This window comes from Ictalurus punctatus, chromosome 7, assembly GCF_001660625.3.
Source record: "Ictalurus punctatus breed USDA103 chromosome 7, Coco_2.0, whole genome shotgun sequence".
NCBI lineage: Eukaryota > Metazoa > Chordata > Actinopteri > Siluriformes > Ictaluridae > Ictalurus > Ictalurus punctatus.
The window spans coordinates 4,488,173-4,632,351 of record NC_030422.2 but is presented as its reverse complement, the minus strand read 5'-3'; the positions used below and the strand labels follow the sequence as shown (position 1 = coordinate 4,632,351).

Below are 144,179 nucleotides of genomic sequence, written 5' to 3'. Positions count from 1 at the left end.
CACGATCACCCCATCTGATAGCACGTTCGGAGAGATGAGGGGTGCGCGCGCATGCATGAGCTACGTGCACGAGTGCTCAGCGAGCACATGCTCTTTGGATTTTGACAACTGTGACATTGTTTACTGTGGACACGTGCACAGCGGCCTACAAACATGGCCGCCATGGACTACACTTCCCAAACATACATGTTCACCATCTTCGGAATACTAATCACACACACCTGTTTCCAATCTCACGCATACTCACACCACAGTATATAAGAGACTGCTCAAACACTATGACTTTGTGTAGTATTGAGTTTAACTCATTCATCAAGCGGTTGTCCTTTGTTCTTGTTTTTGTTTCATGATCTCTGACCTTGTTTATAGTTTCTCGATTCTGATTATTGCTTCGCCCTATTTAGGCCTGTTTGCCGATCGCTTGACCTTTTGCATGTTTTTGGATTACGATTTGGATTTGTCTGCCTTTGTCTTTTTTAATAAATACGTCTTTTCCTGCACCTGCTTCCGTACTCAACTCCCTTATGTCTCGGGATGTGACACTCTGTTATTCCTCTAGCATGAAAAAACAGCTTTAGGCCATAAATTATGACAAAATGTGCTAATCTATAACTCTTCTTTAGCAAACCAAAAATGTGAAGCTGTGGCCCTGTGTCTCTCCAACAAATTTAGGGCTTTCACAGCAACGGGAATGAACACTTGTGAAATTACAACTGTAATGTTTTTGTTGTTGTTGATGTTATATAAATAATTTTAACGAAATGTTTTTATTGTATTACGTATTATTTTAGTGTGTACTGATCCCCCACTTTAATATAAAAGTCAGTTCCAGGTTCCAGATTGTAACACTACAATATGGTAAACCCTTAATCTGGAAAATTTTGATTGAATTGCAGTCTGTTTGTCTTTTGATGTTTATGCATGTAGGCTCATCACTCAGGTGTGATTATATCAACCTATGACAAAACAATGCTGTGCTGTACTTTTAACTTTTCAGTGGATATTACAGAAATTCCCGAGTTCATAACAGACTGTCATGATTGATTGAGAAATCTAAAATGTATATCCATCCATTTTCTATACCGCTTGTGGTTCAGCACAAGCGCTTCAGAGCGCTCTCATTATTCTATCCTGCTTTATTCTATCCTGTATTAACCATCTTTCTGTAATAAACCTTTTTACCTTCAGAGGACTTCAGAGGTCTGCGAGTGTTGTCTAATTTCTACGACAATTTGGCGGCTCCTGGCTGGGCTGCGTGAGTCTTTCAGCTTTTCTGGACAACTGTGGCCTTACCACTGACTGGTAGGAATCATCAAGAATTTAGAATTTAGAATTAGAATTTTATGAAGTCATAGTGTATTGCTGTCTGTGTGGAAGGGGGTCAATGAGGTTATATGATTAATTGAATGTCTAGAGATTTGGCACACACTAGAACATTTTCTGTCTGTGTACGAGAACGCATATTCACTTGATTTTCATAGCAGGTTAAATTGATTAAAAGTTTGAAATTTACAGAAGCTGTAAAGAAAAAAAATATGGGGAAAACATGTAGCAAAGCACATCCTGTGACACATACTATGGTATGTACATGGTGTTCATATGTTGGTCCTAATATCACATTTATGTGAGTGAACTACGGAGAAGGCTGTCTGAACCACACTGTAAAACCCAGATAAGTTGATTGTACTTAAAAATTTGAGGAAAGTGGTTGCCTTAAAAAAATTAAGTAATGTTTACCCGATAACTTAAGTGAACTTAAACATTCCAGCCCTTCCAACAATTATTTTTAAGTTCAATGCACTAAATTCCAAGTTGATTTAACTCAAAATCATTTGTAATATCAATTGCTCTGTTCAATTACTCAACTTAGTTTCTTCAGTTAAATTAAGTAAACTTTAAATTCATTAAATTATATATTAAAAAGCAAGCAAATACCAAAAGTTTTTAAAAAATGTTTTATTTCAACTGCAATATTTTCATTTGAAAATACAATACACACAGTCAATGTCACAATCTCCCCTGCAGATGGCGCTGTGGTTGCGACGTGCAAGGGGAGCCGGAGGACGTGCACGTGCACGAGATTACGTAAAGAGGACTGTTTCCTATGGCCTGTGTCTTGGTTTTTTTTCTCCTCCTGTTCAGGTATTGGTGATGTGTGAGGGTGTGACTTTATTGTTTCCAGCTGTCTGAGTTTAAGTTTGATTACGTGAGTTATTTAAACCCCTCGTGTGGCTGCGCACTTCGCATATTATTGTATATGGATAACTAGCTAATGGAGTCCAAGTATATGTATGCGTTAGCTACCTTGATGCTAAGCGGTCTGGAATAAAGTTGGTGTGACGTTGGATGTTCGATATTCTCGTATATGCGGAAATTAAGGGAAAGTCTCTAAAGTTACATACAACATTGTTAAACACGATTCTAACTTCAATGGCATTTGAAGGGAATGACTTACTGTCATATAACCAACTGTAGAGTGTTCATCTAGGTGTCAGCTATGATGCACACCTCTTAGATTTCTGATATTTAATAAAATAAACTATTAAATCACATAAATATTGCCGTGTATTTTATTATTGCATGGGCCCATACACAAAATACACCATAATTTAAAGCTCAATGGCATTTGAAGGGAATGATGTACAGTCACACAACCATACAGTGTTCATTTAGGTGTCAAGTATGATGCACACCTTTTAGATTGGCAAATGTTATATATGATTTAATAGTTTATTTTATTAAACATCAGAAATCTAAAAGGTGAGCATCATACCTGACATGTAGATGAACACTTTCCAGTTGGCTGTGTGTCATATCTCAGCCCAGCCACGACTCGGTTTCCCGCAAAACATCGGCTACTTCAAACATGGCCACTGAGGACTACACTTCCCACATACGCATACACTCACCTTCCCCGGAGTTCTAATCATACACACCTGCAGTCAATCACTATCACGCTCTCATCACAGCATATAAGAGACTTTGGATGCATACTGACTTGTTCTCTGCCGTTATCCAAGCCTTATCTCTCGTGTTTGACAAAGTGACTGACCATCGTTTACGTTCCCAACCTTGATTTCTGCCTTGCCCTGTTTTGTTTTGTTTTGTTTTGTTTTGTTTTGTTTTGTTTTGTTTTGATCTGCTTGTTGAATCACTACCAACCTGTTTTCTTTAAGCCAGAGGTTTCCTGTGGCGAATTCAGCATCATATGATGGAAATGTTTTGATTTCCTGATGGTCACCTCTCTCCCGGCGAGCTTGGCCTTGTTGAGAGGCGTGAGTCGCTTTAGTTTGACTAGAAGCTCAGGCTTATCCCGTTTGAAGAACGGGTTGTGAAAGTGGTGCAGCTGGGCCTTAATGGATGAGATGTCGGGTTGCTTGTCTGAGACGTCACGGTCTATGCGTTCTTTTCTGAAGCCGTAGGGGTTCAGCTGGCGAATGAAACTGACAAAGTCCGTTGTTCTGAAGTACTCAGACAAATGCCTGGGTTGGGACAATAGCACTTCAGCTTCGAAGGGTTGCTGATGGATAAGTATTCCTTCCCCACTGGCGTCCCACCAGATTGAGCGAATCTGTGGATCGTTCACCAAATGCCACAACTTGGCAGGGAACTGGTTGGGGTTGATGAAGGTGACAAAAGTTGCTTCAACGATTTCCATGCCAGCTAAAAAGATTTGTAGCTAGCTGGGTGAAGGAAAAGGAGACTGAATGTAACAATTACTCTCTAGCACTAACTAGATAGTAGGTGGCTAGCTAACACATAACACATTCATCTTCAGTAACAGCTGAAAATCACTAACAATAACAAGCTATAGCATTAATGTAATCAAAATTGACCATTAGAGTTGTCAAGCAACCTGGCCATAGCCTAAATATTCAAATAAAAACAGACCCAAAGTAATTTCTAAGAGCTACATGATCACGTGTGAAATATTTCTTATATATGAGCACATACACCTGCTATGTGGTTCCTTTCGGGAGTTCTCTGATCCCTAAAGTCCTGGTGCGTATTACAGTGAATCAGAAAATAGTGACGACACTATTCGGCATGTTTTGTAGGAGAAACGGTGAACGTTTAGGTCAGTAGTGGCAAACATACCGCCCGTAAGGTCTCTGTGCCACGATCACCCCATCTGATAGCGCGTTCGGAGAGATGAGGGGTGCGCGCGCATGCATGAGCTACGTGCACGAGTGCTCAGCGAGCACATGCTCTTTGGATTTTGACAACTGTGACATTGTTTACTGTGAACACGTGCACAGCGGCCTACAAACATGGCCGCCATGGACTACACTTCCCACACATACATGTTCACCTTCTTTGGAATACTAATCACACACACCTGTTTCCAATCTCACACATACTCACAACACAGTATATAAGAGACTGCTCAAACACTATGACTTTGCATAGTATTGAGTTTAACTCACTTACCAAGTGGTTGTCCTTTGTTCTCGTTTTTGTTTCATGATCTCTGACCTCGTTTATAGTTTCTCGACTCTGATTATTGCTTTGCCCTTTTTATGCCTGTTTGCCGATCGCCTGACCTGTTGCATATTTTTGGACTACGTTTTTGGATTACGATTTGGATTTGTCTGCCTTTGTGTCTTTTAATAAATACGTCTTTTCCTGCATCTGCTTCCGTACTCAACTCCCTTATGTCTCGGGACGTGACAGAATACTACACCTAAACATGGAAGTAGCAGGAGAACGAGGAGAGCATCATGGCAGTAAATATACGGATTAATGGCCACGATACAAATCAGTCCAGTTTCCCCAGAGGACTGCCGCTGAACTCCCGATAGAGACTTATGGGTTGGAGAGCCACCTGTTGTTGTTCCTTGTTCACAGCCAGGTGTACTTTGCTAGCCTGGCACATCCCAAGCCTGTCAAGAAACGGTGGCTGGGGTTCTTAGTGTCCCGGTTTTATGGCCCGGCCTGTGACTGTGCGGAACAACTGATCCGTACAGGGTCCAGTGCTCTCAATAACGTCACTCAGTTTGCTGAACTTTTTCTGCAAGAGTTCGTGCAGGAGGTCTCAACACCTGAGCTCCAGCCAGAGGTCAACATGGTGACCTCAGAGCTACAGCTTGAGACCCACGAGGAGGTCTCAGTACCTGAGCTCCTGCTAGAGGTCAAGGTGGCGACCTCAGAGCTCCAGCTTGAGACCCACGAGGAGGTCTCAGCACCTGAGCTCCAGCCAGAGGTCAACATGGTGACCTCAGAGCTACAGCTTGAGACCCACGAGGAGGTGTCACCTGCTGAGTTTAAGCCAGAGGTCAACATGGTGACCTCAGCCACAGAGTTTTAGCCTGATACCCATGAGGGGGTCTCAGCTCCTGAGTTCCAATATAATGCCACGTTCATGTCCCAGGTCAAGGAGACGGCCAACTCAAGCTGTGCTCTCACCAAACTCCTGACCCAGGTCGAAGAGAGGGCCAACTCAAGCTCTGCTCACGCCAAGTTCCTGTCCTAGGACGAAGAGACGACCAACCCAAGCTCTGCTCATGCCATGTTCCTGTCCCAGGTTGAAGAGACAGCTGACCTTTTGCATGTTTTTGGATTACGATTTGGATTTGTCTGCCTTTGTCTTTTTTAATAAATACATCTTTTCCTGTACCTGCTTCCGTACTCAACTCCCTTACGTCTTGGGATGTGACACTCTGTTATTACTCTAGCATGAAAAAAAGCTTTAGGCCATAAATTATGTCAAAATGTGCTAATATATAACTCTTCATTAGCGAACCAAAAATGTGAAGCTGTGGCCCTGTGTCTCTCCAACAAATTTAGGGCTTTCACAGCAACGGAGATGAACACTTGTGAAATAACAACTGTAATGTTTTGTTGTTGTTGATGTTTTATAAGTAATTTTCACAAATTGTGTTTTTATTGTATTACGTATTATTTTAGTGTGTATTGATCCCCCACTTTAATATAAAAGTCAGTTCCAGGTTCCAGGTTGGAACACTACAATATGGTAAACCTGTAATCTGGAAAATTTTGATTGAATTGCAGTCTGTTTGTCTTTTGATGTTTATGTGTGTAGGCTCATCACTCAGGTATGATTATATCAACCTATGACAAAACAATGCTGTGCCGTACACTTTAAAATTTTCAGTGGATATTACAGAAATTCTCGAGTTCATAACAGACTGTCATGATTGATTGAGAAATCTAAAATGTATATCCATCCATTTTCTATACCACTTGTGGTTCAGCACAAGCGCTTCAGAGCGCTCTCATTATTTTATCCTGCTTTATGCTATCCTGTATTAACCATCTTTCTGTAATAAACCTTTTTACCTTCAGAGGACTTCAGAGGTCTGCGAGTGTTGTCTAATTTCTACGACAATTTGGCGGCTCCTGGCTGGGCTGCGTGAGTCTTTCAGCTTTTCTGGACAACTGTGGCCTTACCACTGACTGGTAGGAATAATCAAGAATTTAGAATTTAGAATTAGAATTTTATGAAGTCATAGTGTATTGCTGTCTGTGTGGAAGGGGGTCAATGAGGTTATATGATTAATTGAATGTCTAGAGATTTGCTGGGACTTCCCTGGTATCCCCATGGATGCAGGTTACGGTGATGGTCCCACTCCGGCCGAGCTCTCTTGGCAGGATCGTCGGCCAGGTGAGGGTCACGGTACTCCCAGAGTCCAGCAGGGCGGTGACCAGGCTCCCCTCGACCCACACCGTCGAGGGTGTGTTGGTGGCTCCGCCCCACCGCCACATGCTTTCTGGCCGTCAAAATTCTTGAAGCTGGACTGTCTCTGCAGTGCCAGAGTCGAGGAAGGAGCGATTTTAGTTCCTTGTGCGCCGGCTGTCGGTCTATCGCAACTATATATATATATATATATATATATATATATATATATATATATATATATATATATATATATATATATATATATATATATATATACAGTATCTCACAAAAGTGAGTACACCTGTCACATTTTTGTAAATATTTGATTATATCTTTTAATGTGACAACACTGAAGAAATGACACTTTGCTACAATGTAAAGTAGTGAGTGTACAGCTTGTATAACAGTGTAAATTTGCCGTCCCCTCAAAATAACTCAACACACAGCCATTAATGTCTAAAACGCTGACAACAAAAGTGAGTACACCCCTATGTGAAAATGTCCAAATTGGGCCCAATTAGCCATTTTCCCTCTTCGGTGTCATGTGACTTGTTAGTGTTACAAGGTCTCAGGTGTAAATGGGGAGCAGGTGTGTTAAATTTGGTGTCATCGCTCTCACACTCCCTCATACTGGTCACTGGAAGTTCAATATGGCACCTCATGGCAAAGAAATCTCTGAGGATCTGCTCAAATAATTAGAGAGAAAAAACTAGCACCCTGGTATAACGATCAAACGCATACCTTAAAACAGACCAATCGACAATTAGAACGTAAATGGCGTCAAACCAAATTGGTAATATTTCAAACAGCATGGAAGGAGAGCCTCCTGAACTATAGAAAATCTCTTAGCGATGCTAGAAAAGTCTATCTCTCCACCTTAATAGGAGATAACAAAAACAATTCTAGATTTCTATTCAACACAGTAGCAAAATTAACTAGGAATAAAACCACTACAGAAAGAAGTACTCAATCATTACATAGCAGTGAAGATTTCATGAAATTTTTCATTGGTAAGATTGAAAATATTAGATGTGAAATTCAGGCTATTAAATTAAAACCAGACAGTATTGTAACTAACCCTGTAGACGATAATATAGCAATATCAGATCAAAGTTTAGAGTGTTTTGCTCCTCTTAGAGAGACCGAACTAGCTTCGTTAATCTCTTCAGCAAATTCATCAACTTGCATACTAGACCCTTTACCTACATGTTTCTTTAAACAGATTTGTCCTGGAGTAATTGAACCACTTTTAAATATAATCAGTTCTTCCCTTGGGACTGGCTATGTACCTAAATCATTTAAATTAGCAGTTTTTAAACCCCTGATTAAAAAACCTGGCCTTGACCCCTCTCAACTGTCCAGCTATAGACCGATATCAAATCTCCCCTTCATCTCTAAGATCTTAGAAAAGGTTGTAGCACAGCAGCTATGCTCATACCTACACAGGAATAACATTCATGAAATGTATGAATCAGGATTTAGACCTCATCTTAGCACAGAGACAGTGCTAGTTAAAGTAGTAAATGACCTACTACTGGCCTCTGATCAGGGTTGTGTCTCGCTGCTTGTGTTACTTGACCTTAGTGCAGCTTTTGATACTATAGATCATACTATTCTCCTTGATAGATTCGAAAATGTTGTTGGCATCAAGGGAACAGTCCTCTCCTGGCTCAGGTCTTATCTGACCGATCGTTATCAGTGTTGTCACATGAAAAGATATAATCAAATATATACAAAAACATGAGGGGTGTACTCACTTTTGTGATATACTGTGTGTGTGTGTGTGTGTGTGTGTGTGTATATATATATATATATATATATATATATATATATATATATATATATATATAATTACATTAATAGGAAATCTACTTTTTTAAGAAAACCATTCAATCCAGTACGGGTCATTTTGACCCCCTTTATGCATTCGTGAAGGTTTTTTTGGTTCGTGCATTGTATTGTTAAATATCAAAAATCTACAAGGTGTGCGTCATACCTGACACCTAGATAAACACTTTACAGTTGGTTGTGTGACTTTACATCATTCCCTTCAAATGCTATTGAGCTTTAAATAATGGTATATTTTGTGTATGGGCCCATTCTGTAGTGAAATTCATATCTAATTTATATATGATTTAATAGTATATTTTAATAAATAACAAAAATCAAAAAAGGTGTGCATTATACCTGACACCTAGATGAACACTTTACAGTTGGTTATTTGACTGTAAGTCATTCCCTTCAAATGCTATTGAAGATAGAAATGTGTTTAACAATGTCGTATGTAACTTTTAGAGATGGTCCCTTTTTTTTCCGCAAATCCGCGAATATCGACTGCCCAACGTCACACCAACTTTATTCCAGTGCTAAGCGGTCGTGTTCTCTTGTCTTGATTTTGTTTCATGCCGCAAATCTAACTTCAAGTTTAGACCGCGTTTCATGTTTATCGACTTTGTGTTTGTAAATAAAGACTTTAATCTGCACTTGCAGCTGAAAAAATGATATATAACACATAATATAATACACACACATAGTGAGGGAAATAAGTATTGGACACATCAACATTTGTTTCAGTAAATATATTTCCAATGAGGCTATTCACATGAAATGTTCACTGGACATCAGTATTGTACCACTGTGTGTGTAGTGTGTGTGTGTATATATATATATATATATATATATATATATATATATATATATATATATATATATATATATATATATATATATATATATATATATATATATATATATATATATATATATATATATATATATATATATAAAATAAATTTAATTTTCTATAAAATAGGAACATTGCAAAAAAGAATTGAATCAAACCACAAAATCAGTGCCAATATCATAAAATATGCACTTCAACATTACAAATGAACCACTTGCTAGTGGAACAGTAGTAGAACAATCCGGAGGCCCGTTTTACCGTTAGCTGATTTTTCAAAGATTACATTTTGGGAGCAGCTTACATCTCAGGTTGAGCATTACCTGCTGAATAAAGTGGAAACTGTTTTTCATACACTTATGATAGTTCAAGTACAGGGCATAAATCAGTCCGAAAAGAACACAGAAGGCCTGAGGCAGGTCGGCCAGTTCATCCATCACCAAACTCCCTTCAAGACGATGCTCACTTTGAATGGGTTTAGCTGAGGACTTTCTGATTCGAAGCAGAGGATCCCCACTGGAGTTTGACTGTACGAGTCCTTGTCAGTTACATCCCAACAGAGAAAGAAACAGATTGACGAAAAAATGTCCACTGAACTCGCCGGGTAGGGGTTCAAGCGGGAGAAAACATCCAAAATTGTTTAAAACAATGTTTTTCATTGTTTCACTCTTTTTCACTGAAAAAATGTTGGTGAGTTCAAGTGGGATCGTGTCCACCGTGCGCGAGTGAAAAACTAGCAAGTTAAAAGCTGAACACAAGGGTGGTTTTTACTACTCACAAACAGCACCTCGATTGGGGGGGGACAATGAAAATTAACAGAGAAAAATATGTCCACTGAACTCACCTGGCAGGGTTTCATGTGGGAGAAAACATCCAAAATGGTTTCAAACAATATTTTTCACAGTTAAAATGAACAGATGAAAAAATGTTCCCTGAACTCGCCTGGTTCAAGTTGAAGCCGGAGAAAACGTCCAAAATTGTTTCAAACTATTTTTTATTACTCACAAACAGCCTCTCAGTGGAAAATAGAAACAATAAAAACTGGCTAAACATACTTTCTAACCACTCATCAACAGCTCCTCGAATTCATTTGCACCCATGAGAAAAAATGGCTTCCCTTGCTTCTGCAACATCTAACCAGTGGGGAGGTGTAGACAGGACAAAAACGTAATAATTTGAATCCGTTACACTTAAAATTATTCATACATTGAAATATGTCTGCAAATTAGTAGAATCTACTTAAATATTTTAGTAATGCACTCAAACGTAAATAATATAAGTATGTTGTAATTAAATTGTTAAGTAGATATGAAATCTGGGCGAACAGTGCAAGGTGGGTTTGGTGGCTATGGACTTCAGGATCAGACACTGCCTTGAAGGCACTGTAATACAACCGCAGTGAACTGGTATCAACTGGAAAATCAATTTGGGGTAAGAATTTTCCAGAACATGTTTGACAGGTAGCTTATTAGCAAACTAGCATGTATGATAATTCACTATTGTAGTGAATGTTATCGAAAAGTTCATCCTTTAAACTATATTTGAACAAATAAATGTATTGGAACGCACATAAAATGGCATTAGGGCTTTCACTAAGGGGATTCTCTAAAACGAAACAGTATGGGGAATGAAATATGTTTATAAATAACTTTACAGTTAAACACGTTTAGCAATTGGCTTTACAATTGAAGCATGAATCAACCGAGGTGTGAGGTATGTAAAGGCGGGAAGCTTTCCTCATACACTCTTCCGTCATCTAGTGGTTATAAGGAGATATGAACTCAATAGAGCGTATTACTAGATATTCGAATTATATATACCCTGTCCAGGGTGTACCCCGCCTTGTGCCCGATGCTCCCTGGGATAGACTCCAGGTTTCCCCGTGACCCTGAAAAGGATAAGCGGTATAGAAGATGGATGAATTATATATTTTTATTCTTATGCAACATTTATTATAAATACCATGCATGTTTTGCCAATCCAAATTATAAATGATAAACATTATAAACATAATAATTTTTATTATATATACATATAATTTTATATTATATATACACAATACCTTACAGTTACAGTCCATGTTCTGTGTATTTATTGTTTTGCACTCATCTCACACTGTTGTGCAACAATTATTGGCACCCTTTTAGTTAATACTTTGTGCTACCTTGCTTTGCCAAGATAACAGCTCTGAGTCTTCTATAATGCCTGATGAGGTTGGAGAATACATGGCAAGGGATCTGAGAACATTCCTCCATACAGAATCTCTCCAAATTAGAGATCGACCAATAACCGATATGCAGAACCAATATTTATTTATTGTTTTACTTTTGTATTTGACACAATGATAACAACACCACTGAACTGAACAAACCATTTTATTTATAACATTTTTGTCTATTTCACTTCCTCCTTGCATTCAAAAAAACCTCTTATTTATACAACAATAAATAGAGGGGTCTGAAAGAGTGCAAAAAACAAAATAATAAAAGCTTTGATGAGGTAAACTGAGGTAAATGAGGTAAATTGATATGGGCACAGATGTGGACATCCCGTATTATCAAGGCACGTGAACGCGGCCAAGCTGCTAATAATAGGTCCTTCTTTACCTCCAGAGAGCTCCAAGAGCTGGCATCAAGATAAATTACTGGAATGCTTTGAAATAAATGTAACCTTTGCATCTTACTTCAGTAAACAAAAACACCGGGGGGTTGGAGAAAAAAAATATTAAAAATCCCCAAAGACACTCAAATACAGTAGGAGAAATATGGAATGTTAAACATCCTCATGCCTCACATAGTTTTAAGATACTCTTATAAACACTAGATTTATACATCCTCTCATTCAGAACCAAAACACAGCGGAAGCGTGTCCTGGTGCCAATGCAAGAATGCACGATATTCCAAAGGATCCAGAATTGTTCGGACTATAGGATTTACAATAGATCTGGCTTAAATGTGTCTCCGTAACCACGGAATAATAAACGCCTCAGACAGCCATACTACACACAAATTTCAAACATGTCATACTTTTTTGTGTATGTGTTGTACAGAACAGCAAATCACAGCAAGCTACACCGCTCTAGAGAAGTTCAAAACGTTCATCAAAAATACCTCGTAATCTTTCAGGGAGTTTAGACCTCTGAAATTTACTGATCATTAAGGATCATTTGCTACCTATTTTCTGTTATATCGTATCAAAGGAATATACCTGGAAAGTGATAATAATCAACTCATGTTGCTGTCATGTGAATCATTGTCAGGAAAAGGATTAAAGGCAACATTTCCAGTCATTACACTCGAAATAAAATGTGCTCCCTAGTCAAGCTGTCTTATCAGGTAACTGGTCCCTGCGGCAACTTCAACTTCAGCCTGAATAAATAAAATATATAGAAAAGACCAACATTAATACATACAGTAGGGTGCGTCTCAATCAGCTCCCTAGATCCCTAGGTGGTGAATCAGTATATGGTGTACATGAGCTCGGGTACTGGTAAAGACCCTGACTCACTACACATTAGGACACTGATGACTCAACTTCCGGTAACATGATTATGTACTTGCGTTGTAAAACATCACCACTGGCACTTATATGGCATATTAATTTGTCTGTCATGGTACTTCAAGTAGGATCGTAGACTAGTTAGTAGATTTTTAAAAAATCATTAAAGACGTTAGACTCAAATAAACAATATATAGAACATCAAATAAAGTTAAAAATCGCTAATGTAAGTAATCATTTGAGATCTACAACAAGTGTTCGTCCGCCACATTGTTCGATCTGAGAGGCTTCTGAAAACATGACGTCATTTTCAGTATGGGAAAATAGTGAACATCTATGCTCCTTGGTTTTCGTGGTGCATTGTGGGATTTTTAGGGAGTGAACGTCCCAGTGCACACTGGTAGGATTTCTCAATTGAGACAGCCCTTCAAATGGTCCAATCCCTGATCAGTGTCCTGTCTACTGAACTATGGAGCTGATTGAGATGCACCCATAAACTCAAATCCATTACCTCACAAACAAGTCTATAAACTTCTGATTGCAAATTCATGACAAAAAAAAAAGTTTTGTTCAGTCATGTGCTGATTATTTTAAAACAGGCGCAAGAACAGAAATAAGGAATGAATATAATGAATAATATGGATTAACAATGGTGGCTACACACTGATTTACAGCGCAAACATTTTATGGTTACGCTATGGTGACAGAGTTTTTCCGTACCGAATTCAGTTTTCCTGAAAGTCTATTCAAAATTGCATAAAATATGCAAATAAACAGTTTTTTGTTGTTGTTGTTGTTTTTTGTTTGTTTTTTTGCATTTTGGTGCATCACGACAGTTGAGTATTAAAAAACAACAGGACTTAACAGTGTGTGGTAGAAATGCTAAATGTTATGTTATGATTGTTATGATTTCTGATGAGTTTGATATGAGAACGTGAGATTTAAACCACATACAGTGCCCTCCATTAATATTGGCACCCTTGGTAAATATGAGCAAAGAAGGCTGAACAAAAGATCAAAAGTTTAAACAATAAAGACAATTTTTCACACATTTTCACAGCCTTCTTTGCTCATATTTACCAAGGGTGCCATTATTATTGGAGGGCACTGTATGTTCTTGAACCGTGTAAACAGTTTTTGGTCCTGGATTCAGACTATTGGACCTTATGGTACTACGGCAGCACTGACTACACTGTAAGCACAGATACACACTCGGGGCTGTTCTTGATGGGAAATCGTCTAATCTGACCTGTATTTCATCCGCCAGTTTGAATATAGTGTCCAGGTCCACTTTCTCTTTGTCTTTCATGTCACTCGTCCTGGACTCTGGAACATCACCTGCTTTCCAGTATGGATCCTGATCAATCGGATGAGCGTATCTCACTGAGTGGTCCTGAGGAATGAGTGGAAACATTCATATTAATATTATTTACACATCTAGGTTCTACTTTTAACTGTTTGACCTCCCAGCATTCCCTTCATACTGCAACATGTACCATCAAACCTTAACATGCCTACACTGGCTAAAATAACGACACTAGCCATTTTTAGTGATCAGAACAGTACATGAACTTAAAAAGGTTTCTCAGTTCTCACAGGGTAATAGCCACAAGGAGAGTAGGAAGCAGCTGGTTGTTGAAAGCATGGCACTTTTGAATCCAAGACGTCTGGGCTACAGCGCTGATACACTGGGGGTGGGAAACATTGAAGGTTAATAAACGAAGATTAATAAACGCCAACACTGAAATTGTGAAACAATGGATTGGGCTTCATCCTAAATTGCATACAATTAAACTACACGTCAGAATAATGCTCTATACTACAGTATTTACTAAAGTAGCGTGCAAATCGAATGCTTATACTAATTAAGGCTGAGCTATTATAACTATTATAAAGAGGACAAAATGTATTAAATCATCATCACCTGGTGTGTGAAACCCGTGCTGTGAGTGATGAGGTTTGACGCCCTGCTGCATGTGCATGACGCTGGAGGGATGTGCACTCGACGAGTCCACTGGGAAGTGGTGAGACACAGGGACAGGCACAGCGTCGTTAGTGTTTAATGTAACTGGAGAAGGATCACCATGGCCCACTACAAATGCTTGGGAGGATTTGGACGTTCTGTCGCAGTCCTTCTCCTGCTGAGGGCCATTACAGGGAAGGTGGTAAGGGGTTCCCTGATGTCCAAGCAAGACTGAACCTGAACAGATAGACAAGTCAAGTATTAATAAACTAAAACTACAGATGATGACCGAGGCCACAAAGTTATCCAGCTGGCACTGTACTAGCAAAATGACGTACGCTTTCTCTTTATATTTGTCTATTTTCTCTTTTTTCTACACATTCCTATATAAAGTTAGATAAAGTTGTTACTGAAATGAATGAATGAATGAATATATTCTGTCTATTCGTTTGATCTGCTTGTTGAAACACTACCAACCTGTTTTCATTAAGCCAGAGGTTTCCTGTGGCGAATTCAGCATCATATGATGGAAATGTTTTGATTTCCTGCTGGTCACCTCTCTCCCGGTGAGCTTGGCCTTGTTGAGAGGCGTGAGTCGCTTTAGTTTGACTAGAAGCTCAGGCTTATCCCGTTTGAAGAACGGGTTGTGAAAGTGGTGCAGCTGGGCCTTAATGGATGAGATGTCGGGTTGCTTGTCTGAGACGTCACGGTCTATCCGTTCTTTTCTGAAACCGTAGAGGTTCAGCTGGCGAATGAAACTGACGAAATCTGTCGTTCTGAAGTACTCAGACAAATGCCTGGGTTGGGACAATAGCACTTCAGCTTCGAAGGCTTGCTGATGGACAAGTATTCCTTCCCCACTGGCGTCCCACCAGATTGAGCGAATCTGTGGATCGTTCACCAAACGCCACAACTTGGCAGGGAACTGGTTGGGGTTGATCAAGGTGACAAAAGTTGCTTCATCGATTTCCATGCCAGCTAAAAAGATTTGTAGCTAGCTGGGTGAAGGAAAAGGAGACTGAATGTAACAATTACTCTCTAGCACTAACTAGACAGTAGGTGGCTAGCTAACACATAACACATTCATCTTCAGTAACAGCTGAAAATCACTAACAATAACAAGCTATAGCATTAATGTTATCAAAATTTACCATTAGAGTTGTCAAGCAACCTGACCATAGCCTAAATATTCAAACAAAAACAGACCCAAAATAATTTCTAAGTGCTACATGATCACGTGTGAAATATTTCTTATATATCGAGCGTTTAAATTCAGGAGACTGGGCAGGTGGAGGAGCCGGAGAAATTCATGAATATCCAATGAGCTCGCATGGATTTATCCAATCAGAGTAACCCGTGCCTGTGACGTCGTCCGATCCCAAACTAAAGTCCTGGTGCGTATTAACGTGTATCAGAAAATAGTGATGACGCCATTCGGCATATTTTGTAGGAGAAACGGTGAACGTTTAGGTCAGTAGTGGCAAACATACCGCCTGCGGGGTCTCTGTTATTCCTCTAGCAGGAAAAAAATGCTTTAGGCCATAAATTATGACAAAATGTGCTAATGTATAACTCTTCTTTAGCAAACCAAAAATGTGAAGCTGTGGCCCTGTGTCTCTCCAGCAAATTTAGAGCTTTCACAGCAATGGGGTGAACACGTGTTAAATAACAACTGTAATGTTGTTGTTGATGTTTTATAAATAATTTTAACGAAATGTGTTTTTATTGTATTACGTATTATTTTAGTGTGTATTGATCCCCCACTTTAATATAAAAGTCAGTTCCAGGTTCCAGGTTGGAACAATATGGTAAACCCAAACATTTTAATTGAATTGCAGTCTGTTTTTCTTTTGATGTTTATGTGTGTAGGCTCATCACTCAGGTATGATTATATCAACCTATGACAAAACAATGCTGTGCTGTACTTTTAACTTTTCAGTGGATATTACAGAAATTCCCGAGTTCATAACAGACTGTCATGATTGATTGAGAAATCTAAAATGTATATCCATCCATTTTCTATACCGCTTGTGGTTCAGCACAAGCGCTTCAGAGCGCTCTCATTATTCTATCCTGCTTTATTCTATCCTGTATTAACCATCTTTCTGTAATAAACCTTTTTACCTTCAGAGGACTTCAGAGGTCTGCGAGTGTTGTCTAATTTCTACGACAATCTGGCGGCTCCTGGCTGGGCTGCGTGAGTCTTTCAGCTTTTCTGGACAACTGTGGCCTTACCACTGAGTGGTAGGAATCATCAAGAATTTAGAATTTAGAATTTAGAATTAGAATTTTATGAAGTTATTGTGTATTGCTGTCATAGTGTATTACTGTGATTGTGTATTGCTGTCATAGTGTATTACTGTCTGTGTGGAAGGGAGTCAATGATATAAGACATGTGCGCATTACATTGAGAGAGAAGTATTACATGGAGCGATTTCTTATAAGAAGTTCCAGGAACTTTACTTCTGCGACAGCAGAAATATTGGTGTTTCTTAGATCCCAGCTTCAAAACTAAGATATATACCGACAGGTATATATATATATATATATATATATATATATATATATATATATATATATATATATATATATATATATATATATATATATATATATAGCGAGAGAGAGAGAGAGAGAGAGAGAGAGATAATAAGGGTGAAATTATTTGCTAATGGAAAGAGTCCAGTTCGAGCATTAAATATGTAAAGAGAGTACTTTTGAAGAGGTGCATTATTTTTGCGGTGGGTTATCATCAAGTGGCATGCCCCATTGACTTATTCCACCATATCAGCGGTACATAATACATTTGGCAAATTTAACACACAAGTACATTTTACTGAGATAAAAATATATTATAATAATAATAAAAATAAATTATTTTTTAAAAAAAGAAGGGAAGAGAAAACTGTAAGTCCTAAAGAAAAAAAATATGGGTAAAACATGTAGCAAAGCACATCCTGTGACACATACTATGGTATGTACATGGTGTTCATATGTTGGTCCTAATATCACATTTATGTGAGTGAACTACGGAGAAGGCTGTCTGAACCACACTGTAAACTTGGATAAGTTGAATGTACTTAAAAATTTGAGGAAAGTGGTTGCCTTAAAAAAAATTAAGTAATGTTTACTCGATAACTTAAGTGAACTTAACTTAAACATTCCAGCCCTTCCAACAATTATAAATAAAATAAAAAATAAATAAATATCAAAAATGTAAAAGGTGTGCTTCATGCCTGACACCTAGATGAACACTTTACAGTCTTCTTTATGACTGTACATCATTCCCTTCAAATGCTATTGAGTACGTGATTTGGGACACAAGTCTAGTATTTACTCTCTGAAGCGTTTTCTGAACAGAAGTAACGTAATGAGTAAACATGTGCCGTGCGCAGACCGACTAATCGATACTGAAATTCGTTGACAACGATTTTCATAATCGATCATTATCGATTTTATCGATTAGTTGTTGATTAGTTGCTCTACTTGAAACCCTTCCAAACAGCTTGTGGTGATGTAGGTGACTTTGGATTGTAGTTTTGGAGACTTTCTGACCCCAAGACACAACTAACTTCTGCAGTTCTCCAGCTGTGATCCTTGGAGATATTTTATCCACTCAAACCGTCCTTTTCACAGTGTGTTGAGACGATATAGACACGCGTCCTCTTCCAGGTCGACTCATAACATTTTCAGTTGACTGGAATTTCTTAATTATTGCCCTGATGGTGGAAATGGGTATTTTCAATGCTTGTGCCATTTTCTTATAGCCACTTCCCATTTTGTGAAGATCAACAACTTTTTGCTGCACATCACAGCTATATTCCTTGGTCTCACCCAGTTATGAATGACTAAGAGAATTTGGCCTGTGTTACACCTCATATTTATACCCCTGTGAAACAGGAAGTCATGGATGAACAATTTCCTGTTCATAGTCACCCAGGTGTACTAAAAAATTTAAAATGTCAATGGGAATACCAAGGATATCAATATTAGTGGAGGACATTGTATTTTTGAAGTTTGTTATCTTACTTGTTATCATTACTATAGGCTACTATCTAGTGATTTTTTAAAGTAACCTCATAGTAGGAAGCTGAGAGCCAACAATTCATCCAGCATGCAGTCTAGCAGCTTGTTTTGAGCAGTTTCAGACAGCACCAAGGTGCACACACCATCGACTCCATAATCCCACTTTCCCTCTCCCATTCTTTGCAATACATCTTAAAAAAAAAAGAGAAGTTGTTCTGTACATGCTACACAAACTGCACTTTTATTTACTATAAAACAAGACCATGAGGCCACATCAACCGTCCTCTCGATCACGTGGCAGCGTGATTCCTGCCCCAGCGGTCTTGTGTCCGTTATATTCTCCAGACCATCCTTAAAGAGAAAGTGACATAACACTGAAGGATACACAGAAATAAAGGTGTCTACATTTAGTGCCTGTTAACCTGTTAACAGAGACACTGACACAGGAACAAACGTTGGACATCAGGACAGGATGTATTTGATGTATTTATTTGTTCGAGGAAGTCAACAGCATCCACTTTTTTTTTTTTTTACATTTCAAAAACAGTGAAGAAAAAAAAAAAAAAAAAATCACCACAGGAACATACACACAAAATCACTGGATGCCTGGTCAAAGAGAGAATCAAGAATTACAAGTGGACATTTGGGCACAGATGTGGACATCCCGTATTAGCAAGGCACGTGAACGCGGCCAAGCTGCTAATAATAGGTCCTTCTTTACCTCCAGAGAGCTCCAAGAGCTGGCATCAAGATAAATTACTGGAATGCTTTGAAATAAATGTGTATGTTTTTTTTTTTGTAAAAGATTGTGGCTTCCGGTGTGATTGGAAAAAATCTCTACAGGATCACACGTATTAAAGCTGATCATTAACTGGCAAGATGTACGAGATGTCTCGGAGCATTGAACGTATTAAAATGCGCTGGAAGTTGGGGTTTAGGTCATCCGTTAGAAGCTAGAATTCACCCAAGTGCTTTGTATTGCATGTACAGGACTACACGGATACATTGTCATCATTATTATTACAGAAAGAAACAATGAAAAACCACAAAACGTACAATCAAGAGCTGTAACTCTCTAAAGAAAGAGCCGTAACTGCATGCAACGTTTTTCACCAAAGGTCTATTAAAGCTATCTGACTTGCAGTGACAACCATCACGGCAAGCTTATCTCTTTAGTGGAGTACCTACATAGCAAAGAGTTACAGGGGATGAACATGGAACTCTAAATATAGTTACCTTTGCATCTTACTTCAGTAAACAAAAACACCGGGGGGTTGGAGAAAAAAAATATTAAAAATCCCCAAAGACGCTGAAATACAGTAGGAGAAATATGGAATGTTAAACATCCTCATGCCTCACATAGTTTTAAGATACTCTTATAAACACTAGATTTATACATCCTCTCATTCAGAACCAAAACACAGCGGAAGCGTGTCCTGGTGCCAATGCACATACAAAAACACTGGGCATTAATATCAAATTAACAGATTGGGAGTAATGGCGGATTAGCCGTGTCCTCGTCTATCGATGGCTTCACAGATGAATGAACACACACACACACACACACACACACACTAGAATGAACAATATTCAAAAGGATCCAGAGTTGTTCGGACTATAGGATTTACAATAGATCTGACTTAAACGTGTCTCCATAACCACGGAATAATGAACACCTCGGACAACCATACTACATACAAATTTCAAACATTTCATTGTTTGTTTTTACTTTTTTGTGTGTGTTGTACAGAACAGCAAATCACAGCAAGCTACACCGCTCAAGAGAAGTTCAAAACGTTCACCAAAATTACCGAGTAACCTTTCAGGGAGTTTAGACGTCTGAAGAGGTGACTGGGGTCCAGTCTTCGCAATGTTAGGATTCTACTCTACAGAATCTTATATATATATATATATATATATATATATATATATATTTATATATATATATTTATATATATATATATATATATATATATATATATATATATATATATATATATATATATATATATATATATATATATATATATATATATATATATATATATATATATATATATATATATATATATATATATTTACACATGTATTCATACAGTTGAAATAAAATAGCCTCCAGGAATCAATACAACTGTTATACATCTTCAAGATGATCTAGGGCCAACATCACACCTGTTGAAGAGATCTCTTCTTCTGAGGTTCATGTATCTGTAACGTGTCTTAAAAGATCTGTGTTTGACTAAAACATGCATTCCTTTAAGACAAAGCGGTGCGAATGTTTCACTCTTCGGTAAACGACGGTTAAAAACAGACACAGGGGGAAAAACAAAACAAAACAAAAGAGAGCAAGAAAACACATTTAAATAATTTACTATGTATTTACATAGTCAGGCTGTGTATCCAACACAGCATCGTTCTTCTTTGTTGTTCGTCTTGAAGACTGCGTCTAATCTCCCATTTTTACTTTCGATGTCTGGGGGGGGGGGGACAAAAAAACAAAAAAAAATCATGTCAGACAATATTAATATTGAAGAAAACAACTGGTGGGAGGATTCAATTCATCAGCTGCACTTGAGGAGTAAGCAGACGGAACGTCATGTAGTCCGTCTCCATTTGTTTCATTTGCAGTAGCGTTACAACTACACACATCAGATCAGGCTCCAGGGTCGGACTAATAAATTCTCATCATGCCACATGTCAAATTTTTTAGTGTGGCCAAATGGAGAACTAATATGGAGCTTGTTGTTGCACACGTTTTCATTATATTAGTTTTAACTTACTGTATATGGAAGTATAGGATACGTCATGTCTTTTTTTTATCCCTTCATATAAAAAAAGAAAACACATTTTTGCATACATTTAACTCATTTCCATTTCCTGATCATGCAAAAAAGTTGGCGGGTATGATTTTGTGGATTACCTAGAGGCGAACATGAACGTGCATCAAGTAATAAAACAGAAAAAACCCTCAAAGCACGACAAAAGTCTACTGTGGATGATAATTAGCAGCGCCTCATATTTTTGTGAGACATTCCTAGCATGATAATGTCACATACCAAACTCAATTACAATAAATAGGAAACCCCTCAGAATTTTGCAACAAAGGGGGAAGAGGAAGAAAAAAAAAAGGAACATGTTGGTTTCAGGAAGACAGTCATAACGCATTTCCTCTTCCTGTATGCAGGAAAGGTGTTTAGGGGCGTTTTCTGACCTAGAGATCTGGGTTTTGTTCCGAAACGGGGACGTAAATTATTACAATGTTGCTTTTTCTCCTTGTCTTGGTTCGTTTTCACAAAGCAACATTCCAAAGAGGATCAAAATGTGTCCTGCAAGTCACATGTGAGTAAACGGTCCTCTCAGTCGTTAGACCCCAGGGATCGTCCATCAAGATGGAGAGACAGCAGCTCTGCAAGCTTATTGTGATTATTTTTTAGCTGTAGTTATTATTATTATTATTATTATTATTATTATTATTGTTAAGCTAATTTAGTTATGTAAAAAAAAAAATGTACACCCCAATGGAAATTGTTATTTTTGGACATATCTGGACAATCGAACATTTGATCCTCTTTGAAATAGTGAATATTAATAAAGGTGATACACTATCAAATGACATAAAATTTACATTTTAAATTTAAAAAAAAAATGGATCAATCACATGGGAAAAGTAAGTACACCCCTACATTTTACACACATTTAAATCCATAAAATTGGAATGAGCTGTTGAAGATTGGGTTCCAGTGATTAGAACCTGCTTATGGAGTGCAGGTGGAATCGGTCTTATTTATACCCCTCTCATATCTAGTGTCTGGTGTTCCCTTTGTTATTGAGGTGTGTGGTGTCATCATACCAAGAGCTAAAGAGTTCTGTAAGGCCTTCAGAAAAAAGGTTGTGTCTGAGTCTGGCAAGGGATTTAAAAAGATCAGAGACAGCTTTTCAGGAGAAGCACCGCATACCAACTGTGAAGCATGGTGGTGGAAATGTTATGGTTTGGGGTTGCGTCACTGTCTCAGGGACTGGACAGCTTGCATTCCTTGATTCAACTCTGAATTCTGCATCATAAAGAGAGCTTGAAGATCGTGTGAGGCCATCTGTCTGAAAGTTGAACCGAAAGTGGACCTTTCAACAGGATAATGATCCTCTGCACACTAGCAATTCCTCCAAGGAATGTCTCAAAAAGAAGAAATGGAGGGTTATGGAATGGCCTAGTCAAAGCCCGGATTTGAAATGTTGTGGGGGGGTGTAGTTGAAACAGGCAGTACATGCAAGAAAACCCTCAAACATCTTACAACTGAAAGAATATTGCATGGAAGAGTGGAAGCCTGGTGGACAATTATGCAAAACGCCTATAAGAAGTTATTTCTGCTAAAGGGGACAATACAAGCTTCTGAGGCTAAGCGTGTACTTACTTTTCCCACACAAGATCACCACATCTATTGATATTTTTGTTGAATAAATGATTGGAAAAGCTCATTTTCCTTGTGGTTTTGTTCAAGTACATCAACTTTATTAACAAGCGCTGTTTCAAAGAGGATCAAATGTTCGCTTGTCCAAGAACAATTTCCATGGGGTGTACATTTTTTAATAATTTTTTTTTTTTACACGAGTGTATATGTTCCACTGAGCTATTAAAGCCCATCTGCTTGAGATGCTCACTGAACACCTGGTAAAACTATTTTTAAGCGTTTTTGAAAGTCGTTACAAATACATTTTTAACGTAATGCACTTCCCATCATGCACTGCTATACAGATCGGTCCTTTGTGTCGTATTGCTTTAACAGCACAAGCAAACTTCTCCAGAGTTCGTTTGCAATTGTTTTGGTGCAGATCCAAGTGCAAATGCCATGTTCGTATACGTCTAAACGAACCGAACCTAGTGAGAAAACGCACCATGGTTCCGAAACAAACGCTTCAAACAAGGCAGGTGTGAAAATGCCCTTAGTGTCATTATCATTATGCAATATAATACTCTCTCATGACGATACATAAAGTGGGAAGAATTACACACCTGCAAAATGGCTACAATGACTCCAAACAGCCCGATGGCACTGCCAAAGATTTCCACAATGAGAATCTTAACAAAGAGGCTGGCGTTCTGGGCATCAGCCAAAGCCGCCCCACTGCCCACGATGCCAACGCAGATGCCACAGAAGAGATTGGAAAAGCCAACAGTGAGACCCGCCCCGAACATGGAGTAGCCTGGAAATACGACATCATAAAATGCTTTAACCAACTTAATGAACAGAACCAATTTTCCAAATTTCAGAAATGAAGTTTAAATCAAATCTAAATCTCCTTTTCATTTGGGCCTTTTTATACCTGCTTGGTAGTTCCTGGCTCCAATTGTCTCTGGAGTTGTGCCACTGAAAGTCTAGGGCACAGAAGGAAGTTTAGAAGAACCAATTATTAAAATACTTACAAAAACAGAAATAAACCAGTCAACTTTTAAAAGCTCACCTCCGCCATGTTACTTATGACAATTGCCATGATGATCCCATAAATGGCAACAGCTTCACAAAAGATTATACTGCAGCGCAAAGGTCATAACACAATGTCAGCAATATTCACATCAAATGAATGAACCAAAAATAAATAAAAAAAATTTAAAAAGACAGAATGCAGATAGAACAAACCTGACGAGGTTTTTGGTCTTAATTCTCGGGGCCTTGACTCCTCCTCCAATGATGCTGGAGCCAGTTATATAAATTCCCCTGCAGAGATGAGAACATACAACAGGCTTAATACTAATAACTATATACTAATAGAAACCAACCAGGACAGCCAGGAACCTTGGGGTGACATTTGAGGACCACTTGACCTTCACAGACCACATTTCAACAAATGCACCGTCCTGTAGGTTCATTCTGTACCACAACATTAAGAAAATCCGACCCTCTCTCACTGATCATGCCATACAGCTAATAGTCCATGTTTACATCACTTTCAGGAATGTCCGATGATCTCTCCTCCACTTAGTAGTTCTCCATTTATACTACTAAAGAAAGCAAAACGGGACCTTCACAAACGTGAAAATGAGCAAACATGCTAAACTTTATCATAGCAACTGTATAAGAAACCGGGTTATAATGCCAGATTCCCTGGCATAACCTCCTTTTTGGTGAGTAATGTAGCAGACCTTTGGCACGTGTACACTTTTATGAAAAGGCATTCAGAAGTTAAGGCAAATACGGGCATTTCAGCTTTTTCCACATCGTAAAATCCCCCCCCTGACCTCAGTGTGAGCCGTTCTCTTGTGAAAGAAGGAGAAAAGAGGAAACAGCATAAGCTCTTACCAAGCCGCTCCAACAACAGACAGCGAGATGGCCAGGCCGATTCCAAGGTTGGCCCACATATACGGGGACGTCTCCGTTAAAAACCTGCCAAAAGAGACGCAAAGATTTTAAAGCGCAGAGAGATTACGCAAGATCCCAAATTATACCGATTCTTGTATTCTTGATCAGACTGACCTCATAAGGGATATACATATGAATAAAGGTCAACTTTGAGAGACTAGAGAAAGGAAACGTATTCTCTTGGAAAATACCAACGATTTAAATATTCACACTCGGCACTCACCATGCCACGTCGAACCGGAACCCAAGGTCAAAGATGGTATAACAGATTCCTGAAGAGAAACGTGAAAAATAGATTCGATTAGGCACAACAGAATCTGAAGGAAGCACACACATTCAGACCAGATCATAAAATAATTAAGGCGGGACGGTTCAAGACGAACGCAATCTAACCAATATGTCTTTCTGCATTAAGAAGCAGAAACAACGTTAAAGAAATTGAACGTCTTCCACAAGTAAAAAGAGGCCCGTGACAGTGTGTGCTCCGTTGAGGATGTGTGTGATAACTCACGCTCATGTGAGAATGGTTCGTTCCTCATTTAGCCCAGGTTACAAAGACTAGAAAGACTTCAAATGCTTAACAGCTATGAATGACTAATAAATTAAAATACTCTAATTTAACCGAGCAGACAATTTGTATTTCTCTCTTTTGAACTATTTTTTTTAATGATTGGAATTTTTTAAATCAGTTTTTCCTTTTTCCATGAAACACTGATATTTTGCAAAAGGTGAATAAAGACACATGGTCGCGGGTTTGACCCTGAACTCAGGTTACATCCTGTGTGACGTTTCTTTGTGGGTTTCCTCTGGATTCTCCTCCTTTCTCTGGATTTTCTGGACTCCCCTTAACATGTGGTTCTGTATTGTGCCCGAATAAATGTGTCATTTAATACATACTTTGCGTACGGTAATATTCTATTAATTGAAAATGATGCATCGTTTGTCTCGTTAAAATTACAACAAAGGTTTCTGTCTTGGATTCTTACATCTCGCTTGTTACAGGCGTTTATCGAAGTCTCTCCTGTCACGCCTGAATCTGACTTCATCATAATCGAGCACTATGTAGTGGCTAGAGTGGCGATATTTTACATTCTTAAATAGGGTCAGTGAACAGGAAAGGCGTTTGGATTACGGCCTGACCGTGTATTTGTACAGGGCTTCGATAATATGACGTTAGTCCTGTGTGAAGGCGAGTAGAAGACGGCACCCGTGTCGAGGCGGCAGAGGAAAAGCAAGCTCAGGAAAGTAAAGTGAGCCGAATTGTAGCGTCCAGTGGAAAAGTGGCTTAAATTCCCCCTAGGTGTGAACGAGCGTGTATATAGCATCCCATCCATTCCTGCCTCACACCCACAATTCTTAGGCTAGACCCCAGATCCACCGTGACCCTGACCAGAAAGATGAATGAACGAATAAAAGTCTCACTGTATTAATTTCAGTATACGCTCCACTCTTTTATTAGCAAAACTCATACTGTAATTCATATTGTGCATCATTCCTCAGTGGAACGGCAGAATGAATAAACTGATAAACTGACGAAAGAATGAGTACCGTGATGTTTTGGACATATTGAGCAGGAATATGAATAGTTATGTTATACTAAAGTAGGAAAAAGGGGAAGGTGCAGACTACTGGTGCGCTAATATTTACTGGAAAAAAAACAGTAGGAAATGAACAGTTGGAAAATTCGTGAGTCTCAGTGTCATGATTAAAACCTGTCCAACAAAAACAAGAAGTCACTGCCCTTTATGATACATACATACATACATACATACATATACACATACATAACATTTATTCATTTAGCAGATGCTTTCATCCAAAGCGACTTACAAATGAGGAAATACAAGCAAAGTGAAGAAAGTACAAGTAGTGCTACCATGCAAGATTTATAATTGTTGAGATATATAGATAGGTGTGTGTGTGTGTGTGTGTGTGTGTATATATGTGTATGTAGATACATGTATGTATAGATAACACACACACATTATAGTTATATAGATATCTCACGGAAATAGTGAGAATTCGCAAATTAAAAAAAATAAAACTTAGCATTAATCCGATGTAAACATTGCCGTTAAGGCCGATACTCTCTATAACAGCGCCACCGCTAACTAGCCGTTAGGTTAGCAGCTACTTAGCACTGTATGTAGTAAGTGGTGAGTTAGAGCTCCCTAAAGTACAAATTACAATCCTCAGCCATCTTTAACAGCATTTACTCAGCAGTATCTCCATTTTTATGTCGATGAAGTCTACCTGCGCTGCGTGACACACGCCATTAACCTGACCAGCTGCTCCGCTCGCTAGCTATTACATTAGCAATGCTAACCGTGGACAGACACATCTACCTTATCAGGAAACCCACGAATCTTATGAACAAACGTTTTCACGCCATTCATCAAGAATTGATGGAAGATGGCGGGAATTATAATAAATAAATAAAGATATCAGTGCACGAGAACATACCGACGATGAGGATGGTGCTCCAGAAGGCCAGAGTGACCCCGGTGTAGAGAATTGCGTGGCCGTTCATCATCCACTCGACTAAAAGCGCCAGTTTTGCTACCTAAACGCGCGCCCACGGATTAATCTACAGCCCGATGTGGCTCGAAAGGATTTCGGATTAAAGTTTAAACGAACGAAGCGGCTCGTTTGCTAGCGCTGAACCGGAGGAGCCTGAAAATCCTGCAGCCATCCAGAGAGAGGAAGCGGAGATCAGCTGATCATGTGACGAGCACCACTTTAGCACGTGACTCATCTTCACACGGAAGGCGCGCGCCGCGTTCACCAAGCTGTGTGTTAGTCAGTGCAGTGGTTTTCAAAGTGGGGGCCGCCAGGGGGCGCCCGGGGGGCCTCAACAATTTGGGGTGAAAAATAAATAAATACATGATTCTCACTCTCAGACAACCAACCACACACACACACTCACACACTCACACAATCAATTAGCAATGTAATGTAATGTAAAGATATAAGATGTAATTATTAATAAAAAGGGGGATATATTCAGAACTCTGTATTTTTAATGTGTTTTAAAGACATCTTGCAAAAGGGGGGCCTCGGTCAAATGTTAATGCCATTTGGGGGGCCTTGCCCTGGAAAAGTTTGGGAACCCCTGAGTCAGTGTACTGCTGTGTTCTCCTTTGCATCGTCTCTTTATTTTAGCATGCTGGAACATACAGCTGTTTTTAAAATGACTTCTGCCAACAGGCCCGTCGTGCAAATCGGCCAGGCCCCGGACAACCCATTCAAAATAGTCCCACAAAGAAAAATACACAACCCATCATATGTAAACTGCTGTAATGCATAAGAGAAATAGAAGTCATTTTAATTCAGTTTTCAGCATTGCTTCAAGAACTTTGCTGTACACTACCTTAAGTTAACCAGTCTTTCGCGCTTTCTTTTTTTTTGGTTTTAGATGCAAGAATGAAAGCGACTAATGGAAGATAATCTAATAAGAGAATCTTAACATCCACTATATGGCCAAAAGTATTTGGATACCTGATCATACTGTAATACCCATAAGTTCTTGCTGAACATCCCATTCCAATGTTCAGTTCTTCAACACCAAACTTGGCAGAACATATCTTTGTAGACCTTGCTTTGTGCACACGTGTATTGTCACATGGTGGGCGGCTGTGGATCAGGTGGTAGAGCGGGGTGTCTACTAATCATAGTGTTGGCGGTTTGATTCCCGGCCCACATACTGAAGTGTCCTTGGGCAAGACACTGAACCCCAAGTTGCTCGCGATGGAAAGTTAGCATCTTGCATGGCAGCTCTGCTACCACTGGTATGTGAGTGTGTGTGTGTGCGTGAATGGTTGAATGAGACACAGTGTAAAGCGTTATATAAGTGGAGACCATTCACCATTGTCTAGAGCACTTTACTTTCAGTGAAGGGAAATCTGTAAGCTATGGCATACGAAGACATTCTAGACCAGTGGTTCTCAAACTGGAGGGTTTACAGAAAATAATGATAAGTTCATAAAGCTTAAACACATGTTCACTAACACAATCAGAAATATACCTCAGTGACCTCTATTAGTGAGAAGTAAAACATTTAGTTTCAGTTTTAGATCTGGAAAAAATTTAAACAGAATAACCATATAAATTCTAATGTCGAGTGTTTTCTAGAACATTGTTGAACATGATAGGGATGTAATTGTCACAAAAGCCCAATACCAATCCGGAGGACAGAATGGTCTTCACCCATGCAGTCCAGGTAGGACACCCACAATGTAGTAGTAAAGGAATGTAAAAAAAACAAAAAAACAATGGAGAACTTAAAATTCTTGAGTCTGACTCAAATCACAGCAAGGCCTATCAGATTAGGGGATACATGATACATGACAGCATTTCATACACAAGACAATAAATGCATTATAATGTGTAAAGTTGTACATTCCACTCCTGAACACAATTAAACAGAAACATTACAGTACTGTAATATCAATAATGTTTATATGATTATAGAGTCAGGGTCTTACTCTGTAGCCACAACTTAGGTTTTGACTCCAGGGAAGGTCAAAGTCCTCCATGATCCATGATGATAACTATCTGCCTGATTCACAGAATGTACCGTTTCCTGGCATTCTTATGAGGTTAGACACACCAAAGCTAAATATTAATTATGCCAGCTATTTAAACAGTAATATTTTGAAATTTCGTCAAGTGGTTGGATAATCCATATAAGCAAGTAGTTCCAACGTCTGCTGCAGTACTAAGATGCAGAAGATTCATTTTATCTGATAAATATCAATCTTTGGCAGTGCCATCGGGCTGTTTGGAGTCATTGTAGCCATTTTGCAGGTGGGTAATTCTTCCCACTTAATGTATCGTCATGAGAGAGTATTATATCGCATAATGATAATGACACTAAGAGCGTTTTCACACCTGCCTTGTTTGGAGCGTTTGTTTCGGAACCATGATGCGTTTTCTCACTAGGTTGGGTTCGAAATTCGAAATTTCTATTCAACACAGTATCAAAATTAACTAGGAATAAAACCATTACAGAAAGAAGCACTCAATCATTACATAGCAGCGAAGATTTCATGGAATTTTTCATTGGTAAGATTGAAAATATTAGATGTGAAATTCAGGCTATTAAATTAACACCAGACAGTATTATAACTAACCCTATAGACGATAATATAGCAATATCAGATCAATGTTTAGAATGTTTTACTCCCCTTAGAGAGACCGAACTAGCTTCATTAATCTCTTCAGCAAATTCATCAAATTGCATACTCAATCCTGTACCTACATGTTTCTTTAAACAGATTTGTCCGTTTTTAAATATAATCAATTCTTCCCTTGGCACTGGCTATGTACTTAAATCACTTAAATTAGCAGATATTAAACCCCTGATTAAAAAACCTGATCTTGACACTCTCAACTGTCCAGCCATAGACCAATATCAAATCTCCCCTTCATCTCCAAGATCTTAGAAAAGGTTGTAGCACAGCCGTTATGCTCGTACTTGCATAGGAACAACATTCATGAAATGTATCAGTCAGGATTTAGACCTCATCATAGCACAGACACAGCGTTAGTTAAAGTAGTAAACAGCCTACAACTGGCCTGTGATCAGGGTTGTGTCTCGCTGCCCGTGTTACTCAACCTTAGTGAAGCTTTTGATACTATAGATCAGGGGTGTACAAACTTTTTGCAAAGAAGGCCAAAATTGGTGAGGTGAAAATGTATGGGGGCTGACCATTCAGCCTGACATTCTTTGAACCATTAACATTAAATGCAAATGAACTATTTCATGAATTTTTTTTTATTGCAAATGGCATGCTTTTCATTTCTTCACACAGAACACAAATAAATCTAAACAAGTTTTTACCAAAATCAAAATATTTGAAGACCACATAAAATGAAGAAAATGTCTGTCAGGAAAAAAAACTTTTGGGAAGATTAAACATATTTATATTCATTTGAAACATTACATATTATTCACTATTAAATGCTCACTGAAAACTTCTAAATTCAAAACATGTGAACAGGAAAATAACACCAACAGTAATCTTATTCAGAAGTAAGAAACATTGAGGGCTATATGAATCCTTGTATCACTCGTTTTTTTCCGTTATTTAATTGACCATCAAAAATCAAAAATATGCTATTTGATTTAGAATCGGATATCAAAAACGAAAAAGGTTGTGTTTTTCATTATTTCAATTTTAGACTCGGATCAAAAATACAAAATGGAAAAGCGGGCTGCCGGACCGAATTTGATTTTAATATTTAATTTGTCGGGTTTACGAGACCCAGTTTGATTGTCAATTCAAAAACAAAAGAACAAATGATACACAGATTAAAAAAACTCAGCACATATTCAAAACTGTGGTTTTGATCGTCACAAATAACTTTCCTGCACTAATATGTGAAGGGTGATACTGAGATCTGGACTGCAGTAAATAGGCCAGGTCTGGCTAAAAAACTGTGGTTTTGATGCGCAAGATGTCACGCAGGTGAGAGTCACTTAGTCTCGTCCTCACGCGGTTCTTGTTAATGTTCATAACCGAGAATGTCTTCTCGCACAAGTATGTTGAGCCAAACAAGCTCAGCATTTTCTTGGCAAATGTTCGAATCTCTTGGAACCTGCCTTGATCCAGCTGGCGGTAAAAGTTGACCAGAGGGAGCTGTTGGTACCAACTGTGACACTCGGCGTCACACTGCAGCTCAATGAGCTCCAGCTGCAGGTGGTCAGGAGTGTCATCAGGGTCCACGGAGAAAGGAAAGGAAAAAAGCGCAAGGTCACACAAGGGTCACGCAGCGAGAGTGCAGCCAAAGGGCTACCGCCATGTTCTGGTGAAATATAAAATAGCTTTTTTGTACACGTGTATTTTATACTGTGGTCAACAGTGCCGGCGGGCCGCAAATTATTGATTTTATGACAGAGGCAGCGGGCGGCGGAAATTTGAACACGGGCCGCATTTGGCCCCCGGCCGGACTTTGGACATGCCTGCTATAGATCATACTATTCACCTTGATAGATTAGAAAATGTTGTTGGCATTAAGGGAACAGTCCTCTCCTGGCTCAGGTCTTATTAGACCGATCGTTATCAGTTCTTAGATGTAAATGGAGACTTCTCCACGCATACCAAGGTTAAATTTGGTGTTCCACAAGGTTCTGTTTTAGGCCCACTGCTTTTTACTTTATATATGCTACCTCAAGGTCAAATTATTCGTAAACATGGAATTAGCTTCCACTGTTATGCTGATGATACACAGTTGTATGTTTCAGCGAAGCCAGAGGACAGACAGCAGCTTAGTAAAGTTGAGGATTGTGTAAAGGACATTAGATGTTGGATGCTAACTAACTTCCTTTTACTTAATTCTGATAAGACAGAAATACTTGTATTAGGAGCACGTGCAGCTAGAAGTAATCTTTCTGATCTCATGGTTACTCTGGATGGACTTTCTGTTTCATCATGTACAGGAGTAAAAGACCTTGGTGTGATTATTGACTCCAGTCTATCATTTGTTGCTCATGTAGATAATATTACCAGGATAGCCTTCTTTCATCTCAGAAATATTTTGAAGATGAGAAATATATTGTCACTACATGATGCAGAAATATTAGTTCATGGTTTCGTCACCTCTAGACTAGATTATTGTAATGCCTTACTGTCTGGACGTTCCAGTAGGAGCATAAACAAACTCCAGTTAGTCCAGAATGCAGCTGCTAGAGTCCTAACTAGAACCAGAAGACACGACCACATCACCCCGGTCTTATACACATTGCATTGGCTCCCAGTGAAATCTTACTTCATTCTTAAATCTTAATCATTAATTATAAAATACTATTATTAACCTATAAAGCACTCTTATAGAGCCCCACAGTTATGGAACAGTCTTTCTATTAGTGTTCGGGAGTCAGACACAGTCTCAGTGTTTAAGAATAGGCTTAAAACATATTTGTTTACTCAAGCCTACCCTGAATAGACTTTCTGTTACGCTAAGCACAGTCCTAATAATCTTTTCTCTCCCTCTCTCCTTCTGTCGAGCCACACACAATTTTATGGAGATACTAGAGATCCTGATCCTCTCTGCTCTCCGGACCTGCCCGATCCGTTTCGCATGTCCTACCTCTGGATGGAGCTCTCATCTACTCCAATTCCAGATTGTTGGGACTACGGCTGCTTCTAAGGCCAAACAGACTTCATATAAAACCATAATTAACTTTTTCACACTATCCGTTGTTACCCAGATGAGGACGGGTTCCCTTCTGAGTCTGGTTCCTCTCAAGGTTTCTTCCTCTTAACATCTTAGGTAGTTTTTCCTTGCCACCGTCACCACCAGCTCAATAGGGATAAATTCACACTTTTAGTATCTGTATACCGTGTTTATATTTCTATAAAGCTGCTTTGAGACAATGTCTATTGTAAAAACGCTATACAAATAAAATAAAATTGAATTGAATTTCTAATGCATTGATGTAACTGAAATTGCTAGTAAATACTCAGAGAATTTACTCAGAGAGTAGCCTATACTTTGTTTACGTTCACCATGTTAGTAGAAAGTAGTAGAGAGCTTTGTCATACTATACAAATAAAATCCACATACAGTACAAGGCCACATTCTCCAGGGCCTTGTTGCAATAAATTAAAGTAAAGTAACAATATTATGGCACAAGGTGAGATATGAGTGCCTACCAGTGCTCTTAAGGTGACCAAAATCAACGTGTTTTATTGTAATTATAAAATCAGGATTACAAATTCAACAACTCAATTTGTGTGTTTAACATATTTACAATATATTTACATGAAACTCTTCCCACACTTGGAGCACAAAAACGACTTCTCTCATGTGCGAACACGCTGGTGTCGTTTCAGACTACTCCCTTCACGAAAACTCTTCTCACACTGGGAGCAGTGATACGGCTTCTCTCCTGTGTGAATGTGCTGGTGTGTTTGCAGACTGTCTTGTTGAGCAAAACCACTCCCACATAGTGAACACTGATATGGTTTCTCTCCTGTGCGAGTGCTCTGGTGTCGCTTGAGAACGTTTTTCCTGAGAAACACTCTTTCCACGCTGAGCTGTAGTGATTTTTATCCTTTCGCTTCTCTTTGTGAGTACATTTCTCAGGGTTCTTAGCGCAGGAGTACGAGGTGACATTCTTTTCTGGAAGAGAGAAAAAAAAGAATAACTTAAATTGGATATTTAAAATAAATTTCCTGTTTCATTATATTTCATTAGAAATTAATACTTTTTTCATATTTGGGAAAGAATTGGGAAAACCAATGCAATGAAAATAATATAGAAATAAAAAGCAGCAGCAGGAATCGGGACACTTGAAACATGAGTTACAAAATAATGTGTTGGTTTCCCCATTTTCCCAATTTAGATCATTGACTGTCTCCCTCATTTTTTGCCCTTTGAACATCATATTATTATCGCCCAAGTAAAGAGTAGTCTGTGTTTAAGTACATGCATCTCTGCTACATAGCTGCTACCACATGCTATAGTGCTCATGAATGTAATCCAGACACAAAAACCAACACAGAACCATAACTAAAAACACCATACCACAGTTAATAAAGCTACCAAAACTGAATGAGGCAGTAGCTTGCATTTAAATTAAAAAAACAAAACAAAACAAACAAAAAAAACACTTTTCCTAGTTAGTCAGTTTTCTATGCTTATGTGTTACACAAGGTTATAATCCATAGTAAGAACATTAGCATGGTCCTTGGCAAACGCACACCATCAGTTCCACCATTCCCACCTGGCTCTCAATTCTGCCTCCCGCTTCCTCTCACCTAGTCACCTGTTCTATTTATTGCTTCCGAAGACCACACCCTTCTCTTCATCTCTCTTTTTTTTCTTCCGTTAATTAAAACACCACGGAATGGAACGGACTCCGCCTCTGCGTCACTGTGCAGCTATCCGTTACACTCACTCTCCCCCTTGGGAAGTCAACCCTTGGTTGACATCCCCTTGGTAGCCTAGGAAATCATCGTCATCTGAGGAGTCTATAAAGATTACCAGAATTTTTTGCTTTTCTTTCCTGTCCATTTCTTCCGCTGTAGGGTAGCAAGGTTTTAAATTGCACACATGAACATTCCGAACATCTTCTCCAGTTCTTCAAATGTGTCAGCAGAAGGGCGTTGTCGTATTTAATCTCACCTCTTCTCGTGAGATTTCGTGTGCGATTTGCAAAATGCTGCCTGATGACCCAGCAAACACAAACGCGCTTTCGACAAAGTCAAGCAAATCCCCACCATTTAAATGAAAGCTACAGTTAGTCGAAAAGAGGCTTGATCATGACGAAAAAAAATCATTGACGTCGAATATACGTAGAAAAGAAGCTTGAACAATGTTAACATTCTTGAAATGCTATATTACTTTAAAATTATGCGAAAAAAACCCAACTGATTAATGAAGTTACTGCTGTGTAATTTCAAAGAAACACATCTAGATGCGATTGTTCACTAAGATTTATTTTTATTAGATTTTTTTACGGGAAAACAAAATCTCTTGCATACGAAACTGCACATACGAAACCAAAACATACAAAGCTAAGCACGCGCAGATATTGTCCCTAAACCACGTTGGATTTCACTGTATAGGCTACATCTTGAACTGGAATGTTTGTGTTATATATGAATGGATTGTTAAATAGATTATACTCTAGGCATTTCCATGACGTGTAAAAATGTTGTTTATATTATATATCCTGAATAAAAAAAGTCCCAATCCCTTCATTGCTAATATGTGGTTGAAATCACGTTTAATAAAACGTGTAGTGAGGAGCTGAGAGAGAGTTGCCCCTCCCCCACAGGGAAAACTACATCTTTCCCCCTGGAGTTCATTCTCTCACAGCCTCATCTGAGTGGAGCAGCAGAGCTGGGCACTAACTCAATAAGTAATGAGTAATAAAGTAATGAGTAATAAAAAAGTAATGTTTTTTCTCCTTATCTTTACACATAGTTATAAATCTGTTATGTAGTTTAATTAAATTAAATCATTAAACAGCGCTTCAGCTATACAGTTTAAAGAGAAGACAGTTAACTAGCGGTAAACCCTAAGATTAAATCTACTGAAAATGATGATAAAAGAGGCGTTTGGTCTGGAGAAGGAGCCGGTTTTGGACCGGTCCCACCGGACCCTTCAGCTGAAGCCCAAGCCTGGTGAACGACCACGAGCTATTGTGTGCAGATTCCACTATCACAGTGACTGTGTTGACATTTTACGCCGTGCGAGAGAGATCCAGCGGATTAAAGCGTGGGATTTGACCATCTCCGTTTTCCCTGACTACACAGCCAAGACAGCCCGGGCCCGGGCCGCGTTTAATGAGGTTCAGCATCAACTCCGTGGTATTGAGAGCGCTTGCTATGGAATACTTCACCCGGCTCGGCTTCGCATTACATACAACGGTGTTCAGAAGGACTTTATTTCAGCGGAGGAAGCAGGAGACTACGTTAGACTTCTTTTATTTTTATTTTTTGCACTCGGCCTTCCAGCGCTACAGAATTCTGATTCTTATTGAAGATACTGTCGTTGCATTACTCCACCTAGATTTTGTGGACTTACACCTCTTAAAATGTACTTCTGTATTAATGTGCTTCTCTGTTTCGGTGCTCTGACCGGTTAGAGTTTCTGTTTATTTAATTTTATTAGCGTTATCTCCTCGGCTTTCCGTGCTACACTGTTATATTATGTGTTACAAGTCTTTAAAAGGTAAGGACATTATATTTATTATTGTGTGCAGACTGTTTATCAGTCTTGGTAATTTTGTTGGTTAGTTCAGCTGTACTCTCCGAGTTGTTTTCACATTGTGGACAACGTTCGGTTTCTGTAGGATACACTGCTGTCTCATTTGTTTATGGAGACTTTGGGTGTGTGGGTGTTTGGAGGATTGTGAGAGTAAGCAGAACATGCCAATGCTTTGAAGGATGTAATGTTATTTAATTGTGAATCTGTTTTTAGAGAATTTAAACCTAACATGGTGAACAAATTATATTATAGAATTCAGGCAGTTTTACTGGGTTTATCTCATACAGTGTAGCAAGTAATAATCTGGAAAGACCTTTGTAATATCACAGTCTAAAACTGGATTTAAAGAGAAGCAAATTAGTAAATGAATCACATGTAAATGAATCATACGTAAATGAATCACATGAAAATGTGTCTCATGAATATGAATCTCATGAAAATGAATCTCATGAAAATGAATCATGCATAAATGAATAAATAAATTAAAGACAAAAAAAAGAAAATAATTTAAACTGTGATGTAGAGAGTAGATACTTCTTTTGAGTAAAATCTAACATGTTAAAGTTCAAGGCTCAAGGTTTACTTCTTCCTGTGGACCTTTTCGTTTTTGTTTTTATTTTTACACCCATTTCCACCACAAAAATGTTAGCTTTCTAGCTAACATGCTACTGCACAGATTAGTTTAGCACATCATGAATTTTAGCTAACATGAGCTTAAAATGGACGTTCGTCTTTAAATCACAGCATTATGTCTGAAGTTGTAAATAGCTGATTTTTTAAAAATGCTTTTTGTATGCTTATGTTAATAAGTTCTCAGTGTATATATTACCACTAGCTTGCTGCTAGCTGAAGTTCAGTCGGTTAGTTAGACACGATGGCGGATAGTTACATAAGATGGCTATGTCTGTCTTACATCAAGGGCTATCTTATTGCAAAATTAAACTTAGCAAAGACTTAACTTACCTTCTTTTACGAGCTGGTGTTTCATTTGTTTATGGAGACTTTGGGTGTCCTCAGAAGTCCTCCGTTCCTTCTGGCCGCTTTCACGCTCCCTGTATTCCTCGTCCGTTAATCAGCCCACCTTTTAAATTAACCAATCATAATGCAGCATGTGTAATGGACAGCGCTCTTGTCCAATGAAATGTCCTAATGCTGAGTCACCGTTCACAGTTCTTTTTGCAGCAATTTGTACAACTTTTAGTGGATTACTTTTACCAAAGAGTTAATAATTCATTAAAAGTAATCAAATGTAGTTATGCTGTTTGTACTCAGAAGTAGGAAAAATCTATTATTGTGAAGTTTGAATGAGTGAAAATATGATATATGAATCAGCTATATACCCCAATAAAACTGTTATTAAAATAAAAGGTTAATATAGTTAACCAATAATGGCGTTTTTGTTCTATACTCTTTATATTAGGTTTATCAAAATTGTTTATTCACACTGTCAGAGGTGTTCAGCCAGGAACAAATACATGAAGAACATGTATTTGAGTTTCTTTATGATTTTTTTTTTTTTAAGAAACCATTAAGTTTGTATGAGAAAGTGTTGGAGATCTTTATTTGTGCTGTCTGAGCTCACCATGAGATGCACGAATTAGACTGGGATGAGAATATATTGAGATTATAGAGAGAGCTCTCTGGTTTCTCTGCCTGAGATCAAAAAGACGCACCAAACTTGAGACAATCTGAGAATTATTTGAGAGCTTGATGAGATCTATTTTGAAACTTAAAAGGAGGCTACTTTGAGATTTTGTGATGCTTTTTCCCCACGAGAAAAAACTGAGAAACAGGAGAAATAAGCCATAATCTCATTTTGGTTTCACACAGATCTCATTGTTGTCTAGGAGAACACATGAGATGTTTTTGACAGCTCTTTTCTAATTTTCTTTTCCTCTGGGGGCCTGAGTCCAGTTCAGATTCAATTTTGGAATTTCATTCCTCTCCCTCGCTTGACAGACTCCAAACTACTCTAATGATCTTGTATATACTGAGAATTCCATTGGGTTTGATGTCTGATTAATAGTTTTCTTTGATTAGCAATACATGGGTACATCTGGCTGTTATAGTATTGAATGTCATTTTCAGCTTCACTTTGTCTGCATTTACTATAATTCATGCATGTTTATTAAAAATATTCACGGAGTTTGTTAAACTATATCACTGTTGTCTCTCAAAAGTACTTGTGTACTTCAAGAAATTATAGGTACAAAAAGGATTACACACATCTGATTAGAAAAAATAGTATTGTAATGTGTGTAACTTTGTGTATAAATATTTGTGTAGTGTATTTACACCACATTATGAGGTATATACAGCCAATTACAAAATACTATATGCATGTGTATCATTGAGCATATATTTGTATATGAATGATTACAAAATCTGATTAATATCTTGCAATGCTGGAATCAAAAACTGGAACTTCATGTATATGTTGCGGTTCTCCTCATGTAGTGTTTGTCCCCCTGCAACATCATTGTCGACTGTCTAATTTTTCTTCTTCCATATTTTAACTACAATTTTTGCAAATTTTAATTCATTCTTAGCCACTTAGAGCCATTACATTTAGAGGCTTCGTTCCGCTGTATAATATCCGCTTGGTTTCGACGTTTAATATCTGCTTAGTGACGTTACATTTAGAGGCTTGGTTTCGACGTATAATATCCGCTTAGTGACGTTACATATAGAGGCTTGGTTTCGCCGTATAATGCCTGCTTAGAGCCGTGACATTTAGAGGCTTGGTTTCGACGATAAAATGCGTATCAAAGTGTCCCTGTTTTACGGCTTTAAATCGGCTTGATTATATGTCATATCAACGCTAATCTTTGCGACTTTTCGCCGACTATTCTACGTCGAATTGTTTGCTGGGCCAATACTCACCAGTAGGCAGTACCCACACTTCCACATTTGACTTTTTAGCGTACCGGCTCTTCTTACCAGCTGCCAGTACTCTTTCCCTTTCTCTCCATTTCAGGTTCTGGCTGATTCATAATTGCCCTGCATAAATTACATTACCCAGGGGGCACTATGTGACGCTGACCTGTTCAGGTTCTCTCAACAAGTCTCAAGATAAATAAGGTTAACGCTAGTCTAACCTTATGTAATGTAACATTAATGCTAAGAAACGTTTATGCAGATAATGTCGGACTTTATGCTCCAAAACGGCACAAAGAGAACACATGAGTCAGAAAATGTCTAGCTAATGTTAGTGCCACTCCTAGCAGCAAGGAGCCTGTTGATGTCACATCAGCCAAAACACCTGTAGCTACCACTACCACAGCCAAGTATAGCATTAACAATAATGTCAGAAAAGATGAATGGCCCGACTGTTGGTCAAAGGATGAAATGATGTATTTATGCTCCCAGAACTGTCTCATTGTCAGCTTGGGTGCAAAATATATAGCAATGTGCTGCTCAGAGCAGGGGCCGAGGCCTGCAACTGAGTGGAGTGTGTTTCATTTCTGCCTTTTGAAATCAAGTTCAAGTTCTTCATTGTATGTGCGGTCACTACACAATGAAATTCTTCAAATTGTATTAGTCATACACACCAATTTACTGAAACAACACTGTCTATGAACAATGAGCTATGGACTGAATTTAAATGAATGAATTTATGGACGCAGACTTTAAAAATGCTAGAATGTCACTTGAGAAGAGAAATATTTCAGTTCATTTCACCAGATGATGTCACAGCTCACAGCTTAGTTTGCTGCGTTACCAAGCCTATCTAGTTCGTTGTTTCTTATAATCCTCGACCCTCGCTTCCTGTCTCGACTACGCTTTCTGGATATCCCCATTTGTATTGTTCGCCCGATCGCTTGACCCTTGCTGACTCTACGACTATGCTTCCGGAGCTTCCCGATCCTACTCTGTTCACCCGCCTCCCGCTCCTGCTTCCGTACCGTCTCAAGGTTGGTGACAGGTGAAATGGTTTGACCAGGCAACAAAACAAATATAGACTGAGATAATGAAATGATTAAGTACAGAATCAAGTACAACACACTCCTCTTAAATGTGCTTTATTTATTAATGTGTGTAATCACGGTTTCATAAAATAAATCTTTGTCCATCACTACATTTCCTTTTATAACAGTGAAGACCTGAACCCAAATTCTCTATTTAATCAGATCACTTTTCACTTCTAATTCAACAAAATGTGGTTATTTTAAAAAAATCATAATTATTTGCTACTATATTAACTATTTCAGTGCCCAGATTAAAAATGGTTAGATTTTTTAAATATCCTTTATCCCTTTAATTTGTGCTGTTGTGATTTGTGCAGCTTCACACACATCTGAGACATCAACTCTGCTTCTTATTATCCTTAGACAACAATTTCACCGACAAAATGTCTGATCCTCCAGTGAAATGATCAATACATTTGCCTCGAATTTTAGTGTTCTTTTTCTGAAAAAGAAGCAATTACTTTTTTTTAATTGAGTTTGTAATATAATCTCCAACACCACGTACAGAAGATGTTTTTAGTTTCCCTGTGGTGTGTATTACTATATTTGCTGCAGTATACTTACATTACTGACATCAATCTTCTTGGCACAGTCAACCAGTTCATTACCATCATTCGTCTTACACACAAGACAGTCAATCACGGGCTGTGTAAAATAAAAACGTTATGGCCTTTCGTTTAGGAAAGCTTTTATCGATGCTATAAAATATCCACGATTAGTGTTTCTATGGTTAAGACGTATGTTCGTATGAAACAGAATTTGTTTGTCGATGTCAAAAGGTTAACGACGTTAAACCGAAAGGTTATAGACCTTCTTGGCTTTATAAGATCAAGAATAAGGCCAATAAAGATATCATACACACCGTTTTTTCTTTTTGTTCATTACATTCATCTCGGTGATCATATGCATCATTTGAAGCCTTCTTGCATGTTGTGACTTTCAGAAGGACATTTACGTTCAGGATGCTCTCTCTAGTCTGTGAAAAATGGTATTGCGTAGCCACGTTAGCAAACACATATCTTTAAAATAATGATTTGAAGGCATGGTGGTAAACAGGAAATGGCCAATTATGTGTTGTAAACATTATTTATGACGTTATATTTATTTGAACAGATCTTACTGACAGTTATTTGTGATTGTCGCCAAACATTTGCATTTTAACTGCTGATAGCATACATATTGAGCTTGAAAAAAGAGGCTGGTGAGCAATCACCTGTTTAGAGCTGCTACAATGTAAGTCCTAACAGGAAATAACTTGTCTTGTAGGGGTTCCATAACATTACATAACTATAAACAGTCACAAAAAGTGCCATCTGTTGTTCTGTAATGAATTCAAATTTGTAATCATTAGCAAATCACTGCAGTTTAAACAGAACGACACACTTTGTTCAGTACTGCTATACACAAATAATACACTTCAGGGTGGTAATCGCCATCTGCACTGCGTCAGCATGGTCTGTCATGTTATTCCTTTCTTATCCGACATTATGGCAGTAGCTACCTCATAACCAAAGTCTAAACCAGTAAATACAAGCCAAATATGTCTGCCCCTGCGGCAGGTGTATAAGTAATTGTTTATACGGTATTTGAAATGTTATGTGCATAAGTAAAGCAACTCCTCAAAATAGTGACAGAACTTACCACTGGAGTTGTGATGAGTGAATGAAAAGCAATATGATAACCCGCTCCAAAGTCTTGGTTTGCCTTTTTCAGCGCTTTGTCAACGTGTTTTCTCACTAAACCATTCAAGCTTCTGTAGTTATCAGATGTCTGGGCAGAAACCAGAAGAATCAGGGCTGCCAGCAGCAAAGCCTTTAGGGCACCGTCCATGTTGTGCAGGAAGACTGAGCTGTGTGTGTGTCGCAGATCGTGTCTAACTTTGTAACTGCCCTGCTGCACTGTAACACACACACACACACACACACACACACACACACACACACACACACACACACGTACCCACCCCCACCCACCTTCAGCCGTACCTCATTACCTTTGCTAGCCTTATTATCTATTACTTACGATATTGTTAACTACGTTCACCTGTTCTACTCTTCACTCAGAAATTTGAAACACTTTTTCTCTTTAATTCATCCTCGACATAAGTACTATCTATATACCTTTATAATGGAATGCTCCTCACCCTAGTGTTCTGAGGTGGTACACATATGAGATCAAATACTGTCTGAACTAGGAGCTAGTATATGAGGCCGATTGAGAACGGTGTGTCAGATACCCTTCGTCTCTTATAGGTGTTAAACACGACTGGGAGCACCATTTAAAACAATACCTAAAACACAACTTAACACTTAACAACACAGTGCTCGGATAACATTTAAAACTAGTTTTAAATTTTAATTAATTTTAAGGAGGGTCACAGAATTGATCTGCCCCCAAAGTGGGGGCCTCCCCACCCTCACAGACCACACTAAACTACTGCAGAAACATCGCTTTAACAGGTGTTCTGCTTACCTTTTCCTATGGTTGGCTGGTCTGGATGGCGGAGCTGTGTCCCCTCAATCGGGGTCAGGGGTACCTGTTGAACCCTCCAGGCTGGCTTGCCAAAACAGTTTTGGATAATTTGCTTCTCCAAAATACATTGGCCCTGCTAGCTCACAAATTCAAACTATAAAATTGATTAAAATCTATCTATCTATCTATCTATCTATCTATCTATCTATCTATCTATCCATATATATTATATTATGTATATATATATATATATATATATATATATATATATATAGATAGATAGATAGATAGATAGATAGATAGATAGATAGATAGATATGCCAAAGTAGACAAGGTACAGTGCTTATGTGGACACTCATTTCTTAGTGATGAAGAATAATAAACAAATGTGAACACGTGTCTGCTATATTTTACAGAAAATGCACATGAATACTGGGCATGTAGAAAAAGCTTACAGCATTTTAAAAGCTTGAAAATAACATATTTGATATTTTAAAAAAGGTTCATTCCACGTTATGGCATTAAATGCTGTGAACACATGAGCACATGAGCACATGAACACATGAACACATGAGCACAGAACACATGGGAAATCTTTTGGACTTTGGTTTGAGTAAACAAAAAACATGTTTGTGTTTCTGCCTGCTTCACTTTAAAAAACATACTCTGTCAAGATCTTGGCTCTTAATCAAGGTCAAAAAATAAAATCAATGGTATAAAATAATTTGATCTCTGTCCTAGATAATGATGCATTCTTTCACAGCACACGCTTCTTTTCCTCAATCTTCTTTTCCTAGAACAAGATCATCCTTCATCTATAACCGTTTCTAAACAGAGATATCTGTATAGAAATCACAAAATTTAATAAAGGTACACATTCACAATAAAACAAATGATAAAGGGGTTCGTGTTAAACCTCTGTTTTCATTCAGTACTACATAATGAATCGTGATATATCTGTGTAACCTATGATATAAGATGTAGGACCAGCTTCTGTAATTAAAGTGTTCAAAGTATAATAATAGCTCCAAGGCTTTAATCGACAACCTGGCTGTAAAAAAAACTTCTTGTATAGTTGTGATATTCCTACTCTAGTTTAGAAAGATCGTGACTTCCTCAACGCTGAACTTTCAGTCTCAGAAATACAAGATACAATTGGCTCTGATGAGTACCCTAGTGAATTTTACAAAGAATTCAGTGATCTATTCTCACCTTATTTATTTAAAATGTATACTCATTCAAATACTGCTGGCATATTGCATCATACCTTAAATGAGGCTACTTTTGAAGTACAGTATCACTTAAAAGGGTGAAGATCAGGAAGTAAGTAAGTAGATATAGGCCAATTTCACCTCTGACAAAATCATTTTGGCTAAAGTTTTCCCCATCAGGCTTAGATCTGTAACTGATAAACTTACTCACCCTGATCAGACGGGATTTATACAAATAGGCACTCCGTTCCAAATCTTAGACGGGCTGAAACCAAATTTTTGTAAAACTGTAAATAAATAATCCCGGTCCACCCGATCAAAAGCCTTCTGTCTAGTGAGAGAACCATTTCTGGCATTGGAGAGCTAGATGGAGTGAAGATCATATTTAAAAGTCTGCGTATATTGGATGACAACTGATGACCCAGTGTAAAGCCAGTTCGATCATCTGATATAAGGGCTGAAAGACGAACCTCTAAGCGTTTAGCCAATACTTTAGCTAATAATTTGACATGGTTATTAATTAGGTCTGTACCTGCCACAAAATTTAGGGTCCTTGTCTTTCTTTAATGTTAAGGAGTTAAAGACATTAATTAGTTCTTGGTTTAAGGATGCTGGTAAGAAGCCCTGTTCTAAGGAATGATTGTATAGTTCTAATAATAAGCGGGATAGATGAGTGGAGAACGTTTTAAATTCTATAGGGAAGACATCCGGATCAGGAGTTTTATTATTATTCATGGTTGAGATACAATATGCTAATCTCCTCCAAGCTGAGAGGCTGATCTAGGCTACTGGCTAATGTCTGAGTTTATCTTTGGGTATATCTAGCTGAGAGAGGAAGGACTGAATGGCAGTGGGGTCTGAGTGAGTTTCTGATTTGTAAAGATTGCAGTAAAAAGAGGAGAACTCTGAGTTTATTTTAACTGGATCTGTTATGAGGTTATTTGGGGAGTCACACACCTGTGAGGTTAATTGAGAAGCCAAGTGGTGCCTGAGCTGAGATGCTAAAAAAAATGGCTGGCTCTATCACCGTGCTCATAATGGGTTGCTTTTGTACGTTGTAGTAGGAACTCAGCCTTGTTGGTGGTCAATGAGTCACATTCAGTTCAGTTTTAACCATGTTTGCAGCTGGCCCCTGTGTATTTGCTTCAGGACTAGTCATTTATGTTGTTGTAGAAATAGAAAAATAGAAGAAGGGAAAAAAAAGTGTATACTGTGTGCACCACAAAAACACAACTGTCGGAGACTTATGAATTGAGGGGATGTAGAGGACGGAGCGGAGAGGACAGAGTGTGGATTATTGGCTTTAAATAATCCCTTATTTTATTCGACAGTACTTTTAAGCAACATTTTGAAATCGATACCCAGAGTTCAAGAGCGCTTTTTGTCAGCTCAGCTATCACGTACTTGGAGGACAGCAGTTGCACTTTAACTTTTTGAGTGCAGCTAGCTGCCTTTTCCTAAAAGTTGGTTTGTGTCACGGTTTCCCCTTTAAGCGGCACGCTGGGAGAGCATGTGAGCGCGCATGGACAAGCAAGGTGCGCGAGCACCTGCTTTTCCCTGGTTGACAATCGTGACATTTCGACACATGCATTTGTTATGTCTCCTCCCTGTTCTGTCATTGGCTATTGTTTCACGTGGGTCTGAATTACCATCAGTCGTCAGCCATTAGGACGCTGATTATGTTTGTGTATATATACCGCGCACCTCCCAGCACATGGCTCGGAATATTAGATAAGATATATTAGAGTAGATTAGTTTAGAGTCCTTTCCATAGTTAGTCATAGTCATAGCCCATGTCATGTTTCATGTTTATATTCATGTGTTTAGTTCACGCTGGTTTCTCCGCTCCCAGTTCATAGTCATAGCTTATGTTTCATGTTTTGTATCTCGACCCTGTTTTCCGTGACCACGACATAGTTTCCTGCCTTGCCCCGTTTATGCCTGTTTGCCGATTGCTCGACCTCTTGCATGTTTGTGGATTACGTTTTGGATCACGTTTTGGATTTACCTGCCTGTGTCTCTCAATAAAACTGTTAACCTGTGATTGCATCCGTCCTTATCTCCGTTGCGTCACGAAACATAACAGTTTGAGGGCAAATTACCTCTTGACAAGAGCAAAAAACAAAACTTGACGTAAAAGATATGTAAGGCCTTAACCTTGGGTTAAATAAACAGACTGATTTGGCAGTTGTTAACTTTCTCATAGTGCTATTACTTTGTCATGTTTGAATCGAACATTTAGAACTGATTTTTCATATTTAAAATGTTCAGAAATAAAACAAAAAAATAAATAAAAGGACTCCTTTGAGAGTAATTTTAAAGGGAAGCTGAGTTGTAGAAACTTGTATAGTATAGAACATACAAGATGTGTATAGTGTGTACAAATACAATACGTTTCTAATGAAATATGACCTTGCTGGTATTTTTTATGCTTTTCCCTGCTGTCTGCAAGTTGGATACATGGAGTGGATTTCCAAAATGAATTATTTTATTATCTACGCTTGCTATTAGGTCTGATGACATTTGACAAATATCACGTTGGGTAAGGGTCCAGTTTTGTGGTGGAAATATGGGTCTATTATGCCTAAATGTGTCTAAAACCTTGCTAGATAAGTGTGAATGTCACGCTTTGATCACGTGCCATAGCAAAACAGACCGAAGCCTAATCAGTTTAGTCAGAAAGCCTGGAAATGTGACAGAAAAAACACTCATTTTTAATGAGCTTTATTTACTAATCTGTTTAATTATGGTAAAGCACTGTTTCAGAAAGTTGTACTTTTTTTGCATTAACTTTAGGAAGTACACATCTGCAAAGGATTTGTAACCAAGTATTAAAGTGCACCTATTATGGTTTTGATAATAATGTGACTAATTTTGTTTTAAAGATCTCATAGAATAGATTTACACGCATCCGAGATCAAAAACACTTTAACGTGCTCATAATTTAAACTGCAGCATTAGCTTTTTCCCCAGTGTCACAAACGACTCGTTCAATGATCCGTTCTAAATTATTCATTCTAAACTCCTCCTTTCAGAGAACATACTCAGCTCTGATTGGTCAGACGTCCCAGTCTGTTGTGATTGGTCTACCGCTGTCAGCGAGCAGCCGATGAAAACCAGAGGCGGGGCTTTTTGTTTCAAACCTACATAGGTTAGTACAGGAAGTAAAGTCTGGAATTATTAATGACTCATTTCACCTGTTCAGAATCGATTCCTTCTTTCGGGAGTCGATAACTCCGTTTGTCGTGCGCTTTGATTTTTAAAATTTTTTTAATTTGAGTTTTTACATTCACAAACAGCTTTATAACACATTACATGAACGGTAATATCTGAACAAGCATAATAGGTGCACTTTAAAAATGTGTTAGCAATCAAATTTATGATTGATATTTTGTCCAATTAATTTTGGTCCCTTGAAATCAGTCGCCTGATGTGGATGTTCAATACTCTCAAATTAAAGCATAAAGTCTGCACTTTGAGCACGCATTCACTGCATTTCTCACCTCATAAGGTGCGATTCTCCATGACGATTTTTCATTACATTTTTGATAGTTCTGTGAATAAGGGTATTGTGTAGCCACATTAGTACACACATCTTTAAAATAATGCATTGAAAGCATAGTGTTAAATATGAAATGACAAATGATGAGTTCACTGGTTTTAATATCATTTAAGATTATTTACTACATTATATTGCACCACAGTTTTGGACTTACCTTCTGTCCTAGCTCTTTCCTTTCAGGATCCACCATCTCATAAGAACAAAATGGTGGCACTATATAAAGGTCAGTGTTAGTTTGGTGGTTAAGACATTGCACCATTGAACAGCCTCGTCTTTCTATGCGGGAGGCACATAAAAACTCCCCTTTAGTCACAGCTGTAACTCTCACTCTGTGCTCTAATACCCTTAAAGTGAACAGAGAACAGTGTGGGCAGCACTCGGGATTAGCGAGCGTAGCTTGTGTGTCTAACTCCCAGACACGTGATTCACAGGGGTAGAGAGTCGTTGGAAGAAATCATAGACCCACACACACGCATGGGCGAGAGGGATCTTTTCCCTTTGCTGCGCTACTGAAAGGGCTTGTAGTTGCTATGACAGAGATGCGAACACCAGGAAATTAAAAAGGAGCTGTGACCACCTCTAACTGTCCCAGAGAGCATAGGTTACCAGGATGTCCGATGAGTTTTCACCTCTGTCTGCTCGCACGAACCTCATAGAACACACACTGAGACTCCTCCATACCGGTTGCCTGAACACAAAAAAAGTGGCTCAGGATTAACTCAAGGTTATGCGAGATATGGGAATAATTGAAGAGTCCCACAGTGACTGGAACAGCCTGGTGGGTTTGGTGCCCAAGACTGATGGGTCAGTCTGTTTTTGTGTGGATTTTAGAAAAATCAACGCAGTGTCTAAATTTGATGCGTATCCGATGCCCATCGGTTAGGTGTGGCTCGGTTTTGACACTGGATTTAACCAAGGGAGGGGTATTGGCAGCTTCCCTTGACTCCAATATCTTGTGAAAAAAGTCACTTTTCCACTCCAGTTGGGTTGCACCAGTTACCACCGGTGGGGCGGGGGCAGGGGGCGTGGTCGTTAGCGTAAGGCCAGACAGCTCCCCGGCCTGAGTTGGGTGGTGGGGTATGTGGTGGCAGGGCCATGGTCAAGTGTCAGCTGTGGATGGAGAGGACGTGGGTCAAACCAGCAGGTGATGATTCTCACCTGTGTCTTATACGGTAGACATTAGGTGAGGCAATTTTTTCTCCCAGTACAAATATGTTTGAGTACACTGCATAAGTCTCTATCTGTTTTTAGAACTGAGCAACCTTCTTAACAAAGACAGGAACTTTAGACTGTTTATTGTCTAACCTCCCTCAGTGGAAGTGGACACTCATTTCTTAGTGATGAAGAATAATAAACAAATGTGAACACGTGTCTGCTATATTTTACAGAAACTGCACATGAATGGGCATGTAGAAAAAGCTTACAGCCTTTTAAAATGCTGCAAATAACATATTTGATTTTTTTTTTTTTTTCATTTAAAGGTTAATTCCAAGTTATGGCATTAAATGCTGTCCAGCACCGAACACATGGGAAATCTTTTGGACTTTGGTTTGAGTAAACAGAAAACATGTTTGTGTTTCTGACTGCTTTACTTAAAAAAACATACTCTGTCAAGATCTTGGCTCTTAATCAAGGTTAAGATTCTGTCTTAGATAATGATGCATTCTTTACTATGCAGAGCAGCAGCTGTACATCAACACTGTCCAGAAGCGCCGCCCACTTCTCTGGGCTCGGTCTCATCTGAGATAGAAAGTAACACAGTGAAATCGTGTTTTGTGGTCCAACGAGTCGACATTTCAAATCGTTTTTGGACAAAATAGCCGTCGTGTTCTCCGGGCCGTCTAAGCTGTTATCAGCATCAGGTCCAAAAGCCAGTGTCTGTCATGGTATGTGGGAGTCATAAAGTGATCATTTTCTGAAAATGAAATACACTTGGAGCTGAGTGATATTAATGATAGACTCTAACTGATTATCATCCTCGTTAGTAATAAGCTGTTTCCCCAATGTCTATGTCCTATTTAATAATATTGTTAGATTATTGATGTTGAAATATCCAGTGAAAAATATTGTTGTATTTGCTTTTGTCTAGATTATGTAAACCCAATTTTCACCATGTAAATATCAAAACATATTTAAAATGTATTGGAAGTTTGTTTTTGTCATGGACAAGCATATAAAATCCATTACAATGAGGAACATGTATTTGAGTTTCTTTATGATTTTTTTTTTTAAAGAAACCATTAAGTTTGTATGAGAAAGTGTTGGAGATCTTTATTTGTGCTGTCTGAGCTCACCATGAGATGCACGAATTAGACTGGGATGAGAATATATTGAGATTATAGAGAGAGCTCTCTGGTTTCTCTGCCTGAGATCAAAAAGACGCACCAAACTTGAGACAATCTGAGAATTATTTGAGAGCTTGATGAGATCTATTTTGAAACTTAAAAGGAGGCTACTTTGAGATTTTGTGATGCTTTTTCCCCACGAGAAAAAACTGAGAAACAGGAGAAATAAGCCATAATCTCATTTTGGTTTCACACAGATCTCATTGTTGTCTAGGAGAACACATGAGATGTTTTTGACAGCTCTTTTCTAATTTTCTTTTCCTCTGGGGGCCTGAGTCCAGTTCAGATTCAATTTTGGAATTTCATTCCTCTCCCTCGCTTGACAGACTCCAAACTACTCTAATGATCTTGTATATACTGAGAATTCCATTGGGTTTGATGTCTGATTAATAGTTTTCTTTGATTAGCAATACATGGGTACATCTGGCTGTTACAGTATTGAATGTCATTTTCAGCTTCACTTTGTCTGCATTTACTATAATTCATGCATGTTTATTAAAAATATTCACGGAGTTTGTTAAACTATATCACTGTTGTCTCTCAAAAGTACTTGTGTACTTCAAGAAATTATAGGTACAAAAAGGATTACACACATCTGATTAGAAAAAATAGTATTGTAATGTGTGTAACTTTGTGTATAAATATTTGTGTAGTGTATTTACACCACATTATGAGGTATATACAGCCAATTACAAAATACTATATGCATGTGTATCATTGAGCATATATTTGTATATGAATGATTACAAAATCTGATTAATATCTTGCAATGCTGGAATCAAAAACTGGAACTTCATGTATATGTTGCGGTTCTCCTCATGTAGTGTTTGTCCCCCTGCAACATCATTGTCGACTGTCTAATTTTTCTTCTTCCATATTTTAACTACAATTTTTGCAAATTTTAATTCATTCTTAGCCACTTAGAGCCATTACATTTAGAGGCTTCGTTCCGCTGTATAATATCCGCTTGGTTTCGACGTTTAATATCTGCTTAGTGACGTTACATTTAGAGGCTTGGTTTCGACGTATAATATCCGCTTAGTGACGTTACATATAGAGGCTTGGTTTCGCCGTATAATGCCTGCTTAGAGCCGTGACATTTAGAGGCTTGGTTTCGACGATAAAATGCGTATCAAAGTGTCCCTGTTTTACGGCTTTAAATCGGCTTGATTATATGTCATATCAACGCTAATCTTTGCGACTTTTCGCCGACTATTCTACGTCGAATTGTTTGCTGGGCCAATACTCACCAGTAGGCAGTACCCACACTTCCACATTTGACTTTTTAGCGTACCGGCTCTTCTTACCAGCTGCCAGTACTCTTTCCCTTTCTCTCCATTTCAGGTTCTGGCTGATTCATAATTGCCCTGCATAAATTACATTACCCAGGGGGCACTATGTGACGCTGACCTGTTCAGGTTCTCTCAACAAGTCTCAAGATAAATAAGGTTAACGCTAGTCTAACCTTATGTAATGTAACATTAATGCTAAGAAACGTTTATGCAGATAATGTCGGACTTTATGCTCCAAAACGGCACAAAGAGAACACATGAGTCAGAAAATGTCTAGCTAATGTTAGTGCCACTCCTAGCAGCAAGGAGCCTGTTGATGTCACATCAGCCAAAACACCTGTAGCTACCACTACCACAGCCAAGTATAGCATTAACAATAATGTCAGAAAAGATGAATGGCCCGACTGTTGGTCAAAGGATGAAATGATGTATTTATGCTCCCAGAACTGTCTCATTGTCAGCTTGGGTGCAAAATATATAGCAATGTGCTGCTCAGAGCAGGGGCCGAGGCCTGCAACTGAGTGGAGTGTGTTTCATTTCTGCCTTTTGAAATCAAGTTCAAGTTCTTCATTGTATGTGCGGTCACTACACAATGAAATTCTTCAAATTGTATTAGTCATACACACCAATTTACTGAAACAACACTGTCTATGAACAATGAGCTATGGACTGAATTTAAATGAATGAATTTATGGACGCAGACTTTAAAAATGCTAGAATGTCACTTGAGAAGAGAAATATTTCAGTTCATTTCACCAGATGATGTCACAGCTCACAGCTTAGTTTGCTGCGTTACCAAGCCTATCTAGTTCGTTGTTTCTTATAATCCTCGACCCTCGCTTCCTGTCTCGACTACGCTTTCTGGATATCCCCATTTGTATTGTTCGCCCGATCGCTTGACCCTTGCTGACTCTACGACTACGCTTCCGGAGCTTCCCGATCCTACTCTGTTCACCCGCCTCCCGCTCCTGCTTCCGTACCGTCTCAAGGTTGGTGACAGGTGAAATGGTTTGACCAGGCAACAAAACAAATATAGACTGAGATAATGAAATGATTAAGTACAGAATCAAGTACAACACACTCCTCTTAAATGTGCTTTATTTATTAATGTGTGTAATCACGGTTTCATAAAGTAAATCTTTGCCCATCACTACATTTCCTTTTATAACAGTGAAGACCTGAACCCAAATTCTCTATTTAATCAGATCACTTTTCACTTCTAATTCAACAAAATGTGGTTATTTAAAAAAATTAATAATTATTTGCTACTATATTAACTATTTCAGTGCCCAGATTAAAAATGGTTAGATTTTTTAAATATCCTTTATCCCTTTAATTTGTGCTGTTGTGATTTGTGCAGCTTCACACACATCTGAGACATCAACTCTGCTCATCATCCTCAGACAATTTCGACGTCAAAATGTCTGATCCTCCAGTGAAATGATCAATACATTTGCCTCGAATTTTAGTGTTCTTTTTCTGAAAAAGAAGCAATTACTTTTTTTTAATTGAGTTTGTAATATAATCTCCAACACCACGTACAGAAGATGTTTTTAGTTTCCCTGTGGTGTGTATTACTATATTTGCTGCAGTATACTTACATTAATGACATCAATCTTCTTGGCACAGTCAACCAGTTCATTACCATCATTCGCCTTACACACAAGACAGTCAATCACGGGCTGTGTAAAATAAAAACGTTATGGCCTTTCGTTTAGGAAAGCTTTTATCGATGCTATAAAATATCCACGATTAGTGTTTCTATGGTTAAGACGTATGTTCGTATGAAACAGAATTTGTTTGTCGATGTCAAAAGGTTAACGACGTTAAACCGAAAGGTTATAGACCTTCTTGGCTTTATAAGATCAAGAATAAGGCCAATAAAGATATCATACACACCGTTTTTTCTTTTTGTTCATTACATTCATCTCGGTGCTCATATGCATCATTTGAAGTCTTCTTGCATGTTGTGACTTTCAGAAGGACATTTACGTTCAGGATGCTCTCTCTAGTCTGTGAAAAATGGTATTGCGTAGCCACGTTAGCAAACACATATCTTTAAAATAATGATTTGAAGGCATGGTGGTAAACAGGAAATGGCCAATTATGTGTTGTAAACATTATTTATGACATTATATTTATTTGAACAGATCTTACTGACAGTTATTTGTGATTGTCGCCAAACATTTGCATTTTAACTGCTGATAGCATACATATTGAGCTTGAAAAAAGAGGCTGGTGAGCAATCACCTGTTTAGAGCTGCTACAATGTAAGTCCTAACAGGAAATAACTTGTCTTGTAGGGGTTCCATAACATTACATAACTATAAACAGTCACAAAAAGTGCCATCTGTTGTTCTGTAATGAATTCAAATTTGTAATCATTAGCAAATCACTGCAGTTTAAACAGAACGACACACTTTGTTCAGTACTGCTATACACAAATAATACACTTCAGGGTGGTAATCGCCATCTGCACTGCGTCAGCATGGTCTGTCATGTTATTCCTTTCTTATCCGACATTATGGCAGTAGCTACCTCATAACCAAAGTCTAAACCAGTAAATACAAGCCAAATATGTCTGCCCCTGCGGCAGGTGTATAAGTAATTTTTTATATGGTATTTGAAATGTTATGTGCATAAGTAAAGCAACTAATCAAAATAGTGACAGAACTTACCATTGGAGTTGTGATGAGTGAATGAAAAGCAATATGATAACCCGCTCCAAAGTCTTGGTTTGCCTTTTTCAGCGCTTTGTCAACGTGTTTTCTCACTAAACCATTCAAGTTTCTGTAGTTATCAGATGTCTGGGCAGAAACCAGAAGAATCAGGGCTGCCAGCAGCAAAGCCTTTAGGGCACCGTCCATGTTGTGCAGGAAGACTGAGCTGTGTGTGTGTCGCAGATCGTGTCTAACTTTGTAACTGCCCTGCTGCACTGTAACACACACACACACACACACACACACACACACACACACACACACACACACACACACACACACACGTACCCACCCCCACCCACCTTCAGCCGTACCTCATTACCTTTGCTAGCCTTATTATCTATTACTTACGATATTGTTAACTACGTTCACCTGTTCTACTCTTCACTCAGAAATTTGAAACACCTTTTCTCTTTAATTCATCCTCGACATAAGTACTATCTATATACCTTTATAATAGAATGCTCCTCACCCTAGTGTTCTGAGGTGGTACACATATGAGATCAAATACTGTCTGAACTAGGAGCTAGTATATGAGGCCGATTGAGAACGGTGTGTCAGATACCCTTCGTCTCTTATAGGTGTTAAACACGACTGGGAGCACCATTTAAAACAATACCTAAAACACAACTTAACACTTAACAACACAGTGCTCGGATAACATTTAAAACTAGTTTTAAATTTTAATTAATTTTAAGGAGGGTCACAGAATTGATCTGCCCCCAAAGTGGGGGCCTCCCCACCCTCACAGACCACACTAAACTACTGCAGAAACATTGCTTTAACAGGTGTTCTGCTTACCTTTTCCTATGGTTGGCTGGTCTGGATGGCGGAGCTGTGTCCCGTCAATCGGGGTCAGGGGTACCTGTTGAACCCTCCAGGCTGGCTTGCCAAAACAGTTTTGGATAATTTGCTTCTCCAAAATACATTGGCCCTGCTAGCTCACAAATTCAAACTATAAAATTGATTAAAATCTATCTATCTATCTATCTATCCATATATATTATATATATATATATATATATATATATATATATATATATATATATATATATATATAGATAGATAGATAGATAGATAGATAGATAGATAAATAGATAGATATGCCAAAGTAGACAAGGTACAGTGCTTATGTGGACACTCATTTCTTAGTGATGAAGAATAATAAACAAATGTGAACACGTGTCTGCTATATTTTACAGAAAATGCACATGAATACTGGGCATGTAGAAAAAGCTTACAGCATTTTAAAAGCTTGAAAATAACATATTTGATATTTAAAAAAAAGGTTCATTCCACGTTATGGCATTAAATGCTGTGAACACATGAACACATGAGCACATGAGCACATGAACACATGAACACATGAGCACAGAACACATGGGAAATCTTTTGGACTTTGGTTTGAGTAAACAAAAAACATGTTTGTGTTTCTGCCTGCTTCACTTTAAAAAACATACTCTATCAAGATCTTGGCTCTTAATCAAGGTCAAAAAATAAAATCAATGGTATAAAATAATTTGATCTCTGTCTTAGATAATGATGCATTCTTTCACAGCACACGCTTCTTTTCCTCAATCTTCTTTTCCTAGAACAAGATCATCCTTCATCTATAACCGTTTCTAAACAGAGATATCTGTATAGAAATCACAAAATTTAATAAAGGTACACATTCACAATCAAACAAATGATAAAGGGGTTCATGTTAAACCTCTGTTTTCATTCAGTACTACATAATGAATCGTGATATATCTGTGTAACCTATGATATAAGATGTAGGACCAGCTTCTGTAATTAAAGTGTTCAAAGTATAATAATAGCTCCAAGGCCTTAATCGACGACCTGGCTGCAAAAAAACTTCTTGTATAGTTGTGATATTCCTACTCTAGTTTAGAAAGATCGTGACTTCCTCAACGCTGAACTTTCAGTCTCAGAAATACAAGATACAATTGGCTCTGATGAGTACCCTAGTGAATTTTACAAAGAATTCAGTGATCTATTCTCACCTTATTTATTTAAAATGTATACTCATTCAAATACTGCTGGCATATTGCATCATACCTTAAATGAGGCTACTTTTGAAGTACAGTATCACTTAAAAGGGTGAAGATCAGGAAGTAAGTAAGTAGATATAGGCCAATTTCACCTCTGACAAAATCATTTTGGCTAAAGTTTTCCCCATCAGGCTTAGATCTGTAACTGATAAACTTACTCACCCTGATCAGACGGGATTTATACAAATAGGCACTCCTTTCCAAATCTTAGACGTCTTTTTAAAATAATCTACTCCCACACTACAGATGATTTGGTTATTGTTTCTCTTGATGCAGAGAAGGTTTTTGACCCATTAGAGTGGCCTTATTTGTACGCAGGTTTGAGAAAATGTGATATTGGTGATAGTTTTGAAAAGTGACAAAAATTCTTTACCGTAAGCCCTGTGTGAGAATTCTTACGAATAAGACGCTCTCTTCACCGTTTCACCTATATCGAGGTACCAGACAGGGTTGTGCTTTATCTCCCTTACTCTTTGCTTTGTACCACTTGAAGTACCATGGAAATGGTTTTGGACCTCATTTCCACATGGACGTTCTCGCTGTGGTTGCTGGGACTACGGTTGCAGCGATGGCCTTGAGACTGCAATTACCACATGCAGTTTTACACTCAGGTCTCCTTTAGTGAACAGTGGACTAGTTCAACAAACAGACTTCATATAAAAAACATACATATTGCTAAATGGCTTGACTGGTGTCTGTGGTGTCGACCCGGTGTTCCCTTCCGATGCTATGAATACCTGAACATACTGAAGTCGATTTCAAGGCTATTGCTTTGGGTATAGCCAAAGCAAAGAGAAGGGGTGAGAGTGGGCAGCCCTGACTGGTGAAACGAGACAAGAGAAATGGGGAGATGGTTCCGAATTTGTTTTCAAGCTGAGGAGGAATTATAGTAGACGTATCCGTGAAATTCGTTTGGGGCTGAAACCAAATTTTTGTAAAACTGTAAATAAATAATCCCGTTCCACCCGATCAAAAGCCTTCTGTCTAGTAAGAGAACCATTTCTGGCATTGGAGAGCTAGATGGAGTGAAGATCATATTTAAAAGTCTGCGTATATTGGATGACAACTGATGACCCAGTGTAAAGCCAGTTCGATCATCTGATATAAGGGCTGAAAGACGAACCTCTAAGCGTTTAGCCAATACTTTAGCTAATAATTTGACATGGTTATTAATTAGGTCTGTACCTGCCACAAAATTTAGGGTCCTTGTCTTTCTTTAATGTTAAGGAGTTAAAGACATTAATTAGTTCTTGGTTTAAGGATGCTGGTAAGAAGCCCTGTTCTAAGGAATGATTGTATAGTTCTAATAATAAGCGGGATAGATGAGTGGAGAACGTTTTAAATTCTATAGGGAAGACATCCGGATCAGGAGTTTTATTATTATTCATGGTTAAGATACAATATGCTAATCTCCTCCAAGCTGAGAGGCTGATCTAGGCTACTGGCTAATGTCTGAGTTTATCTTTGGGTATATCTAGCTGAGAGAGGAAGGACTGAATGGCAGTGGGGTCTGAGTGAGTTTCTGATTTGTAAAGATTGCAGTAAAAAGAGGAGAACTCCGAGTTAACTGTTAACCTGCGATTGCATCCGTCCTTATCTCCGTTGCGTCACGAAACATAACAGTTTGAGGGCAAATTACCTCTTGACAAGAGCAAAAAACAAAACTTGACGTAAAAGATATGTAAGGCCTTAACCTTGGGTTAAATAAACAGACTGATTTGGCAGTTGTTAACTTTCTCATAGTGCTATTACTTTGTCATGTTTGAATCGAACATTTAGAACAGATTTTTCATATTTAAAATGTTCAGAAATAAAACAAAAAAATAAATAAAAGGACTCCTTTGAGAGTAATTTTAAAGGGAAGCTGAGTTGTAGAAACTTGTATAGTATAGAACATACAAGATGTGTATAGTGTGTACGAATACAATACGTTTCTAATGAAATATGACCTTGCTGGTATTTTTTATGCTTTTCCCTGCTGTCTGCAAGTTGGATACATGGAGTGGATTTCCAAAATGAATTATTTTATTATCTACGCTTGCTATTAGGTCTGATGACATTTGACAAATATCACGTTGGGTAAGGGTCCAGTTTTGTGGTGGAAATATGGGTCTATTATGCCTAAATGTGTCTAAAACCTTGCTAGATAAGTGTGAATGTCACGCTTTGATCACGTGCCATAGCAAAACAGACCGAAGCCTAATCAGTTTAGTCAGAAAGCCTGGAAATGTGACAGAAAAAACACTCATTTTTAATGAGCTTTATTTACTAATCTGTTTAATTATGGTAAAGCACTGTTTCAGAAAGTTGTACTTTTTTTGCATTAACTTTAGGAAGTACACATCTGCAAAGGATTTGTAACCAAGTATTAAAGTGCACCTATTATGGTTTTGATAATAATGTGACTAATTTTGTTTTAAAGATCTCATAGAATAGATTTACACGCATCCGAGATCAAAAACACTTTAACGTGCTCATAATTTAAACTGCAGCATTAGCTTTTTCCCCAGTGTCACAAACGACTCGTTCAATGATCCGTTCTAAATGATTCATTCTAAACTCCTCCTTTCAGAGAACATACTCAGCTCTGATTGGTCAGACGTCCCAGTCTGTTGTGATTGGTCTACCACTGTCAGCGAGCAGCCGATGAAAACCAGAGGCGGGGCTTTTTGTTTCAAACCTACATAGGTTAGTACAGGAAGTAAAGTCTGGAATTATTAATGACTCATTTCACCTGTTCAGAATCGATTCCTTCTTTCGGGAGTCGATAACTCCGTTTGTCGTGCGCTTTGATTTTTAAAATTTTTTTAATTTGAGTTTTTACATTCACAAACAGCTTTATAACACATTACATGAACGGTAATATCTGAACAAGCATAATAGGTGCACTTTAAAAATGTGTTAGCAATCAAATTTATGATTGATATTTTGTCCAATTAATTTTGGTCCCTTGAAATCAGTCACCTGATTTGGATGTCCAGTACTCTCAAATTAAAGCATAAAGTCTGCACTTTGAGCACGCATTCACTGCATTTCTCACCTCATAAGGTGCGATTCTCCATGACGATTTTTCATTACATTTTTGATAGTTCTGTGAATAAGGGTATTGTGTAGCCACATTAGTACACACATCTTTAAAATAATGTATTGAAAGCATAGTGTTAAATATGAAATGACAAATGATGAGTTCACTGGTTTTAATATCATTTAAGATTATTTACTACATTATATTGCACCACAGTTTTGGACTTACCTTCTGTCCTAGCTCTTTCCTTTTAGGATCCACCATCTCATAAGAACAAAATGGTGGCACTATATAAAGGTCAGTGTTAGTTTGGTGGTTAAGACATTGCACCATTGAACAGCCTCGTCTTTCTATGCGGGAGGCACATAAAAACTCCCCTTTAGTCACAGCTGTAACTCTCACTCTGTGCTCTAATACCCTTAAAGTGAACAGAGAACAGTGTGGGCAGCACTCGGGATTAGCGAGCGTAGCTTGTGTGTCTAACTCCCAGACACGTGATTCACAGGGGTAGAGAGTCGTTGGAAGAAATCATAGACCCACACACACGCATAGGCGAGAGGGATCTTTTCCCTTTGCTGCGCTACTGAAAGGGCTTGTAGTTGCTATGACAGAGATGCGAACACCAGGAAATAAAAAGGAGCTGTGACCACCTCTAACTGTCCCAGAGAGCATAGGTTACCAGGATGTCCGATGAGTTTTCACCTCTGTCTGCTCGCACGAACCTCATAGAACACACACTGAGACTCCTCCATACCGGTTGCCTGAACACAAAAAAAAGTGGCTCAGGATTAACTCAAGGTTATGCGAGATATGGGAATAATTGAAGAGTCCCACAGTGACTGGAACAGCCTGGTGGGTTTGGTGCCCAAGACTGATGGGTCAGTCTGTTTTTGTGTGGATTTTAGAAAAATCAACGCAGTGTCTAAATTTGATGCGTATCCGATGCCCATCGGTTAAGTGTGGCTCGGTTTTGACACTGGATTTAACCAAGGGAGGGGTATTGGCAGCTTCCCTTGACTCCAATATCTTGTGAAAAAAGTCACTTTTCCACTCCAGTTGGGTTGCACCAGTTACCACCAGGTGGGGCGGGGGCATGGGGGCGTGGTCGTTAGCGTAAGGCCAGACAGCTCCCCGGCCTGAGTTGGGTGGTGGGGTATGTGGTGGCAGGGCCATGGTCAAGTGTCAGCTGTGGATGGAGAGGACGTGGGTCGCACCAGCAGGAGATGATTCTCACCTGTATCTTATACGGTAGACATTAGGTGAGGCAATTTTTTCTCCCAGTACAAATATGTTTGAGTACACTGCATAAGTCTCTATCTGTTTTTAGAACTGAGCAACCTTCTTAACAAAGACAGGAACTTTAGACTGTTTATTGTCTAACCTCCCTCAGTGGAAGTGGACACTCATTTCTTAGTGATGAAGAATAATAAACAAATGTGAACACGTGTCTGGTATATTTTACAGAAACTGCACATGAATACTGGGCATGTAGAAAAAGCTTACAGCCTTTTAAAATGCTGCAAATAACATATTTGATTTTTTTTTTTTTTTTTTTCATTTAAAGGTTAATTCCAAGTTATGGCATTAAATGCTGTCCAGCACCGAACACATGGGAAATCTTTTGGACTTTGGTTTGAGTAAACAGAAAACATGTTTGTGTTTCTGACTGCTTTACTTAAAAAAACATACTCTGTCAAGATCTTGGCTCTTAATCAAGGTTAAGATTCTGTCTTAGATAATGATGCATTCTTTACTATGCAGAGCAGCAGCTGTACATCAACACTGTCCAGAAGCGCCGCCCACTTCTCTGGGCTCGGTCTCATCTGAGATGGAGAGTAACACAGTGAAATCGTGTTTTGTGGTCCAACGAGTCGACATTTCAAATCGTTTTTGGACAAAATAGCCGTCATGTTCTCCGGGCCGTCTAAGCTGTTATCAGCATCAGGTCCAAAAGCCAGTCCAAGTCATGGTATGTGGGAGTCAGTGCCCATGGCATGGGTAACCTGCACATCTGTGAGGGTAGCATTAATGCAGAAATATATGTACACATTTTGGAGAAACATATGCTGCCATCCAAATGTTGTCTTTTCCAGGGATGTCCCTGCATTTTCCAGCAGGACAACGCCAAACCACATTCTGCCCGGATTACAAGTGCATGGTTGTGAAAACAGAGAGTGCGGGTGCTAACATGGTCTAAAATAAGACAACGAAGGTCCTGTACAGTTGTGCAGCTGAAGAAATGTATAATGGATGAATGATGGAAAATTTCCGCTTGCTAAACTTAACCAACTGGTGTCTTCACTCAACGCTTATAAGTGTTATTAAAAGGAAAGGTGATGTTACACAACGTAAACAATCGACTGTCCCAATTTAACCTTCCCTAAACCAGAAGGTCCATTCAAACACCTAATGATTTCATTGAACTGACAGATCTCAAATTAGTTGCCTAATGCCTTCGGCTCTCCTGTATTTAGCACGGTCCTTCAATCTCTCAGCTTCAGCTCTCATTTGATTCAAAACACCTAATATGCTATCACATTCTTTCTCTAAACGTCCATGTTTTGATATCTGCTTTTCAGTTCTCGTCACATCCAGCGTGTCAAGTTGTAAATCTCGCAGGTCTTGCTGGAGGAGCAGAACATCAAGAACTGCTTTCTTAGCGGCCCCCGAATCAGAAGGTTTTCCAGTCCGTACCTGGGGAACAGCTTGAGCCCTTTCTTTTTCTTGGCCCTCTTTTTCTTCTGACACGGTTGTGTTTCCCCGGGCTGTCAAGGTTGAGGTTCTTTACATAGTTTAATCATAACAGTTTAATCATAATCCCATAACATAATACATCAGCTTGTATTTTACAACTAAGCAAGAAATAACGGTAGGGCTGAGGCTACATAATCCTGAGATCTACATCTCCTACAACAGTGGATATTTCTCTGTACCATCACACAGACATTAGGGGTGTCACGATCCGACGAACCGATGTATCGATGCCATGCGCAAACATCGATGCACGTATCATTTTTAAGATGGACCATAGCCGGAGTGGCTAACTGGGATTACTGACTTACTGAAATACTTCATATTTGCTTGAATGAAAACCAACTTTTTTTAAAAAAAAAAAATCAGTGCCAGGCCCCTGAATCGATCGACTGAATCGAAAACGCGCAAATATCGAATCACTGGCGAAAAGAATCGATATATTAGATTGTATCATCATGAAACGTGCAATTTACCCCCTAATAAACATATGGGCACAACCATCAACTTGAGTAAGAAAATCGCAAGCCATCAATAAGGTAAGCCTCAACTAAAAATAAATGAATATAAACTTTTTTTTTGTTAGGGAGTAATTCTTGTAGATGTCAACAACAGGCGACGTAATGACGTAACGTAATATAAATATTGTGATTATTCACGTCGTGATCCTGTGGATATCGTTATTAAAGTACTGTTATGAAACTGACTGAATGCACTGGGACTTGCTGTACCGAGTAGCTGACTGGACAGTGAAGTGCACCTATTATGCTTTTTTCAGATATTACCTTTCATGTAGTGTGTATATAGAGCTGTTTGTGAATGTAAAAATAAAAAAAATCAAAGTGCACGACAAACAGAGTTATCGACTCCCAAAAGACGGAACCGATTCTGAACAGCTGAAACGAGTTATTAGTGATTCCAGACTTAATTCCTGTACTAACATACGTAGATTTTTAACAAAAAGCCCCGCCTCTGGTCTTCATTGGCTGCTCGCCGACAGCGGTAGACCAATCACGACAGACTGGGACGTCTGACCAATCAGAGCAGAGTATGCTCTCTGAAAGTAGGAGTTTAGAATGAATCCTTGAACGAGTCATTTGTGACACTGGGGGAAAAAGAGTAACGCTACAGTTTAAATTATGAGCACATTAAAGTGTTTTTGATCTCGGATGCGTGTAAATCTATTATACGAGACGTTTAAAACAAAATTATGCACATTATTATCAAAACCATAATAGGTGCACTTTAAAATCCTCCTCCATGTGAAATAAATGAAACACCTCACCAAAGCATAATTACTATGGCATCACCATACAGTCTATCGCGTTGTATACAAACCCTTAAGACGGACAGCTGGACAGTCAGTGCGTTCTTTACACTTTAGTGTGAAAGAAATTGTCATGCACGCCTCCACGGTCTCCGCCATCTTCCCGGAAGTCAACACTGGCAAACAGGAAACATGTCAGAGTCAAGGGAGCTGAAATTTCGCACCAAAGTGTGGGCTGTAGACGTTACTGCAGGGTTGATGCATACAGTATCACTCCTACCATCCATCCATCCATCCATCCATTATCTATACCGATTATCCTATAGGGTCGCGGGGAACCTGGAGCCTATCCCAGGGATCATGGGGCAGAAGGCGGGGTACACCTGGGTGCTAATACATCTCGTCAAGCGTGAACTCCTTTAATACTGTTTAAAAAGCATCTCAGGGAAATTCCTCAAGAAATCGGATGAGAAAACACCAAGAATACATTTCTGGAAATTCTAGGCAAAAAAAAAATCTACTTTGAAGATGCTAATCTTATCTTTAAGAAAAGCTCAAGTAAAAAAAAGAATGATTTGGCAATGAGGGCTTAACAGATGTTAGCTTGAAGGCTGCTTAATATGTAATAATAAAACCTCAAATCTTTCAAGAAATTTCAGTAAAAAAAATGTCTTACACCATTCAGACCAACATTTTGCTGAGTTCACTTTGGTGTATAATCTTTGCTTAACTACTATCATGTATTAACTGCATGTAGCTACACAAACATAGTGTAAATTAAGTACACACCATATAAAACTGCTGTTATCTTTGCCTAATCTTTCATCACAAATTATGATACCATTATGCTAAAATTTTTTGTAAGTACCATATTATACTAAAATAGTCCACAATACTTACAGTTATGTCCACTATGATTTTCAAATTTTCATAAAGCTTTTGTATGAAGAATACTAATTATACACCAATTATGCCAGAATTGTATCAATTGTAATAATCCAGACCGCTATTTATATATGTATTATCATTTAAACACAAGTTCTGTTGCAATAAAGGAGCTAATAAACTATCTATCTGGAACTCAGTACAATGTTAGACTTTAAGCACCCATTCAGCTGAAAGGTGTTACGAGGTTTTTACGAGGAGATTAAAAAATAAGGGAATAAATGTCTGTGAAAGAGAGTTCATTTGTTTTTGCTGAGAGTGCGTTGTTTCTCAGCGTGTTCGCATGACGCTGTCGATGGCAGAGAGCTTACGGTTGGTAAGATCGACAAGGCAAGCCACCTCTGGCTACAGAAACCAATGAGAGTCTTCCCCCATTTACATCTTAGGGGAATCCAGCTGAGAGGTGGAGTTCTGTCCACGAAGGCACAAGGGTCTCGCGGTAGACCCAACCAGGCAGATGATATCACATGCCGGGGGGCCTGTGCTATGCGGGAGACATTAAATCATGTTCTCCAAGTATGTGAGGTCACGCACCAGGCCCGCTGTGCCCGCCATAACAGAGTGATGCGGTTGGCGGAGAAAATGCTTAGGAAGGTCAAGCGGAGTATATGGACAGAGCCTGTGATTGCAACTGCGCACTCGTACATCAAGCCTGACCTGGTGATGGAGGAACTGCTAAAGTTGACGGTATTGGATGTTTCGGTGGTGGCTGGATGCTGTATGACGGAGACATGGAACCTTAAGGTTGAGAAATATGGGTCTTTAAGTAACATCGAGGCCATAAAAAGATGGAGAGAGACGGAGAAGGAGATAATACAACTCCCGTTGATCTTTTCAAACAGAGGCCTTTTGTATGAGCCCTCAGGGGCCTTACCTTTGCCTGTCAGTAATAAATGGGTCAATCCGTTGCTACAATCGTTACACGAGATGAGTATTATGAATAAAAAATTTTTTTTTAAAAAGAGGCATTATCCGAGTCTGTCACAGAGAAGGATCTATCGCCTTTATGATCCTTTATGATCCTGATGTTTGCATAGCCATTAGCGCCCGGATGGGTGCCTCAGGAAGAGAATATCAACCTGATAACATGTGTTAAAATATTTCATTATTCTGATTTATTTTGGATTTTTTTTATCACAACATAATTCCCATAGTTCCATTTGTGTTACTCCAGAGTTTTGATGACTTTGTTATAATCCTCCGGTTAGAATGAGTGTGTCTAAACTTTTGAGCAGTAGTGTCGGTCAATGTTCTATCGATTTGCTTGCTTTTCTAGATGTTGCGCAATCATGGGGCAGCACACTAACTGTCCCACTTAACCCCATAAAGTTCTGATTGCTCACAGCGGTCAAAAATGGGAACTGCAATACGCACTAATTCAGGACCACTGGGGTGTGAATCACTCTGCCCTATGCTCGCTGTAGTCACATTTTCAGTGGAGGAGGAGAAGAAACAGAATATTAATGACAGGTTTGCTGGAGTGGGCTTGTTTAAAAATACTTTGTGGCCACCAAGAACTTGTTTTCGAAGTGGGCCAATACTCACCAGTAGGCAGTACCGACACTTCCACATTTGACTTTTTAGCGTACCGGCACTTCTTACCAGCTGCCAGTACTCTTTCCCTTTCTCTCCATTTCAGGTTCTGGCTGATTCATAATTGCCCTACATAAATTACATTACCCAGGGGGCGCTATGTGACGCTGACCTGTTCAGGTTCTCTCAACAAGTCTCAAGATAAATAATGTTAATGCTAGTCTAACGTTATGTAATGTAACATTAATGCTAAGAAACGTTTATGCAGATAATGTTGGACTTTGTGCTCCAAGAGGGCACAAAGAGAACACGAGTCAGACAATGTCACCACAGAGCTTCAAACAGAAGCATTAACATCATTAAATGCAGGCCAGGAGCAGCTAGCTAATGTTAGCGCCACACCTAGCAGCAAGGAGCCTGTTGATGTCGCATCAGCCAAAACACCTGTAACTACCGCTACAGCTAATAGCAAAGGCTACAGCAGGGGGAAGAGCTTTCTCTTACAAAGCCCCACAGTTATGGAACAGCCTTCCAATTAGTGTTCGGGACTCAGATACAGTCTGTGTTTAAGTCTAGGCTTAAAACGTATTTGTTTACTCAAGCCTACCCTGAATAGACTTTCTGTTACGCTAAGCACAGTCCTAATAATCTTTTCTCTCCCTCTCTCCTTCTGTCGAGCCACACACGATTTTATGGAGATACTAGAGATCCTGATCCTCTCTGCTCTCCGGACTCACCTGATCCGTTTCGGATGTCCTACCTCTGGATGGAGCTCTCATCTACTCCAATTCCAGATTGCTGGGACCACGGCTGCTTCTAAGGCCAAACAGACTTCATATAAAACCATAATTAACTTTTTCACACTATCCGTTGTTACCCAGATGAGGACGGGTTCCCTTCTGAGTCTGGTTCCTCTCAAGGTTTCTTCCTCTTAAAACATCTTAGGTAGTTTTTCCTTGCCACCGTCAACACCGGCTCACTCAATAGGGATAAATTTGCACTTTTAGTATCTGTATACCGTGTTTATATTTCTATAAAGCTGCTTTGAGACAATGTCTATTGTAAAAACGCTATACAAATAAAATAAAATTGAATTGAATTTCTAATGCATTGATGTAACTGAAATTGCTAGTAAATACTCAGAGAATTTACTCAGAGAGTAGCCTATACTTTGTTTACGTTCACCATGTTAGTAGAAAGTAGTAGAGAGCTTTGTCATACTATACAAATAAAATCCACATACAGTACAACAAGGCCACATTCTCCAGGGCCGTGTTGCAATAAATTAAAGTAAAGTAACAATATTATGGTACAAGGTGAGATATGAGTGCCTACCAGTGCTCTTAAGGTGACAAAAATCAACGTGTTTTATTGTAGTTATAAAATCAGGATTACAAATTCAACAACTCAATTTGTGTGTTTAACATATTTACAATATATTTACATGAAACTCTTCCCACACTTGGAGCACAAAAACGACTTTCATGTGTAAACATGCTGGTGTTGTTTAAGATTACTCCTGTCACTAAAACTCTTCTCACACTGGGAGCAGTGATATGGCTTCTCTCCTGTGTGAATGCACTGCTGCGTTTGCAGACTGCTTTGTTGAGCAAAACCCTTCTCACAGTGTGAGCACGGATATGGCTTTCTAGGGTTAAATATCAAAAATCTAAAAGGTGTTTCTCATAGCTGACACCTAGATGAACACTCTACAGTTGGTTATATGACAGTAAGTCATTCCCTTCAAATGCTATTGAAGTTAGAAACGTGTTTAACAATGTTGTATGTAACTTTAGAGACGGTCCCTTAATTTCCTCATATCCGCGAATATCGAGCATCCAACGTCACATCAACTTTATTCCAGTCAGCCACGCGAGGGGATTAAATAACTGTAATCAAGCTTAAACTCAGACAGCTGGAAACAATAAAGTCACACCCTCACACATCACCAATACTTGAACAGGTGGAGAACAAAAACCAAAACACAGGCATGTGTCCATAGGAAACAGTCCTCATTACGTAATCTCGTGCCCTCCGGCTCTCCGTGCACATCGCAACCACAACGCCATCTGCAGGGGAGATTGTGACATGGACTTTATTGTGACATGTATTGTATTTTCAAATGAAAATATTTCAGTTGAAATAAAACATTTTTCTTTTACTTTTGGCATTTGCTTGAATTTATATATATATATATATATATATATATATATATATATATATATATATATATATATATATATATATATATATATAATTTAATGAATTTAAAGTTTACTTAATTTAACTGAAGAAACTAAGTTGAGTAATTGAACAGAGCAATTGATATTACAAATGATTTTGAGTTAAATCAACTTGGAATTTAGTGCATTGAACTTATTAATAATTGTTGGAAGGGCGGGAATGTTTAAGTTAAGTTCACTTAAGTTATCGAGTAAACATTACTTAATTTTTTTAAGGCAACCGCTTTCCTCAAATTTTTAAGTACAATCAACTTATCCGGGTTTTGCAGTGTGGTTCAGACAGCCTTCTCCGTAGTTCACTCACATAAATGTGATATTAGGACCAATATATGAACACCATGTACATACCATAGTATGTGTCACAGGATGTGCTTTGCTACATGTTTTCCGCATATTTTTTTCTTTAGGACTTACAGTTTTCTCTTCCCTTCTTTTTTAAAAAAATATTTATTTATTTATTTGTTTGTTTGTTTATTTATTTATTTATTTATTTATTTATTATATATTTTTGTCTCAGTAAAATGTACTTGTGTGTTAAATTTGCCAAATGTATCATGTACCGCTGATATGGTGGAATAAGTCAATGGGGCATGCCACTTGATGATAACCCACCGCAAAATATATATATACACCTGTCAGTATATATCTTAGTTTTGAAGCTGGGATCTAAGAAACACCAATATCTCTGCCGTCGCAGAGGTAAAGTTCCTGGAACTTCTTATAAGAAATCGCTCCATGTAATACTTCTCTCTCAATGTAATGCGCACATGTCTTATATCATTGACTCCCTTCCACACAGACAGCAATACACTATGACAGCAATACACAATCACAGTAATACACTATGACAGCAATACACAATCACAGTAATACACTATGACAGCAATACACAATAACTTCATAAAATTCTAATTCTAAATTCTAAATTCTAAATTCTTGATGATTCCTACCACTCAGTGGTAAGGCCACAGTTGTCCAGAAAAGCTGAAAGACTCACGCAGCCCAGCCAGGAGCCGCCAAATTGTCGTAGAAATTAGACAACACTCGCAGACCTCTGAAGTCCTCTGAAGGTAAAAAGGTTTATTACAGAAAGATGGTTAATACAGGATAGAATAAAGCAGGATAGAATAATGAGAGCGCTCTGAAGCGCTTGTGCTGAACCACAAGCGGTATAGAAAATGGATGGATATACATTTTAGATTTCTCAATCAATCATGATTGACTGTTATGAACTCGGGAATTTCTGTAATATCCACTGAAAAGTTAAAAGTGTACAGCACAGCATTGTTTTGTCATAGGTTGATATAATCATACCTGAGTGATGAGCCTACACACATAAACATCAAAAGACAAACAGACTGCAATTCAATTAAAATGTTTGGGTTTACCATATTGTAGAGTTCCAACCTGGAACCTTGAACTGACTTTTATATTAAAGTGGGGGATCAATACACACTAAAATAATACGTAATACAATAAAAACACATTTCGTTAAAATTATTTATAAAACATCAACAACAACAAAAACATTACAGTTGTTATTTAACACGTGTTCACCCCGTTGCTGTGAAAGCCCTAAATTCGTTGGAGAGACACAGGGCCACAGCTTCACATTTTTGGTTTGCTAATGAAGAGTTATACATTAGCACATTTTGTCATAATTTATGGCCTAAAGCTTTTTTTCCTGCTAGAGGAATAACAGAGACCCCGCAGGCAGTATGTTTGCCACTGCTGACCTAAACGTTCAGCGTTTCTCCTACAAAACATGCCGAGTAGCATCGTCACTATTTTCCGATACATGTTAATACGCACCAGGACTTTACTTTGGGATCGGACAACGTCACAGGCACGGGTTACTCTGATTGGATAAATACACGCAAGCTCATTGAATATTCATGAATTTGTCCAGCGCCTCCACCTGCCCAGTCTCCTGAATTTAAACGCTCGAGGCTGGTGCATGCGCATAACGGTTCCTGACCAGTTTTAACAGCTCTGAGAAGCGATAAGGGATCAGAGAACTCCCAAAAGGAACCACATAGCAGGTGTATGATCTCATATACAGGAAATATTTCACACGTGATCATGTAGCTCTTAGAAATTATTTTGGGTCTGTTTTTGTTTGAATATTTAGGCTATGGTCAGGTTGCTTGACAACTCTAATGGTCAATTTTGATTACATTAATGCTATAGCTTGTTATTGTTAGTGATGTTCAGCTGTTACTGAAGATGAATGTGTTATGTGTTAGCTAGCCACCTACTATCTAGTTAGTGCTAGAGAGTAATTGTTACATTCAGTCTCCTTTTTTTCACCCAGCTAGCTACAAATCTTTTTAGCTGGCATGGAAATCGATGAAGCAACTTTTGTCACCTTGATCAACCCCAACCAGTTCCCTGCCAAGTTGTGGCGTTTGGTGAACGATCCTCAGATTCACTCAATCTGGTGGGACGCCAGCGGGGAAGGAATACTTGTCCATCAGCAAGCCTTCGAAGCTGAAGTGCTATTGTCCCAACCCAGGCATTTGTCTGAGTACTTCAGAACGACAGATTTCGTCAGTTTCATTCGCCAGCTGAACCTGTACGGTTTCAGAAAAGAACGCATAGACCGTGACGTCTCAGACAAGCATCCCAACGTCTCATCCATTAAGGCCCAGCTGCACCACTTTCACAACCCGTTCTTCAAACGGGATAAGCCTGAGCTTCTAGTCAAACTAAAGCGACTCACGCCTCTCAACAAGGCCAAGCTCGCCGGGAGAGAGGTGACCAGCAGGAAATCAAAACATTTCCATCATATGATGCTGAATTCGCCACAGGAAACCTCTGGCTTAATGAAAACAGGTTGGTAGTGTTTCAACAAGCAGATCAAAGGAATAGACAGAATATATTCATTCATTCATTCATTTCAGTAACAACTTTATCTAACTTTATATAGGAATGTGTAGAAAAAAGAGAAAATAGACAAATATAAAGAGAAAGCGTACGTCATTTTGCTAGTACAGTGCCAGCTGGATAACTTTGTGGCCTCGATCATCATCTGTAGTTTTAGTTTATTAATACTTGACTTGTCTATCTGTTCAGGTTCAGTCTTGCTTGGACATCAGGGAACCCCTTACCACCTTCCCTGTAATGGCCCTCAGCAGGAGAAGGACTGCGACAGAACGTCCAAATCCTCCCAAGCATTTGTAGTGGGCCATGGTGATCCTTCTCCAGTTACATTAAACACTAACGACGCTGTGCCTGTCCCTGTGTCTCACCACTTCCCAGTGGACTCGTCGAGTGCACATCCCTCCAGCGTCATGCACATGCAGCAGGGCGTCAAACCTCATCACTCACAGCACGGGTTTCACACACCAGGTGATGATGATTTAATACATTTTGTCGCCTTTATAATAGTTGTGAACTCAGCCTTAATTAGTTTAAGCATTCGATTTGCACGCTACTTTAGTAAATACTGTAGTATAGAGCATTATTCTGACGTGTAGTTTAATTTCAGTTCAATGTTTCCCACCCCCAGTGTATCAGCGCTGTAGCCCAGACGTCTTGGATTCAAAAGTGCCATGCTTTCAACAACCAGCTGCTTCCTACTCTCCTTGTGGCTATTACCCTGTGAGAACTGAGAAACCTTTTTAAGTTCATGTACTGTTCTGATCACTAAAAATGGCTAGTGTCGTTATTTTAGCCAGTGTAGGCATGTTAAGGTTTGATGGTACATGTTGCAGTATGAAGGGAATGCTGGGAGGTCAAACAGTTAAAAGTAGAACCTTGATGTGTAAATAATATTAATATGAATGTTTCCACTCATTCCTCAGGGCCACTCAGTCAGATACGCTCATCCGATTGATCAGGATCCATACTGGAAAGCAGGTGATGTTCCAGAGTCCAGGACGAGTGACATGAAAGACAAAGAGAAAGTGGACCTGGACACTATATTCAAACTGGCGGATGAAATACAGGTCAGATTAGACGATTTCCCATCAAAAACAGACCCGAGTGTGTATCTGTGCTTACAGTGTAGTCAGTGCTGCCGTAGTACCATAAGGTCCAATAGTCTGAATCCAGGACCAAAAACTGTTTACACGGTTCAAGAACATACAGTGCCCTCCAATAATAATGGCACCCTTGGTAAATATGAGCAAAGAAGGCTGTGAAAATTTGTCTTTATTGTTTAAACTTTTGATCTTTTGTTCAGCCTTCTTTGCTCATATTTACCAAGGGTGCCAATATTAATGGAGGGCACTGTATGTGGTTTAAATCTCACGTTCTCATATCAATCTCATCAGAAATCATAATCATAACATAACATTTAGCATTTCTACCACACACTGTTAAGTCCTGTTGTTTTTTAATGTAGTGATGCACCAAAATGCAAAAAACAAACAAACAAAAAAAACTGTTTATTTGCATCATTTATGCAATTTTGAATAGACTTTCAGGAAAACTGAATTCGGGTACGGAAAAACTCTGTCACCATAGCGTAACCATAAAATGTTTGCGGTGTAAATCAGTGTGTAGCCACCATTGTTAATCCATATTATTCATTATATTCATTCCATATTTCTGTTCTTGCGCCTGTTTTAAAATAATCAGCACATGACTGAACAAAACTTTTTTTTTGTCATGAATTTGCAGTCAGAAGTTTATAGACTTGTTTGTGAGGTAATGGATTTGAGTTTATGGGTGCGTCTCAATCAGCTCCATAGTTCAGTAGTCAGGACACTGATCAGGGAGTGGACCATTTGAAGGGCTGTCTCAATTGAGAAATCCTACCAGTGTGCACTGGAACGTTCGCTCCCTAAAAATCCCACAATGCACCACGAAAACCAAGGAGCACAGACGTTCACTATTTTCCCATACTGAAAATGACGCCATGTTTTCAGAAGCCTTTCTGATCGAAAAATATGGCGGACGAATGCTGTTGTTGTAGATCTCAAATGATTACTTACATTAGCGATTTTTAACTTTATTTGATGATGATTTATTTGTGATGTTTTACAACATTTTTTTAAATGATTTTAAAAAAAATCTACTAACTAGTCTACGATCCTACTTGAAGTACCATGACAGACAAATGAATATGACATAATGTTAGAAAGATGTCCATCCTGCATGTTGTGGTTAAGTACCAGTGGTGATGTTTTACAACGCGAGTACGTAATCATGTTACCGGAAACTGAGTCATTAGTGTCCTAATGTGTAGTGAGTCAGGGTCTTTACCAGGGCCCGAGCTCATGTACACCATATACTGATTCACCACCTAGGGATCTAGGGAGCTGATTGACACGCACCCTACTGTATGTTTTGTGTAATGTGAAACATTAATGTTGGTCTTTTCTATATATTTTATTTATTCAGGTTGAAGCTGCCGCAGGGACCAGTTACCTGATAAGACAGCTTGACTAGGGAGCACATTTTATTTAGAGTGTAGTGTTAATTCTTTGCTCTCTTATAATGCACGATATCTTTTTACAGCTACAGTTTTGTGTGTTCTTTTATTTGCTCATGTCTAAAGCACTTTGTTTATTAAACAGTGTTTGACATGTAATTATAAATGATTAAAACACAGCTTTTAAAATAATTTCCTTTAAAAAGCATTTGTGCCTGTCTTTTATTTAAGATAACTTAAACAAAATGCTTGATGTAATTATTATACTTATTAGATTTAAATATTATTTTTAGCTGTAGTTTGATTCAATAACAGTAATATTTTTATGGCATCTTAAATATTTTAAAAAATAGTCATATTTTAAAGCTGGTATGTAATGGAGAGACGTGAGCACACTGAAGCACTTGATTTATTAAAACTGATTTATTCAATGAAACCATTTCTCGCTTTCTATTTCTATTCACTCATGTGATGAGCTGCTGGAAATAAGCTATGAGCTATGCTGATACCGCTGTCTAAGAATAAATTTAAGAGACATAAACACAGTACATGATTTGATTATGCACAGGCATGCATCAGTTCTTTGTGGTGTGATGGTGGCGTAGAGCATCTATAAAAGTTAATTCAGTGCCACAGAGGTTTAAAGAACAGAGACTGATCAGACTTTACAAAGAACTAACAAGTTGATGATTTTAAGTTGATCACTATATACTTACAATACATGTATCAACAAAACAGTTGCAGGTTGGTAAGAAATTAAACACAGAATTACATTATAGTCGTTCCCTCAGTAACCTCACGTTTTTCCTCTTTCTTTAAGTTAACAAAACAAAACAAATAAACGCACATTGTCATACTAGTGAGAAACCAGAAAACTAAGAAAACCAGAAAAGTCCTCTGTCCTGGAGACTTTCCTAAAGTGGAAATCTTACTGACACTTACAAAGCGCTGACGCTGTTACAGAAAATTAATCAACACCTTCTGACCAATCAGATTCAAGAACTGAACAGTGCTATGGTATAATAAGTGATCATACTAAATAATATATATAGTACTTAGTAATAATATTGACTATATACAACTTAATAATAATAATTATATATATATATATATATATATATATATATATATATATATATATATATATATATATATATATATATATATATATATATAAACATGCACACACAGGAACACCGGAGACCAGAAACAAACAAAAGAGAAACTAGGATAGCATATAAAAAGAATAGTGCAGGAGAGCCATTAATGAGACACCATTAGTGAGACTTCCTTTGACAACATTTTCATGTTATTTTTCTCCTAAGAAGAGCAGTGGTGTAGATTCACATTTATTTACTTGGCAGCAGTTTTGTACAATTTATTTAAACAGTAATGTTTTGAAATGTCGTTAAGTGGTTGGATAATCCATATAACCAAGCTGTTCCAACATCTGTTGCAGTACTAAGATGCAGAAGATTCATTTTATCTGGTGCAAATCTTAGGACCAAGAACCTGACCAAGAGGAAGCCTATTTCTTCAGGCAGATTATAGAATTGCAGAACACTGCAAGCGAAATAGAGTGAGTGTGCAAATCGAAATAGGCAAAGAAATTTAATGTTCTTAAATGACTTCAACCCAATTAAGCATTCTTTTCACTTACTGAAGGCAAAATTGAAGGCAGAAAGACCCACAAACAAGCAGCAACTGAAGGAGGCTGCAGTAAAGGCCTGGTAAATCGTCTCAAGGGAAGAAACTAAGCATTTGATGATGTCAGTAGGTCATTGACTGCAAAAGATTTGTATTCAAGTATTAATAATAATAATAATAATAATAATAATAATAATAATAATAATATTTATAAGTGTATTCGTTTGTTCAATTACTCAGTTCACTGTGAAAATGGAGGGACTCTGTAAAAGTCTCTGTAATATCTCTGTAATTCCTAAACAGTTAATGCAATATTTTTGTTAAACCTCTTGAATTAAAGCTGAAAATCTACACTTCAATCACTGCTTCATTTCAAATCACAAAAACTGTGGTGGTGTACAGAGGCAGAATAATGAAACTCGTGTCACTGTCCAAATACTTATAGACCTAACTATATCTATTAAGGGTTCAACATAATGACATTATCTGTATCTATAATTGTTTAGTGTATCTGCATCTGTATGCAGATTTAACACCCCACCCCACCCCAAATAATAGTGCATCTCCTATTTGTGATTGTATTTGTGTCTGTTCAGAACATTTTATTTGTTCATTGCAAATAATGTATTCATATTCAGTTACTGTAATAACTAAAGTAGAGGTGTTAATTCTTTTACCGGAAGTAATGATGGCTGCTCACGACACTCCTCTTCAGGAGTAAAGCTATCAGGAACAAGGCAACAAAATTTAGTATACTCCACATCTGTATCAGCATCTGCCTGTATATGATTGTGTGTGTATAAATAAGTGATAAGCCTCACTGTAGTAGTATTTTTCTGGAATATACTGGTTGTAACCATATCATGATTCGTCATTCATGTTTCGTCTTCAAATCAGCATCCTGCAGAGGACTTATAGTGGCACAACTACAGTATAGAAGCCATGCATAGAACAAAAGTATTACAAAATCATTACGAAATTAAAAATCTCAAAATCGAAATTAGTTTATCTCTCAAAGTTAGCATAGCAACTGTACGATTACAAATGGACTGCAAGAAACTTTCAGGTCATTTTAAATACTTGGTTATGCCTGATGGGCTTGTAAATGCTCCTTCTGTCTTTCAGAGAATTTCTGAATCGATGTCATACACTGATGATGTCCTGATCTAGTCCAAGACCAAGCATGAATATGTACAACAAGTACATGCAGTCCTACAAAAACACGTAGAAATCAACCTGTTCCACTAGAGAACTGGTAACATCCAGCTTGGTCAATCCTCTACCAGACCACCAGAGGGCGCCCGTCCAATGAGTTTTGAAAGAATTATTTGTTATTTATTGTCATTTCCTGTTTGTTCCTTATATAAAGCATATGGACTTCAGCTTTGTTATAAAGCTTTATATTTTGTCCCCTCACTTGTGTAAGTTCTGATTTTGTCTTGATAGTCTAAAGTCTGTGTAAAACTCTGCCTTGCCTTGCCTCGCCTCATTTCTGCCTTTTGCTGCCCTTCTGATTTGTGACTTATTGACCATGTCTGCCTTCCTAACCATATTATTAGAATGTGATTTAAAGTTTGTATTCTCAGAGAGTTACTGGTAGTTGACCTGGAATGTTCTGACCCTGCCTTTTGTCTTAATAAAAGACAAAAAAATAAAAACTCTGTTCCAAGAGTACTCATATAGACAGGGGCAGACTTAGGGTGGTGGGCTTGAACCATTGTTGGGGCCCTATACATACACCAGGACATAAATTTATAACTGGTCCAGCCAGAAAATGTAAGGATGCTATAACACAAAACAGCAGCTACTATAATAGCATGATGGCATGGCATTAGCAAACATTTTATTATATACATCCCCAATCAAGAAAAAGTTGGGACAGTATGGAAAATGCTAATAAAAACAAAGAGGAGTGATTTATAAATGTAATTTGACTTGTGTTTAAACAAAAAACATATAAAGACAGGGTATTTGATGTTTTACCTAATCAACTGCATAGTTTTTTGAAGGTAAACGTTTATTTTGAAACTGATGCACGCAACATGTTCCGAAAAAGTTGGGACAGGGGCAATTTAGGACTAATAGCAATGTGACGAGTTGAAGTGAGAAGGTGATGTGAAACAGTTGAGGCAATCATCTAATCATAGTATATAAGGAGCCTCCAAAAAAGGCCTAGTCCTTAAAGAGCAAGGATGGGTCGAGGCTCAACTATCTGCCAAAAGAGGCGTCAGTGAACACTTTGAGATAAACATTCCCCAAAGATAAATCGGTAGGAATTTGGGCATGTCACCTTCTACACTGCACAATATAATTAAAAGATACCCGGAATCTGTCAAATCTCTGTGAGTAAAGGGTGAGGCCGAAAACCACTTCTGAATGTGCGTGATCTCCGATCTCTCAGACATCACTGTCTTAAAAACCGTCATGAGTCTGTAATGGAGATCCTGACATGGGCTCAGGAATACTTTGGTAAACCTTTGTCAGGCAACACCATTCGCCGCTGCATCCACAGATGAAAGTTAAGGCTTTACTATGCAAAGCAGAAGCCGTACATCAACACTGTCCGGAAGCGCCACCCACTTCTCTGGGCTCGGTCTCCTCTGAGATGGACAGTAGCACAGTGAAATCGTGTTTCAAATAATTCAATTCAATTCAATTCAATTCAATTTTATTTGTATAGCGCTTTTTACAATAGACATTGTCTCAAAGCAGCTTTACAGAAATATCAACATGGTATACAGATATTAAAGGTTCGAATTTATCCCAACTGAGCAAGCCACTGAGTGGTGACGGTGGCAAGGAAAAACTCCCTAAGATGTTTTAAGAGGAAGAAACCTTGAGAGGAACCCGACTCAGAAGGGAACCCATCCTCATCTGGGTAACAACAGATAGTGTGAAAAAGTTCATTATGGATTTATATGAAGTCTGTATGGCGTTAAGAGCAGCCGTAGTCCCAGCAGTCTGGAATTAAAGAAGATTTGAGCTCCATCCAGAGGCAGAGAGGATCTGGATCTCTAGTATCTCCATAAATTCGTGTGGGGCTCGGCGAAAGGAGAGAGGGAGAAAAAAGATAATTTTTTAATAATAATTTTTGGAAATTTTCAAAACAGCTCTCATGTTCTCTGGGCCAAAGAGGAAAAGGACCATCCAAGCTGTTATCAGTGTCAGGTCCAAAAGCCAGTGTCTATGATGGTATGTGGGTGTGTCAGTGTCCATGGCATGGGTAACGACATTCTGTCCAGATTACAAGCACATGGTTGCATAAGCAGAGAGTTCGGGTGCTAGCATGGCCTGCCTGAAGTCCTGACCTGTCTCTTATTGAGAATGTGTGGCGCATTTTGAAGTGCAAAATAAGGCAATGACGGCCCTGTACAGTTGTGCAGCTGAATAAATGCATAATGGACAAATGGGGGAAAATTCCACTTGCTAAACTTAACCAACTTGTGTCTTCACTCAGCATCATGGGTATTGCTTTCTTTTACTTTTTAATTACTTCTTTCCTTTTTTCATTCTACCATGCTCAGAGACAAGATGACATAACAAGGGCAAGATGACAAGATTACAGTATAATAGCTGTTGACAGTGCATGTCTCAATCTTTACTGGCTACTGCAAGAGAGTACACTACAAGAGAGTGTGATGCGCTTTCATTCTTATTTCAATCTAATCTAACGATATTATTGTCTGTTTAAGAGCCTTGGGGGTCTGTCTATGCAGACATCATAAGGATGATGGGAAACAGGTAAATGGCCTCTGGAGCCATATTCCCCACCCCCATAAACAAACAGCAGGTATACAGTGGCAGCTAATGTGCATTAAAGATGGGTAATTTCTACTGAAACAATGGAATTTATTTGTATGTGTCTGTGCTCATTCCCATTCCAAAATCTCCAACATCTCAGCTCAAACATGTCCACACACACACACACACACACACACACACACACACACACACACACACACACACACACACACACACACATATATATATATATACGTGTATAGACGAGGACGCGGGCAGCCTTCCGGACAGTTCCCTCAAGTTCCCTGCCTCCCCAGGGGAACAACGTGTTCCCAACCCTTCGCCCAAACCCCTCTACTGGACAGAAAAAAGACCCTATCCCTATCAAGGACTGAGGGGAGTGCGAACAGGACAGGTCCGACTCAGGAAGGGGAATCCGTGTCGCTCTTTGACAGCCTGACAGGCTCAACAAAGGCTCAATTCCACCGGGAGATACGAGCAAAAAAACCCATGGTATGCAAACACAACAGGACCCGAAAAATATACCCACCAGGTCTAAGGTTTCCTCTGACACGGACAGGAAATATTCCTGTGGTAAAGCATTCCAGGATTTTTTTTCTTACTGTCAGGGTTACAGAGGAGTTCGAATATACTGTAATACATACTAGGCTTACAGCAAGACCTATGTGACTACTGAGAAAAATGTAACAGTTCTTTAGGAGAGAAATATAAAAAGACAGGTGTATGACTTTCATTGACTTCGCTTAAGACTCACCTCACAAGTATAGTTGGTTTCTATGTGGAGATTGAGCAAACTGTATGTATGATAAGTGCTGTTTACACTGAAGTCCTAAGAGGTGAACCACAACAAAATCCATTACTCTGCATTAAAGCAGAACAACTGGATGCAGTGTTGTATATATTTATTTGCAGTTAGAATAATGAAAATATTTTTTGATAATAGTTCCAGATATTTTAAGAGCCTACTGACAGTAGGTTCATATAAATGTATTTTTATTGCATTACCTTTTTGCATTTAATTACAAAATAAATAAGATTATTTTGTGTTGTAAACAAATGTGTTTAAATTTTTCCAATGTGTTCATCAAGAATGAATGATATGGCATTAAAATAATTACTGGGTGAATAATTTCAAAGCTGAATGTAATTCTTTTTTCTTCTTATTAAAAGTATTATTGGATTTGGATGTGTTTGTACCTGGTTAAATAAATGATTAGACTTGGTTAAATTCTGACTTATTCTGAAATTATTGTCTCTAGTAGATTACGTTAAATCCTTGTTACCGCAAATCTGCGACCAGGTTAGTACAGGCTAAAATCCAGGTTTAGGTGGAGCATTGGGGCACGCCAACTGAGATTTTAGAGTCCAGGCTAACAACTTGGCGTTAAGTGTACTTAGTGTGTACAGGCTCAATAGGAAATTTCCGTTTAGGACAACAAAGTTGATCGACCAAGTCTAAATAGGATCAAGTCTGAACCTCTGATTATTGTAATATTTTTTCTAGTTAAGTGTACATAGGAATCTGTGGCATGATTATATTAAGCTAATTTTAACTCAGATATTATTGGTCTATCTCTGTAAATTTAGTGGTCATGACCTCTGACTAGAAATAACGTTACTATAATTTAGTGTTCCTATCTAAGGGGACTAAGCAAGGAATTTTTTAGAAAAGGGCAAGTATGGGCGGCCATCTAAATAGTATTACTCAATTACCTCTGGCTAATGACCAGGACTGGTGAGTTTGTGACCGTGAGATCCGCGTACACGACCGGTACGAGACTCTGAGCGACATGGAATCCGAATGAACGAGCACAATTTAAACTATAGAATAAACTAGAATTAATCAAATGTAAAAAATCAAAAGTATTTACAGATCTGCGTTCTACAAATAATTAGGAAACAAATACAACACTGAGGTTTTTACAATTGGAGTCAGATTTAATTTAAGACAGAGTCAAACAGAATTGGAACAACAAATTTAATGATCTAAATGTATTCGCATCGCTTAAGAAAAGACAGGAACACGCAGGAATCCTTCTACCACGTCACTGGATACCGTCGTTGGACCGGTGAGTGGACCCTTACATAACCAACATTTAGAATTATTACTTAAACATAACCTATACTGTATGTATAATCAATATTTAGAAGCATAATCTAAAACCATAGAACACTTTTTAATCGAGTTATATTCTAAGTGTGTTCAGAGCTAGACGACTTCTATGTTTTACTGCACAGCAGGTGTTTTGTCTACAACAGCTTCACTCTATGGCAATAAATTAGCAATTAGACATTCACCAAAACTGTGTTTCCAATCAAAGCCCTTTAAGCTTGCAAACCAGTGTCAAAATAACAGATCAGACTTCCAGGATGAAGTGTACCAGGCTGGGACTAAAGCCAGAAAGTCATTCATGTATAAGGGTCAATTTATAAAGGTAAAAACCTTGTCCTGATGAAACCTTTCAGAAAATACCACTGACAACGCATGCGTCACAAATATAAGATATCATATATACATTATTAAGGCGATGGAGATTGGTTTGTTTTTAGAAAGAAAAGATTAATACCCCGCCTACAGATAAATTTACTGTTTGAGAAAAGTATATAAAGGCTTGTGTGTGTGTATAATTCAGACTTTCTGCAGACTGTCTCACTTTACTGTTTCAATGAAGTTTAATTACTTTTTGACATCTACAAACCCTCTTTTTCTGAAGTTTTTTGTTAGGCTGGAAAGATTGTTTTCCATGACAAAATCCACCAACATCCCAGAGTTGAAGCTGTTCTGTACTGAGGAATGACCTAAAAATTCCTCCAAGCCGATGTGCAGGACTGATCAACAGTTACCGGAAACATTCAGTTGCAGTTAATGATGCACAAGGGGATCACACCAGATACTGAAAGCAAAGATTCACATACTTTTTCCACTGAAAGATATTTAATATTGAATCATTTCCTCAATAAATAAATGAACAAGTATAATTTGTTTAACTGGGTTCTCTTTATCTACTTTTATTTATTTTTTTTCTACTTTTAATGTTTTAGGTGATATTTATGCAGACATATTGAAAATTCTAAACTGTTCACAAACTTTCAGGAACCACTAAATAATAAATTAACCAATAATAAAATAACTAAATAATAAAATAACCAATAAATAACTAAATAATAAAATAACCAATAAATTGCCTGGCATATTAAAAAAAGCAATATTACATTTAAACAGTGTGCAAGAAAACAGAATTCACAGAATGTGGAATTATCAGAATGTGTGTATTTCCTAGAAGACTTTAACTTGAAAAATCTAAACAGAAAAAATTCTCTCAATACCAAAAAAAAAAAAAAAAAAAAAAAAAAAAAAAAAATGCAAACATCTTTTATTTATTTATAACATTGCATTAGTGCAGAAGGTCTTCTGGGGGGAAAAAAGCAATATATTCCTAAAATCTGAACATAACATGGATGCAAGGCGCCACCTCATCGGATCTAAAAAGGGAGGAAGAAAATGTCTTTATATAGTGACTACAGTTAAATGAAACATATCACTAACATGCAGAACTTTAATTTATGTAAATAACATACAATGTATAACAATTACATTAAATTATACATTGAATACACATTAGTGACCCTTTATAACTGTACAACAGGGGTCGGGAACCTATGGTTCGTGAACCATATATGACTTTAAATTACTGCCAATGGCTCAACAGTGGAGGGGTGGGGGCACGAAAGCCAGTGTGTCAATTCAATTTTCCAGTCCGAATTGACAGACGATTTTGCATATTTGGAAGTCACATTAACGGTAAGCAGTGTTCAATTTACTCTTACTTACATAGGGCATGTTTTATTCATTTACCATTTGACGAAACTATTAAAGTTAGTTAAATGAAGTCCAAGTGCCACCTACAAGCAAAATGTGTAATGGCCTTTATTACATTACCACTTTTGATAATTATGCAATCATAGTAAAGCCAATAACTAATAACAAGTAGACATAAAAACGTCAGAAAATGTGTTAACCTTTCTCTGGGTCTTTAAAGAAAAATATATAACTTTTTGGGGTTTTTATGGCTCTGCCAGCTGAAAAGGCTCCTGACCGCTGGTGTACAAGGTGTGTATTTATATTGCTATTAGTCAATAAAGAACTAAAGTCATAAAAATGTTATGGATGTTATGGATCTTTGAATCTGCCATAAAAAAAAGTGCAAGTGAATGCATTTTAATCTGCAAAAAGCACAAAACTTATATTTACCGTGTAATTGTCCCATTTTTTTTCAGGATCATAATGCTCCCAGCGGCTGGCAGGAAATATGTGTTTGTTTTTTTCATACCAGCTCCTCAAAACCACTTTTCCTGCATGAGTCTTTAAACACACACACACACACACACACACACACACACACACACACACACACACACACACACACACACACACAAATTAACATCTGTGGACAAGATTCCATGTCAAACAGACTTATGTGAAATGTTCATTATGATGAATGGTTATTGGACTTAATGTTTAGATCACACCATGCCTTTACCTCATCTTTCTCAACTGTAGCATCATTTACCAATCGGATATCGTCATGAACATCAAAACTGAAAAGTGGTCCTGGATTAAGACACACAAATTTGCTCTTAGCATTAAAATTGATACAGGTCAAGTGCTTCAGTTCACATCAAACATCAGTACAGGGAAAAATGTGATCTCTGTGACTTTAATTGTGGCATGGATGTTGGTACCAGAAGGGCTGGTTTGAGTATTTCAGAAAGTGCTTATCTCCTGGAATTTTTACAAACAGCACTCTCAAGAGTTTAAACAGAATGGTGTGAAAAGCAAAAAACATCCTGTGTATGGAGGGTATCCAGGCTGAAACAGCTTATTGAGTGAGATCAGAGGAGAATGACCAGACTGGTCTGAGCTGACAGGAAGTCTATAGTAACTCAAATAAGCACTCTACAATCTTGGTGAGCAGAAAAGCATCTCAGAACACAAAACACATCAAATATTGAGTTGGACTGGCTACAACTGCAGAAGAACACATCAGCTAACTGTCAGTCAAGAACAAGAAACTGAGGCTATCATGTGCACAGAATCACTGAAACTGGACAGTTGAATACTAGAAAAAGACCAGGTGATGGTCAAGTTTGGGTGAGCCTGTGCCCATGATAGCCTCGGATTCCTGTTCTTGGCTGACAGGAGTGAAACCCAATGTGGTTGTAAAGAGTGATTATTTGAGTTACTATATCCTTCCTGGCAGCTCAAATTAAATTGGCTATGGTCATCTGACCTCTCTTATAAACAAGGCATTCCACCCACAGATGTGTAACTCAGTCAATGTTTTTTGTTGAGTAATTTTGAGGGGACAGCAAATTTACACTGTTACACAAGCTGTACACTCACTACTTTACATTGTAGCAAAGTGTCATTTCTTCAGTGTTGTCACATGAAAAGATATAATCAAATATTTACAAAAATGTGAGGGGTGTACTCACTTTTGTCAGATACTGTATGGGATGACAATGAGGTGTAAGTGAGCACCCTGTTTTATTTAAAGAACAGCGATCTATCAAAGTCTGGTAGTTACAACACGTTTTGGGAAGTGTATCATGGGATTAGTCGTTGATCATCGGGCTGGAAAAGGTTGCAAAACCATCTTTAACGAGTTTGGACTCCACCAATCTACAAAGATCACGCCAAGAGCAATAGGTCTACTTAGGGCTACACAATTAATTGAATATTGATCTTGATTATGATTTTGACTGCCCACGATTACATGAACATGATCGACTGCGATACTGATGTTTAAATTCGTCCTCCGCTCATAGAAAACTCTGCTGCACATCAAATCAAGCGTTTCCTAAACTTACAGCCAATCACCATAGAGTGGCGCAGGGATGATGTCATTTTGTACGCCAAAACCTGGAAACGAGTTAGCATTTTAACCCTTTCGGTTCCATTGTCTTGAAGTCAATGGGCTTTTTTTTTTTAATGGGATTTTGGTTAAAACCCTGAAATAAAGTCTGTGGTGAACACAAGCTCAAAATATTTTCACGTTTTGTTCTACGACACAAAATACACCAGTAATACCCCACTCGTGAGTTTTTAAAGCTTTTACGTGTATTGAAAAGGACAGTTTCTAACATGTTGCTAAATGGAACTACAGACGTTGTCAGGAACATTAAATGTCATCACGTCGAACAGGAAAAAACTTTGCAGATAAACTGGTTCAGGTCCGCTGTGCACAATTCCCAAAAAACATGGATGAAGATTCATCCACAGAGTAAATCCATATTATGGAAAATGTTTCAAATCAAGTTTGGAAAAGTTTGTCGAAAGCTTGTCGACCGTGGTTTAGTTAGTTTATAGTATATGGTTAGCTTTTTATTTTTGCAGATTGTATTTAGGCTTCAAACTTGAAAATGATCTTGATGGACAAAACGTGTTAGTGTTGTAAACTTTTGTTGATCAGAGCTTATCTTTTGCAATAATCCAAAAGCCTATGTGAAAATCCTATTGGGTTTTTGTCGTGGGAAGCGGTGTGATGATAACTTCCCGGTTCCGGTTCAGAATGACATCGTCCCTGCACCTCTCTATTGGTTCATTTGGCTGCGACTCTCCTCCTGCAAACACGGTTATTGACTTTTCTGCATTCGCCTGAATTGTTTTCATTTGGTTGCATATTGTGATTTTTGATGCATATTTTCATTTGGTTGATGGCCTTTTTATTTTTACTTATCCTATATGTTGGATACAATTTTATTTATATCTTGCTTCTACAAGATGATGCACTTTAAGGATCAGTCTAATTTGCTGCAAAGATGTGTACATTAGCAGGAATGTAGCACGACATGGAGGTGAAAGCAGCAGTCTGTTTATTTAAATGTGAAAGTGCAATCAAAATATGTTGGCCCTAAAATTAATGAATAATCATGATCTAAATATTGATCAAAATAATCATGATAATCATTTTGGCCATAATCATGCAGCCCTAGGTGTAATAGTCTCTGAGGTCACAAAGGAACCCAGGGTAACTTGTAAGCAACTAAAGGCCTCTCTCACATTGGTTAATGTTAATGTTCATGAGTTCACCATCAGGAGAACACTGAACAACAATGGTGTGAATGGCAGGGTTGCAAGGAGAAAGCCACTTCTCTCCAAAAAGAACACTGCTGCCTGTCTGCAGTTTTCTAAAGATCACATGGACAAGCCAGAAGGATATTGGAGAAATGGTAAGTCGTCTGCACTTATGTAGCGCTTTTTTAAACCTTAGCGGTTCCAAAGCGGTTTACACCATGTCTCATTCACCCACACACACTCACACGCAAGCGCTAACTTGCCATCAGGAAGAATTTGCAGTTCAGTGTCTTGCCCAAGGACACTTCGGCATGTGGAGTCATGTGGGCCGAGAATCGAACCGCCAACCCTATGATTCACTATACAATTATCAGTATACAATTTATATTTATATGTATAAGTGTGTGTGTGTGTGTGTGTATATATATATATATATATATATATATATATATATATATATATATATATATATATATATATATATATATATATATATATACACACACACACACACACACACACACACACACACTCTGTATACATACATGTATACACACACACTTTTCGAAGATGATGTAAGCTACTGAAAAAAAAAAAATATGACCTTTCTTTGACTACAAGACCATTTGAATCTGTTCCAAAACCTAGTTAGTTCATCTGCTGGTTCCAATGATAAAAATTCCACATAAATCCTACAAACATTCCACACTTGTTGAACCACATATTGCGGTAATAAGAATCCCGGGCAGTTGGACGGACAGACGCATGAACAGCCTTAAAACATAATGCCTCTACCACTCAATGGTGGAGGCACAAAAAGAACTCCGCTACATTCATAGAATTTTTGAACCATTGGAACAAATGTCAGAAGTACTTTACTTTGTCACAAAGCAGCTTTACAAAACCTTGTGAGCAAGCTGATGGGGCCAAGGATTGTTGGATGATTAAAAACAAAAAGCATGTGATGTCAGAAAGTTATTTAAAAGTGTGTTCAGAAACCAGATACCTGTGGTTAAAGGAAAAAAGCGAGCATTTTTAAAAACACTGCTCAAAGCCTCCTTAATAATGTTTATAATTGGTTTTATCATAATCATCATCACTGTGTAATTAAGGCCTTATTTTAGGGATTCATTCTGTGTTTGACTGCTCTTACATGGGGGATGATCAAGTCCTCCTTAATGTACATGAGCTGCTCCACTCTATCAGACCTGTGGGGCACGAATACAATGATATTACTTAACAATGCAAAATCAATTAACAGATCCACAAAACAATTCAATCAGAATGTACATAGTATTGTTTAACAAATTTTTACTTTGTACGTATAGACATGAACAAAAATGTATTCATAAGCATAAACAAAGACATGTACACAAAACGTAAACTGCTAATGAAAATATATTAATATATACACTATTAATTCCCAACATTAGAACTTTGCTGCAAAGCTGTTGCTGGCAATTACAGTTTTCCCATGTATAGGGCAAAATATTATTATTATTATTATTATTATTATTATTATTATTATTATTATTATTATTACTATTACTATTACTATTATGATTATATACAGTGGTGCTTGAAAGTTTGTGAATATAGAATTTTCTACATTTCTGCATAGATATGAACTAAAACATCAGATCTTCACAGAAGTCCTAAAAGTAGATAAAGAGAATCCAATTAAACAAATAAGACAAAAATATTATATGTGGTGATTTATTTATCTAGGAAAATAATCCAATATTACATATGTGAGTGGCAAACGTATGTGAACCTTTGTATATACATACACACAGTATCTCACAAAAGTGAGTACACCCCTCACGTTTGTGCAAATATTTGATGATATCTTTTCATGTGATAACACTCAGGAAATGACACTTTGCTACAATGTAAAGTAGTGAGTGTACAGCTTGTGTAACGGTGTAAATTTGCTGTTCTCTCAAAATAACTCAACACACAGACATTAATGTCTAAACCGCTGGCAATAAAAGTAAGTACACCCCTAAGTGCAAACGTCCAAATTGGGCCCAAAGTGTCAATATTTTGTGTGGCCACCATTATTTTCCAGCACTGCCTTAACCCTCTTGGACCTGGAGTTCACCTGCATTTAAGTGGGAAAATTTAAGAGGACTATTGCAAAGTCTGTTGTATGTGCCACACTTCCTGACTTGTTTAAGCTCTTTTTCAGTTTATCAGCAATCAGTCTTCTTGCCTTAACTCTCTGAAGTCTTTTCTCAGAACCTCCAGGGCTCTTTGGAGAAACTGCTCAATAGAATTGCCCTTCTTCATCTAGAGTAAGAGGTATGAAGTCACACAAACACAGAAGTATGTAAATAGCCAATTCTTTTCTTTTTGCTATACACAGACAACATTTGGGTTTGAGATAAAAAGTTGAACATGATCAAAAGATAAACACGAAAGATCAGAATTTCAGCTTTTATTTCCCTGATATCCACATCTAGCTCTGTTAAACAACTTAGAACATTGCGACCTTTAGTGACCTCTAGAGTAGCCAATTTTGAGGTGAGCAAAAGTATAGGAACAGACAGTCTTAAAGAAATAACACTTAATATTTGATTGAATATCCCTTACTTGCATTAAGGCCAACCCATTGACATCACCAACTGTTGTTTTCTTCATTTGTGATGCAATCAGGTGCGAGTAAGGCCGTATTTTATTAATAGAACAGTAATCCATCAGAGTCTGATCTTCACTACACTTGTATCATGGAAAGGAGATTTCTGAGGACCTCAGATAAAGAATTGTTGATGCTCATCAGTCTGGAAACGGTTACAAATCCATCTCTAAAGAGTTTGGAGTCCTCTAGTCCACAGTCAGACAGATGGAGGAAATTTAAGACCATCGTTACCCTTTCCCAGGAATGGTCGAGAAACAAAGATCACTCCAAGAGCAAGACGTGTAATAGTCCACAAGGTTACAAAGGAGCCCAGGGTAACTTTTATGCACATTAACATTGGCTAACGGTGTGCATGGCAGCATTCCAAGGAGAAAGCCACTGCTCTCCAAAAAGAACACAGATGCCCCTCTGCAGTTCATGTGGACAAGCCAGAAGGCTACTTGAAAAATGTTTTGTGGATAAATAAGACCAAAATATATTTTTTGGTTTAAATGAGAAGGGTTATGTTTGGAGAAAGGAAACACTGCATTCTAGCATAAGAACCATATCCCATTTGTGAAACATGCTAGTGGTAATATCATGGTTTGAGCCTGACTTGCCATCATTGATGAAACAATTAATTCTGAATTAAACCAGCAAATTCTAATGGAAAATATCACTATACAGAATCGTACGTATTGTACCAATATCCGAGCAGTAGGTAATGCCATGGTTGCGATTGCAGACACAGCCATGGTTTGGGAATGCATGGTTGTTTCTGGAATAGGCTCACTAATCTTTATTGATGATGTGACTCATGATGGTAGCAGCAGAATGCATAACAGTTTAGCAATGTCAGTGGGTTGCCGGCTTGGAGCAGTTATTGCATGCAAGGGACATGCAACCAAATATTAAGTTGTGCAAGTTGGGGTGTGCTCAAGTGCTGGTTTGTGAATGGAGGGCAGAGCCAGAGAAGGTGAGTGGTGAGGAATGCACACCTGTGGGGAATTCTATTAATTAATGTTGTGTTGCAGTGAGGAGATGTGAGGATAAAAAGGGGAGAAACGAGAGCCGAGAGAGAGAGAAGCCAGCACAAAGCAGTGTGTGTGTGTGTGTGTGTGTGTGTGTGTGTGTGTGTGTGTGTGTGTGTGTGTGTGTGTGTGTGTGTGTGTGTGTGTGTGTTTGAGTGTGTGAATAAAATATGCTGGAAAATGAAAGAAAATAAAGCTCCTTTTGAGTTGTCCAGACCTGCCTCCGGTTTCCTAATTTCTGCCGAAATAATATTGAATGTACCATAAGTGTTATATACTTTAATTTACTTTGAGACATCTATTCTAATACTTTAGCTCACCTAAAAACTGGGTGGTCTGCCAAAGGTGCCCTTTTCTAGGTTGTTTAGCATATATAGATGTAAATATCAGGAACTGAAAGCTGAACCTCTGATCTATCGTCTCATATTCATCTTTTGATCTCAAACACAAATGTCTTCAGAGTATAGTAAAAACAGGAGAATTGCCTTTGCCGTTCCAGTAGTTTCAAAGGGGACTATATGTATCATCATATCCAGAATATTATGCATATAGGAAGAAAAATCTGTTTGTTCTAATATCAATGCAATAAATAGCAAATTAAGGTTTAATGGGAGAAAAGAATAATATTTTGCTGTTATTAGGCTGTCATTGTGGGTACCTTGACTGTTTTCCGGTGTCCAGCTCCATCCCAGTAACTGAAAGTGATCTCAATTTCTTCACCTGAATAGGAAAAAAGTCAAATTTAAGTACCTTTTGTTAAGTTTATTCAGTCTGTTAGCAACTCGTTTTTATTTCACCTACTCAGCATAGTGGAGTTCTGACACTTTTTGGGCCTCAGAGTTAAGGGGCCAATGTAGATTATTATTCAGGTGTATGCTCAGAACATATAAGTCAAAAATACTAGTTACTGGTGAAGTCAGGAGAAGAATGGATCCTGCTCCTTCTATTGTGAACTACTGCTTTTTCTGATCTCTTTCCAGTTACTTGGTCTTGAATCTCTTCATGAGACCCAAGGGACCCACCCACCAAAATTCTCATGAGGTTATCAGTAGGGACGCACCGAAATAATAATAAATGAAAATTCTTGGCCGAAGCCGAATATAATTAAAAACGTGGCCGAAAGCCAAAGGCCAAATACCGAACACGTTTTTTCACGTTTTTTTCCATTTATTTTGCCTTTTCTTTTTTTTTTTTTTACCATTGCCTGAATTAAATAGTCAAAATGTGCTTTTTATTATTTTGTCTTGCTCTTCAAAGAAAAAAATCAATTACAAAAGCTACAATTTCAAAATATTTATTTAACACTGAACATTTTTTTTCATTTCAGCAGGCATAGGCTACCAACAAGGCACAATATAACTTTAAATAAATGAGTAAAATAAAAATATTTTGATGTGGTCATCTTTGAGCCCCTTGAATAGCCGATGTTAGGCCTATAATGGACTGCTGAAAGAATGGAACACTCTGTAGACTACAACTAAAAAGTTAATTAAAAAGTATATTGACAAGAGTGCAGAAAATGGTTCTATTGGGTTCTATAGGGCTGATTATATTGGGGATATATACCGCTCGCATCCCTGTACACCTCGCGCAGTATCATAGCAGATATAGTAGAGTTAGATACGTTGTTAATGTTATGTTCCTTGATAGATTTAGTTAGTTTAAACTATAGATTAGTTCATTTAGTGATTTAGCTGGTTTTTCCGCTCCCAGTCCATAGTAATAGTACATGTTTCTTGTTTTGTGTTTTGAACCTGTTTACTGTGACCGCGACTTTGATTCCTGCTTTGCCTCGTTTATGCCTGTTTGCCGATCGCCCGACCCTTTGCCTGTCTTGACTAAGTTTTTTGGATTACGATTTGGATTTGTCTGCCTGCCCTTAAATAAATACGTCTTTACCTGCTTCCATACTCTACTCCTTTACGTCTCGCGACGTGACAGAATACTCATGAACAGAAACAAAACAAACACACGTCCATGCACGTTTACTGTCCACAGTAAACATCCGAAGAGCACGTAGCTCGTGCACGTAACTCGTGCACACGCACGCCCCCTCATCGAGGTCGTGACATTCGTGCGTCTCACTCTGGTTGCTAGGCTATTTTGTCACGTCATCAAACACGTCATTGTTTGGTCAAATTTATTCGGCCTTTTTACTTATTCGGCCGAACACTGGAAGTGCTTTTTTTGCTATTTTCGGCCGAATAATTTTGGTTGCCCAGCATTCGCTGCATCCCTAGTTATCAGAGTTCGTGCTTACCCTGGCTCAAGAATAACATAACAGATTTCACTTTGAAAACCACTAACCATTACAAACTGACAGACTCTAATTCCTAATTGAAGTAGAATTCTTCACGTCTCGAGCACATCAAAAGTTCCATTAATTATTCACAGTTAAATATTCTTAAATTCATTTGCAGTGAGAATGAAGACTTTTGCCAGAAAATTAAGGAAGTGGGCACTTTTTTTAATTATTATTTTTTTTATACAACTTTTTATTCTCCAAGAAAATCACAGATCTTGTCATGGCCCCTATTAACACTATTGAGAGAACAGATGCATTGACCTCTAAACAGTTTACTGCTAGAATAGAGAGAATTCCTTTGGTCCACACTTATCATGCCACTAATACAACAGTGATTGACGTAATACTTAAAAACTTCAAAATCCTACTGGACAATCCTGAGACAGCCTTATGTACACCATGCCTTATGACATAAACGAGAAGACATCACAAATGCAGTTGCATTGCATAGACATGCTTCCCATTAGCACTGTCAAAAATGAAGATTCAAGAAGTTCTCTCTCTGTCGGTCTCTCTCTCTCTTTCTCGGTCTCTCTCTCTCTCTCACACACACACACACACACACACGTTCGAGTACTCAGGTCAATACCATGGAGATATAAACTAACAGTCGTCACATGCCGTGGCTCGAGGTAGCTGCCAAAAAAATATTTCTTACTAAAATATTTCATAGTTTGTATGCAAACAATTTTTTTCATAATGTTACAGTTGGACTTTTTTGTAGCAGAAAAGAACACTCAGTATGTAATTGGTTATGTAGCTTCATGTTCTAATTGAAGCATTTTTGTAATAAATATAACGGGATAGTGAGAACTGAACTGTCACTTCATTTATCAAAGTTCTTCCACCACAAAAATAGGGCTGGTCTTGGGCATTAAACTACCACCGACCTGCGCTGGGTATAGTGTAGTGGGGGAAACTTTCCATCAATGTGTATATGCTGTGTGTACAGATATTAAAGAAAAATGAATGCGGCGTTGTATCAGGCTGCTGCATGTGGTGGAGGCCAATGAAATCGCATACCGTAATTCCGTGGAGTATCTTGTGTCACAGGTTTGCAGTGTGCTGGATGGCACAAACATCCCTATTCTTCCCCCGACTGATGAATAAATTCGGTCATGTGACACTTTTTGAACGAATGCCATTTTTTCTCAACAGAAACTATTTTCCTAACAATCCCCCCCCCCCACCTTTTAAAGTATCGACGTAGAGTTTATGTGCTAAAGTTAAATGAAAAAAAGATTATGTCGACCTTTATGAAATTTTATTGATAATTTGCATTTCCATCAGCTATATTGGCAAACATTTTAATGCACTAAAGCTTTCATAACCAAAAAAACCCCCAAAAAACTTTGATGGAAACGTGGTTAATGTCTATAGGCACAGTTATTCAAAGAAAATTCTATTTTCTTTTTTCCTACCATTGTTTGCATTATTCTTTTCCCTATCTGGTGATGTAATAATGGACTTTATGGCATTCGACTGCTTAGCTTAAACACACTTAACTATCTTGATTTATTAAAACACAAAATAGAGATTCCTGTGAAACAAAAATTAAATAATGCCAATAATTAAGATTCCTTTACAAGTACAAATAAGCGTAATAGCCTACATATTACAGCAGCTTCATTCATGTTCAGATACATACAATAATTGTTATTTTCATATCACTTACTTTTGATTTTCTCCTGCTTCCGCTCCCATTCCTGTCTAAGCTCCTCCCTCAGGCGATTTTCCTCCTCTTGGACACAAAAGACACAAAAACAAACAACACAACTCGTTTAAACACCAAACAATATAGCCGCAAGTGGCAATCTGCAGGGTCCAAGCACCCTTGCTAAGCGTTTCAGAATTATAAGCTCACCATAGATTAACATACTGATACATTAACATATTTCTGATTTTAACCCAATGCTGAATAATGGGAATTCATAGCAAATACTACACAATAAAAAAATAACATTCTATAAAAAGGAATAAAGCAATAAAAAATGTGGAGATTGTCAAATCTCAGTGTGGATGTGGTAAAGGAAAAGGCCTGCGCTGTCTTGCCATGTGAATCAAATTGCCTCCCTCAAAGTCCTGGTCAAGGTTATTCACTTAGCAGAATGCTAGCGAAGGCATAACTTGGCTGACTAACTGAACACAGCCCATGATACATCATACAGGTTGTACTTTGAAAAACACATTCTACTTTTCCTCTAAACAAACACATTTTGTTATTTTTATTTATTTATTTATTTATTTATTTATTTATTTATTTATTTATTTAAACAGTTCACTGGTGCAGGTGATGGTATTTTCATTGTTGCAGGTTTCTTCTATTCCATACAGTCTAGCCTAGGCAAGTGCATCAAAAGTCAAAAACTTTTACCTCTCTTTCCCAGTCTGGAAGAAAGCTGGTGTCGACATTAGGATTCTTCCCCAGCCTCTTTTTCTTAACCGGGGTGTCTAGCAAACAGCAACAAGTCAAATTAAAAACAAAAGTTGAAATCTATATCCACAGCAACATGACTGAACAGGTTGTCGATGCAAATGTCAACTACTAGAAAAAAAAGTTCAGGTGAACTTGCAGGTAGGGCTGCACGATTATGGCCAAAATGATAATCCCCATTATTTTGATCAATATTGAGATCTTGATTATTTATCAAGATTATTCATTGATTTTAGGGACAACATATTTTTATTGTACTTTCACATTTAAATAAACAGACCACTGCTTTCACCTCCATGTTGTGCTACACTCCTGCTAATGTACAAATCTTTGCATTAAATTAGACTGATCCTTAAAGTGCATCATCTCGTAGAAGCTAATTATAGGATAAGCAAAAATGCCATCAACCAAATGAAAATATGCATCAATTATAACAATATGCAACCAAATGAAAACAATTCAGACGTATGCAGTGTTTACAGGAGAAGAGACGCAAGACAATTTCTTTTCTACAAAAATTTAGGAGCACAGTTGAAGTTTAGTGAATTTTTGTTTTGTTTTGTTTAGTTTTTTTAAAGAGATGGTAGCGTTAACGTGCCAGAATATAACACACAAGCAGGCGTTAGAAACATAGTGCGTGATCAATAAAAGATGGCGGTTGTGAGATCGGGAAAGTGAGAGAAGCAGATGATGTTGAGTGTTAATCGTCATCATAATGGCTTCCCTGCAGAATTTCCACACTTGTTCGGTTGACTGAGGTGATGCAAAGCAGTGTGAAAGTAACTGTTGCGCGGTGTAGATGCATTTTGGACTTCCTGTAGTTTTTATTCTGATTGTATTATACAACATCGACCAGGTCACTCGCACCGGTGCGAATAAATATTTATTCACAGTCGCACAAAGTACTTCAGTCGCAAATATGATTGAAATGGTTGCACTGTAGAGCCCTGAGTTTATCTGCAAAGTTTTTTCCCCGTTTGGTGTGATGAGGTTTAATGTCCCCGACAACCTCTGTAGTGCCATTTAGCATCGTACTAACTAGTGTCGTGATTTTCAGTCGCGCAAGCGCTGGAGCTCGCAGAGAAACTGGCAGCTTGAGCGCTAAAATGCTAACACCATCTCCGGGTTTTGGCACTACAAAATGACATCAGCCCTGCGCCGCTCAATGTGAATGGGAAGTGTAGGAAGTGTTTGATTTGAGTGGAGAAAACAGCAGAGTTTTCTATGAGCAGAGGACGAACTTTAAACGTCAATATCGCAGTCGATCATGTTCATTTAATCGTGTGCAGTCAAAATCGTAATCGTGATCGATATCTGATTAATTGTGCAGCCCTACTTGCAGGGCTATCGCTATATACAAGTAGTCTTGGAAACTGGTAAATATAACACTAGAACATACAATGAAGTCATATTTACAGGTAGGAAACTTGGGATTCTGCATGAGGGGTTTACAAGATGTGATGCATAATGCAAACTTTTAGCCCAGTGAATTTTTTTGTTACAATACTTACAATGTAATTGGAATTGGGAACAATCATATACAGTGGTGCTTGAAAGTTTATTAAACCTTTAGAAATGTCTATATATCTGCATAAACATGACCTAAAACATCATCAGATTTTCACACAAGTCCTAAAAGTAGATAGAGAACCCAATTTAAAAAATGAGACAAAATACTACAATATATAATTTATTTAGGAAAATTATCCAATTACATATCTATGAGTAGCAAAAGATTAGCAGTTACTTTTTAAGGTGGAATTGGAGTCAGGTGTTTTGTCCTCCAATCAATGGGAGGACAATCAGGTGTGAATCAGCTCGCCATATTATATATATATAAAAATAGGGCTCTATCAAAGTCTGCTCTTCAAAACACATGTCTGATGAAGTGCATCATGGCATGAACAAAAGAGATTTCTGAGGACCTCAGAAAAAATTTACAAACCATCTTTAAAATGTTTAGACTCCACCAATCCACAGACAGACAGACTGTGTACAAATTTAGGACATTAACGACCACTGTTACCCTCCCCAGAAGTGGTTGGGAAACAAAGATCACTCCAAGAGCAAGATGTGTAATAGTCTGCAAGATCACAAAGGAACCCAGGGTAACTTCTAAGCAACTAAATGCCTCTCTCACATTGGCTACTGTGAATGTTCATGAGTCCACTATCAGGAGAACACCAACAGGGGTGTGCATGGCAGGATTGCAAGGACAAAACCAGTGCTCTCCAAAAATAACATTGCTGCCTATCTGCAGTTTGTTAAAGATCTTGTGGACAAGCCAGAAGGCTATTGGCAAAAAGATAAGAACCTTATCCCTTCTGTGAAAGATAATGGTGGTAGTATCATGGTTTGGGCCTGTTTTGCTGCATCTGAGTCAGAATGGCTTGCCATCATTGATGGAACAATGAATTCTGAGTGATACCAGCATAACCTAAAAGAAAATGTCAGGACATTTGTCCATGACCTGAATCACAAGAGAAAGTGGGTCATGCGGAAAGACAGCGACCCTAAGCACACAATTCGTTCTACCAAAGAATGTTAAAAAGAAAAAGAAAAGAAGAATGTTAATGTTTTGGAATGGCCAAGATCAGCAAAATCTGATTAAGATTTGATCACATTTTTGTAGGAGTTTTTTTCTTTTTAACTTCTATCGTGTCGCGATACCAAAAATCTAGTAGTCAGTACTTATATACCACCAAAAGTACACGATACCAAAGTCAATACCACGGTGTGGTATAATTAAAATAAATAAATAAAAAAAATTTTTTTACTCTCCTGGAGGACATCCTCCTCTGGCTCATATGGGCAGAGAGAGAGCGAGAGCGAGAGAGAGAGAGAGAGAGAGAGAGAGAGAGTATTTTAGTGATCAATCACGGTCTGACAATGACCAATGAAACAGTGGAGGCCACAAGTGCTAAGGTGCACTTCTAAACGCGCGCACACACACACACACACCCTTGTACTCCGAATGCAAGCATTCGTTTAAATTCACTGATATGCTGGCAGGCCAAAAAGATTTATTAAAAGCATGAACATTTGAATAATTATTAGAGACATTAGGCTACATTTAGCTGACAGGACACGGGCTGAATGGAGATGCATGGTGGCCCATTAGGATAGTTTATAACACTGCAATGTGTTAGCATCGTTAACACATAACATTACATGGAGCATAGCGTTAGCGGGGTGTGCCCTCCATTTATGGCAGCCGCCGGATGGCCACACCCCGACCATCCATTCTACCCAAAGGACTTTGCCCGGGGGAGGGTTTCTCACCGTAACCTGCATCCATGGGGACACCCGGGAAGTGCCAGCAGCCGAGGTCCAGATCCGGGGTAAAGCCAGCGTCTGGCCCCTCCAGGTGTGCCTGATCCCCGAGCTTCCATTGCCCCTGCTCCTTGGAAGGGACTGGCCAGGATTCCCGATAGGCCCCGGCGATTGAGTCAGGCAGGCCGCGGCGACGCACAAAGAGGACCCGGGCCCGGCAGGCCTACCTGGCCCAGGACGACGGAGGCGCCGCCATGGAAGGTAAGGCCCCCCAACACACTAACCCTCTGTCTTCTGTCTTTTTTACCAGGTGAACCGGGAGGGGAAGTTTGGACGGCAGCAGAAGGAGGACGACCGCGTGAAGCACAGCTTGGCCCAGGTGCGAGTGATAGAGGGAGTCGACCAGAGCCCTGACCTATGACTCCCTACCTCGTACTTTCTCGTCCGGAGCAGTCTCCTCTATCAGCGGGCCTGCTGCCGCGGGGAGCAGGTGGACCTACTGGTGGTTCCCAAACCAAAGACTCAAACAGTAATGCACCTGGCTCATACCCATCCCCTCGGCGGCCACCTGGGGCTACGAAACACCCTGGAGAAGCTGAGGGATCGCTTTGTGTGGCCCGGGATGGACACGGAGGTCCGGGCCTTCTGCCAGCAATGCCCGCAGTGCCAAGCGCACTGCCCCACAGAGGCCCCCGCCGGCGCCCCTTATCCCTCTGCCCATTATCGGCGTCCCCTTCGAGCAAGTGAGCATGGACCTCGTGGGCCCCCTTCCCAAGTCTGCCCGGGGCCGTGAGTACATCCTGGTCATTGTCGACTACGCCACCCGGTACCCCGATGCGGTGCCAGCTGCGCAAAGCCACCTCCCACAACATCGCCAGGGAGCTGGTACTTCCTGTTCAGTCGGGTGGGGATCCCAAAGGACGTGCTGACCGACCAAGGTACGCCTTTTGTGTCTAAATAAATGTCCGATCTGTGTCGACTGTTACAGGTGAAGCACCTTAAGACGTCGGTCTACCACCCGCAAACCAACGGGCTGGTCGAGCGATTCAACCAGACGCTCAAACGGATGACACGCCGGGTGGTGGACGAGGAGGGGAGGAATGGGGACCTCCTCCTCCCCTACGTGCTTTTCGCCATCTGAGAGTGCCCCCAGGTGTCCACGGGCTTCAGCGCTTTGAGCTCCTTTTCGGACGGCGCCCGCAGGGGACTGTTGGACGTGGCCTGCGAAGCCTGGGAGGAGCAACCGTCCCCATTTCGCTCAGTTGTCGAATATGTGCAGGAGATGCAAGCGGAGATCGATCGGGTAGCTCCAATCGTCCGGGAGCACATGCGCGCCGCGCAGGAGCAGCAACGAAGGGTATACAACTGCCCGGCGCAGCCCCGAGAATTCCAGCCGGGGGATCGAGTACTCGTGTTAGTACCCAGCAGCGCCTGAAAGTTCCTGGCCCGGTGTGCAAGGCCCGTATCACAGTCCTCGAGCGCCGGGGCCCCCGTCAACTGCCGCCTGCAACAGTCCGGTAAGCGCGCGGAGGAGAAGCTCTACCACGCGAACCTTCTAAAGAAGTGGGTGGAACTGGCACCGGTAGTGTCGGCGTACGCGGCCCGGGACACAGACCATGGCAAGCGTATCTTGGTCGGTTTGGGGGAGGACCTTGCCCAGAACAGGAGCTCACCGAGTTGGTAGACCAATTCTCTGATGTGTTTTCGGCCTCCCCAGGGATGACACAGCTGGTCCACCACGAGATCAAACTCCTCCCGGCGTAGTGGTAAGACAAAGGCCCTACCGTGTTCCAGAGGCCCAGCGCAAAGTCATCGAGGAAGAAATTGGCCGAATGCTGCGGGATCGCATCATAGAGGACTCCAGCAGCCCAGCGGTGGATGACAGCACGGGAAAACCCCCCACACACCTCCTGGGAACCCCGACACGCCCTCGGGAGCGTCGCAACGCCAGCCACACCCCCACAAAACCCCCTCACACTCACGCCTCCTCACTGCAGACAGCACCTACATAGAAAAAATAAAACCCTAAACACTGGATCACTAAAACCTGCCTCTTGTGAGTCTGTGCTCAGCCCTTCCCTAGGCTAATTCCCTTACAATATATATATATATATAATGTAAAATAATATAGAATTAATAATTAAAATCAATAAAAAAGACAATAAATCAATAAAATTAAGACAAACACCCCTTCTCAAGTACATGTAAAAATACAAAAGACCAATCCTTCAAGGTATTGTGGGGCAGAGGTATTTATGAAACTCAGCAACTCACAACTGGGGTTCTTCAGGGGTCAGTTCTGGTCCACTTCTCTTTTCTATTTATACTACATCTCTGGGGCAGGTGATTGAGTCTCATGGCTTCTCATATCATTCCTATGCTGATGACAACCAGCTCTATTTGTCCTTCCAGCCTGATGATACATCTGTTTCTGCACGAATCTCTGCTTGCCAGTCTGACATCTCGGACTGGATGAGGGAAAACACCAACCTTAAGCTCAACTTGGCAAAATCGGAGCTTCTCGTCATCCCAGCCTGCCCCTCAATCAACCACAACCTCACTTTATACCTTGGCTCCAGCACACTCAAGCACAACCAGGACAGCCAGGCACGTTGGGGTTATTTTTGATAACAGCTTGACCTTTACAGACCACAATTCAACAACTGCATAGTCCTGTAGGTTCATTCTGTATAACATCAAGAGAATCAGACCGTATCTCACCAAACAAGCTACACAGCCACTAGTCCAGGCTCGTCATATCAAAACTGGACTACTGCAATACACTACTGTCGGGCCTCCCAGCCAGCTCCATCAAAACCCTCCAGATGATTCAGAATGCATCATCATACCCCCTTCATCTCCCTCCACTGGCTTCCTGTGGCTGCCTGTGTCAAATTCAAGGCTTTGATGCTCACGTAGAAGACCATGTCAGGAACAGCACCCCGTACCTCAACACTATCCTGAAGGCTTACGTTCCCTCATGCAATCTGCGATCGATTGGTGACCGATGCTTAGTAGTACCTACTCAGTTTGGCTCGAGGTCCGTTTCCAGAATCTTCACACTAACTGTCCCTCAGTGGTGGAATGAACTTCCGACCTCAATCCAGACCACAGAATCTGTCACTATCTTCAAAAAACAGCTAAAAGACCCACCTCTTCTGTGAGCACATAACTAACCCCTAAAACACCAACCCCACATTATCCTTAATGGGGATACACCTGCTCCCCATTCACACCTGAGACCTTGTAACACTAACAACTTACATGACACCGGGGAGGGAAAATGGCTAATTGGGCCCAATTTGGACATTTTCACTTAGGGGTGTACTCACTTTTGTTGCCAGCGGTTTAGACATTAATGGCTGTGTGTTGAGTTATTTTGAGGGGACAGCAAATTTACACTGTTACACATGCTGTACACTCACTACTTTACATTGTAGCAAAGTGTCATTTCTTCAGTGTTGTCACATGAAAAGATATAATCAACTATTTACAAAAATGTGAGGGGTGTACTCACTTGTGTGAGATACTGTATGTTCCAGTATATACTAATCAGACATCTAGTATGCAATACGCATAATTATGGGGCTTTTGTAATTGTTAGGATTTTTAGGTGTACATGCACCAAGAGTGCAGGAACCCTTTTGTAACTGTTAGTATTTTTATTCTTCTGCTTATTATTATTTTTCTGCCTTAAAATTGATCATGCAGACCAAACCAGGAATCCTACTGACATAAAACTTGGTGAACAGGTAGAACCCGCTCCCGCTACTCAGGCAAGTTTAAATGGGCTGTATTGGCTTAATGGCCTATAGCACAGAGTTTTACGTTTTGTAAAAATGCAAAAGTTGATGAAAAAGTATGATAAGGTGAAAAAAGTGACATTTATTGTCTAGAAAGTCAGTTTTCATCAAAAGTACAATAACAAAACTAATTCCCATTCATTCCGTGTCCCCATACACACTTGTGCTCTTCATCCGCTCAAAACGCTATAACAGCGAACGAGAAGGCGCTAGGAGCAAAGGAAAGTGGTTTTTCTAACAAACTCATATAATCAGTTGCCCGACCTACTCCAATTTGATTCTTTTCACATATTTAGACATAATATAGTACTATGAAATGTTTCTGACCCAAAATATTATGAAATATGATTGTTTACATTAAAATGCAAAAGTTGATGAAAAGAGTATGATAAGGTGAAAAAAGTGACTTTATGTCTAAAAGTCAGTTTTCATCAAAAGTGCAATAACAAAACTAATTCCCATTCATCCCGTGTCCCATACACACTTGTGCTCTTTATCCGCTCAAAACGCTATACAGCGAACGAGAAGGCGCTAGGAGCAAAGGAAAGTGGTTTTTCTAACAAACTCATATAATCAGTTGCCCGCCTACTCCAATTTGATTCTTTTCACATATTTAGACATAATATAGTACTATGAAATGTTTCTGACACAAAATATTACGAAATATGATTGTTTACATTAAAATGTAAAAGTTGATGAAAAGTAGGATAAGGTGAAAAAAAAGTGACATTTTATGTCTAGAAAGTCAGTTTTCATCAAAAGTGCAATAACAAAACTTGTTCCCATTCATCCCGTCTCCCCATACACACTTGTGCTCTTTGTCCGCTCAAAACGCTATACAGCGAACGAGAAGGCGCTAGGAGCAAAGGAAAGTGGTTTTTCTAACAAACTCATATAATCAGGTGCCCGACCTACTCCAATTTGATTCTTTTCACATATTTAGACATAATATAGTACTATGAAATGTTTCTGACCCAAAATATTACGAAATATGATTGTTTACATTAAAATGCAAAAGTTGATGAAAAAGTATGATAAGGTGAAAAAAGTGACTTTATGTCTAGAAAGTCAGTTTTCATCAAAAGTGCAATAACAAAACTAATTCCCATTCATCCCGTGTCCCATACACACTTGTGCTCTTTATCCGCTCAAAACGCTATACAGCGAACGAGAAGGCGCTAGGAGCAAAGGAAAGTGGTTTTTCTAACAAACTCATATAATCAGTTGCCCGACCTACTCCAATTTGATTCTTTTCACATATTTAGACATAATATAGTACTATGAAATGTTTCTGACACAAAATATTACGAAATATGATTGTTTACATTAAAATGTAAAAGTTGATGAAAAAGTAGGATAAGGTGAAAAAAGTGACATTTTATGTCTAGAAAAGTCAGTTTTCATCAAAAGTGCATAACAAAACTAATTCCCATTCATCCCGTGTCCCCATACACACTTGTAGTCTTCATCCGCTCAAAACGCTATACACGCGAACGAGAAGGCGCTAGGAGCAAAGGAAAGTGGTTTTTCTAACAAACTCATATAATCAGTTGCCCGACCTACTCCAATTTGATTTTTTTTCACATAGTTAGATATAATATAGTACTATGAAAGGTTTCTGACACAAAATATTACGAAATATGATTGTTTACCTTAAAATGTAAAAGTTGGTGAAAAAGTATGATAAGGTGAAAAAAGTGACATTTTATGTCTAGAAAGTCAGTTTTCATCAAAAGTACAATACAAAACTAATTCCCATTCATCCCGTCTCCCATAGCACACTTGTGCTCTTTATCCGCTCAAAACGCTATACAGCGAACGAGAAGGCGCTAGGAGCAAAGGAAAGTGGTTTTTCTAACAAACTTATATAATCAGTTGCCCGACCTACTCCAATTTGATTCTTTTCACATATTTAGACATAATATAGTACTATGAAATGTTTCTGACCCAAAATATTACGAAATATGATTGTTTACCTTAAAATGCAAAAGTTGATGAAAAAGTATGATAAGGTGAAAAAAGTGACATTTTATGTCTAGAAAGTCAGTTTTCATCAAAAGTGCAATAACAAAACTATTTCTCATTCATCCCGTGACCCCATACACACTTGTGCTCTTTATCCGCTCAAAACGCTATACAGCGAACGAGAAGGCGCTAGGAGCAAAGGAAAGTGGTTTTTCTAACAAACTCATATAATCAGGTGCCCGACCTACTCCAATTTGATTCTTTTCACATATTTAGACATAATATAGTACTATGAAATGTTTCTGACCCAAAATATTACGAAATATGATTGTTTACATTAAAATGCAAAAGTTGATGAAAAAGTATGATAATGTGAAAAAAGTGACATTTTATGTCTAGAAAGTCAGTTTTCATCAAAAGTACAATAACAAAACTAATTCCCATTCATCTCGTTCTCCCATACACACTTGTGCTCTTTATCCGCTCAAAACGCTATACAGCGAACGAGAAGGCGCTAGGAGCAAAGGAAAGTGGTTTTTCTAACAAACTCATATAATCAGTTGCCCGACCTACTCCAATTTGATTCTTTTCACATATTTAGACATAATATAGTACTATGGAATGTTTCTGACCCAAAATATTACGAAATATGATTGTTTACCTTAAAATGCAAAAGTTGATGAAAAAGTATGATAAGGTGAAAAAAGTGACATTTTATGTCTAGAAAGTCAGTTTTTCATCAAAAGTGCAATAACAAAACTTGTTCCCATTCATCCCGTGTCCCCATACACACTTGTGCTCTTTATCCGCTCAAAACGCTATAACAGCGAACGAGAAGGCGCTAGGAGCAAAGGAAAGTGGTTTTTCTAACAAACTCATATAATCAGTTGCCCGACCTACTCCAATTTGATTCTTTCCTACATATTATGTCCTAAATATGTGAAAAAGAATCAAATTGGAGTAGGTCCGGGCAACTGATTATATGAGTTTGGTTAGAAAAACCACTTTCCTTTGCTCCTAGCGCCTTCTCGTCGCTGTAGAGCGGTTTTGAGGGGGATAAAGAGCACAATGTGGTGTATGGGGACACGGCGATGAATGGGAACAAGTTTTGTTAGTGCACTTTTGATGAAAACTGACTTCTAGAAATAAAATGTCACTTTTTTCACCTTATCATACTTTTTCATCAACTTTGTGCATTTTAAGGTAAACAATCATATTTCGTATATTTTGGGTCAGAAACATTTCATAGTACTATATTATGTCTAACTATGTGAAAAAATCAAATTGGAGTAGGTCGGGCAACTGATTATATGAGTTTGTTAGAAAAACCACTTCCTTTGCTCCTAGCGCCTTCTCGTTCGCTGCTATAGCGTTTTGAGCGGATAAAGAGCACAAGTGTGTAAGGGAGACCAGGATGAATGCGAACTAGTTTTGTTATTGTACTTTTGATGAAAACTGACTTTCTAGACATAAATGTCACTTTTTTCACCATTATCATACTTTTTCATCACTTTTGCATTTTAAGGTAAACAATCATATTTCGTAATATTTTGGGTCAGAAACATTTCATAGTACTATATTATGTCTAACTATGTGAAAAAAATCAAATTGGAGTAGGTCGGGCAACTGATTATATGAGTTTGTTAGAAAAACCACTTTCCTTTGCTCCTAGCGCCTTCTCGTTCGCTCTATAGCGTTTTGAGCGGATAAAGAGCACAAGTGTGTAATGGGGACACAGGATGAATGGGAACTAGTTTTGTTATTGTACTTTTGATGAAAACTGACTTTCTAGACATAAAATGTCACTTTTTTCACCTTATCATACTTTTTCATCAACTTTTGCATTTTAATGTAACAATCATATTTCGTAATATTTTGGGTCAGAAACATTTCATAGTACTATATTATGTCTAACTATGTGAAAAAAATCAAATTGGAGTAGGTCGGGCAACTGATTATATGAGTTTGTTAGAAAAACCACTTTCCTTTGCTCCTAGCGCCTTCTCGTTCGCTCTATAGCGTTTTGAGCGGATAAAGAGCACAAGTGTGTAAGGAGACACAGGATGAATGCGAACTAGTTTTGTTATTGTACTTTTGATGAAAACTGACTTTCTAGACATAAAATGTCACTTTTTTCACCTTATCATACTTTTTCATCAACTTTTGCATTTTAATGTAAACAATCATATTTCGTAATATTTTGGGTCAGAAACATTTCATAGTACTATATTATGTCTAACTATGTGAAAAAAATCAAATTGGAGTAGGTCGGGCAACTGATTATATGAGTTTGTTAGAAAAACCACTTTCCTTTGCTCCTAGCGCCTTCTCGTTCGCTGTATAGCGTTTTGAGCGGATAAAGAGCACAAGTGTGTAAGGAGACACAGGATGAATGCGAACTACTTTTGTTATTGTACTTTTGATGAAAACTGACTTTCTAGACATAAAATGTCACTTTTTTCACCTTATCATACTTTTTCATCAACTTTTGCATTTTAATGTAAACAATCATATTTCGTAATATTTTGGGTCAGAAACATTTCATAGTACTATATTATGTCTAACTATGTGAAAAAAATCAAATTGGAGTAGGTCGGGCAACTGATTATATGAGTTTGTTAGAAAAACCACTTTCCTTTGCTCCTAGCGCCTTCTCGTTCGCTCTATAGCGTTTTGAGCGGATAAAGAGCACAAGTGTGTAAGGGAGACACAGGATGAATGCGAACTAGTTTTGTTATTGTACTTTTGATGAAAACTGACTTTCTAGACATAAAATGTCACTTTTTTCACCTTATCATACTTTTTCATCAACTTTTGCATTTTAATGTAAACAATCATATTTCGTAATATTTTGGGTCAGAAACATTTCATAGTACTATATTATGTCTAACTATGTGAAAAAAATCAAATTGGAGTAGGTCGGGCAACTGATTATATGAGTTTGTTAGAAAAACCACTTTCCTTTGCTCCTAGCGCCTTCTCGTTCGCTCTATAGCGTTTTGAGCGGATAAAGAGCACAAGTGTGTAAGGGAGACACAGGATGAATGGGAACTAAGTTTTGTTATTGTACTTTTGATGAAAACTGACTTTCTAGACATAAAATGTCACTTTTTTCACCTTATCATACTTTTTCATCAACTTTTGCATTTTAATGTAAACAATCATATTCGTAATATTTTGGGTCAGAAACATTTCATAGTACTATATTATGTCTAACTATGTGAAAAGAATCAAATTGGAGTAAGTCGGGCAACTGATTATATGAGTTTGTATAGAAAAACCACTTTCCTTTGCTCCTAGCGCCTTCTCGTTCGCTGTATAGCGTTTTGAGCGGATAAAGAGCACAAGTGTGTATGGAGACACAGGGATGAATGGGAACTAGTTTTGTTATTGTACTTTTGATGAAAACTGACTTTCTAGACATAAAATGTCACTTTTTTCACCTTATCATACTTTTTCATCACTTTTGCATTTTAATGTAAACAATCATATTTCGTAATATTTTGGGTCAGAAACATTTCATAGTACTATATTATGTCTAACTATGTGAAAAAAAATCAAATTGGAGTAGGTCGGCAACTGATTATATGAGTTTGTTAGAAAAACCACTTTCCTTTGCTCCTAGCGCCTTCTCGTTCGCTTATAGCGTTTTGAGCGGATAAAGAGCACAAGTGTGTAATGGAGACACAGGATGAATGGGAACTAGTTTTGTTATTGTACTTTTGATGAAAACTGACTTTCTAGACATAAAATGTCACTTTTTTCACCTTATCATACTTTTTCATCAACTTTTGCATTTTTACAAAACGTAAAACTCTGTGCTATAGGCCATTAAGCCAATACAGCCCATTTAACTTGCCTGAGTAGCGGGAGCGGGTTCTACCTGTTCACCAAGTTTTATGTCAGTAGGATTCCTGGTTGGTCTGCATGATCAATTTTAAGGCAGAAAAATAATAATAAGCAGAAGAATAAAAATACTAACAGTTACAAAGGGTTCCTGCACTCTTGGTGCATGTACACCTAAAAATCCTAACAATTACAAAAGCCCCATAATTATGCGTATTGCATACTAGATGTCTGATTAGTATATACTGGAACATACAGTATCTCACACAAGTGAGTACACCCCTCACATTTTTGTAATAGTTGATTATATCTTTTCATGTGACAACACTGAAGAAATGACACTTTGCTACAATGTAAAGTAGTGAGTGTACAGCATGTGTAACAGTGTAAATTTGCTGTCCCCTCAAATAACTCAACACACAGCCATTAATGTCTAAACCGCTGGCAACAAAAGTGAGTACACCCCTAAGTGAAAATGTCCAAATTGGGCCAATTAGCCATTTTCCTCCCCGGTGTCATGTAAGTTGTTAGTGTTACAAGGTCTCAGGTGTGAATGGGAGCAGGTGTATCCCCATTAAGGATAATGTGGGTTTGTGTTTTAGGGGTTAGTTATGTGCTCACAGAAGAGGTGGGTCTTTTAGCTGTTTTTTGAGATAGTGACAGATTCTGTGGTCTGGATTGAGGTCGGAAGTTCATTCCACCACTGAGGGACAGTTAGTGTGAAGATTCTGGAAACGGACCTCGAGCCAAACTGAGTAGTGTACTACTAAGCATCGTCACCAATCGATCGCAGATTGCATGGGAACGTAAGCCTTCAGGATAGTGTTGAGGTACGGGTGCTGTTCCTGACATGGTCTTCTACGTGAGCATCAAAGCCTTGAATTTGACACAGGCAGCCACAGGAAGCCAGTGGAGGGAGATGAAGGGGGTATGATGATGCATTCTGAATCATCTGGAGGTTTTTGATGGAGCTGGCTGGGAGGCCCGACAGTAGTGTATTGCAGTAGTCCAGTTTTGATATGACGAGCCTGGACTAGTGGCTGTGTAGCTTGTTTGGTGAGATACGGTCTGATTCTCTTGATGTTATACAGAATGAACCTACAGGACTATGCAGTTGTTGAATTGTGGTCTGTAAAGGTCAAGCTGTTATCAAAAATAACCCCAACGTGCCTGGCTGTCCTGGTTGGCTTGAGTGTGCTGGAGCCAAGGTAAAAGTGAGGTTGTGGTTGATTGAGGGGCAGGCTGGGATGACGAGAAGCTCCGATTTTGCCAAGTTGAGCTTAAGGTGGTGTTTCCCTCATCCAGTCCGAGATGTCAGACTGGCAAGCAGAGATTCGTGCAGAACAGATGTATCATCAGCTGGAAGGACAATAGAGCTGGTTGTCATCAGCATAGGAATGATATGAGAAGCCATGAGACTCAATCACCTGCCCCAGAGATGTAGTATAATAGAAAAGAGAAGTGGACCCAGAACTGACCCCTGAAGAACCCCAGTTGTGAGTTGCTGAGTTTCATAAATACCTCTGCCCCACAATACCTTGAAGGATTGGTCTTTTGTATTTTTACATGTACTTGAGAAGGGGTTTTGTCTTAATTTTATTGATTTTATTGTCTTTTTTATTGATTTTAATTATTAATTCTATATTATTTTACATTATATATATATATATATTGTAAGGGAATTAGCCTAGGGAAGGGCTGAGCACAGACTCACAAGAGGCAGGTTTTAGTGATCCAGTGTTTAGGGTTTTATTTTTCTATGTAGGTGCTGTCTGCAGTGAGGAGGCGTGAGTGTGAGGGGGTTTTGTGGGGTGTGGCTGGCGTTGCGACGCTCCCGAGGGCGTGTCGGGGTTCCCAGGAGGTGTGTGGGGGGTTTTCCCGTGCTGTCATCCACCGCTGGGCTGCTGGAGTCCTCTATGATGCGATCCCGCAGCATTCGGCCAATTTCTTCCTCGATGACTTTGCGCTGGGCCTCTGGAACACGGTAGGGCCTTTGTCTTACCACTACGCCGGGAGGAGTTTTGATCTCGTGGTGGACCAGCTGTGTCATCCCTGGGGAGGCCGAAAACACATCAGAGAATTGGTCTACCAACTCGGTGAGCTCCTGTTCTGGGCAAGGTCCTCCCCCAACCGACCAAGATACGCTTGCCATGGTCTGTGTCCCGGGCCGCGTACGCCGACACTACCGGTGCCAGTTCCACCCACTTCTTTAGAAGGTTCGCGTGGTAGAGCTTCTCCTCCGCGCGCTTACCGGACTGTTGCAGGCGGCAGTTGACGGGGCCCCGGCGCTCGAGGACTGTGTACGGGCCTTGCCACCGGCCAGGAACTTTCAGGCGCTGCTGGGTACTAACACGAGTACTCGATCCCCCGGCTGGAATTCTCGGGGCTGCGCCGGGCAGTTGTATACCCTTCGTTGCTGCTCCTGCGCGGCGCGCATGTGCTCCCGGACGATTGGAGCTACCCGATCGATCTCCGCTTGCATCTCCTGCACATATTCGACAACTGAGCGAAATGGGGACGGTTTGCTCCTCCCAGGCTTCGCAGGCCACGTCCAACAGTCCCTGCGGGCGCCGTCCGAAAAGGAGCTCAAAGCGCTGAAGCCCGTGGACACCTGGGGGCACTCTCAGATGGCGAAAAGCACGTAGGGGAGGAGGAGGTCCCCATTCCTCCCCTCCTCGTCCACCACCCGGCGTGTCATCCGTTTGAGCGTCTGGTTGAATCGCTCGACCAGCCCGTTGGTTTGCGGGTGTAGACCGACGTCTTAAGGTGCTTCACCTGTAACAGTCGACACAGATCGGACATTTATTTAGACACAAAAGGCGTACCTTGGTCGGTCAGCACGTCCTTTGGGATCCCCACCCGACTGAACAGGAGTACCAGCTCCCTGGCGATGTTGTGGGAGGTGGCTTTGCGCAGCGGCACCGCATCGGGGTACCGGGTGGCGTAGTCGACAATGACCAGGATGTACTCACGGCCCCGGGCAGACTTGGGAAGGGGGCCCACGAGGTCCATGCTCACTTGCTCGAAGGGGACGCCGATAATGGGCAGAGGGATAAGGGGCGCCGGCGGGGGCCTCTGTGGGGCAGTGCGCTGGCACTGCGGGCATTGCTGGCAGAAGGCCCGACCTCCGTGTCCATCCCGGGCCACACAAAGCGATCCCTCAGCTTCTCCAGGGTGTTTCGTAGCCCCAGGTGGCCGCCGAGGGGATGGGTATGAGCCAGGTGCATTACTGTTTGAGTCTTTGGTTTGGGAACCACCAGTAGGTCCACCTGCTCCCCGCGGCAGCAGGCCCGCTGATAGAGGAGACTGCTCCGGACGAGAAAGTACGAGGTAGGGAGTCATAGGTCAGGGCTCTGGTCGACTCCCTCTATCACTCGCACCTGGGCCAAGCTGTGCTTCACGCGGTCGTCCTCCTTCTGCTGCCGTCCAAACTTCCCCTCCCGGTTCACCTGGTAAAAAGACAGAAGACAGAGGGTTAGTGTGTTGGGGGGCCTTACCTTCCATGGCGGCGCCTCCGTCGTCCTGGGCCAGGTAGGCCTGCCGGGCCCGGGTCCTCTTTGTGCGTCGCCGCGGCCTGCCTGACTCAATCGCCGGCCTATCGGGAATCCTGGCCAGTCCCTTCCAAGGAGCAGGGGCAATGGAAGCTCGGGGATCAGGCACACCTGGAGGGGCCAGACGCTGGCTTTACCCCGGATCTGGACCTCGGCTGCTGGCACTTCCCGGGTGTCCCCATGGATGCAGGTTACGGTGAGAAACCCCTCCCCCGGGCAAAGTCCTTTGGGTAGAATGGATGGTCGGGGTGTGGCCATCCGGCGGCTGCCATAAATGGAGGGCACACCCCGCTAACGCTATGCTCCATGTAATGTTATGTGTTAACGATGCTAACACATTGCAGTGTTATAAACTATCCTAATGGGCCACCATGCATCTCCATTCAGCCCGTGTCCTGTCAGCTAAATGTAGCCTAATGTCTCTAATAATTATTCAAATGTTCATGCTTTTAATAAATCTTTTTGGCCTGCCAGCATATCAGTGAATTTAAACGAATGCTTGCATTCGGAGTACAAGGGTGTGTGTGTGTGTGTGCGCGCGTTTAGAAGTGCACCTTAGCACTTGTGGCCTCCACTGTTTCATTGGTCATTGTCAGACCGTGATTGATCACTAAAATACTCTCTCTCTCTCTCTCTCTCTCTCTCTCGCTCTCGCTCTCTCTCTGCCCATATGAGCCAGAGGAGGATGTCCTCCAGGAGAGTAAAAAAATTTTTTTTATTTATTTATTTTAATTATACCACACCGTGGTATTGACTTTGGTATCGTGTACTTTTGGTGGTATATAAGTACTGACTACTAGATTTTTGGTATCGCGACACGATAGAAGTTAAAAGAAAAAACTCCTACAAAAATGTGATCAAATCTTAATCAGATTTTGCTGATCTTGGCCATTCCAAAACATTAACATTCTTCTTTTCTTTTTCTTTTTACATTCTTTGGTAGAACGAATTGTGTGCTTAGGGTCGCTGTCTTTCCGCATGACCCACTTTCTCTTGTGATTCAGGTCATGGACAAATGTCCTGACATTTTCTTTTAGGTTATGCTGGTATCACTCAGAATTCATTGTTCCATCAATGATGGCAAGCCATTCTGACTCAGATGCAGCAAAACAGGCCCAAACCATGATACTACCACCATTATCTTTCACAGAAGGGATAAGGTTCTTATCTTTTTGCCAATAGCCTTCTGGCTTGTCCACAAGATCTTTAACAAACTGCAGATAGGCAGCAATGTTATTTTTGGAGAGCACTGGTTTTGTCCTTGCAATCCTGCCATGCACACCCCTGTTGGTGTTCTCCTGATAGTGGACTCATGAACATTCACAGTAGCCAATGTGAGAGAGGCATTTAGTTGCTTAGAAGTTACCCTGGGTTCCTTTGTGATCTTGCAGACTATTACACATCTTGCTCTTGGAGTGATCTTTGTTTCCCAACCACTTCTGGGAGGGTAACAGTGGTCGTTAATGTCCTAAATTTGTACACAGTCTGTCTGTCTGTGGATTGGTGGAGTCTAAACATTTTAAAGATGGTTTTGTAAATTTTTTCTGAGGTCCTCAGAAATCTCTTTTGTTCATGCCATGATGCACTTCATCAGACATGTGTTTTGAAGAGCAGACTTTGATAGAGCCCTATTTTTATATATATATAATATGGCGAGCTGATTCACACCTGATTGTCCTCCCATTGATTGGAGGACAAAACACCTGACTCCAATTCCACCTTAAAAAGTAACTGCTAATCTTTTGCTACTCATAGATATGTAATTGGATAATTTTCCTAAATAAATTATATATTGTAGTATTTTGTCTCATTTTTTAAATTGGGTTCTCTATCTACTTTTAGGACTTGTGTGAAAATCTGATGATGTTTTAGGTCATGTTTATGCAGATATATAGACATTTCTAAAGGTTTAATAAACTTTCAAGCACCACTGTATATGATTGTTCCCAATTCCAATTACATTGTAAGTATTGTAACAAAAAAATTCACTGGGCTAAAAGTTTGCATTATGCATCACATCTTGTAAACCCTCATGCAGAATCCCAAGTTTCCTACCTGTAAATATGACTTCATTGTATGTTCTAGTGTTATATTTACCAGTTTCCAAGACTACTTGTATATAGCGATAGCCCTGCAAGTAGGGCTGCACAATTAATCAGATATCGATCACGATTACGATTTTGACTGCACACGATTAAATGAACATGATCGACTGCGATATTGACGTTTAAAGTTCGTCCTCTGCTCATAGAAAACTCTGCTGTTTTCTCCACTCAAATCAAACACTTCCTACACTTCCCATTCACATTGAGCGGCGCAGGGCTGATGTCATTTTGTAGTGCCAAAACCCGGAGATGGTGTTAGCATTTTAGCGCTCAAGCTGCCAGTTTCTCTGCGAGCTCCAGCGCTTGCGCGACTGAAAATCACGACACTAGTTAGTACGATGCTAAATGGCACTACAGAGGTTGTCGGGGACATTAAACCTCATCACACCAAACGGGGAAAAAACTTTGCAGATAAACTCAGGGCTCTACAGTGCAACCATTTCAATCATATTTGCGACTGAAGTACTTTGTGCGACTGTGAATAAATATTTATTCGCACCGGCGAGTGACCTGGTCGATGTTGTATAATACAATCAGAATAAAAACTACAGGAAGTCCAAAATGCATCTACACCGCGCAACAGTTACTTTCACACTGCTTTGCATCACCTCAGTCAACCGAACAAGTGTGGAAATTCTGCAGGAAGCCATTATGATGACGATTAACACTCAACATCATCTGCTTCTCTCACTTTCCCGATCTCACAACCGCCATCTTTTATTGATCACGCACTATGTTTCTAACGCCTGCTTGTGTGTTATATTCTGGCACGTTAACGCTACCATCTCTTTAAAAAACTAAACAAAACAAACAAAAATTCACTAAACTTCAACTGTGCTCCTAAATTTTTGTAGAAAAGAAATTGTCTTGCGTCTCTTCTCCTGTAAACACTGCATACGTCTGAATTGTTTTCATTTGGTTGCATATTGTTATAATTGATGCATATTTTCATTTGGTTGATGGCATTTTTGCTTATCCTATAATTAGCTTCTACGAGATGATGCACTTTAAGGATCAGTCTAATTTAATGCAAAGATTTGTACATTAGCAGGAGTGTAGCACAACATGGAGGTGAAAGCAGTGGTCTGTTTATTTAAATGTGAAAGTACAATAAAAATATGTTGTCCCTAAAATCAATGAATAATCTTGATAAATAATCAAGATCTCAATATTGATCAAATAATGGGGATTATCATTTTGGCCATAATCGTGCAGCCCTACCTGCAAGTTCACCTGAACTTTTTTTTCTAGTAGTTGACATTTGCATCGACAACCTGTTCAGTCATGTTGCTGTGGATATAGATTTCAACTTTTGTTTTTAATTTGACTTGTTGCTGTTTGCTAGACACCCCGGTTAAGAAAAAGAGGCTGGGGAAGAATCCTAATGTCGACACCAGCTTTCTTCCAGACTGGGAAAGAGAGGTAAAAGTTTTTGACTTTTGATGCACTTGCCTAGGCTAGACTGTATGGAATAGAAGAAACCTGCAACAATGAAAATACCATCACCTGCACCAGTGAACTGTTTAAATAAATAAATAAATAAATAAATAAATAAATAAATAAATAAATAAAAATAACAAAATGTGTTTGTTTAGAGGAAAAGTAGAATGTGTTTTTCAAAGTACAACCTGTATGATGTATCATGGGCTGTGTTCAGTTAGTCAGCCAAGTTATGCCTTCGCTAGCATTCTGCTAAGTGAATAACCTTGACCAGGACTTTGAGGGAGGCAATTTGATTCACATGGCAAGACAGCGCAGGCCTTTTCCTTTACCACATCCACACTGAGATTTGACAATCTCCACATTTTTATTGCTTTATTCCTTTTTATAGAATGTTATTTTTTTATTGTGTAGTATTTGCTATGAATTCCCATTATTCAGCATTGGGTTAAAATCAGAAATATGTTAATGTATCAGTATGTTAATCTATGGTGAGCTTATAATTCTGAAACGCTTAGCAAGGGTGCTTGGACCCTGCAGATTGCCACTTGCGGCTATATTGTTTGGTGTTTAAACGAGTTGTGTTGTTTGTTTTTGTGTCTTTTGTGTCCAAGAGGAGGAAAATCGCCTGAGGGAGGAGCTTAGACAGGAATGGGAGCGGAAGCAGGAGAAAATCAAAAGTAAGTGATATGAAAATAACAATTATTGTATGTATCTGAACATGAATGAAGCTGCTGTAATATGTAGGCTATTACGCTTATTTGTACTTGTAAAGGAATCTTAATTATTGGCATTATTTAATTTTTGTTTCACAGGAATCTCTATTTTGTGTTTTAATAAATCAAGATAGTTAAGTGTGTTTAAGCTAAGCAGTCGAATGCCATAAAGTCCATTATTACATCACCAGATAGGGAAAAGAATAATGCAAACAATGGTAGGAAAAAAGAAAATAGAATTTTCTTTGAATAACTGTGCCTATAGACATTAACCACGTTTCCATCAAAGTTTTTTGGGGTTTTTTTTGGTTATGAAAGCTTTAGTGCATTAAAATGTTTGCCAATATAGCTGATGGAAATGCAAATTATCAATAAAATTTCATAAAGGTCGACATAATCTTTTTTTCATTTAACTTTAGCACATAAACTCTACGTCGATACTTTAAAAGGTGGGGGGGGGGATTGTTAGGAAAATAGTTTCTGTTGAGAAAAAATGGCATTCGTTCAAAAAGTGTCACATGACCGAATTTATTCATCAGTCGGGGGAAGAATAGGGATGTTTGTGCCATCCAGCACACTGCAAACCTGTGACACAAGATACTCCACGGAATTACGGTATGCGATTTCATTGGCCTCCACCACATGCAGCAGCCTGATACAACGCCGCATTCATTTTTCTTTAATATCTGTACACACAGCATATACACATTGATGGAAAGTTTCCCCCACTACACTATACCCAGCGCAGGTCGGTGGTAGTTTAATGCCCAGACCAGCCCTATTTTTGTGGTGGAAGAACTTTGATAAATGAAGTGACAGTTCAGTTCTCACTATCCCGTTATATTTATTACAAAAATGCTTCAATTAGAACATGAAGCTACATAACCAATTACATACTGAGTGTTCTTTTCTGCTACAAAAAAGTCCAACTGTAACATTATGAAAAAAATTGTTTGCATACAAACTATGAAATATTTTAGTAAGAAATATTTTTTTGGCAGCTACCTCGAGCCACGGCATGTGACGACTGTTAGTTTATATCTCCATGGTATTGACCTGAGTACTCGAACGTGTGTGTGTGTGTGTGTGTGTGAGAGAGAGAGAGAGACCGAGAAAGAGAGAGAGAGACCGACAGAGAGAGAACTTCTTGAATCTTCATTTTTGACAGTGCTAATGGGAAGCATGTCTATGCAATGCAACTGCATTTGTGATGTCTTCTCGTTTATGTCATAAGGCATGGTGTACATAAGGCTGTCTCAGGATTGTCCAGTAGGATTTTGAAGTTTTTAAGTATTACGTCAATCACTGTTGTATTAGTGGCATGATAAGTGTGGACCAAAGGAATTCTCTCTATTCTAGCAGTAAACTGTTTAGAGGTCAATGCATCTGTTCTCTCAATAGTGTTAATAGGGGCCATGACAAGATCTGTGATTTTCTTGGAGAATAAAAAGTTGTATAAAAAAATAATAATTAAAAAAAGTGCCCACTTCCTTAATTTTCTGGCAAAAGTCTTCATTCTCACTGCAAATGAATTTAAGAATATTTAACTGTGAATAATTAATGGAACTTTTGATGTGCTCGAGACGTGAAGAATTCTACTTCAATTAGGAATTAGAGTCTGTCAGTTTGTAATGGTTAGTGGTTTTCAAAGTGAAATCTGTTATGTTATTCTTGAGCCAGGGTAAGCACGAACTCTGATAACTAGGGATGCAGCGAATGCTGGGCAACCAAAATTATTCGGCCGAAAATAGCAAAAAAAGCACTTCCAGTGTTCGGCCGAATAAGTAAAAAGGCCGAATAAATTTGACCAAACAATGACGTGTTTGATGACGTGACAAAATAGCCTAGCAACCAGAGTGAGACGCACGAATGTCACGACCTCGATGAGGGGGCGTGCGTGTGCACGAGTTACGTGCACGAGCTACGTGCTCTTCGGATGTTTACTGTGGACAGTAAACGTGCATGGACGTGTGTTTGTTTTGTTTCTGTTCATGAGTATTCTGTCACGTCGCGAGACGTAAAGGAGTAGAGTATGGAAGCAGGTAAAGACGTATTTATTTAAGGGCAGGCAGACAAATCCAAATCGTAATCCAAAAAACTTAGTCAAGACAGGCAAAGGGTCGGGCGATCGGCAAACAGGCATAAACGAGGCAAAGCAGGAATCAAAGTCGCGGTCACAGTAAACAGGTTCAAAACACAAAACAAGAAACATGTACTATTACTATGGACTGGGAGCGGAAAAACCAGCTAAATCACTAAATGAACTAATCTATAGTTTAAACTAACTAAATCTATCAAGGAACATAACATTAACAACGTATCTAACTCTACTATATCTGCTATGATACTGCGCGAGGTGTACAGGGATGCGAGCGGTATATATCCCCAATATAATCAGCCCTATAGAACCCAATAGAACCATTTTCTGCACTCTTGTCAATATACTTTTTAATTAACTTTTTAGTTGTAGTCTACAGAGTGTTCCATTCTTTCAGCAGTCCATTATAGGCCTAACATCGGCTATTCAAGGGGCTCAAAGATGACCACATCAAAATATTTTTATTTTACTCATTTATTTAAAGTTATATTGTGCCTTGTTGGTAGCCTATGCCTGCTGAAATGAAAAAAAATGTTCAGTGTTAAATAAATATTTTGAAATTGTAGCTTTTGTAATTGATTTTTTTCTTTGAAGAGCAAGACAAAATAATAAAAAGCACATTTTGACTATTTAATTCAGGCAATGGTAAAAAAAAAAAAAAGAAAAGGCAAAATAAATGGAAAAACGTGAAAAAACGTGTTCGGTATTTGGCCTTTGGCTTTCGGCCACGTTTTTAATTATATTCGGCTTCGGCCAAGAATTTTCATTTATTATTATTTCGGTGCGTCCCTACTGATAACCTCATGAGAATTTTGGTGGGTGGGTCCCTTGGGTCTCATGAAGAGATTCAAGACCAAGTAACTGGAAAGAGATCAGAAAAAGCAGTAGTTCACAATAGAAGGAGCAGGATCCATTCTTCTCCTGACTTCACCAGTAACTAGTATTTTTGACTTATATGTTCTGAGCATACACCTGAATAATAATCTACATTGGCCCCTTAACTCTGAGGCCCAAAAAGTGTCAGAACTCCACTATGCTGAGTAGGTGAAATAAAAACGAGTTGCTAACAGACTGAATAAACTTAACAAAAGGTACTTAAATTTGACTTTTTTCCTATTCAGGTGAAGAAATTGAGATCACTTTCAGTTACTGGGATGGAGCTGGACACCGGAAAACAGTCAAGGTACCCACAATGACAGCCTAATAACAGCAAAATATTATTCTTTTCTCCCATTAAACCTTAATTTGCTATTTATTGCATTGATATTAGAACAAACAGATTTTTCTTCCTATATGCATAATATTCTGGATATGATGATACATATAGTCCCCTTTGAAACTACTGGAACGGCAAAGGCAATTCTCCTGTTTTTACTATACTCTGAAGACATTTGTGTTTGAGATCAAAAGATGAATATGAGACGATAGATCAGAGGTTCAGCTTTCAGTTCCTGATATTTACATCTATATATGCTAAACAACCTAGAAAAGGGCACCTTTGGCAGACCACCCAGTTTTTTAGGTGAGCTAAAGTATTAGAATAGATGTCTCAAAGTAAATTAAAGTATATAACACTTATGGTACATTCAATATTATTTCGGCAGAAATTAGGAAACCGGAGGCAGGTCTGGACAACTCAAAAGGAGCTTTATTTTCTTTCATTTTCCAGCATATTTTATTCACACACTCAAACACACACACACACACACACACACACACACACACACACACACACACACACACACACACACACACACACACACACACACACTGCTTTGTGCTGGCTTCTCTCTCTCTCGGCTCTCGTTTCTCCCCTTTTTATCCTCACATCTCCTCACTGCAACACAACATTAATTAATAGAATTCCCCACAGGTGTGCATTCCTCACCACTCACCTTCTCTGGCTCTGCCCTCCATTCACAAACCAGCACTTGAGCACACCCCAACTTGCACAACTTAATATTTGGTTGCATGTCCCTTGCATGCAATAACTGCTCCAAGCCGGCAACCCACTGACATTGCTAAACTGTTATGCATTCTGCTGCTACCATCATGAGTCACATCATCAATAAAGATTAGTGAGCCTATTCCAGAAACAACCATGCATTCCCAAACCATGGCTGTGTCTGCAATCGCAACCATGGCATTACCTACTGCTCGGATATTGGTACAATACGTACGATTCTGTATAGTGATATTTTCCATTAGAATTTGCTGGTTTAATTCAGAATTAATTGTTTCATCAATGATGGCAAGTCAGGCTCAAACCATGATATTACCACTAGCATGTTTCACAAATGGGATATGGTTCTTATGCTAGAATGCAGTGTTTCCTTTCTCCAAACATAACCCTTCTCATTTAAACCAAAAAATATATTTTGGTCTTATTTATCCACAAAACATTTTTCAAGTAGCCTTCTGGCTTGTCCACATGAACTGCAGAGGGGCATCTGTGTTCTTTTTGGAGAGCAGTGGCTTTCTCCTTGGAATGCTGCCATGCACACCGTTAGCCAATGTTAATGTGCATAAAAGTTACCCTGGGCTCCTTTGTAACCTTGTGGACTATTACACGTCTTGCTCTTGGAGTGATCTTTGTTTCTCGACCATTCCTGGGAAAGGGTAACGATGGTCTTAAATTTCCTCCATCTGTCTGACTGTGGACTAGAGGACTCCAAACTCTTTAGAGATGGATTTGTAACCGTTTCCAGACTGATGAGCATCAACAATTCTTTATCTGAGGTCCTCAGAAATCTCCTTTCCATGATACAAGTGTAGTGAAGATCAGACTCTGATGGATTACTGTTCTATTAATAAAATACGGCCTTACTCGCACCTGATTGCATCACAAATGAAGAAAACAACAGTTGGTGATGTCAATGGGTTGGCCTTAATGCAAGTAAGGGATATTCAATCAAATATTAAGTGTTATTTCTTTAAGACTGTCTGTTCCTATACTTTTGCTCACCTCAAAATTGGCTACTCTAGAGGTCACTAAAGGTCGCAATGTTCTAAGTTGTTTAACAGAGCTAGATGTGGATATCAGGGAAATAAAAGCTGAAATTCTGATCTTTCGTGTTTATCTTTTGATCATGTTCAACTTTTTATCTCAAACCCAAATGTTGTCTGTGTATAGCAAAAAGAAAAGAATTGGCTATTTACATACTTCTGTGTTTGTGTGACTTCATACCTCTTACTCTAGATGAAGAAGGGCAATTCTATTGAGCAGTTTCTCCAAAGAGCCCTGGAGGTTCTGAGAAAAGACTTCAGAGAGTTAAGGCAAGAAGACTGATTGCTGATAAACTGAAAAAGAGCTTAAACAAGTCAGGAAGTGTGGCACATACAACAGACTTTGCAATAGTCCTCTTAAATTTTCCCACTTAAATGCAGGTGAACTCCAGGTCCAAGAGGGTTAAGGCAGTGCTGGAAAATAATGGTGGCCACACAAAATATTGACACTTTGGGCCCAATTTGGACGTTTGCACTTAGGGGTGTACTTACTTTTATTGCCAGCGGTTTAGACATTAATGTCTGTGTGTTGAGTTATTTTGAGAGAACAGCAAATTTACACCGTTACACAAGCTGTACACTCACTACTTTACATTGTAGCAAAGTGTCATTTCCTGAGTGTTATCACATGAAAAGATATCATCAAATATTTGCACAAACGTGAGGGGTGTACTCACTTTTGTGAGATACTGTGTGTATGTATATACAAAGGTTCACATACGTTTGCCACTCACATATGTAATATTGGATTATTTTCCTAGATAAATAAATCACCACATATAATATTTTTGTCTTATTTGTTTAATTGGATTCTCTTTATCTACTTTTAGGACTTCTGTGAAGATCTGATGTTTTAGTTCATATCTATGCAGAAATGTAGAAAATTCTATATTCACAAACTTTCAAGCACCACTGTATATAATCATAATAGTAATAGTAATAGTAATAATAATAATAATAATAATAATAATAATAATAATAATAATAATAATAATATTTTGCCCTATACATGGGAAAACTGTAATTGCCAGCAACAGCTTTGCAGCAAAGTTCTAATGTTGGGAATTAATAGTGTATATATTAATATATTTTCATTAGCAGTTTACGTTTTGTGTACATGTCTTTGTTTATGCTTATGAATACATTTTTGTTCATGTCTATACGTACAAAGTAAAAATTTGTTAAACAATACTATGTACATTCTGATTGAATTGTTTTGTGGATCTGTTAATTGATTTTGCATTGTTAAGTAATATCATTGTATTCGTGCCCCACAGGTCTGATAGAGTGGAGCAGCTCATGTACATTAAGGAGGACTTGATCATCCCCCATGTAAGAGCAGTCAAACACAGAATGAATCCCTAAAATAAGGCCTTAATTACACAGTGATGATGATTATGATAAAACCAATTATAAACATTATTAAGGAGGCTTTGAGCAGTGTTTTTAAAATGCTCGCTTTTTTCCTTTAACCACAGGTATCTGGTTTCTGAACACACTTTTAAATAACTTTCTGACATCACATGCTTTTTGTTTTTAATCATCCAACAATCCTTGGCCCCATCAGCTTGCTCACAAGGTTTTGTAAAGCTGCTTTGTGACAAAGTAAAGTACTTCTGACATTTGTTCCAATGGTTCAAAAATTCTATGAATGTAGCGGAGTTCTTTTTGTGCCTCCACCATTGAGTGGTAGAGGCATTATGTTTTAAGGCTGTTCATGCGTCTGTCCGTCCAACTGCCCGGGATTCTTATTACCGCAATATGTGGTTCAACAAGTGTGGAATGTTTGTAGGATTTATGTGGAATTTTTATCATTGGAACCAGCAGATGAACTAACTAGGTTTTGGAACAGATTCAAATGGTCTTGTAGTCAAAGAAAGGTCATATTTTTTTTTTTTCAGTAGCTTACATCATCTTCGAAAAGTGTGTGTGTATACATGTATGTATACAGAGTGTGTGTGTGTGTGTGTGTGTGTGTGTGTGTGTATATATATATATATATATATATATATATATATATATATATATATATATATATATATATATATATATATATATATATACACACACACACACACACACTTATACATATAAATATAAATTGTATACTGATAATTGTATAGTGAATCATAGGGTTGGCGGTTCGATTCTCGGCCCACATGACTCCACATGCCGAAGTGTCCTTGGGCAAGACACTGAACTGCAAATTCTTCCTGATGGCAAGTTAGCGCTTGCGTGTGAGTGTGTGTGGTGAATGAGACATGGTGTAAACCGCTTTGGAACCGCTAAGGTTTAAAAAAGCGCTACATAAGTGCAGACGACTTACCATTTCTCCAATATCCTTCTGGCTTGTCCATGTGATCTTTAGAAAACTGCAGACAGGCAGCAGTGTTCTTTTTGGAGAGAAGTGGCTTTCTCCTTGCAACCCTGCCATTCACACCATTGTTGTTCAGTGTTCTCCTGATGGTGAACTCATGAACATTAACATTAACCAATGTGAGAGAGGCCTTTAGTTGCTTACAAGTTACCCTGGGTTCCTTTGTGACCTCAGAGACTATTACACCTAGGGCTGCATGATTATGGCCAAAATGATTATCATGATTATTTTGATCAATATTTAGATCATGATTATTCATTAATTTTAGGGCCAACATATTTTGATTGCACTTTCACATTTAAATAAACAGACTGCTGCTTTCACCTCCATGTCGTGCTACATTCCTGCTAATGTACACATCTTTGCAGCAAATTAGACTGATCCTTAAAGTGCATCATCTTGTAGAAGCAAGATATAAATAAAATTGTATCCAACATATAGGATAAGTAAAAATAAAAAGGCCATCAACCAAATGAAAATATGCATCAAAAATCACAATATGCAACCAAATGAAAACAATTCAGGCGAATGCAGAAAAGTCAATAACCGTGTTTGCAGGAGGAGAGTCGCAGCCAAATGAACCAATAGAGAGGTGCAGGGACGATGTCATTCTGAACCGGAACCGGGAAGTTATCATCACACCGCTTCCCACGACAAAAACCCAATAGGATTTTCACATAGGCTTTTGGATTATTGCAAAAGATAAGCTCTGATCAACAAAAGTTTACAACACTAACACGTTTTGTCCATCAAGATCATTTTCAAGTTTGAAGCCTAAATACAATCTGCAAAAATAAAAAGCTAACCATATACTATAAACTAACTAAACCACGGTCGACAAGCTTTCGACAAACTTTTCCAAACTTGATTTGAAACATTTTCCATAATATGGATTTACTCTGTGGATGAATCTTCATCCATGTTTTTTGGGAATTGTGCACAGCGGACCTGAACCAGTTTATCTGCAAAGTTTTTTCCTGTTCGACGTGATGACATTTAATGTTCCTGACAACGTCTGTAGTTCCATTTAGCAACATGTTAGAAACTGTCCTTTTCAATACACGTAAAAGCTTTAAAAACTCACGAGTGGGGTATTACTGGTGTATTTTGTGTCGTAGAACAAAACGTGAAAATATTTTGAGCTTGTGTTCACCACAGACTTTATTTCAGGGTTTTAACCAAAATCCCATTAAAAAAAAAAAGCCCATTGACTTCAAGACAATGGAACCGAAAGGGTTAAAATGCTAACTCGTTTCCAGGTTTTGGCGTACAAAATGACATCATCCCTGCGCCACTCTATGGTGATTGGCTGTAAGTTTAGGAAACGCTTGATTTGATGTGCAGCAGAGTTTTCTATGAGCGGAGGACGAATTTAAACATCAGTATCGCAGTCGATCATGTTCATGTAATCGTGGGCAGTCAAAATCATAATCAAGATCAATATTCAATTAATTGTGTAGCCCTAAGTAGACCTATTGCTCTTGGCGTGATCTTTGTAGATTGGTGGAGTCCAAACTCGTTAAAGATGGTTTTGCAACCTTTTCCAGCCCGATGATCAACGACTAATCCCATGATACACTTCCCAAAACGTGTTGTAACTACCAGACTTTGATAGATCGCTGTTCTTTAAATAAAACAGGGTGCTCACTTACACCTCATTGTCATCCCATACAGTATCTGACAAAAGTGAGTACACCCCTCACATTTTTGTAAATATTTGATTATATCTTTTCATGTGACAACACTGAAGAAATGACACTTTGCTACAATGTAAAGTAGTGAGTGTACAGCTTGTGTAACAGTGTAAATTTGCTGTCCCCTCAAAATTACTCAACAAAAAACATTGACTGAGTTACACATCTGTGGGTGGAATGCCTTGTTTATAAGAGAGGTCAGATGACCATAGCCAATTTAATTTGAGCTGCCAGGAAGGATATAGTAACTCAAATAATCACTCTTTACAACCACATTGGGTTTCACTCCTGTCAGCCAAGAACAGGAATCCGAGGCTATCATGGGCACAGGCTCACCCAAACTTGACCATCACCTGGTCTTTTTCTAGTATTCAACTGTCCAGTTTCAGTGATTCTGTGCACATGATAGCCTCAGTTTCTTGTTCTTGACTGACAGTTAGCTGATGTGTTCTTCTGCAGTTGTAGCCAGTCCAACTCAATATTTGATGTGTTTTGTGTTCTGAGATGCTTTTCTGCTCACCAAGATTGTAGAGTGCTTATTTGAGTTACTATAGACTTCCTGTCAGCTCAGACCAGTCTGGTCATTCTCCTCTGATCTCACTCAATAAGCTGTTTCAGCCTGGATACCCTCCATACACAGGATGTTTTTTGCTTTTCACACCATTCTGTTTAAACTCTTGAGAGTGCTGTTTGTAAAAATTCCAGGAGATAAGCACTTTCTGAAATACTCAAACCAGCCCTTCTGGTACCAACATCCATGCCACAATTAAAGTCACAGAGATCACATTTTTCCCTGTACTGATGTTTGATGTGAACTGAAGCACTTGACCTGTATCAATTTTAATGCTAAGAGCAAATTGTGTGTCTTAATCCAGGACCACTTTTCAGTTTTGATGTTCATGACGATATCCGATTGGTAAATGATGCTACAGTTGAGAAAGATGAGGTAAAGGCATGGTGTGATCTAAACATTAAGTCCAATAACCATTCATCATAATGAACATTTCACATAAGTCTGTTTGACATGGAATCTTGTCCACAGATGTTAATTTGTGTGTGTGTGTGTGTGTGTGTGTGTGTGTGTGTGTGTGTGTGTGTGTGTGTGTGTGTGTGTGTGTTTAAAGACTCATGCAGGAAAAGTGGTTTTGAGGAGCTGGTATGAAAAAAACAAACACATATTTCCTGCCAGCCGCTGGGAGCATTATGATCCTGAAAAAAAATGGGACAATTACACGGTAAATATAAGTTTTGTGCTTTTTGCAGATTAAAATGCATTCACTTGCACTTTTTTTTATGGCAGATTCAAAGATCCATAACATCCATAACATTTTTATGACTTTAGTTCTTTATTGACTAATAGCAATATAAATACACACCTTGTACACCAGCGGTCAGGAGCCTTTTCAGCTGGCAGAGCCATAAAAACCCCAAAAAGTTATATATTTTTCTTTAAAGACCCAGAGAAAGGTTAACACATTTTCTGACGTTTTTATGTCTACTTGTTATTAGTTATTGGCTTTACTATGATTGCATAATTATCAAAAGTGGTAATGTAATAAAGGCCATTACACATTTTGCTTGTAGGTGGCACTTGGACTTCATTTAACTAACTTTAATAGTTTCGTCAAATGGTAAATGAATAAAACATGCCCTATGTAAGTAAGAGTAAATTGAACACTGCTTACCGTTAATGTGACTTCCAAATATGCAAAATCGTCTGTCAATTCGGACTGGAAAATTGAATTGACACACTGGCTTTCGTGCCCCCACCCCTCCACTGTTGAGCCATTGGCAGTAATTTAAAGTCATATATGGTTCACGAACCATAGGTTCCCGACCCCTGTTGTACAGTTATAAAGGGTCACTAATGTGTATTCAATGTATAATTTAATGTAATTGTTATACATTGTATGTTATTTACATAAATTAAAGTTCTGCATGTTAGTGATATGTTTCATTTAACTGTAGTCACTATATAAAGACATTTTCTTCCTCCCTTTTTAGATCCGATGAGGTGGCGCCTTGCATCCATGTTATGTTCAGATTTTAGGAATATATTGCTTTTTTCCCCCAGAAGACCTTCTGCACTAATGCAATGTTATAAATAAATAAAAGATGTTTGCATTTTTTTTTTTTTTTTTTTTTTTTTTTTTTTTGGTATTGAGAGAATTTTTTCTGTTTAGATTTTTCAAGTTAAAGTCTTCTAGGAAATACACACATTCTGATAATTCCACATTCTGTGAATTCTGTTTTCTTGCACACTGTTTAAATGTAATATTGCTTTTTTTAATATGCCAGGCAATTTATTGGTTATTTTATTATTTAGTTATTTATTGGTTATTTTATTATTTAGTTATTTTATTATTGGTTAATTTATTATTTAGTGGTTCCTGAAAGTTTGTGAACAGTTTAGAATTTTCAATATGTCTGCATAAATATCACCTAAAACATTAAAAGTAAAAAAAATAAATAAAAGTAGATAAAGAGAACCCAGTTAAACAAATTATACTTGTTCATTTATTTATTGAGGAAATGATTCAATATTAAATATCTTTCAGTGGAAAAAGTATGTGAATCTTTGCTTTCAGTATCTGGTGTGATCCCCTTGTGCATCATTAACTGCAACTGAATGTTTCCGGTAACTGTTGATCAGTCCTGCACATCGGCTTGGAGGAATTTTTAGGTCATTCCTCAGTACAGAACAGCTTCAACTCTGGGATGTTGGTGGATTTTGTCATGGAAAACAATCTTTCCAGCCTAACAAAAAACTTCAGAAAAAGAGGGTTTGTAGATGTCAAAAAGTAATTAAACTTCATTGAAACAGTAAAGTGAGACAGTCTGCAGAAAGTCTGAATTATACACACACACAAGCCTTTATATACTTTTCTCAAACAGTAAATTTATCTGTAGGCGGGGTATTAATCTTTTCTTTCTAAAAACAAACCAATCTCCATCGCCTTAATAATGTATATATGATATCTTATATTTGTGACGCATGCGTTGTCAGTGGTATTTTCTGAAAGGTTTCATCAGGACAAGGTTTTTACCTTTATAAATTGACCCTTATACATGAATGACTTTCTGGCTTTAGTCCCAGCCTGGTACACTTCATCCTGGAAGTCTGATCTGTTATTTTGACACTGGTTTGCAAGCTTAAAGGGCTTTGATTGGAAACACAGTTTTGGTGAATGTCTAATTGCTAATTTATTGCCATAGAGTGAAGCTGTTGTAGACAAAACACCTGCTGTGCAGTAAAACATAGAAGTCGTCTAGCTCTGAACACACTTAGAATATAACTCGATTAAAAAGTGTTCTATGGTTTTAGATTATGCTTCTAAATATTGATTATACATACAGTATAGGTTATGTTTAAGTAATAATTCTAAATGTTGGTTATGTAAGGGTCCACTCACCGGTCCAACGACGGTATCCAGTGACGTGGTAGAAGGATTCCTGCGTGTTCCTGTCTTTTCTTAAGCGATGCGAATACATTTAGATCATTAAATTTGTTGTTCCAATTCTGTTTGACTCTGTCTTAAATTAAATCTGACTCCAATTGTAAAAACCTCAGTGTTGTATTTGTTTCCTAATTATTTGTAGAACGCAGATCTGTAAATACTTTTGATTTTTTACATTTGATTAATTCTAGTTTATTCTATAGTTTAAATTGTGCTCGTTCATTCGGATTCCATGTCGCTCAGAGTCTCGTACCGGTCGTGTACGCGGATCTCACGGTCACAAACTCACCAGTCCTGGTCATTAGCCAGAGGTAATTGAGTAATACTATTTAGATGGCCGCCCATACTTGCCCTTTTCTAAAAAATTCCTTGCTTAGTCCCCTTAGATAGGAACACTAAATTATAGTAACGTTATTTCTAGTCAGAGGTCATGACCACTAAATTTACAGAGATAGACCAATAATATCTGAGTTAAAATTAGCTTAATATAATCATGCCACAGATTCCTATGTACACTTAACTAGAAAAATATTACAATAATCAGAGGTTCAGACTTGATCCTATTTAGACTTGGTCGATCAACTTTGTTGTCCTAAACGGAAATTTCCTATTGAGCCTGTACACACTAAGTACACTTAACGCCAAGTTGTTAGCCTGGACTCTAAAATCTCAGTTGGCGTGCCCCAATGCTCCACCTAAACCTGGATTTTAGCCTGTACTAACCTGGTCGCAGATTTGCGGTAACAAGGATTTAACGTAATCTACTAGAGACAATAATTTCAGAATAAGTCAGAATTTAACCAAGTCTAATCATTTATTTAACCAGGTACAAACACATCCAAATCCAATAATACTTTTAATAAGAAGAAAAAAGAATTACATTCAGCTTTGAAATTATTCACCCAGTAATTATTTTAATGCCATATCATTCATTCTTGATGAACACATTGGAAAAATTTAAACACATTTGTTTACAACACAAAATAATCTTATTTATTTTGTAATTAAATGCAAAAAGGTAATGCAATAAAAATACATTTATATGAACCTACTGTCAGTAGGCTCTTAAAATATCTGGAACTATTATCAAAAAATATTTTCATTATTCTAACTGCAAATAAATATATACAACACTGCATCCAGTTGTTCTGCTTTAATGCAGAGTAATGGATTTTGTTGTGGTTCACCTCTTAGGACTTCAGTGTAAACAGCACTTATCATACATACAGTTTGCTCAATCTCCACATAGAACCAACTATACTTGTGAGGTGAGTCTTAAGCGAAGTCAATGAAAGTCATACACCTGTCTTTTTATATTTCTCTCCTAAAGAACTGTTACATTTTTCTCAGTAGTCACATAGGTCTTGCTGTAAGCCTAGTATGTATTACAGTATATTCGAACTCCTCTGTAACCCTGACAGTAAGAAAAAAAATCCTGGAATGCTTTACCACAGGAATATTTCCTGTCCGTGTCAGAGGAAACCTTAGACCTGGTGGGTATATTTTTCGGGTCCTGTTGTGTTTGCATACCATGGGTTTTTTTGCTCGTATCTCCCGGTGGAATTGAGCCTTTGTTGAGCCTGTCAGGCTGTCAAAGAGCGACACGGATTCCCCTTCCTGAGTCGGACCTGTCCTGTTCGCACTCCCCTCAGTCCTTGATAGGGATAGGGTCTTTTTTCTGTCCAGTAGAGGGGTTTGGGCGAAGGGTTGGGAACACGTTGTTCCCCTGGGGAGGCAGGGAACTTGAGGGAACTGTCCGGAAGGCTGCCCGCGTCCTCGTCTATACACGTATATATATATATATGTGTGTGTGTGTGTGTGTGTGTGTGTGTGTGTGTGTGTGTGTGTGTGTGTGTGTGTGTGTGTGTGGACATGTTTGAGCTGAGATGTTGGAGATTTTGGAATGGGAATGAGCACAGACACATACAAATAAATTCCATTGTTTCAGTAGAAATTACCCATCTTTAATGCACATTAGCTGCCACTGTATACCTGCTGTTTGTTTATGGGGGTGGGGAATATGGCTCCAGAGGCCATTTACCTGTTTCCCATCATCCTTATGATGTCTGCATAGACAGACCCCCAAGGCTCTTAAACAGACAATAATATCGTTAGATTAGATTGAAATAAGAATGAAAGCGCATCACACTCTCTTGTAGTGTACTCTCTTGCAGTAGCCAGTAAAGATTGAGACATGCACTGTCAACAGCTATTATACTGTAATCTTGTCATCTTGCCCTTGTTATGTCATCTTGTCTCTGAGCATGGTAGAATGAAAAAAGGAAAGAAGTAATTAAAAAGTAAAAGAAAGCAATACCCATGATGCTGAGTGAAGACACAAGTTGGTTAAGTTTAGCAAGTGGAATTTTCCCCCATTTGTCCATTATGCATTTATTCAGCTGCACAACTGTACAGGGCCGTCATTGCCTTATTTTGCACTTCAAAATGCGCCACACATTCTCAATAAGAGACAGGTCAGGACTTCAGGCAGGCCATGCTAGCACCCGAACTCTCTGCTTATGCAACCATGTGCTTGTAATCTGGACAGAATGTCGTTACCCATGCCATGGACACTGACACACCCACATACCATCATAGACACTGGCTTTTGGACCTGACACTGATAACAGCTTGGATGGTCCTTTTCCTCTTTGGCCCAGAGAACATGAGAGCTGTTTTGAAAATTTCCAAAAATTATTATTAAAAAATTATCTTTTTTCTCCCTCTCTCCTTTCGCCGAGCCCCACACGAATTTATGGAGATACTAGAGATCCAGATCCTCTCTGCCTCTGGATGGAGCTCAAATCTTCTTTAATTCCAGACTGCTGGGACTACGGCTGCTCTTAACGCCATACAGACTTCATATAAATCCATAATGAACTTTTTCACACTATCTGTTGTTACCCAGATGAGGATGGGTTCCCTTCTGAGTCGGGTTCCTCTCAAGGTTTCTTCCTCTTAAAACATCTTAGGGAGTTTTTCCTTGCCACCGTCACCACTCAGTGGCTTGCTCAGTTGGGATAAATTCGAACCTTTAATATCTGTATACCATGTTGATATTTCTGTAAAGCTGCTTTGAGACAATGTCTATTGTAAAAAGCGCTATACAAATAAAATTGAATTGAATTGAATTGAATTGAATTATTTGAAACACGATTTCACTGTGCTACTGTCCATCTCAGAGGAGACCGAGCCCAGAGAAGTGGGTGGCGCTTCCGGACAGTGTTGATGTACGGCTTCTGCTTTGCATAGTAAAGCCTTAACTTTCATCTGTGGATGCAGCGGCGAATGGTGTTGCCTGACAAAGGTTTACCAAAGTATTCCTGAGCCCATGTCAGGATCTCCATTACAGACTCATGACGGTTTTTAAGACAGTGATGTCTGAGAGATCGGAGATCACGCACATTCAGAAGTGGTTTTCGGCCTCACCCTTTACTCACAGAGATTTGACAGATTCCGGGTATCTTTTAATTATATTGTGCAGTGTAGAAGGTGACATGCCCAAATTCCTACCGATTTATCTTTGGGGATGTTTATCTCAAAGTGTTCACTGACGCCTCTTTTGGCAGATAGTTGAGCCTCGACCCATCCTTGCTCTTTAAGGACTAGGCCTTTTTTGGAGGCTCCTTATATACTATGATTAGATGATTGCCTCAACTGTTTCACATCACCTTCTCACTTCAACTCGTCACATTGCTATTAGTCCTAAATTGCCCCTGTCCCAACTTTTTCGGAACATGTTGCGTGCATCAGTTTCAAAATAAACGTTTACCTTCAAAAACTATGCAGTTGATTAGGTAAAACATCAAATACCCTGTCTTTATATGTTTTTTGTTTAAACACAAGTCAAATTACATTTATAAATCACTCCTCTTTGTTTTTATTAGCATTTTCCATACTGTCCCAACTTTTTCTTGATTGGGGATGTATATAATAAAATGTTTGCTAATGCCATGCCATCATGCTATTATAGTAGCTGCTGTTTTGTGTTATAGCATCCTTACATTTTCTGGCTGGACCAGTTATAAATTTATGTCCTGGTGTATGTATAGGGCCCCAACAATGGTTCAAGCCCACCACCCTAAGTCTGCCCCTGTCTATATGAGTACTCTTGGAACAGAGTTTTTATTTTTTTGTCTTTTATTAAGACAAAAGGCAGGGTCAGAACATTCCAGGTCAACTACCAGTAACTCTCTGAGAATACAAACTTTAAATCACATTCTAATAATATGGTTAGGAAGGCAGACATGGTCAATAAGTCACAAATCAGAGGGCAGCAAAAGGCAGAAATGAGGCGAGGCAAGGCAAGGCAGAGTTTTACACAGACTTTAGACTATCAAGACAAAATCAGAACTTACACAAGTGAGGGGACAAAATATAAAGCTTTATAACAAAGCTGAAGTCCATATGCTTTATATAAGGAACAAACAGGAAATGACAATAAATAACAAATAATTCTTTCAAAACTCATTGGACGGGCGCCCTCTGGTGGTCTGGTAGAGGATTGACCAAGCTGGATGTTACCAGTTCTCTAGTGGAACAGGTTGATTTCTACGTGTTTTTGTAGGACTGCATGTACTTGTTGTACATATTCATGCTTGGTCTTGGACTAGATCAGGACATCATCAGTGTATGACATCGATTCAGAAATTCTCTGAAAGACAGAAGGAGCATTTACAAGCCCATCAGGCATAACCAAGTATTTAAAATGACCTGAAAGTTTCTTGCAGTCCATTTGTAATCGTACAGTTGCTATGCTAACTTTGAGAGATAAACTAATTTCGATTTTGAGATTTTTAATTTCGTAATGATTTTGTAATACTTTTGTTCTATGCATGGCTTCTATACTGTAGTTGTGCCACTATAAGTCCTCTGCAGGATGCTGATTTGAAGACGAAACATGAATGACGAATCATGATATGGTTACAACCAGTATATTCCAGAAAAATACTACTACAGTGAGGCTTATCACTTATTTATACACACACAATCATATACAGGCAGATGCTGATACAGATGTGGAGTATACTAAATTTTGTTGCCTTGTTCCTGATAGCTTTACTCCTGAAGAGGAGTGTCGTGAGCAGCCATCATTACTTCCGGTAAAAGAATTAACACCTCTACTTTAGTTATTACAGTAACTGAATATGAATACATTATTTGCAATGAACAAATAAAATGTTCTGAACAGACACAAATACAATCACAAATAGGAGATGCACTATTATTTGGGGTGGGGTGGGGTGTTAAATCTGCATACAGATGCAGATACACTAAACAATTATAGATACAGATAATGTCATTATGTTGAACCCTTAATAGATATAGTTAGGTCTATAAGTATTTGGACAGTGACACGAGTTTCATTATTCTGCCTCTGTACACCACCACAGTTTTTGTGATTTGAAATGAAGCAGTGATTGAAGTGTAGATTTTCAGCTTTAATTCAAGAGGTTTAACAAAAATATTGCATTAACTGTTTAGGAATTACAGAGATATTACAGAGACTTTTACAGAGTCCCTCCATTTTCACAGTGAACTGAGTAATTGAACAAACGAATACACTTATAAATATTATTATTATTATTATTATTATTATTATTATTATTATTATTAATACTTGAATACAAATCTTTTGCAGTCAATGACCTACTGACATCATCAAATGCTTAGTTTCTTCCCTTGAGACGATTTACCAGGCCTTTACTGCAGCCTCCTTCAGTTGCTGCTTGTTTGTGGGTCTTTCTGCCTTCAATTTTGCCTTCAGTAAGTGAAAAGAATGCTTAATTGGGTTGAAGTCATTTAAGAACATTAAATTTCTTTGCCTATTTCGATTTGCACACTCACTCTATTTCGCTTGCAGTGTTCTGCAATTCTATAATCTGCCTGAAGAAATAGGCTTCCTCTTGGTCAGGTTCTTGGTCCTAAGATTTGCACCAGATAAAATGAATCTTCTGCATCTTAGTACTGCAACAGATGTTGGAACAGCTTGGTTATATGGATTATCCAACCACTTAACGACATTTCAAAACATTACTGTTTAAATAATTGTACAAAACTGCTGCCAAGTAAATAAATGTGAATCTACACCACTGCTCTTCTTAGGAGAAAAATAACATGAAAATGTTGTCAAAGGAAGTCTCACTAATGGTGTCTCATTAATGGCTCTCCTGCACTATTCTTTTTATATGCTATCCTAGTTTCTCTTTTGTTTGTTTCTGGTCTCCGGTGTTCCTGTGTGTGCATGTTTATATATATATAATATATATATATATATATATATATATATATATATATATATATATATATATATATATATATATATATAATTATTATTATTAAGTTGTATATAGTCAATATTATTACTAAGTACTATATATATTATTTAGTATGATCACTTATTATACCATAGCACTGTTCAGTTCTTGAATCTGATTGGTCAGAAGGTGTTGATTAATTTTCTGTAACAGCGTCAGCGCTTTGTAAGTGTCAGTAAGATTTCCACTTTAGGAAAGTCTCCAGGACAGAGGACTTTTCTGGTTTTCTTAGTTTTCTGGTTTCTCACTAGTATGACAATGTGCGTTTATTTGTTTTGTTTTGTTAACTTAAAGAAAGAGGAAAAACGTGAGGTTACTGAGGGAACGACTATAATGTAATTCTGTGTTTAATTTCTTACCAACCTGCAACTGTTTTGTTGATACATGTATTGTAAGTATATAGTGATCAACTTAAAATCATCAACTTGTTAGTTCTTTGTAAAGTCTGATCAGTCTCTGTTCTTTAAACCTCTGTGGCACTGAATTAACTTTTATAGATGCTCTACGCCACCATCACACCACAAAGAACTGATGCATGCCTGTGCATAATCAAATCATGTACTGTGTTTATGTCTCTTAAATTTATTCTTAGACAGCGGTATCAGCATAGCTCATAGCTTATTTCCAGCAGCTCATCACATGAGTGAATAGAAATAGAAAGCGAGAAATGGTTTCATTGAATAAATCAGTTTTAATAAATCAAGTGCTTCAGTGTGCTCACGTCTCTCCATTACATACCAGCTTTAAAATATGACTATTTTTTAAAATATTTAAGATGCCATAAAAATATTACTGTTATTGAATCAAACTACAGCTAAAAATAATATTTAAATCTAATAAGTATAATAATTACATCAAGCATTTTGTTTAAGTTATCTTAAATAAAAGACAGGCACAAATGCTTTTTAAAGGAAATTATTTTAAAAGCTGTGTTTTAATCATTTATAATTACATGTCAAACACTGTTTAATAAACAAAGTGCTTTAGACATGAGCAAATAAAAGAACACACAAAACTGTAGCTGTAAAAAGATATCGTGCATTATAAGAGAGCAAAGAATTAACACTACACTCTAAATAAAATGTGCTCCCTAGTCAAGCTGTCTTATCAGGTAACTGGTCCCTGCGGCAGCTTCAACCTGAATAAATAAAATATATAGAAAAGACCAACATTAATGTTTCACATTACACAAAACATACAGTAGGGTGCGTGTCAATCAGCTCCCTAGATCCCTAGGTGGTGAATCAGTATATGGTGTACATGAGCTCGGGCCCTGGTAAAGACCCTGACTCACTACACATTAGGACACTAATGACTCAGTTTCCGGTAACATGATTACGTACTCGCGTTGTAAAACATCACCACTGGTACTTAACCACAACATGCAGGATGGACATCTTTCTAACATTATGTCATATTCATTTGTCTGTCATGGTACTTCAAGTAGGATCGTAGACTAGTTAGTAGATTTTTTTAAAATCATTTAAAAAAATGTTGTAAAACATCACAAATAAATCATCATCAAATAAAGTTAAAAATCGCTAATGTAAGTAATCATTTGAGATCTACAACAACAGCATTCGTCCGCCATATTTTTCGATCAGAAAGGCTTCTGAAAACATGGCGTCATTTTCAGTATGGGAAAATAGTGAACGTCTGTGCTCCTTGGTTTTCGTGGTGCATTGTGGGATTTTTAGGGAGCGAACGTTCCAGTGCACACTGGTAGGATTTCTCAATTGAGACAGCCCTTCAAATGGTCCACTCCCTGATCAGTGTCCTGACTACTGAACTATGGAGCTGATTGAGACGCACCCATAAACTCAAATCCATTACCTCACAAACAAGTCTATAACTTCTGACTGCAAATTCATGACAAAAAAAAAGTTTTGTTCAGTCATGTGCTGATTATTTTAAACAGGCGCAAGAACAGAAATATGGAATGAATATAATGAATAATATGGATTAACAATGGTGGCTACACACTGATTTACACCGCAAACATTTTATGGTTACGCTATGGTGACAGAGTTTTTCCGTACCCGAATTCAGTTTTCCTGAAAGTCTATTCAAAATTGCATAAATGATGCAAATAAACAGTTTTTTTTGTTTGTTTGTTTTTTGCATTTTGGTGCATCACTACATTAAAAAACAACAGGACTTAACAGTGTGTGGTAGAAATGCTAAATGTTATGTTATGATTATGATTTCTGATGAGATTGATATGAGAACGTGAGATTTAAACCACATACAGTGCCCTCCATTAATATTGGCACCCTTGGTAAATATGAGCAAAGAAGGCTGAACAAAAGATCAAAAGTTTAAACAATAAAGACAAATTTTCACAGCCTTCTTTGCTCATATTTACCAAGGGTGCCATTATTATTGGAGGGCACTGTATGTTCTTGAACCGTGTAAACAGTTTTTGGTCCTGGATTCAGACTATTGGACCTTATGGTACTACGGCAGCACTGACTACACTGTAAGCACAGATACACACTCGGGTCTGTTTTTGATGGAAATCGTCTAATCTGACCTGTATTTCATCCGCCAGTTTGAATATAGTGTCCAGGTCCACTTTCTCTTTGTCTTTCATGTCACTCGTCCTGGACTCTGGAACATCACCTGCTTTCCAGTATGGATCCTGATCAATCGGATGAGCGTATCTGACTGAGTGGCCCTGAGGAATGAGTGGAAACATTCATATTAATATTATTTACACATCAAGGTTCTACTTTTAACTGTTTGACCTCCCAGCATTCCCTTCATACTGCAACATGTACCATCAAACCTTAACATGCCTACACTGGCTAAAATAACGACACTAGCCATTTTTAGTGATCAGAACAGTACATGAACTTAAAAAGGTTTCTCAGTTCTCACAGGGTAATAGCCACAAGGAGAGTAGGAAGCAGCTGGTTGTTGAAAGCATGGCACTTTTGAATCCAAGACGTCTGGGCTACAGCGCTGATACACTGGGGGTGGGAAACATTGAACTGAAATTAAACTACACGTCAGAATAATGCTCTATACTACAGTATTTACTAAAGTAGCGTGCAAATCGAATGCTTAAACTAATTAAGGCTGAGTTCACAACTATTATAAAGGCGACAAAATGTATTAAATCATCATCACCTGGTGTGTGAAACCCGTGCTGTGAGTGATGAGGTTTGACGCCCTGCTGCATGTGCATGACGCTGGAGGGATGTGCACTCGACGAGTCCACTGGGAAGTGGTGAGACACAGGGACAGGCACAGCGTCGTTAGTGTTTGTTTAATGTAACTGGAGAAGGATCACCATGGCCCACTACAAATGCTTGGGAGGATTTGGACGTTCTGTCGCAGTCCTTCTCCTGCTGAGGGCCATTACAGGGAAGGTGGTAAGGGGTTCCCTGATGTCCAAGCAAGACTGAACCTGAACAGATAGACAAGTCAAGTATTAATAAACTAAAACTACAGATGATGATCGAGGCCACAAAGTTATCCAGCTGGCACTGTACTAGCAAAATGACGTACGCTTTCTCTTTATATTTGTCTATTTTCTCTTTTTTCTACACATTCCTATATAAAGTTAGATAAAGTTGTTACTGAAATGAATGAATGAATGAATATATTCTGTCTATTCCTTTGATCTGCTTGTTGAAACACTACCAACCTGTTTTCATTAAGCCAGAGGTTTCCTGTGGCGAATTCAGCATCATATGATGGAAATGTTTTGATTTCCTGCTGGTCACCTCTCTCCCGGCGAGCTTGGCCTTGTTGAGAGGCGTGAGTCGCTTTAGTTTGACTAGAAGCTCAGGCTTATCCCGTTTGAAGAACGGGTTGTGAAAGTGGTGCAGCTGGGCCTTAATGGATGAGACGTTGGGATGCTTGTCTGAGACGTCACGGTCTATGCGTTCTTTTCTGAAACCGTACAGGTTCAGCTGGCGAATGAAACTGACGAAATCTGTCGTTCTGAAGTACTCAGACAAATGCCTGGGTTGGGACAATAGCACTTCAGCTTCGAAGGCTTGCTGATGGACAAGTATTCCTTCCCCGCTGGCGTCCCACCAGATTGAGTGAATCTGAGGATCGTTCACCAAACGCCACAACTTGGCAGGGAACTGGTTGGGGTTGATCAAGGTGACAAAAGTTGCTTCATCGATTTCCATGCCAGCTAAAAAGATTTGTAGCTAGCTGGGTGAAAAAAAGAGACTGAATGTAACAATTACTCTCTAGCACTAACTAGATAGTAGGTGGCTAGCTAACACATAACACATTCATCTTCAGTAACAGCTGAACATCACTAACAATAACAAGCTATAGCATTAATGTAATCAAAATTGACCATTAGAGTTGTCAAGCAACCTGACCATAGCCTAAATATTCAAACAAAAACAGACCCAAAATAATTTCTAAGAGCTACATGATCACGTGTGAAATATTTCCTGTATATGAGATCATACACCTGCTATGTGGTTCCTTTTGGGAGTTCTCTGATCCCTTATCGCTTCTCAGAGCTGTTAAAACTGGTCAGGAACCGTTATGCGCATGCACCAGCCTCGAGCGTTTAAATTCAGGAGACTGGGCAGGTGGAGGCGCTGGACAAATTCATGAATATTCAATGAGCTTGCGTGTATTTATCCAATCAGAGTAACCCGTGCCTGTGACGTTGTCCGATCCCAAAGTAAAGTCCTGGTGCGTATTAACATGTATCGGAAAATAGTGACGATGCTACTCGGCATGTTTTGTAGGAGAAACGCTGAACGTTTAGGTCAGCAGTGGCAAACATACTGCCTGCGGGGTCTCTGTTATTCCTCTAGCAGGAAAAAAAGCTTTAGGCCATAAATTATGACAAAATGTGCTAATGTATAACTCTTCATTAGCAAACCAAAAATGTGAAGCTGTGGCCCTGTGTCTCTCCAACGAATTTAGGGCTTTCACAGCAACGGGGTGAACACGTGTTAAATAACAACTGTAATGTTTTGTTGTTGTTGATGTTTTATAAATAATTTTAACGAAATGTGTTTTTATTGTATTACGTATTATTTTAGTGTGTATTGATCCCCCACTTTAATATAAAAGTCAGTTCAAGGTTCCAGGTTGGAACTCTACAATATGGTAAACCCAACATTTTAATTGAATTGCAGTCTGTTTGTCTTTTGATGTTTATGTGTGTAGGCTCATCACTCAGGTATGATTATATCAACCTATGACAAAACAATGCTGTGCTGTACACTTTTAACTTTTCAGTGGATATTACAGAAATTCCCGAGTTCATAACAGTCAATCATGATTGATTGAGAAATCTAAAATGTATATCCATCCATTTTCTATACCGCTTGTGGTTCAGCACAAGCGCTTCAGAGCGCTCTCATTATTCTATCCTGCTTTATTCTATCCTGTATTAACCATCTTTCTGTAATAAACCTTTTTACCTTCAGAGGACTTCAGAGGTCTGCGAGTGTTGTCTAATTTCTACGACAATTTGGCGGCTCCTGGCTGGGCTGCGTGAGTCTTTCAGCTTTTCTGGACAACTGTGGCCTTACCACTGAGTGGTAGGAATCATCAAGAATTTAGAATTTAGAATTTAGAATTAGAATTTTATGAAGTTATTGTGTATTGCTGTCATAGTGTATTACTGTGATTGTGTATTGCTGTCATAGTGTATTACTGTGATTGTGTATTGCTGTCATAGTGTATTGCTGTCTGTGTGGAAGGGAGTCAATGATATAAGACATGTGCGCATTACATTGAGAGAGAAGTATTACATGGAGCGATTTCTTATAAGAAGTTCCAGGAACTTTACCTCTGCGACGGCAGAGATATTGGTGTTTCTTAGATCCCAGCTTCAAAACTAAGATATATACTGACAGGTGTATATATATATTTTGCGGTGGGTTATCATCAAGTGGCATGCCCCATTGACTTATTCCACCATATCAGCGGTACATGATACATTTGGCAAATTTAACACACAAGTACATTTTACTGAGACAAAAATATATAATAAATAAATAAATAAATAAATAAATAAACAAACAAACAAATAAATAAATAAATATTTTTTTAAAAAAGAAGGAAGAGAAAACTGTAAGTCCTAAAGAAAAAAATATGCGGAAAACATGTAGCAAAGCACATCCTGTGACACATACTATGGTATGTACATGGTGTTCATATATTGGTCCTAATATCACATTTATGTGAGTGAACTACGGAGAAGGCTGTCTGAACCACACTGCAAAACCCGGATAAGTTGATTGTACTTAAAAATTTGAGGAAAGCGGTTGCCTTAAAAAAATTAAGTAATGTTTACTCGATAACTTAAGTGAACTTAACTTAAACATTCCCGCCCTTCCAACAATTATTAATAAGTTCAATGCACTAAATTCCAAGTTGATTTAACTCAAAATCATTTGTAATATCAATTGCTCTGTTCAATTACTCAACTTAGTTTCTTCAGTTAAATTAAGTAAACTTTAAATTCATTAAATTATATATATATATATATATATATTATATATATATATATATATATATATATATATATATATAATATATATATATAAATTCAAGCAAATGCCAAAAGTAAAAGAAAAATGTTTTATTTCAACTGAAATATTTTCATTTGAAATACAATACATGTCACAATAAAGTCCATGTCACAATCTCCCCTGCAGATGGCGTTGTGGTTGCGATGTGCACGGAGAGCCGGAGGGCACGAGATTACGTAATGAGGACTGTTTCCTATGGACACATGCCTGTGTTTTGGTTTTTGTTCTCCACCTGTTCAAGTATTGGTGATGTGTGAGGGTGTGACTTTATTGTTTCCAGCTGTCTGAGTTTAAGCTTGATTACAGTTATTTAATCCCCTCGCGTGGCTGACTGGAATAAAGTTGATGTGACGTTGGATGCTCGATATTCGCGGATATGAGGAAATTAAGGGACCGTCTCTAAAGTTACATACAACATTGTTAAACACGTTTCTAACTTCAATAGCATTTGAAGGGAATGACTTACTGTCATATAACCAACTGTAGAGTGTTCATCTAGGTGTCAGCTATGAGAAACACCTTTTAGATTTTTGATATTTAACCCTAGAAAGCCATATCCGTGCTCACACTGTGAGAAGGGTTTTGCTCAACAAAGCAGTCTGCAAACGCAGCAGTGCATTCACACAGGAGAGAAGCCATATCACTGCTCCCAGTGTGAGAAGAGTTTTAGTGACAGGAGTAATCTTAAACAACACCAGCATGTTTACACATGAAAGTCGTTTTTGTGCTCCAAGTGTGGGAAGAGTTTCATGTAAATATATTGTAAATATGTTAAACACACAAATTGAGTTGTTGAATTTGTAATCCTGATTTTATAACTACAATAAAACACGTTGATTTTTGTCACCTTAAGAGCACTGGTAGGCACTCATATCTCACCTTGTACCATAATATTGTTACTTTACTTTAATTTATTGCAACACGGCCCTGGAGAATGTGGCCTTGTTGTACTGTATGTGGATTTTATTTGTATAGTATGACAAAGCTCTCTACTACTTTCTACTAACATGGTGAACGTAAACAAAGTATAGGCTACTCTCTGAGTAAATTCTCTGAGTATTTACTAGCAATTTCAGTTACATCAATGCATTAGAAATTCAATTCAATTTTATTTTATTTGTATAGCGTTTTTACAATAGACATTGTCTCAAAGCAGCTTTATAGAAATATAAACACGGTATACAGATACTAAAAGTGCAAATTTATCCCTATTGAGTGAGCCGGTGTTGACGGTGGCAAGAAAAACTACCTAAGATGTTTTAAGAGGAAGAAACCTTGAGAGGAACCAGACTCAGAGGGAACCCGTCCTCATCTGGGTAACAACGGATAGTGTGAAAAAGTTAATTATGGTTTTATATGAAGTCTGTTTGGCCTTAGAAGCAGCCGTGGTCCCAGCAATCTGGAATTGGAGTAGATGAGAGCTCCATCCAGAGGTAGGACATCCGAAACGGATCAGGTGAGTCCGGAGAGCAGAGAGGATCAGGATCTCTAGTATCTCCATAAAATCGTGTGTGGCTCGACAGAAGGAGAGAGGGAGAGAAAAGATTATTAGGACTGTGCTTAGCGTAACAGAAAGTCTATTCAGGGTAGGCTTGAGTAAACAAATACGTTTTAAGCCTAGACTTAAACACAGACTGTATCTGAGTCCCGAACACTAATTGGAAGGCTGTTCCATAACTGTGGGGCTTTGTAAGAGAAAGCTCTTCCCCCTGCTGTAGCCTTTGCTATTAGCTGTAGCGGTAGTTACAGGTGTTTTGGCTGATGCGACATCAACAGGCTCCTTGCTGCTAGGTGTGGCGCTAACATTAGCTAGCTGCTCCTGGCCTGCATTTAATGATGTTAATGCTTCTGTTTGAAGCTCTGTGGTGACATTGTCTGACTCGTGTTCTCTTTGTGCCCTCTTGGAGCACAAAGTCCAACATTATCTGCATAAACGTTTCTTAGCATTAATGTTACATTACATAACGTTAGACTAGCATTAACATTATTTATCTTGAGACTTGTTGAGAGAACCTGAACAGGTCAGCGTCACATAGCGCCCCCTGGGTAATGTAATTTATGTAGGGCAATTATGAATCAGCCAGAACCTGAAATGGAGAGAAAGGGAAAGAGTACTGGCAGCTGGTAAGAAGTGCCGTACGCTAAAAAGTCAAATGTGGAAGTGTCGGTACTGCCTACTGGTGAGTATTGGCCCACTTCGAAAACAAGTTCTTGGTGGCCACAAAGTATTTTTAAACAAGCCCACTCCAGCAAACCTGTCATTAATATTCTGTTTCTTCTCCTCCTCCACTGAAAATGTGACTACAGCGAGCATAGGGCAGAGTGATTCACACCCCAGTGGTCCTGAATTAGTGCGTATTGCAGTTCCCATTTTTGACCGCTGTGAGCAATCAGAACTTTATGGGGTTAAGTGGGACAGTTAGTGTGCTGCCCCATGATTGCGCAACATCTAGAAAAGCAAGCAAATCGATAGAACATTGACCGACACTACTGCTCAAAAGTTTAGACACACTCATTCTAACCGGAGGATTATAACAAAGTCATCAAAACTCTGGAGTAACACAAATGGAACTATGGGATTATGTTGTGATAAAAAAAATCCAAAATAAATCAGAATAATGAAATATTTTAACACATGTTATCAGGTTGATATTCTCTTCCTGAGGCACCCATCCGGGCGCTAATGGCTATGCAAACATCAGGATCATAAAGGATCATAAAGGCGATAGATCCTTCTCTGTGACAGACTCGGATAATGCCTCTTTTTAAAAAAAAATTTTTTATTCATAATACTCATCTCGTGTAACGATTGTAGCAACGGATTGACCCATTTATTACTGACAGGCAAAGGTAAGGCCCCTGAGGGCTCATACAAAAGGCCTCTGTTTGAAAAGATCAACGGGAGTTGTATTATCTCCTTCTCCGTCTCTCTCCATCTTTTATGGCCTCGATGTTACTTAAAGACCCATATTTCTCAACCTTAAGGTTCCATGTCTCCGTCATACAGCATCCAGCCACCACCGAAACATCCAATACCGTCAACTTTAGCAGTTCCTCCATCACCAGGTCAGGCTTGATGTACGAGTGCGCAGTTGCAATCACAGGCTCTGTCCATATACTCCGCTTGACCTTCCTAAGCATTTTCTCCGCCAACCGCATCACTCTGTTATGGCGGGCACAGCGGGCCTGGTGCGTGACCTCACATACTTGGAGAACATGATTTAATGTCTCCCGCATAGCACAGGCCCCCCGGCATGTGATATCATCTGCCTGGTTGGGTCTACCGCGAGACCTTGTGCCTTCGTGGACAGAACTCCACCTCTCAGCTGGATTCCCCTAAGATGTAAATGGGGGAAGACTCTCATTGGTTTCTGTAGCCAGAGGTGGCTTGCCTTGTCGATCTTACCAACCGTAAGCTCTCTGCCATCGACAGCGTCATGCGAACACGCTGAGAAACAACGCACTCTCAGCAAA

The 144,179-nt window shown here is 38.7% G+C and overlaps 9 protein-coding genes and 1 long non-coding RNA gene across 11 annotated transcripts in view; 3 read left to right on the top strand and 7 right to left on the bottom strand.

Annotated features, from left to right (window-relative positions):
- The window catches only part of LOC108267380 (heat shock factor protein 5), a 4,955-nt gene extending 3,649 nt beyond the window's left edge, over positions 1–1,306 (bottom strand). The window contains exon 1 of the mRNA XM_053681440.1: positions 1,183–1,306. The gene's annotated coding sequence lies outside the window, so the exon portion shown is untranslated. The remainder of the gene's footprint in view (positions 1–1,182) is intronic.
- A 10,355-nt stretch (positions 1,307–11,661) lies between these two features.
- On the bottom strand, positions 11,662–17,004 carry LOC108267378 (heat shock factor protein 5-like). The gene is made up of 6 exons (XM_017471408.3): positions 16,906–17,004; positions 15,259–15,779; positions 14,743–15,018; positions 14,415–14,506; positions 14,068–14,211; positions 11,662–12,688 (listed from the first exon to the last, which is right to left on the bottom strand). The coding sequence occupies exons 2-6, from the start codon at positions 15,752–15,754 to the stop codon at positions 12,635–12,637; spliced, it is 1,062 nt and encodes a 353-aa protein (XP_017326897.1). The 5' UTR covers positions 15,755–15,779; positions 16,906–17,004; the 3' UTR covers positions 11,662–12,634.
- Positions 17,005–20,884: 3,880 nt separating this feature from the next.
- Positions 20,885–27,888, bottom strand: atp6v0b (ATPase H+ transporting V0 subunit b). The gene is made up of 8 exons (XM_017471413.3): positions 27,624–27,888; positions 25,384–25,432; positions 25,101–25,184; positions 24,441–24,518; positions 24,265–24,334; positions 24,127–24,178; positions 23,816–24,006; positions 20,885–21,280 (listed from the first exon to the last, which is right to left on the bottom strand). Exons 1-8 carry the CDS (start codon positions 27,691–27,693, stop codon positions 21,254–21,256), a joined length of 621 nt encoding a protein of 206 aa, XP_017326902.1. The 5' UTR covers positions 27,694–27,888; the 3' UTR covers positions 20,885–21,253.
- A 12,999-nt stretch (positions 27,889–40,887) lies between these two features.
- Positions 40,888–42,750, bottom strand: LOC128632993 (cystatin-like protein). The gene is made up of 4 exons (XM_053681439.1): positions 42,491–42,750; positions 41,712–41,825; positions 41,414–41,494; positions 40,888–41,291 (listed from the first exon to the last, which is right to left on the bottom strand). Exons 1-4 carry the CDS (start codon positions 42,677–42,679, stop codon positions 41,187–41,189), a joined length of 489 nt encoding a protein of 162 aa, XP_053537414.1. The 5' UTR covers positions 42,680–42,750; the 3' UTR covers positions 40,888–41,186.
- A 10,062-nt stretch (positions 42,751–52,812) lies between these two features.
- Positions 52,813–59,809, bottom strand: LOC108267382 (cystatin-like protein). Its single transcript, XM_017471414.3, has 7 exons — positions 59,759–59,809; positions 59,546–59,596; positions 55,253–55,388; positions 54,410–54,666; positions 53,631–53,744; positions 53,333–53,413; positions 52,813–53,210 (listed from the first exon to the last, which is right to left on the bottom strand). Exons 1-7 carry the CDS (start codon positions 59,792–59,794, stop codon positions 53,112–53,114), a joined length of 774 nt encoding a protein of 257 aa, XP_017326903.3. The 5' UTR covers positions 59,795–59,809; the 3' UTR covers positions 52,813–53,111.
- Positions 59,810–59,940: 131 nt separating this feature from the next.
- On the top strand, positions 59,941–68,065 carry LOC128632994 (uncharacterized). The gene is made up of 3 exons (XR_008396691.1): positions 59,941–60,789; positions 61,095–61,499; positions 61,624–68,065. It is a non-coding gene; the product is annotated as an uncharacterized LOC128632994 (long non-coding RNA).
- A 1,156-nt stretch (positions 68,066–69,221) lies between these two features.
- LOC108267413 (heat shock factor protein 5-like) lies at positions 69,222–74,044 on the top strand. Of its 2 annotated transcripts, none has more exons than XM_053681620.1 (6): positions 69,222–69,339; positions 70,588–71,104; positions 71,345–71,620; positions 71,781–71,872; positions 72,076–72,219; positions 73,619–74,044. In XM_053681620.1, the coding sequence occupies exons 2-6, from the start codon at positions 70,609–70,611 to the stop codon at positions 73,664–73,666; spliced, it is 1,056 nt and encodes a 351-aa protein (XP_053537595.1). In that variant the 5' UTR covers positions 69,222–69,339; positions 70,588–70,608; the 3' UTR covers positions 73,667–74,044. The 2 variants fall into 2 exon arrangements, with proteins under 2 accessions (XP_053537595.1, XP_017326948.1); XM_017471459.3 differs by having other exon boundaries at positions 70,584–71,104.
- A 6,723-nt stretch (positions 74,045–80,767) lies between these two features.
- Positions 80,768–97,824, bottom strand: LOC128633006 (protein FAM50A-like). Its single transcript, XM_053681462.1, has 9 exons — positions 97,809–97,824; positions 94,461–94,543; positions 93,768–93,828; positions 90,446–90,507; positions 88,352–88,428; positions 87,290–87,344; positions 83,600–83,725; positions 83,311–83,421; positions 80,768–80,839 (listed from the first exon to the last, which is right to left on the bottom strand). Exons 1-9 carry the CDS (start codon positions 97,822–97,824, stop codon positions 80,768–80,770), a joined length of 663 nt encoding a protein of 220 aa, XP_053537437.1.
- Positions 97,825–112,996: 15,172 nt separating this feature from the next.
- Positions 112,997–121,822, top strand: LOC128633005 (protein FAM50A-like). The gene is made up of 7 exons (XM_053681458.1): positions 112,997–113,021; positions 114,415–114,497; positions 115,129–115,189; positions 118,445–118,506; positions 120,523–120,599; positions 121,607–121,661; positions 121,808–121,822. Exons 1-7 carry the CDS (start codon positions 112,997–112,999, stop codon positions 121,820–121,822), a joined length of 378 nt encoding a protein of 125 aa, XP_053537433.1.
- Positions 121,823–137,435: 15,613 nt separating this feature from the next.
- Positions 137,436–139,711, bottom strand: LOC128633004 (heat shock factor protein 5-like). Its single transcript, XM_053681457.1, has 3 exons — positions 139,590–139,711; positions 137,828–138,348; positions 137,436–137,587 (listed from the first exon to the last, which is right to left on the bottom strand). The coding sequence occupies exons 2-3, from the start codon at positions 138,321–138,323 to the stop codon at positions 137,436–137,438; spliced, it is 648 nt and encodes a 215-aa protein (XP_053537432.1). The 5' UTR covers positions 138,324–138,348; positions 139,590–139,711.
- Between the last annotated feature and the right edge of the window lie 4,468 nt (positions 139,712–144,179).

Excerpts from the sequence above, each read along its gene's own strand:
- LOC108267413 (XM_053681620.1), top strand. The coding sequence starts at position 70,609 with ATGGAAATCGATGAAGCAACTTTTGTCACCTTGATCAACCCCAACCAG. Across the intron at positions 71,621-71,780 it reads GCACGGGTTTCACACACCAG|TGTATCAGCGCTGTAGCCCA; the intron begins GTGATGATGATT and ends TCCCACCCCCAG. Across the intron at positions 71,873-72,075 it reads CTCCTTGTGGCTATTACCCT|GGCCACTCAGTCAGATACGC; the intron begins GTGAGAACTGAG and ends CTCATTCCTCAG.
- LOC128632993 (XM_053681439.1), bottom strand. The coding sequence starts at position 42,679 with ATGGACGGTGCCCTAAAGGCTTTGCTGCTGGCAGCCCTGATTCTTCTG. Across the intron at positions 41,495-41,711 it reads ATGAACAAAAAGAAAAAACG|CCCGTGATTGACTGTCTTGT; the intron begins GTGTGTATGATA and ends TATTTTACACAG. Across the intron at positions 41,292-41,413 it reads AGAAGATTGATGTCAGTAAT|AAAAAGAACACTAAAATTCG; the intron begins GTAAGTATACTG and ends CTTCTTTTTCAG.
- LOC128633006 (XM_053681462.1), bottom strand. Across the intron at positions 88,429-90,445 it reads GACACCGGAAAACAGTCAAG|ATGAAGAAGGGCAATTCTAT; the intron begins GTACCCACAATG and ends CTCTTACTCTAG. Across the intron at positions 83,422-83,599 it reads CTACAGTTGAGAAAGATGAG|ACTCATGCAGGAAAAGTGGT; the intron begins GTAAAGGCATGG and ends GTGTGTTTAAAG.
- atp6v0b (XM_017471413.3), bottom strand. The coding sequence starts at position 27,693 with ATGATGAACGGCCACGCAATTCTCTACACCGGGGTCACTCTGGCCTTC. Across the intron at positions 24,519-25,100 it reads TCTGTTGTTGGAGCGGCTTG|GGGAATTTATATAACTGGCT; the intron begins GTAAGAGCTTAT and ends TCATCTCTGCAG. Across the intron at positions 21,281-23,815 it reads TCATTGTAGCCATTTTGCAG|ACATCGAAAGTAAAAATGGG; the intron begins GTGTGTAATTCT and ends CCCCCCCCCCAG.
- LOC128633004 (XM_053681457.1), bottom strand. The coding sequence starts at position 138,323 with ATGGAAATCGATGAAGCAACTTTTGTCACCTTGATCAACCCCAACCAG. Across the intron at positions 137,588-137,827 it reads CTCTGGCTTAATGAAAACAG|GTTCAGTCTTGCTTGGACAT; the intron begins GTTGGTAGTGTT and ends CTATCTGTTCAG.
- LOC108267382 (XM_017471414.3), bottom strand. The coding sequence starts at position 59,794 with ATGGTGGATCCTAAAAGGAAAGAGCTAGGACAGAAG. Across the intron at positions 53,745-54,409 it reads CACTCATCACAACTCCAATG|ACTAGAGAGAGCATCCTGAA; the intron begins GTAAGTTCTGTC and ends CATTTTTCACAG. Across the intron at positions 53,211-53,332 it reads AGAAGATTGATGTCATTAAT|AAAAAGAACACTAAAATTCG; the intron begins GTAAGTATACTG and ends CTTCTTTTTCAG.
- LOC128633005 (XM_053681458.1), top strand. The coding sequence starts at position 112,997 with ATGCAGAATCCCAAGTTTCCTACCT. Across the intron at positions 113,022-114,414 it reads GAATCCCAAGTTTCCTACCT|ACACCCCGGTTAAGAAAAAG; the intron begins GTAAATATGACT and ends GCTGTTTGCTAG. Across the intron at positions 114,498-115,128 it reads ACTGGGAAAGAGAGGTAAAA|GAAAATCGCCTGAGGGAGGA; the intron begins GTTTTTGACTTT and ends GTCCAAGAGGAG.
- LOC108267378 (XM_017471408.3), bottom strand. The coding sequence starts at position 15,754 with ATGGAAATCGATGAAGCAACTTTTGTCACCTTGATCAACCCCAACCAG. Across the intron at positions 14,212-14,414 it reads CTCCTTGTGGCTATTACCCT|GACCACTCAGTGAGATACGC; the intron begins GTGAGAACTGAG and ends CTCATTCCTCAG. Across the intron at positions 12,689-14,067 it reads AACTGGCGGATGAAATACAG|GCTGAAGTTGAAGTTGCCGC; the intron begins GTCAGATTAGAC and ends TTATTTATTCAG.